At 37.7% G+C, this 144,179-nt stretch overlaps 1 long non-coding RNA gene across 1 annotated transcript; it reads right to left on the bottom strand.

The window, feature by feature from the left end:
* Positions 1-30,330: 30,330 nt before the first annotated feature.
* On the bottom strand, positions 30,331-95,568 carry LOC104658582. The gene is made up of 4 exons (XR_747444.2): positions 95,441-95,568; positions 90,819-90,943; positions 34,607-34,727; positions 30,331-32,123 (listed from the first exon to the last, which is right to left on the bottom strand). It is a non-coding gene; the product is annotated as an uncharacterized LOC104658582 (long non-coding RNA).
* Between the last annotated feature and the right edge of the window lie 48,611 nt (positions 95,569-144,179).

The following is a 144,179-nucleotide window of genomic DNA, read 5'->3' as shown; positions in this document are numbered from 1 at the left end:
GTTCACACATAACAATATTAACCTTAAATGTAAATGGAATAAATGGTCCAATTAAAAGACACAGACTGGCAAACTGGATAAAGAGTCAAGACCCATTAGTCTGCTGTATTCAGGAGACCCATCTCACATGCAGAGACATACATAGGCTCAAAATAAAGGGATGGAGGAAGATCTACCAAGCAAATGGAGAACAAAAAAAAAGCAGGGGTTGCAATCCTAGTCTCTGATAAAACAGACTTTAAACCATCAAAGATCAAAAGAGACAAAGAAGGCCATTACATAATGGTAAAGGGATCAATTCAACAGGAAGAGCTAACTATCCTAAATATATATGCACCCAATACAGGAGCACCCAGATTCATAAAGCAAGTCCTTAGAGACTTACAAAGAGACTTAGACTCTCATACAATAATAATGGGAGACTTCAACACTCCACTGTCAACATTAGACAGATCAACGAGACAGAAAGTTAACAAGGATATCCAGGAATTGAACTCATCTCTGCACCAAGCGGACCTAATAGACATCTATAGAACTCTCCACCCCAAATCAACAGAATATACATTCTTCTCAGCACCACATCGCACTTATTCCAAAATGGACCACATAATTGGAAGTAAAGCACTCCTCAGCAAATGTACAAGAACAGAAATTATAACAAACTGTCTCTCAGACCACAGTGCAATCAAACTAGAACTCAGGACTAAGAAACTCAATCAAAACCGCTCAACTACATGGAAACTGAACAACCTGCTCCTGAATGACTACTGGGTACATAACGAAATGAAAGCGGAAATAAAGATGTTCTTTGAAACCAACTGAGAACAAAGATACAACATACCAGAATCTCTGGGACACATTTAAAGCAGTGTGTAGAAGGACATTTATAGCACTAAATGCCCACAAGAGAAAGCAGGAAAGATCTAAAATTGACACTCTAACATCACAATTAAAAGAACTAGAGAAGCAAGAGCAAACACATTCAAAAGCTAGCAGAAGGCAAGAAATAACTAAGATCAGAGCAGAACTGAAGGAGATAGAGACACAAAAAAGCCTCCAAAAAATCAATGAATCCAGGAGTTGGTTTTTTGAAAAGATCAACAAAATTGACAGACTGCTAGCAAGGCTAATAAAGAGGAAAAGAGAGAGGAATCAAATAGACGCAATAAAAAATGATAAAGGGGATATCACCACTGACCCCACAGAAATACAAACAACCATCAGAGAATACTATAAACACCTCTACGCAAATCAACTAGAAAATCTAGAAGAAATGGATAATTTCCTGGACACTTACACTCTCCCAAGGCTAAACCAGGAAGAAGTTGAATCCCTGAATAGACCAATAGCAGGCTCTGAAATTGAGGCAATAATTAATAGCCTACCCACCAAAAAAAGTCCAGGACCAGATGGATTCACAGCTGAATTCTACCAGAGGTACAAGAAGGAGCTGGTACCATTCCTTCTGAAACTATTCCAATCAATAGAAAAAGAGGGAATCCTCCCTAACTCATTTTATGAGGCCAACATCATCCTGATACCAAAGCCTGGCAGAGACACAACAAAAAAAGAGAATTTTAGACCAATATCCCTGATGAACATTGATGCAAAAATTCTCAATAAAATACTGGCAAACCGGATTCAGCAGCACATCAAAAAGCTTATCCACCATGATCAAGTGGGCTTCATCCCTGGGATGCAAGGCTGGTTCAACATTCGCAAATCAATAAACGTAATCCAGCATATAAACAGAATCAAAGACAAGAACCACATGATTATCTCAATAGATGCAGAAAAGGCTTTTGACAAAATTCAACAGCCCTTCATGCTAAAAACGCTCAATAAATTCGGTATTGATGGAACGTACCTCAAAATAATAAGAGCTATTTATGACAAACCCACAGCTAATATCATACTGAATGGGCAAAAACTGGAAAAATTCCCTTTGAAAACTGGCACAAGACAGGGTTGCCCTCTCTCACCACTCCTATTCAACATAGTGTTGGAAGTTCTGGCTAGGGCAATCAGGCAAGAGAAAGAAATCAAGGGTATCCAGTTAGGAAAAGAAGAAGTCAAATTGTCCCTGTTTGCAGATGACATGATTGTCTATTTAGAAAACCCCATTGTCTCAGCCCAAAATCTCCTTAAGCTGATAAGCAACTTCAGCAAAGTCTCAGGATACAAAATTAATGTGCAAAAATCACAAGCATTCTTATACACCAGTAACAGACAAGCAGAGAGCCAAATCAGGAATGAACTTCCATTCACAATTGCTTCAAAGAGAATAAAATACCTAGGAATCCAGCTTACAAGGGATGTAAAGGACCTCTTCAAGGAGAACTACAAACCACTGCTCAGTGAAATCAAAGAGGACACAAACAAATGGAAGAACATACCATGCTCATGGATAGGAAGAATCAATATTGTGAAAATGGCCATACTGCCCAAGGTTATTTATAGATTCAATGCCATTCCCATCAAGCTACCAATGAGTTTCTTCACAGAATTGGAAAAAACTGCTTTAAAGTTCATATGGAACCAAAAAAGAGCCCGCATTGCCAAGACAATCCTAAGTCAATAGGACAAAGCTGGAGGCGTCACGCTACCTGACTTCAAACTATACTACAAGGCTACAGTAACCAAAACAGCATGGTACTGGTACCAAAACAGAGATATCGACCAATGGAACAGAACAGAGTCCTCAGAAATAATACCGCACATCTACAGCCATCTGATCTTTGACAAACCTGAGAGAAACAAGAAATGGGGAAAGGATTCCCTATTTAATAAATGGTGCTGGGAAAATTGGCTAGCCATAAGTAGAAAGCTGAAACTGGATCCTTTCCTTGCCCCTTATACGAAGATTAATTCAAGATGGATTAGAGACTTAAATGTTAGACCTAATACCATAAAAACCCTAGAAGAAAATCTAGGTAGTACCATTCAGGACATAGGCATGGGCAAGGACTTCATGTCTAAAACACCAAAAGCAATGGCAGCAAAAGCCAAAATTGACAAATGGGATCTAATTAAACTAAAGAGCTTTTGCACAGCAAAAGAAACTACCATCAGAGTGAACAGGCAACCTACAGAATGGGAGAAAATTTTTGCAACCTACTCATCTGACAAAGGGCTAATATCCACAATCTACAAAGAACTCAAACAAATATACAAGAAAAAAACAAACAACCCCATGAAAAAGCAGTCAAAGGATATGAACAGACATTTCTCAAAAGAAGACATTCATACAGCCAACAGACACATGAAAAAATGCTCATCATCACTCGCCATCAGAGAAATGCAAATGAAAACCACAATGAGATACCATCTCACACCAGTTAGAATGGCAATCATTAAGAAGTCAGGAAACAACAGTTGTTGGAGAGGATGTGGAGAAATAGGAACACTTTTACACTGTTGGTGGGATTGTAAACTAGTTCAACCATTATGGAAAACAGTATGGCAATTCCTCAAGGATCTAGAACTACATGTACCATATGACCCAGCCATCCCACTACTGGGTATATACCCAAAGGATTATAAATTATTCTACTACAAAGACACATGCACACGTATGTTTATTGCGGCACTATTCACAATAGCAAAGACTTGGAATCAACCCAAATGTCCATCTGTGACAGACTGGATTAAGAAAATGTGGCACATATACACCATGGAATACTATGCAGCCATAAAAAAGGATGAGTTTGCGTCCTTTGGATGCAGCTGGAAACCATCATTCTTAGCAAACTATCACAAGAACAGAAAACCAAACACCGCATGTTCTCACTCATAGGTGGGAACTGAACAATGAGATCACTTGGACTTGGGAAGGGGAACATCACACACTGGGGCCTATCATGGGGAGGGGGGAGGAGGGAGGGATTGCATTGGGGAGTTATACCTGATATAAATGATGAATTGATGGGTGCTGACGAGTTGATGGGTGCAGCACACCAACATGGCATAAGTATACATATGTAACAAACCTGCACGTTATGCACATGTACCCTCGAACTTAAAGTATAATAAAAAAAAAAGAAGACTGGATCATACTTTGGGATATATGGACTGCATACTGGGCTTGAAGATAGTGATAAAGACCTGCATAATTCCCATGAAAAATGGGAAAGTGAACTGATTGCAAAGGTACATGAGGCTCATAAGTAGTTTCAACTCATGAAATTATAAAGACTGATTTTCACAGTGAAATCAATCTTTCCAGTGACGCCAGTCACTTAGAAGGGCAGAGACAGCAGACTGTAGAATTGAGCCAAGGTTATGGGCTTTCTAAGCAGGTATGGTGCTCAGATGAGGTGGAAGACAAGGAGAGTGCCAGAAAGGAATGTGCCACAATTCCTGAGCACTTTTATCTTTTCTTCTACTGATGCTTGGATTTTCTCCTGCTTTGTCTACAATACAAAGGGTTTTATGCTGCGACTTAGCATAATCTTCCAGATATTTCTCTCTTCTTTTGTGGTTCTGAGGCAAAGCACAACCCTGCTATTATCTGATATATATGTGTGTGTGTGTGTGTGTATATACACACATATATATATTTTTTCAATTTAAATTTCTTTAAGTCACTTTAATGTCATCTGCTTGAAAACTGCCATGATATCACTACGAATACTTAGTAACGAGGAATGTTGAGTGGTGCCCTCTAGAGTTGGGAAATGAAAAATTTACACAACAGTGAGCAGTAGGGTTGGTTAAACAAATAACATGGTCTTACCCCTGGTAAACAAAACATAACATAAAGGAAGATTGAACTACTGATTCGACACACCAACTTTTGTTTTATTGACTTCCATTATTTATTTCCATGCCCATACCTTTAATTCTTTATCCAGAAGATCAGCATCTCTGGAATAAATAGATGAAGTGATTTCTGTTCATTCTCTTTCACCTTGGGTTAGATCTTAGTTCCAGATGGTAGGGGAAGTTGTTCCACCTACCTAGAGTGTTTTATTCTGAGGAAACCATTCATAAACACAAACTGTCAAACTGACAAATCAGATATGCCTCCCCCCATCTCCAATTTTTCTCTTCTCTTTATGCTTTAAAGCTCTAAATTCATTTTGGCTTTCAGGAAAAGTACTGGAATCTACAATGGTTTGCCTGGAGTCATCCTAATAAAGGTGTGGAGTTTTAGAGTTGTTGGGTCTGGATTCAAATTGTTGCTGCTGTTCTTGAGTACCTGCATCTCAGTTTAGATGCTTTATCCCACTTTCCTTCTCTCTCTCCTCTCCTCTCTCTCTCTCTCTCTCTTTCTCTCTCTCTCTCTCTGTGTGTGTGTAATTCAACATAAAGTACAACTTAAGACTTGCTATTATCAAGTTGAAAATTAAGTGATGTAAATTTTTTTGCTCCTTTTCACAAATGAGGAAACCAAGGTTTAAAGAAGTTAAATATGCTATGTAATCATGGTCTACAAAAACAAGTGACATGTTTGCACTCAGAAAATGTTTGTGTCATATTTTCTTTTGAAAGGAAAGGCTTAAAAGTTGATTCGTAGGTACTATTAAAAACATTAAAGAAAATAAGAAGTCACGGCTGCCCTTAAAAATAAAAGATATATTATTCAGCTCTAAATAATAAGAACTAGAAGTAACAAAGGTTGAAATTTAAGTAATTTGAAATCAATATAAAGAAAAACTTTCTAACATTTTTGTCAGATCAAATATAAAATGCATAGTGAGAGCTAATAACTTTTGGTCACTTTATTGGAAATTCTGCAGAGTTTCTGATAATCAATTTAATTTAATTTAATTTAGTCAATTTTGATGACTGTGCCACTCTGTAAAGTTATAACTTTTCTTAAGAGTCTATTCAATATATCTCAAAAGTTAGTCAGCTTTAGAATCCTATGTCTGAATGCAACATAAATGAAAACAGATTCAATAAAATAATACTGTTCGACAAAATTATATTTTAATAATAAATTAAATTTATTTCTCTCTGAATCTCTTAAAGGACTTTCATTGTGTTGTTACTGAAAACAAAGTAATTTAAGAAATATTGGCATTCCTTTTGGATTTTCTATAACCAAAAAAAGTGTAAATAGTGTTTTTTGAAGAGGTTTATTTATTGAGTTGACTTCTCCTAAAGACAGGTATTTCCATGTAATTGGTTAATTGTCTGTTAATAAATGTAATTTGATTTAAAGCTTTTTGTACAAAAAAAAATTCTAAAAACCCACATTAATCTACTTAACCTCCTGAGTCAGGTCAATAGAATTGGAATCAGATGAATTTGGCATATTACCTGCAGTATGGAATTTCTGTTTGGGTATATACCCTGACCCCCTCTGATTAGGAAAGTTTTATTCATGCTAGTGTGTGTGTGTGTGTGTGTGTATGTGTGTGTATGCATGCACTACACTTGGAAGAGATAATTAATAGTCAAGCAAGGAGCCATGCCCAGACTCTAGTCAGTGTTACTCCTACATTTGGTTGCTCTGAGCTAACTTAAATCCACATTTCTTCTTTTTCTTCTGGGCAGGGTCTCTCCAGAGACATAGTAGCTGTGAGTAGCCTCATCTGTTATAAATTGCTCTGTAATGAAAGGCCTAGAGCCAAAGACCTTATTTCTTTTCCCCAGAGTCTTCACAGATGGGGGTTAGGATTTCTATTTCACAATGCAAAAGAGCTTACTATTGGATTTACAGTCTCTGCTTCTCCACTCAATTAAGCAAATTCAAAATCTAACATCCCCTGCTGCCGACCTTGTTATAGGGGCTGTGTTTTTTTTTTTTTTAACCTGGCTGTGTCCCCTTTGTGACTGTGCTGTAACTCACTGCAAAACCATACCCTTGCATGGTTAGGACAGGTGCTGCAGCTTGGCTCTGTTGAGTAGCATAAGTGAAAGGAATCCACAGAGATGCTGTAAGAGACTTGTGGCTGCCAATGTGAGGTTTTGGAGAATACTGTTCACCATTCCGGACTTTCTTTTTATGCATTCTACAGGACTCCCATTAGTGATCTATAATCTACCTTCTTCCTTTATAATGAGGACTGACTGTGAGACTCAATATATTAGTAATTTGACTAATTTTATACTGCAATTGAAAGAGGTAAACCCCAGACTTAGATATTATCCCAGAGCCCTTTTACATCCTCAGGTTATATATATATTTAATTTACTTATCTGTAATTATCACCCATTTTATCATGAATTGGTGCTTCTTTCGGATCAGAGTTTTTTCAAGCATTGCTCCTAAGAAATCTGCATCAGAGTCTCCTGGTATACCTGTTGAAATGCAGATTCCTGGGCTCTGCTCTAGGACTATCTTTTCCATGTCTCTGGGATTGGAGAAATTTGTGTTTTCAAGTCACACTTCAGGTGATTCCTATGAAAAATAGTGTGCATATGTTTTTGACATTTTGTTTTGAGATAATCTTAGACTTCCCATGAGTTATAAAGATAGTACAGGGAGTTCTTGTGAACACTTACTTTGGCTTCTCATAAATAATGTTAACATTTTACCTAACCATATAACAAAGATCAAAACCAAGAAATTAACACTGGAACAAAACTATTAACTAACTCTAGACTGTATTTATATTTCATCAATGTTTTTCACTATTTTTGTCCCCTATTCCAGGACCCAGCTTAGGGGTTCCACATTGTTTTTAGTTGTTACATACTGCAGGTTTTACTGTTCTATCTAATAGTCCCACGTTCCATGCGACAGAGGCAGAATCCTGGCTCTGAAAGGTGTTAGAGAGTTTATTCAGGTAATGATATGACTAAAACTCAAGTCACAATAACAGGACTGTTAAATAATGCTGCAAATGCTGAATTGGCCAGATTCAGAATTAGAGGAGAGATTTAAAAATTATTCAATCTTGCATTCTTATTTCATTGATGAGGACTTACAACCCAGAGAAGAAACATGAGCAAGTTTGTAGAACGATTGGAACTGAGTACGTATCACTTGGCTCCCAAGTTCCTTGTAATGTATTTAAATATCTGCTGCTGATTTTATTTCTTTTACCTCAAAGCAAGGATCATGAAGAGTTAAAAACATCATATCTATGGCTTCATATGATTCTTCCAATTATCCAGCGAGAAGAACATGAAAAGTCCCATTTCCTCCACGTCGGGATTAAGAAAACAGGTTCAGAGAGGGAAACTGACTTACCTGAGGTCCCATGGCCAGGATACAGTTGAGCCATGTCCATATCTCTATGACCCGATTCCAGAGTTGGTGCTATTTTGCGGTACATCACACTTCTCTGGCCCAGAATTTATGCACTCTGTGCTGAAATGGATATTTTGCTGTGTTCAAATGGAACGTTTGGAGGAGCGAGTATTTATATACAAATTCAAATAGGGCACCCAAATGGGGAAACGTTGTGAACCTGGCATATTTAGCAATTATAAATGGGAGATGTGATTGTAGGAAGAGAAATGACATGAATCAGTGTGAAATTTTGCACTTGGCAGATAGAACTAGATAATCCCAAGGTGTTTCTTTTTTCTTTTTAAATTTAATTTAAGCATCTTAGTCCTTGTCTGTCCTGAGAATGAAATGGGTTGCTTTTATGAATTTTTCTACTGCTGGTAGTTTGGCGTATTTCTGAAAAAAAAAATTGTTCTTGGGAGAATAAGCATAATTTAGGACTCTTGCCATAAACACAGCTACCAACAAAATCGTAGACAGACAAGAGAGAGTTTGTGTTTTGCTACTAAAACTTGTTATGTTCCCATAAGCAAATAACTATTTTTGGATGCTATGCCTCAGTCACACAAAATGTGAAATGAGTGTTAGAATTGGTGACTTCTTGGGCAAAGTCATAGCTGGGATAGATCACGGGAGATGCCCAGGGGAGGGGAAGGATGGGTTGAACAACGTCTGTATCATTAGTTGATGGGGGCAGTATTCGCATAAAAAGTATCACCTTTTTCCTATATTGTCTGTGATTCCCAAGGTCTTGGTTTAACACTGCTTCCTGTGATATCTTTTTGTTATCCTTAACAAAAGCCATGTCTGTGCCTGTCTTTATTTTTATTGCTTTAAATGCATAACTAGTTGTAAAAAGGTTCTATTTTTCCTATTCCAGCTGTGTCTCTGGCCTGAATTCCTACACTTTGTAAGTTTACAGGACTGAAGTATCTCTCAGTAGGTAGAATAAAGAAGTTTTTTGTTCTTTGAGGGCCTCAGATGACAAAGATTTGCAGAGTGGACAGCCTTTTGGGCAAAGCCATATGAAATACTCAACTGTTGCACCTAGAGGCCTAGTGTGGGAGATAACCTTGGCAAATTGTGGATTAGTGAAATATGGCTTTAGTGTCTGGCACCTAACTTAGTATTTCTATACCCCAGTACCACCTACTAGTATCCCTATTTCCCCAGCCCCTAAATAACAAGCATGACCTTAGGGGGTTGCCCTGCCAATAGGATTTGCCTTCCAACATGAGGATTTTATAGGTAAAATTTCTGAAGGGTGTCTGGGATTTTGAAAGACATTGTTAGCTGACCAGGACATATCTTAAATGCAACCATAAGGGGATTTTTTGGGTTTTGTTCTTTAAGGTTAGCCCCAGAAGTTATATTAGAAATTTTACTTAAATTTGAAATACATGACAAACTAAAGTGGCCCTTGCCCTTCTGTATCACCCTCCATCTTTTAAAACCAGAACCACAGTTACAGATAGTGGTAGTTCCAGAATTTCTTAATTGGAGAGTCTTATATGAGCTAGAAACCTTGTCTTGAAATGGACACATTGGTTTAATTTATAAGCTTATTTGGTATGGCTTGAATGTGGAGTCATTTTGCCAAGGATGGAGACAACCATAGACATTACTTTCTCTGACTTTTCTTGCAATTGATGAGGACACCAAGTTCAAAGATGGGAAATAAATTGCCCAGGGTCACAACATAAATCAGGAGAAGGGTGTTGTTTGAAAACCAAGTCTGGGATTCTCAGGAAAGCAAACCCTTCCCTATAAAGCCATTAATTAAATTCAAAGCCTCAGTTGGAAGGAATGTCTGCTCTTTTAGATGAGTACCCATTTCCCAAAGCCAACTCAATACTGAGTGTATTTCGGCCATATTGATTTTACAGAACACCCTTGTAATTCTCCAAGGCGCAGGAGAGGTTTTTATTTGTTTTGAAGTTTCTAGCCAACAGTATTTTACAGGTATTTTGAAGAAAATGGTGTCTTCTATTTAGATTCACAAGGATTTTGTGAGTCAGAAGAAAAAGGCAATAGAGAAAAATTCTCCTCTAACATTACAGAATTTTAAGATGTTATATAAAACTTAAGTTTAGTAGAACTAGTGCATCAATGAAGACTAACAAGGCAGTCAAGCCTCATATTTAAAAAGGGGCTCTCAGGTCAGCATATGAGGCAAACATCAAGTTTAGTTACAACTATTCTTGAGAATTTCCTAAGCAGGTGACATAATACCTCAGAAATTCAACAGGGCCAGTTTTTCCTCCAGTGACAAAACAGATATCTATTTCTTTGGATGAATATAGTTAAAGTATTTTCAGGGCTATGCAATATAGAAAAAAGTGCAGTGTGTCATTAAACACAAATCACATACAGTGCTGTTAGATGTTCTTTCCATGAAGCACAGGTAAGAACTAGATCTGCTAAGTCTCCCACCTCACACTCACTACTGGACATGAGGCTCATTGAGGGGAATGGTGTATGGAACTGCTTATACTATTTAAATCATGGTCTCATGCTCTCTTAGTTTCTCTTCTCATTAACGCTCTCACCCAATTCCTAACCCCCAGAATGGGTCAGATAGAATTTGCCTACATGCATGTAAGATACAGAACTATAGGCTCACCTGTAACTCAAGTCTTTGACTCTGGTTCTAGCCTAACATTTATTGACACTTCCATTCCTTCTCTCTCCTCTCCTCTTTTTTTCCACACATATTTAGTTTGTGCCTATCTGTGCCAAAGACTATAGACAATATTGGGATGAACCAGATAGAATCTTACCCATATGGAGTTCATAGACTTAGGGGAAAAAGTAAAAGCAAATAATTGCTCATTTATTTATTCAATTGAAGAGGCAATAGAAGTTCAGAGTACTATGAGATCATATAACAGGATGACCTAATCATATCAAGTTCGGGTTCGGAGAAGCAGAACTCATGCTACTCATTAGCTATAGGACCATAAGTATATCACTTACATAACTCAACTTCCATTTTCTCAACAATTAGTAGGTTGTTAATAAGAGTTCAACTAAATAGCGTTTCTGGGAGTGCCTGGTAACCTATTGATTGTAACACAAATTATTTGTGCTATTTTTGACCAGCCTGTTTCCGCATTCGCACTGGGCTCTACTGGAAATACCAGAGAAGTAGAAGACACAGACCTGCCTTTTTCCGCTTGGGAGGTCAGATTCATCCAGGGGAATAGTGAAGAGATGGTGTTGTGGGATTAAAGTAATACATGCAACATAAGTTCAAAGAAGGGAGGAATCTATCAGTATGGATGGGCACATAGGGTAGTCTTTAAATAGTTGACTGAATTCTGTGGGTTTATTTAGAGGGAAGAATGAGTAACTTGTGTTTCTAGGAGGGGACACAGAACGTGATGTATATAGGTGTAAGGATGCCATTATACTGGACTAACCTATCATGGACGAACCTCAAAGGCAAGCCACTATTAGCTAGAATGTTTGTGTTTCGATGTTACTGATATTTTTTCCCACACCTTTCAAACAACAGAATGTACAGCTTTCAATTATAGACCATTAAAAATGTTGCATTACCATATCCCTATTAATAAATGCACATGAGAATGTTCTCTTTTTTGACCTCTCACTGTTTTGAAGCTACAAGAAACAAGCACGGCGCTTTGTGGAATGGTCATGCCCATATTTGAAGATAGTTTCCATGTGCTCTTTTGTCATACCTCAAGTTTGTTTACTCTTATGAGTTACCTTACTTTTCTATAATTCTGCAATTCCAAAAGCAGGAGAACCATTTTATAGATTTTTATGAGTTGTGTAGACCATGAAATTTTTCTTAAAGTAAAAGTGTTCCTCCTTTTGACCACCATATTTCTTTACTCTTAGTCAAGGCACATTTTTGTGGTTACTAAAATGGAGTTTTATAGTCATAAGCATCTGTGAAGATGTCAAAATTCATTTTAATTATTATTTCTCATGGGCTACACAATAGAGCATGTAATTTTATGCTGTCTTGCATTGTATTCTGCAAGATTGTTGTCTGTTTCTTTAGGTTCAAAGATACTTTGGACAAAAATCCTATGTGGCCTTTGTATCTCCCACTTAAAATGTCTAGCAGAGCTAAGCATAACATTTTGTAGTTAATTTTTTGACATTTTGATGGACACTGTGTTATATTTTTAAACACAAAGTAAATATCAACTGAAAGAATGTTTGAGTTTGTTGATGAGTGGGGCTCAGACTACATAATCTTGGATATCTTCCTATTAGGCCAGAGGAAAATAGTGTTTATCTTTGGTAATGTATCTTGTAAAGCTGCTCTGGAATCAAATAGTCTGAGTTTGAAGATAGTTTTCTGGTTCCACCATTAAGAGCTGTGATCTTGCATCTCTCAAAATGTGGACAATAATGGTAACTACCTCATGAAGTTATGAGGATTAAATGAAACAATGTATATAAAGTAATTTGCAGTCTTTGAATATTATTTATAGTCATTAAATGTTAATTGTCTTTAATGTCAAAAATCTCAAATATGGAGGAGCTTTACTTTTTAATACTTAATTATTAGGGTTTTTTTTTCTCAACCCATTATTGTCAGAAGGAATCACTAATCCATAGAGGCCCATCTCAAGTATTTTTCCCCTGGAGGTCATTACAGTGAGGGATAAGAAGACCTCAGTGGTCTTGATTATAACCTGACCAGCTCATTCCAGAGCATTGCATGGAAATCACAGCTGGCCCTCAATACCATGTCAGACATTAACAACTGACAACTGCCAGGAATTTCATACCTTTGAGCAGTTGTCTCCTTACCAATTGAGGATTCCCTGTTCACTTGTTTATTTTACTGGGTGAGTCAAGAGCACACTGACTGATTCTTTACTTGAATTCCAACTTCGAATCCATCTTTGTTAGATCTGGAATCTAACCACCTATCACTTGGATCATGAGCCCTAATTGTTTCCTTTACAAACTTGCCACATGAAAATCTTTAGACTAATCAGCTTAGACAAATATTATCTTTTATCTTTTTTCAAAGAACCAGAAGTATTTGATTGAAATAGCTCTTGAGTCAGCAACTGGGCAGGAAATGAGAAAATAGTCTCTATGCTTAAAAGGTTTCCTTTGATAGCAGCTGTATTTGCTTGGGGAGTTGGTGGTGGTTTGTTCACTAAGGGTTATTGCAGGCATACAGACACAAAGATGTTTTAACCAAGGGCACTGCTGTGTTTTCATAACGTGGGTGCTTACCTCAAAACTTATCCTGAATCTTGCCTCTTCTCTCCATCTTCAAAATCACCTCCTTTAGGCCTCTGGGGTCTCTTGCCGTTGTGTACTGCAGTAGCCTCTAACCTGCTTTCCCCAAAGAATCCGTTCTTCACACAGCAGCCAGATTGACTCATGAAAAAATAATAAAAATAGCAATAATGATGGCTATCCCTTGTATACCATTAACTCTCTAATGGGTTCTGCTTTTTTTTTTGAAACAGCTTTATTGAGAAATAATTCACATATCATAACAGTCACCCTACTAAAGTGTATAATACAGTGAATTTTAGTGAGAGTTGTGGAACAGGCACTGTTACCTAATTTTAGAATATGTTAGTCAACCCATAAAGAAATCCCATACTCATTAGCAGTTCCTTTTCCTACCCCTCAGTCCCTGGTAATCACAATCTTCTTTCTGTCTTTACAGATTTGCCTAGAGTTTGCTGGATATAGAATGATATTCTTTTTTTGTTTTCTTTTAGCACTTTGAAAATGTCACACCACTGCCTTCTGTTCTTCATGGTTTCTGATAAGAAGTGTGCTCTTTTTGAGGACCTCATTGTATGTGAAGACTATATTTTCTTTCTCTTGCAGTCTTGCAGATTCTCTTTTTTAAAAACATTTTCAATAGCTTAAAATATGATATGTTTGGATATAGAACTCTTTGAATTTATCCTACCTGGATTTCACTGATATTCTTAGATGTGTAAGATTGTTTTTCTTCAAATTTGGGAAATTTGGGGCTATTATTTCCTAAAATATTCTTCCTGCTTCTTTCTCCCTGGGTATTTACCAAAGCAAAATGAAAACACATATCCACACAAAAACTTTCACACAAATGTTCATAGCAGCATTATTTGTAATAGTAAAAAAAGAAACAACACAAATATGCAACAACTAGTGAATAAATGGATTGTGGTATATACACACAATGAAATGTAATTCTGCCATAAAAAAGAATGAGCTACTGATACCTGCTATAACATGGATGAACCTTGAAAACATTCTGCTCAGGGAATGAAATCAGACACAAGGACCACATATAGAATTCATTTATATGGAATGAAGTCCAATGTATTCTTTAATTTTCATCAGCAAGTATTCCTTTTTGTCATTGTTGTTGACATGTTCTAATCTGAACCATTGGCAAGTGTTTCTATTCTAAAGAGACTTATCTGAGGAGAAAAAATATTTATCATGTACTGAGTACTTAGCATGTGACTAACAGCAGCCACATGAAGAAGTGTCAGTCACATGTATCCGGAACATGTAAAATGCAAAGATAGTAAGCCCATCAAGGAAATTAATGGCAATGAACCTACTCCTAATAAAGGGCATATAAAATAATCTGGTGGAATACGGGCTTGGGAGTTAAGCAAGGTTCAATCCCAACTCACTCCCTTTGTAAAAATCAGTGATCTTAGAAGGTTTTAAACTTCTGTCTGATGTACTTTTTTCATTTTAAAATGGGTTAAATTATGCAATGTGGAAAGATTATCAGGAAAATTGAGTGAGAGAAGTCATGCACTATTCCTGGCATATACCAGGTTCCAAGTACAAGTTCACATAGGAAATTCAATGCTGGGAGACACAGCTTTAGAGGAGGCGCTCTCAGAAATGGCTTGCTGAAGGAGCCTTAAAGTCTAGGTAATAATTATTATTACAAAAGTATATGTAAAACTTACTTCAAATGAATGACAAAGGTTATATGTATTATTGGAAAAGTGGTGTTGATATAGTTTAGAGTGAGACCAAGATTTGAATGCTGTAGGTATACCACTTAATAACTATGAAAGCTTAACCAATTTTTTTTTTTTTTTTTGTATCTGAGGAAAAGAAAATTAAGCTGCCTCTGACTTATGGGAGTGACAGACATGAGAACACTTGAAAATGCCTGATCCCAGGCAAATGTCAGTTCATTACAGGGATTTATTCGGGGTGGAGGGGTGGGGGCGGTAAAAGGAGCGTTTCAGATTCAAATAGGCTGGAAAGAGTTATAGAGATGATACAGCTTATGTAACCTTTGAACAAGAGTTGAACACTTGGTTTTCACAAGCATGTGGCGTTCAATTTCCAGCAACTTGTTACAGCCCCCACAGTACCTGCTTCTCACCTGACCATGGTAGTTGTACTGTCAGCGGTTGCTGTCTGGTTATAGGTTGATTCCAGGTAGAAGAAGAGTTAGATAAGGTATGGAGGCAGGAGTCTCTGATCTCATTGTTTGGATCAGAGGTCTCCAAAGGGTAAGGCCCATACGATAAGAGGCAACACTAGGGGTGGGAGTGAGGGAATATTAAAATGGATATTTACATGTATTTTATAATAATTTGCATTTTTAACTTTTTTCAAACTTATTTAAAAAATTGACAGATAAAATGGCATTTATTGTATATAACATGTTATTTTTAAGTATAAATACATAATGGAATTGTTAAATTTACCTAATAGATGTATTATTTCACAGTTATTTTATGATGAGAATACTTAATATCTACTCCCTTAACATCTTTCAAGAATACAATGTCATAATTAATGCTAGTCATCATGCTGTAAAATAGTCCTTTTGAACATATTTTTCCTAACTATAATTTTGTATCCCTTGAGCCAGCATCTCTCCAACCCACCATCACCAATTGTCCCAGCCTCTGGTAACTGCCATTTTACTCTATCTATGAGGTAAACTTTTTTAGATTCCACATATGAGTGGAGTCATGTGGTATTTGTTTTTCTGTACCTTGATTATTTCGCTTAATGGATTTCCTTCGGTTTCATCCATATTGTTGTCTGTGGCAGGATTTCCTTCTTTCTGTGGCTGAATGGATTTCATTGTATATAAACCACATTTTCTTTATCCATTCATCCATCAGTGGACACTTTGGTTGATTTCGTCATATCTTGGCTATTGTGAATAGTGCTGCAATGAGTATAGGAATATGGAGAGGTCTTCAACTTACTGATTCTATTTCCTTTGCATGTGTACCTAGAAGTGGAATTGCTGGATCATATGATAATTCTATTTGTAATGTTTCAAGGAACCCATAGTGTGTTTCATAATAGCTGTACTAATTTACATTCCCATCAATAATGTACAAGAGTTTTTTTTATCCATATCCCTGGCAACACTTGCTATGGTTTGTCTTTTTGATAATAACCATTCTAAAAGGAGTTAGGTGATATCTCACTGGGTATTTGATTTACATTTCCCTGATTGTTGATGCTGAGCAATTTTTATATAACTTGGTTATTTGTATGCCTTTTGTGAAGTGTTTATTCAGGACTTTTGCCCATTTTTAATTGGGTTATTTAGGTGTTTTGTTGTTTGATTTTGCTATTAAGTTCCTTATGTGTTTTGGATAGTAACCCCTTATGAAATAATAGTTTGCATATATTTTCTCCTATTCTGAAAGTTGTTGCTTTACTGTCTTGGTTGTTTCCTTTGCTATGCAGAGTCTTTTTAGTTTGATGTAATCCCATTTGTACATTTTTACTTTGACTGCCTGTGCTTTAAGTCACATCCAAAAAAATAATTTGCCAAAATCAATGTCATGGAGCTTTTCCCCCCATGTTCTAGTAGTTTTATAGTTTCAGGCCTTATGTTTAAGTATTTAATCCATTTTGAGTTTATTTTTGTATATAGTGTGAGATCAGCATCAACTTTCATTCTTCTGCATGTAGATACTCAGTTTCCCCAGCACCATGTATTGAAGAAACTGTTACTCCACCATTATGTGTTCTTGGCACTTTTGTTGAAAATCAGTTGGCTGTAGATTCATGCTTTTTTTGTTGTTTGTTTTTCTTTTTCTTTTTTTTTCTTCTTTTGGAGACAGAGTCTTGCTTTGTTGCCCAGGCTGGAGAGCAGTGGCAGGATCCTGGCTCACTGCAATCTCTGCCTCCTGGGTTCAAGCAATTCTCCCATCACAGCCTCCCAAGTAGCTGGGACTACAGGTGCACACCACCATGCCTGTCTAATTTTTGTATTTTCAGTAGAGATGGGGTTTCACCTTGTTGGCCAGGCTGGTCTTGAACTCCTGACCTCAGGTGATCCACCTTGACCTCCCAAAGTGCTGGGATTAAAGGCATGAGCCACTGCGCATGGCCTAGATACATGAATTTATGTTTGGGCTCTGTATTCTGTTCCATTGGCCTGTGTGTCTGTTTTTATGCTAGTACCATGCTGTTTAGATTACTATAGCTTAGTAGTATATTTTGAAGTCAGGTTGTTTGTTGTTTGATGCTTTTAGTTTTATTCTTTTTCCCCAAGATTTCTTTGGTTATTTGGAGTCTTTTCTGGTTCCACATGAATTTTAGGATTGTTTTTTCTATTTCTAAGAAGAATGTATGTGCTTTGGTGTAATCACAGGAATTAGAGGAATCATAACTTTTGTTGTTGTTGTTGTTGTTTATTAACTAAATGACCGTGGCAAACCTCAATTATACCATGATTCTCTAAACACATGTTGGAGAAGCTGGTGCTAAGAAAATTCATCACCTCTTTCCCTGCCAGGGCTCTATCATAACTCTTTCACTGTCCTTAATTGATTCTGTTTCAAACATACAGTTTCACTGGGTGACAAATGCTCCGTTCGTGTGGCCCTGGCTGCCTGAAGGGAATGGATTTTTCTCTGTGGTATTACCTTGGGAATCATTGAAGCATCTGTGAAGCCTTTCTTGCCAAGTAATGTTGCTTTATTTTCTCCCCCTACAAGGGAAGGGGAGACTGGAGATGTGGCTGGGGAATCTCTCCCCAGCGAGAATTCTTTGCATTTTAAATAAAAAGAATCCCACAAGTCATTCAATCTATTAACTCATGTGGAAATGGTTATATGGCCCACATCAGTCTTTCATTGAAGACACAGTCTTGATTTTACGCTTAAAAGATATACAGATAGTAGCAGATTTGGACAGCAGAAATATATTTGTTATTGACTTTAAGGAAAGGGATTTTGAAAAAGATATGGTGTGTTTTACAGATTAGATTATTAGGATGAAACATTGCTCCTAGGCAAATGTTGTGTTTTTTAAAAATGTAAATGAACTTCCACCATTATTCACTCTGAATCCCCCCAGCCTCCATTATGTGAAATCAAATGGGCTTTTATACTGAGAAGCTGTTCAACTCACAGCAGGCTATTCCCTCCCAACACACTGACAGTTGTTCTGCTTCAGAATTCTCTCAGGCTTCCTGTCAAAGAGGAGGCCTGTTCTGTGCAGTGCAATCAGGGTCAGCTCAATAGGATGTTACATCCACACCTGTGAAAGAGCCACATAAGCATCTTGGTAGTTAATGAGAGTATTGCAGGACCTCCATTCGAGTAAACCAGTGAGCAGAGGGTGAAAAGGTCTGCAAGGAGACTGCTTTAATGAAAAACAGATAGTTTAAAAGTGATTATTTCTGAGGCCATGGCTTCAGAGAAACTGGGAAGTGATGCAAATGAGAAGTGGGGGGTGGACCTAACAGAGTGATAGAAATGGAGAGAGAGGGCAGCATGATGAAGAAGAAAGAACAGCGATTGCAAATCTGCAAGCTGAGTGCCAGCTTAGGTTCTGCTTTTGCCATCTGTGACACCTTGTGCAAATCATTCTACTTTTTACTCTTTGGGCTTACACCCAAACACGGGTGTCTTGGATTACCTTACATTCATGTCTTCTTTTAGCTGTAGTGCTCTGTCGATTAGCAAAGCCCATGCATTTCAATTTCAATCTGGCTGTTTTTGATAGTGCCCAGGATCTTTGATTCTAGGTTTCCATAAGATCCCTGGTATTTATATAAAGTTTTCTCTCTGTGAAAGAGCTTTAATACAACTCAGCACCTAGGTGTATAATCTGTGGTCTGTAAAATAGATACATGTAAGGTAGACAGGGGAGTTGTTATCTGAGACCTGGATGTTCATGAATGCGAACAGAGTTTCAAGGCCAGGGATTGAGAAAAAGGAACTGCCTTAGGAGAAGGAGGCGAAAAATTAATGTTTGACATTGTGGAGTATCCTTTAACCCCTCTGAAATGCACACTGGTGGTGATGCTTCCCTTCTCTGAAAGCACAGGGCACAGCCAGGATATCATTTTAGGCTCTCTGAAATACTAACTTATGTATGGTTGAATGCATGTCCTCCTAGTTTCTGTGGAGGATGTAAGTCTGGATGCCTCTGGCTTTCACTGAAGCCATCCCCACAATTTCCTTCTCAGCCTACCCACAGAGGCAGCATAATACAGTGATTGAGTCTAACTCCCTGAGTTTCAATCTCAAGTTATGTCACCTGCCAGCTTTTAACTTGGACAGGTACTGCACTTCTTGGGGCCTCATTTTTCACACCTCTAGACTAGGAAGAACAATAATAGTCAATTTATAGGGTTTTGTGATGCTAAACTGAAGTAATACATATACATTGTTTATCTCAGGACCTTGTTCGTGCTAAGAATGTAGTTTAAAAAAAAAAAGAATTTTTATTCTCATATATTTCACAGCCAACCTAAGTCAACATTTTCAATGAAAGCACTTTTTTGTTTCTTTGACCAATAGAAATGTATTCAGTCTCAAATGACAGCACTTAATATTTTTATAGCCTAATTTAGCTCTTGCCCACACACTGTCTTGAATAGTTCCTAATGGCAAAACTTCCCAATCATATAATAAGCTTCCTACTGAAAGAGGAGGGGCCTGAGACAAATTAAGTGTCTTGGTAAAAATGAATCAGGTAATAAATGGCTCATTTCTTATTTTCTGGCTTCAAGGCCAATTCTGTCCCTTACTGTTTCTCAGAACACCCCTTGATTGCCTAAAACAAAGCTTTGCTGAGTTTTCTCATAGGTGTTTCTAAGAAAAGAGCACTTCTCTAGGAGTTAGTAATCCAGGTTTGAGGGCTGTCACTACCAGACTGCTAGACTAACTTACTCTGGAAATACGGGCTCGGGACTTTCCCTCTCTGGGTCTCAGTTTCTCCAGCTTTAAAATGAAATGGTAGTAGTCACAATTGAAAAGAGGTTGGGCCGGGCGCGGTGGCTCAAGCCTGTAATCCCAGCACTTTGGGAGGCCGAGACGGGCGGATCATGAGGTCAGGAGATCGAGACCATCCTGGCTAACACGGTGAAACCTCGTCTCTATTGGGAGTTATACCTGATATAAATGACGAATTGATGGGTGCTGACGAGTTGATGGGTGCAGCACACCAACATGGCACAAGTATACATATGTAACAAACCTGCACGTTATGCACATGTACCCTAGAACTTAAAGTATAATAAATAATAATAATAATAATAATAATAATAATAATAATAATAAATGTGATTAAGAAAAAAAATACAAAAAAAAAAAAACAAAACTAGCCGGACAAGGTGGCGGGTGCCTGTAGTCCTAGCTACTCAGGAGGCTGAGGCAGGAGAATGGTGTAATCCCGGGAGGCAGAGCTTGCAGTGAGCTGAGATCAGGCCACTGCACTCCAGCCTGGGCGACAGAGCGAGACTCCGTCTCAAAAAAAAAAAAAAAAAGGAATTGGTTCTGATTTTTGCATGTTGATTTTGTTTTCTGAAATGTTGCTGAATTCATTTATCAAATCTAAAAGCTTTTTGGTGGAGTCTTTAAGTTTTTCTAGACATGAGATCATATTATCAGCAAAGACAGACAATTTAACTTCTGCTTTTCCAATTTGGATGCCTTTTATTTCTTTCTCTTGCCTGACTGCTCTGGGTAGGACTTTCAGTGCCATGTTGAATAGGACTGGTGAAAGTGGGCATTCTTGTCTTGTTCCAATTCTTAGAGGAAAGACTTTCAACTTTTCTTCATTCAGTATGATATTAGCTGTGGGATTGTTATAGATGACCTTTAGTATCCTGTTCCTTCTGTCCAATTTGTTGAGAGTTTTTATCATGAATGGATGTTTAATTTTATCAAATTCTTTTTGTCTGTTGAGGTGATCATATGGTCATATGGTTTTTGTCCTTCATTCTGTTAATGTGATATATTATGTTTACTGATCTGCATTTGTGGAACCATTCTTGGATCCCTGGTATGTATCCCACCTGATTGTGATCTGTTATCTTTTTGATGTGATGTCAAATTTGGTTTGCTAGTATTTTTTTGAGGATTTTTGCATCTATGTTCATCTGGGAGCTCAGTTTCTTGAGGCAAAATAAAGATACTGATGTGCCCCAAGAAGAACCGTAAGGGTGAAATGACATAGTGTGTATAAATCAGTTGGCACAATGCAAGAACGTTTGTGTTTTGCTGCTTCTGTTGTTCTTAATAACAATACCATCTATCACCACTACTACCACTACTACTATCATTATCACCTCTATTAGCTTTTATAGCACAGTGGGATTAAAAAATATAGGATATGAGACAAGCGTGGTGGCTCATGCCTGTAATCCCAGCACTTTGGAAGGTCGAGAGGGGTAGATCATGAGGTCAGGAGTTGGAGACCAACCTGACCAACATGGTGAAACCCCGTCTCTACTAAAAATACAAAAATTAGCTGGGTGTGGTGGTGCATGCCTGTAATCCCAGCTACTCAGGAGGCTGAGGCAGGAGAATCACTTGAACCTGGGAGGCAGAGGTTGCAATGAGTTGAGATTGTGCCACTGCACTCCAGACTGGGCAACAGAGGGAGACTCCGTCAAAGGAAAACAAAGGAATATTTATATGATACGGAGTCAGGCTACCTGGAGTTTTAAAATTAACTCCATTTCTCACTAACTGTGTGACGCTAGGCAAGTTACTTGGCCCTTCTGAGGCTCAGCTTATTTATTTGTAGAATAAGGGTGGCAGCAATGCCTGCTTTACAAGGTTGATGTGAGGATTAAGTGAGGTATTACTGTTAAGTGTTTTGTATATTCCCTAGCATGCGAGTATTCAAATATTAGCTGATGAAAATATTTAATAATGACAATAACTGCTCAGCTATAACTTCTGTAATTTTCTACTTATAAACTTAAGCTTTGGGAAAAATTGGAACTTGTGTGTAACTTGGTAAAGCCATCTGTGAGTAGGTGTGAAGTAAATATCCTCCGATGTAGCCTGCCAGACAATTGTCTAGAGCCATTGCAATGGCCTTTGAAAGAAAACAAATGGAACGTGGCAGGCTTTTGGCCTTCCTCCTCAGGACCGGAATCTTGGCTCTGGTGTTCAGACTTCTGCAGACCAGCTGGCCAAATAAAGTCCAGCTGACTTTCTCCCCACTCTGGTCCTCACAATAGCAAATGGAGAGGAGAATACAAGAAGGTGTTCTGGAAGAGGTATGATAAACCCTGAGACCCTATTGTCAATAAGAAAATTGCAACACTGATGAAGACATTCTGGAGGGAATAAGGGAAACTGAGAAGTAATGGCCAGTGGGAATAAATATTCTTTGTAAAAAGTAATTCCCATTAGTTCAAAGAGACTTCAGATTAAATGTGGGTCTCCTCACAGAATACTGTATTCAGGGGGCTGTATAGCTCAGTGGTAGAGCATTTGACTGCAGAATCCTATACCCAGGGGAAGGAGAACTGGGGGCTTCTCAGTGGGTCAAAGGACTTATACTACAGTGGTAAACCAAAAGCAACTCTTTATAAGCTATGTAACAAACTTTAAAGTCATATGTACCTGGCTTCAAATCTTGCTTCTGCCATTAATGAGTTGTCTGATTTGGGGCAACTGATTTCCACTCTCCATGTGTTACTTTTCTCATCTAGTAATGGAGATGCTATTTGTTTCCCCCTCATTGTTGATAAAGAATTTAAGATAATGATGGGAAAGCACTTAGCCTAATGTATGGCACTGGTAATCATTCAGTAAATGTTAGCTGAATGAATAGTAAAGGTAAGATTAGTATTGCTAGATTAATTCTCTATTAATCTTAGTATTAACAGATTAAAAGATTAATACTAATCTTACCTATTAATAAAGGGAAGATTATATTGAAATCTTGTCTCTGGCTAAGAAAATCCCCTTTATCTTTCTTGAATCTCAGTATGCAACAAGAAATCCAGACACAAATCAGCAATGTCCTCAAAGGCCTCTGCATAAGGTGCCTGTTTCAATCAGTAGCCAAGGAGATGGGGATGGAAGGTCCTGCCTGTTCTTTGTGATCCTATTTTCAAAGGTTAGGGACATGCCAAAGACATTCTGTTCTCCTTTGATGATATATTAGTTTTCCTAAATCTGTCTTTTAATTCTGCACAGTTCCTTGGGAATAATGAATTTACCAGACTTAGAAAAGGGACATTGAAATAGGAGAAGCCTTTGTGGTTCTGTCACACCCAGTTGCCATGTGACCTGTGCCTGGGGATGTACAGTCTTAGGTGTTCATTTTCCCCACTGGCAATACAAAGGACCTTCAATAGCTGAATTGGAAGGTCTCTGGGAGATTCAATTGTGTGATTCTAAACTCCATTTCCTTTCATTTATTTTGAATTTACATGACCGGAACTTTACAATGAATATGGAAAAAAGATCACTTTTGAAGTATTTTTGAGTTTAATAATGTAAGCCAAAGTTGCTGAGCATTTACCAAATGCCAGACACTGTTTCAGTCACTGGTTAGTCACTACTAAACAAAATAGGCAAAACATCATTCTCTTATGAAACTGACATCCTAGTTGGTTTGATGTATATGTTATGTGTTCATCTTTTCTTTGATATTCCTGATGTCATTCATGGGAAGTTGAATGGTAACTTTCCAAGGAGCCATAGGGATAAACCAATCATTATTTTTACACTTAATTAAATCACAGAATGTCAATATTTAGGGGTGCTTGGTTGTTCTTCCTTTGGAGTGGTCTGTCTTTCTAATGCACATGTGGGTTTCATGGACATTCATGAATATGGTGTTAATATTTCATGTGAGGGTTGGATTTTAGAGTTAGAGAATTTGGGTCAGTGCCATAGCTTTGTTGTTTACTAGTGTATGACCTTTGGTCAAGTCACCTTAATTTTCCTTAACTGTGGTTTTAGATCATTATATTTACCACAAGACTTGGATAAAGTAAATTCAGACATAAAAATGTTGTCATGCTTTTTTGTGAAGATCATATATGTTATTGGATGTGAAAGCATTTTTAAATAATTTTATTCATCTTATTACTAAGCAAAGTGAAAATGTTGCAGGTAGCCACTCTTCTTAGCTGTTCTAGTTATGTAATACTGTATAACACTAACTCAAAGTTAGTGTTATAAAACAACCATTTGTTACGATCACAAATTCTGTGGGTGAAAAATTCAAACATCGCTCTTCAGGGATGGTTTGTCTTTAGCCTCTTGATGCCTGGGGACTTGAATGGAAGACTGGAAGACTGGGAGCTGAAGTCGTTTGTAAGTTTGTTCATTCACATGTCTGGTGGTTGATGCTGGCTGTCAGCCTAAGTTTCTTTCCATGTGGGCCCCTTTGCATGGACTACTGTGGGCTACCTCCTGGATGGCTGCTCGATCCAGAGCAAACATTTCAAATAAAAAGAGCATATAGAAGCTGTATCCTTTTTTCTTCTTTTGGTTTGGATGCTTCTATTTTTTTAAATTTTTATTATTTTACCTTCAATTTTTATTTTAAGTTCAGGGGTACAAGTGCAGGATGTGTAGTTTGTTACATAGTGTGCCATGGTGGTTTGCTGCACAGATCAACTCATCACCCAGGTATTAAACACAGGGAGGGAGAAGTTGTATTTTTTTTTTAAGACAAAGCCTCAAAAGGCACAAAACATCACTGTCAATGTGCTTTGTTGGTCAGAGCAGCCATAAGAGAGCCAAGGTGCATGGGGAAGAGAAATAGACTATCATTTGATTGGAACAAGCAAAATTATAGAAGAGCATGTGGGATTTGAAATATTGCTGTGACTATTTTTGAAAAATATAATCTGCCACAGTCAGCCCTCTGGTCACAATAATTCACATTCTTCTCACATGCATGTAAAATGTACTCACCTCTCCATCTATACACATTTATCAAAGTCCCATCCCATTATAGTGTCAGGCTCAGGTTTGTGGTCTAGAATCTCATAATCTGAAACAAGTACAGGGATGAAAAATGTTTCATAGATACAGCATCTCAATATAGCTTCTTGGGTATAGTTTCTCTTAACCTATAAACTATAGAAACAATTGTCTTCCCCACATCCACCCAACATACCATGGTAGAACTGGCATAGGATCACTACTAAAGGCATTCTTATTTAAAAAATTAGAAGACATGAGGCACACAGCAATCACTAGTCCATAGGAATTTTGAAATCCAACTAGGCTTTTTAAAATTTTCTTGCCGGTTCTTTGGTTCTCAAGACTACTGCTTGAGAATGATTCTCAGTGGCTCTTGGCTGTGTTTTCAGAGTCATTCTTCCGTTTCCTTAAGAAATAGTGGGCAGTGTTTTCCTTTGTATATGAGAATATATGAGGGAATATAATAATTATCTTGTAAATGTTGTAGATTTTCTATTTAGTTATAGAGGTTAACTCCACTAGACAAAAGCTACCAACCACAAATATTATTGAAATACGTCCTTACCTACATTAGACTTATTGTAACTCTTCAAGGGAACAATGCCCTTAAGATTTTTAGAAATTCCACATTTAAATAAAGAGGATCTTTGAGACATATCCTTAAGATCTTTGAATGGGGTTTTGTATGTTTGAGACACCACCTTAAGTCTTTTTGAGATCTCAACAAAGGGTTTGAAAGTCATAGCCTTGATTTTATCTGTAGATCATAGTTGCCCGACAGAACCCAAGATCTGATCTCGACAGCAAATCTGTTTATTAATGTTAGCATAATTTACCATCTGGAAAGCCTAGGAATGAAAAACATTGTTATTTTTAAACCCAGAAAGTCCTGGCTCCTTTACATTCAGTAGTCTTTTCATTAGCATTTCTCTATTATATTTAACATAGAATGCTCTAGCAGCCTATAGTACAGGTGGCACTTTCAATAAATACTCTACCTGGAAGCCTCCATGGATTATCGAGACCAGTGAATACATTTTCTAGCTTCCATGTTATCACAGGTAATAGTGTTTCTAAACTTTCTACCAGTATATCACAAGTGTATTCTTTCGGTTTCCAGAAACACTTTTATTTATTTAATTCCACTCTTTAGACTCTTCTTGAAGGCCATCAAACTTTCATTGTCAGACTTCTTAAGACCCTTTACGTTTTCACCAACACGCTCCTCAGTGTCTTTCCAGTCTCTATTAATCTCCAAATCCTAAAGTCACTCCCCTGTGGTTTTTAGGTAGTTTTGTTATGACAGCACCTTGTTTCCAGGCATAAAATATGTTTCATTTATTTAATGCTACATAACAAGCTACTTTGAAATTTAGGATATATAAAACCCATGTATTATGTTCATGGATTCTCTGAGTCAGGGATTTAGACAAGGACATAAAGATGATAACTTGTCTCCTCTCCATGACATGTGGGGCCCCAACTAGAAGATTCATTCTGAGGGCTGGAACCATCTGAAGGCTTGTTGACTCACATAAATGGTGGTAGATAAAGGTTGTTGACTGGAACTTCAATTACACTGGCCATGAGCTTCTCTGTGTGATCCTTTTGTGTGGGTGAATGTGGGCCTTTTCATAGCATAAGAGTTGTCTTCTTGGAGTGAGCAACTCAAAAAGAAGGAGACAGGTGGAAGCGGTATGCTTTTTGAGACCCAGTCCTGGAAGTCATACAGCATTACTTCATTCTACTCTATTGGCTGGAAAAGTCACAAGCCTTTCCAGGTTTGAGGGGAGAGGAAATAGGTGACAACTCCTGATAGGGAGTTGCAGGGTTCTGGAGGGGCATATGGAATTGAAAATATGCTGTGGCCATCTTTGGAGATTACAGTCTGCCACACTGCCTTTTATTAACATCATTCAAACATTTCTGATTTTTAAACATTAAAGTGGTATGTGCATATGGCAGAAATAAAAAGACCAAAAGGTATTATACAATGTGAAAATAAAAAGGCCCTCAGTTTTTTCCTAATCACAAGTATGCACACTTAACTATTAGCAATTAAATTTAATCATTATTAACTTTATTGTGTAGTCTGTCAAAAATGCTCTATGCACATACCAACATATGCTTATTATATTTTATCGACCCTCTAATATCTAAAACCCTTTCTTATTTATCCATATTGATAGGGTTATAAATCACAGATTACTCTTGGAGTTTTTCTCTTGAAAGTTTTTCTGAGTCTTTTTCTTCAAATCTGCTACGCATGTGGTTTGACTAAGCTAAAATCCATCTGTATGTATCTGCAACCACACACTGATGGCAGAAAGTAGAGCAGAAGCTGACTGTATCCTGGGATGGCAGAGTGGCCATTTAGGAGGAAAATATTGTCCCTTGATGACCAAGAGGGGGCTTTGTTCTCTCATGTTTAATGTTTTTAAGAGTTTGGTAGGGCAGATAAAAAACTCATATGAGGATTTTTGCTTAAGTATGAGAATCTCAGGACACCTCAAGACTTAATGATTAGGGGATGAAGGGGAAATGTGTTTCAGGTTTCTGATACATGCTGTGTAGTGGAAAGAACCCTCAGTTAAGATTTTAGAGACTTTGTTCGATCTTGGGTCTTCCTATTGGGAAGCTTTGTGACCTTGAACAAGTCTCCTACTAAAAGTATAGTCCATGAAACAGCAGTATCCACATCACGTGGAAGCCTGTCGAAATTTTGAATTTCTCTCCAGAACTACTACATCTGATTCTACATTTTAAAATCTTCAGGTGGTTCATAATAAAAGTGTGAAAAACACTGAACTAAAGAATCTCTAAGGTCCTTTTCTATTCTAACTTTGTAGGGCTGAAAGAACTTAAAGGAGAAGGAGAAGAAGGAAACATAGCAACAGTGATATTGATATTTTCTGAAAAAGGCAAAGATTTTCTTTTTTTCTAGTTGAAAACTAGGGTGGCAAAAATGCTGAATGATACAAAGTTGCCTGTTGTATTTCGTGATCTTGTAGCTCTGTTGTAGTTTCCACCCAGAGCCTTTTCTGCTTCACTTGCTGTTCTCATTAGTCAGCTTCTCAAGGTAGCTTTCAAGAATTCTGATAGAAACAAGCCAGGAAAAGTAAAGTGACCCACCAAAGATCATGCTTTAAGGCAGTGCTGAAAATACCAGTCATAATAGATGACAACAGTATTCCGGAAAGAGTCTCAAAAGATGTAAAAGATTTAGTTAAATAAAGCCTAGAACAGTAAGTGGTGTTTCAGGTGATTTAACACATGGTAGAATAAATAAAGGGAGTTACTTTATTCCTCTTACAAAAACATTTTCTCCTTCCTCACTGCAGCTCAGTATGTGGACATAATAGGAGCCTATTATGGTGAATTTGTTCTTTAATCTTTCCAATAAATATTTATTGGGCACCTATTAGGTGTCAAACCTTGTGCTGTAAAAAAAAAAAAGGAGCTTTATTCTTTTATTTTTAATAGTTAAAATTCACATACTACTATATGATTCACATATGTAAAATATGTGAATTTAATCATTTTCATTGTATTCATCAACATGAGTAACCATCAGCAGAGTCAATTTTAGGACACTTTCATCACCTGAAAAGTCCTATGCCATTTAGCTATCACTCTCCTGTCTCCCCTTGCCCCAGCCCTGAGCAGTTACTGCCTACTTTCTGTCTACAGATATTTCTTTATTCTGTACATTTTATATAAATGGAATTAAGTGATATGTGGTCTTCTTGTGACTGGCTTCTTTACACTTAGCATAATGTATTCAAGGTTCATTCATGTTGCATGGATCATATTTCATTCCTTTCACAGACAAATAGTTTCCTTTAAATAGAGCATCACATTTTTCTTATCCATTTATCAGTTCATGAACAGTTGGGTTGTTTTCACCTTTTGGCTATTATAAGTAATGCTCCAATAAATATTCACATGCAGGTTTTTTTGTGGACATATATTTTCATTTCTCTTGACTCTGTACTTAGGAGTGAAACTGCTAGGTCATACAATAAATAATTCTATGTTTTATCACTGAACAACTGCAAGACTATTTTGCAAAGTGGCAGCATGAAACTTCACTCTTAGCAAACTTAAAGAAATGGGGTTGAATTGGAGGGGGCAGTACGTGAGATATTTGACAACATGTGGTCTGAATCTCATCACCCCATCCATTTCATTTTTTCCACCTCCATCTGTATATGTTTCTTAAAACATGCTTATATTTATTTCCCTGCTGAAGGATCTACCAGGGAAACTCACTGACTGGTGGGCTTATGCTCTCAAGGATGTGATACTCAAGGTGCTCCATATTATGACGTAAACAGAGCAGTTTAAACATTGTTAGCTTTATGTTCTTGAATGTATAATTCATTTATTTCTGCCTCAGTTTCCTTTTCTCTTGGATTGCCATAAAGTATTGAAATGCAGAATCTTTAATAGAGTTTCTGACATATTACAGGTAACCCATGGTAATGATTGATATACCATCAATAAAAAATAAAAAGTTGTATTTCTATCTAGCTGCAAACATGGAAAATGAAATGTATATATACCATTTACAATAGCATAAACAGACCATATATATTTAACAAATTTTAATTATGGATACATAATAGTTATACACATTTATGGGGTACATGTGATATTTTCATACAAGCATACAATGTGTAATGATCAAATTAGGGTAGCCATCACCTCAAACATTTATCATTTCTTTGTGTTGGGAACATTTCAATTCCATCCTTTTAGTTATTTCAAAATATATCATAAATTATTGTTAACTGTAGTTGGGCTATCGTACTACTGAATGCTAGATCTTATTCCTTCTAACTGTATTTTTGTACCTATTAATCATTCTCTCTTTATGCCCCCCTCTGCACTACCCAAAAAGATATAGAAACTCTACTAAACATTCTAACATATTCCTCAGAGATTTAAAGATGACCTAAGTTTACGAAGATAGAAACATGTTACTGAACTGGAAGATTTAATATGGTTTGATTAGACCTAATTACAAACTAAATGAAAACTGCATTTTTTTGTGGAAATACACAACTTTATTCTAAAATTTATATGAAAATACAAGAGATAAAGAACTTCCAAAGCTATTGTGAAAAAGAACAAATTCAGATGAATTATATTACTTGATATCAAGACCTGCAGCAAACCACAGTAATCAAGACAGTATTGTGTTAGCATAAGGATATACAAGCTGAGCACTGGCACAAAGTAGAGCTCAGAAATAAATCAATACACATATAGTCAGTTAATTTCAATAAAAGCTCAAAGACACTTCAATGGAAAGTCTTTTTGAACAAACAGTGCTGTAATAACTGGATAATCATGGAAATAATGAATCTTAGCCACAATTCACAATATTCACAAAATTTATGTAGATAAATTCTAGATCCAATTATAAAAGCTAAAGCTGTAAAGGTCTTGTGAAGAAAAAAAACACAGAAGATTATATTATGATCTTAAGATAGGCAAGATTTTATAGAGATGAAAGAAAAAACACTAGCTGCAAAAAAGCAGTAAATTGGATTTCACCAAAATAAAAAAAGAAAAAATTCTCTGCTCATCTAAAGAAAATGAAAAGTTTAGCTGCAATGTGGGAAAAAATATTAGCAATATATATTCGATGATGAACTTGACCCAGAATAAGAGCAAACCATTAATAAAAAGATACTTTATTTATTTATTTTTTTTTACAACTGAACAAAAGCGTTGGACGTTAAGAAAAACGGTGAATTGCACATGAAAACGTGCTTGATATCATTAGTCATCAGAGAAATGTAAATGTGTAAATGAAAATAAAATATTGCACCACTTCTTTGTGGCAACAACAAATGTTGGTGAGGATATGCCATAAGTGGAACTCTCAGATCTTACTCAGAGAAGCAGGTAATGGAACATCCAGTTTGGAAAACAGCTTGATAATTTTCATAAGGTTAAGCATATACCTCTGTTGTGACTCAGAAATTCCATCCCTAAGTGTTTACCTATGAGAAATGAAAATGTTTCTACAACAAGACTTGAGCATGTTTATAGCAACTTTACTAGTAAAGAGCCAAAAGCTTTACTAACAATAGCCAATGTCAAGAGTACAATGGGTACATACGTTGTGGTATCTGCATATAATGGAATCCTCCTCAGCTACATTAAGGAGCAAATTACTGATAACATGGAACAACAGGAATGGATTTCAAAAAAATGATACTGTCCAAACTAGCAAGAAACAATGAGAAAGCACTATATGATTTCCTAAGATGTGAAGTTCTAGTACACAGTGATAAAAATCAGAACCATAGTTGTTCCTATGGTGAGTGGATTGACTGGAAGGGGACATAAAGTAATTTCCTGGGTGATAAAAACGTTCTTCATCATGATAGTGTTGTTTACATGGATGTATATAGTTGCTAAACTTGTGTAATTGTACACTGAAGATTTGTGCATTTAACTTTTTGTAAATTTTGCTTGAAATAGAAAACCCTAAATCCATCCTGGGAAATTTATTAGCTTGTATACTTGGCAATGTGGTTTACTTGCCTGCACACTGACACCTTCATCTCTCTAATGGATTATTACTGGATTTAAAAGTATTCAGTTATTTTGGGCACGTTACAGGTATAGACGGTGTAGCATATCGTTAACTTCCAACCCGCCAAATATTTGCTGTAATCAAATGAGAATCTTGATGACTTTTGCACGTATCCACTTCCTTACTTCCTCTTTGCATTTGCTTCTGGACATCTCGGAATTTGAACCTATGAAGTTAATCACTGAAAGTTAAGAGTTGGTTATGCTAGCTACCACATGCTACTGCAATCTTAAACCCTTTTATTCCTTTAAGCTTTTGTTTCCTCATAGTGCTTCTTATGCCTAGCTGTACATTAGAATCAGCTGGTGACGTTTTTAAAGTACACTGTTGTTTGGTTGTCATGGCAGAGATATTCATCTAATTGATCTGGTGTGAGGAGCAGGTATTAGTATTTTTAAAAAGCTGTCCAGGCATCTGAATCTGGAGTCAGAGTTAAAAACCACTGGACCAAGTGATGTTTAACGATCTTTCCCGCTTAAATGGCAAATCTACAAGCTAAAAATATTCAACTGAAGTGTTTGGTTAAGCTACATTTTTAAATTATTGTGGTATTAACATTGTTGTTGAATTACAAAGTGCTTAAGCAGAGCACAGAGGTTCCAACTAAACATCAACACTATGCTTTCTGTTGCTTCATATCCATCCCTTTTACCTATTCACTTTATTTTGAAGGCATCAAATTTTCATGTTTGTGATTTTGGGTTCTAAATACATTCAATTCAGCAGCACCTATAAGGAAAGGGTTACCCCTCCTTTTTTTTTTTTTTTTTTTTTTTTTTACCATTGTGACTTATTGTCATCTGTGAATGAAAGTTCTGATCTTACTCATCTGGAAAGACATATAGAACTGTGAAACTAAATTTTGAATACAATCTCTCATCCTGCCTTGTTCAGTTGCAGCGAGTTGGCTACAAAATTGCCCTACACAGCTATTGTATCTACTGCTGTATCAGCAAAGTAAAGGGAATCTGATATAAAACCTTCTGAAAATGCAGATAGCTATTTTTTTAAGTCTGGGAATTACAGAACAGATGAAAGAACAGCTTCACTCTTTTCTTTCCATATATAATAAGGTATTCAACTGGAGTCAGGGTAGTGAGGTCACTAACTGCATTACAAATAGCTGGATCAGGTGAGCTCTTATGAGAATAATAACTTAGTAGAATTCATAAACAGAGAAAAGAAGGGGAAACTGGTATTTGTCCTGAAACCCCTTTCAGTTCAAAGGAGCTGGACTAATGTGCTGTATCAGTGATAAATGATTTGCTATTGTCAAACATTCCAAATGGCTGATAGTATAATCCATAGCCCAGAAGTCTGTATGGTATTTGAAATGTTTTGTTCCTCTGTAGGGAAAAGTTTAAAAAGTAAATCCCATGACAATTGAATAGATGATATCTCTCCCCAACCACCTTGATCCACCCAGACATGTCACATACTTCCCTCCTTAATTTTGATAAAAAATTATTTGGCATTTTATACAAAAGTAGCCCAAGTTACTTATTAAGACTCAGCAAATAAGCCTATGAAATCTTCCACAATAGTGCCCAATAAAGAAGAAAAGATAACTTAGAAAATACATGACTGAGTTGGTTAAATGCATGATTTTTAAAAGTTCCTTATGACCACCAGACATTAGGCATGCTGCAGATAAATTTATACATGTGCTTCTTTTTGAATAGTTCTGATAGTAGGTACCCATTACTTCACAAGAATTGTTTTTCATTTTTGGACAGGTTTTAGAACTTTCAACTATCAGTTGTATTCTGTTCTCCAAACCCACATAAAAAAAGTCTTCTTCTTCAATGTGACAATTTTAAGTGTTAGGTAAAACATAACTGTCTTTAATTTCCTTTTGTTAGAAGAAATATTCTCAGATTCTTCAGTCATCCACCACATGCTATTGCTTTTTGCCCCATCATCATCCTGGTCACCCTTCAAGTTCTAATTTCCCAAAGACCTCCTGAAGCTCTTTTATGGAATGTAGGACTCTCTTTCAGTGTGTGATCTGACAGCCACAAGTGTAGAGAGAGATTTCTATCTACTTGTTTCTGGACAAAATTTGTATTACATCCTTAAACCCTTCATGAAGCAGAGCAGGGAGAAAAAACAACAACAACAAATGCCTGTTGTTCTATTTAACACAGTCTTAGATTGCATTAGTGTCCCCCACCCCTTCTTTGGCAGCCTCATTTTTCCTTTTCAGTGAACTCAATCTCCACAGCTGGTTAATTCTGTCTCTTGAGTGTGTGATTCAAATGAAGCCAGGCTGAGGGCCAAGTCCTTCCATGGACACAGCCCACAGCCCTTTTCCCTGCCAGTCACCTGCCCACAGACCCTTGGTCATGAGAGAGACTGACAAACACTTGGTTCTTCCCATCCCCTAAATGGCAAATCTGAGGGCAGAGACAAAATAAGCTGGGTATTAGCAACTTGGGGTAATAGTTCTGCATCTTCTCAGAATGGCTCGGTGACCTTACGTAAGTTCTCTAACGGGGTTGCTAGAAGTTGTAAAAAATAAATTGATATTTTGGGAGGCCAAGGCAGGCGGATCACCTGAGGTCAGGAGTTTGAGACCAGCCTGACCACCATGGTAAAACTCCGTCTCTACTAAAAATACAAAAATTAGCTGGATATGGTGGCGTACACCTGTAATCCCAGCCACTCAGGAGGCTGAGGCAGGAGAATCGCTTGAACCTGGGAGGTGGAGGTTGCAGTGAACCGAGATCCCACCATTGCACTCACTCTGAGCAGCAGAGTGTGATTCCATCTCAAAAAAAAAAACAAAAAAATTGATATAGAGTGTTCTTCTTACTCATATCCATTGATCAGTATTAAGCATCATATTCTTTTTGGAAGGTGAGCACATGATTTTATTCGTGTCTGATAGAGCAGCTAAACATATTGAGCTTTGTTCAAGTGATGGAATTTCAACTGTCCTTTTATTTTCTTCTCCATTGAATTCTGAGTTTGGAAAATCACTTTCTTTACTATTACAACTTTTCAACATTCATTAAATTCCCCACTGTATTATAAGGACATAAAGGAGCTTTATTATAGATTGAATTCTATCATGTTTAGTAACAGATGTGAGGCCGTGTGATGGTTAATAGGAGGTAGAAGTGGCCCCACTCACCACTACCTCTAGTGACCTAACAGCAGAATGTTTGCTTCCTGTTCCCATGAGATTATGTTCTGCTGGCCTAGAGCTCTTAGTTCCTGAGGGAGGAATGCTGCCACCAAGATACAATGATTCCACTGAAATGAAATTTAAGACTGCCACCTGGTCACTTTTAACTCCTCATGCCTCTAAGTCAAAAGGTTAAGAAGGGTTACAGTGTTGGCTATGGTGACTGACCCAGACTATCAAAATCAGACTACTACTCCACAGTGGAGGTAAGAGAGAGTATGTCTGGAATAGAAAAAAAATCCCTTATGGTGTCTGTTATTAATAGTATTACCCTGCTCTATAATTACGGCCCATAGGAAATGACAACAGCCCAATCCAGGCAGGACTAGGGATGACCCAGACCCTTTAAGAATGAAAATTTGGGGCCTGGTGTGTTGGCTCACATCTGTAATCCCAGCACTTTGGGAGGCAGATCGCCTGAGGTGCAGAGTTCAAGATCAGCCTGGCCAATATGGCAAAACCAGTCTCTAATAAAAATACAACAAAAATTAGCTGGGTGTGGTGGCATACACCTGTAAGCCCAGCTACTTGGGAAACTGAGACAGGAGAATTGCTTGAGCCCAGGAGGCGGAGTTTGTAGTGAGCCAAGTTCATGCCACTGCACTCCATCCGGGGTGACAGAATGAGACTCCATCTCAAAAAACAAAACAAAATGAAACAAACAAAAAAATAAGTTTGGGTCACTCTAGCAAATAAAAAGCACAACCAGCTAAGTACTTGTTAAAGACAAAGAAAATACAAAATAAATAATAGAAAAAGGAATTTTTTTTTTTTTTTTTTTTTTTTTTTTGAGACAGAGTCTCACTTTGATACCCAGGCTGGAGTGCAGTGGTGCAATCTTGGCTCACTGCAACCTCTGCATCATGAGTTCAAGTGATTCTCCTGCCTCAGCCTCCCAAGTAGCTGGGATTACAGGTGTGTGCCACCATGCCTGGCCAATTTTTGTATTTTTAGTAGAGACAGTGTTTCACTATGTTGGCCATGCTGGTCTCGAACACCTGACCTCAGGTGATCTGCCAGCCTCAGCCTCCCAAAGTACTGGGATTGCGAGCAGAAAAAGGTAATTATTAATACCAACTATGACCATGTGACCAGTTACAGAAATGAAGACTATATTTGCTCATTTTGGTAAAAATATGTTTGTGCATATATATATACCTGTATTAAGCAAACATCTTTATTTTCTCTATTCCCTTGAAATGTAATGTAAAATTTATTGAATTCATGTTGGCACTTAAGTGTTAATTTTATGTAATAATATTTAAGTTAAGGATTTGTGCATTTTTGCTTGCATGAAGAATTATGTTAGGCAGAATTAGGACTTTATTATCATCTTTAGAGATTATAATTTTAAAATATATATGGGTGTCAAGTTGACAAACAGTGGATTTTGTGATGGTTAATATTAAGTGTCAACTTGGCTGGATTGAGGGATGCCTAGATGGCTAGTGAAGTGCTGTTTATGAGTGTGTCTCATACTGTTTATGAGTGCCAGAGGAGATTGACATTTGAGTCAGTGGATTAGGAGAGGAAGACCCTCCTCAGTGTGGGTGGGCACCATCCAATCATCTGGCAGCACAGCCAGAACAAAGCAGGGGGAAAAGGGGGCATAAGCAGCTTGCTGAGTCTTCCAGCTCTCTCTCTCTCTTTCTCTTCCTTTGTGAAAGGAAAGTAAATCTTGGAACCCCAAAATCACAAAGTCAAAGGGAAAAGTCAAGCTGGGAACTGCTTAGGGCAAATCTGCCTCTCATTCTATTCCTTAAAAAGATAGCTACTAAGTTAAGCTACCTACCTTGCTGACAAGGAATTTCCTTGTGGACAAAGGACAGACAGAACTCAAAGTCATCCCTCTGCTCACTGAGATAAATGCATATCTATCTGATTGCCTCCTTTGGAAAGATGAATCAGAGACTCAAAAGAATGGAACAGTTTGTCTTCTATCTACCCTATGACCTGGAAGGCCCCTCCCTGCTTCGAGTTGTCCCACCTTTCCGGACTGAACCAATGTAGATCTTGCACATATTGATTGAGGTCTCCTGTCTCCCTAAAATGTATAAAACCAAGCCGTGCACGACCACCTTGGGCATATGTCATCAGGACCTTCTGAGGCTGTGTCAGGGGTGCACAGTCCTTAACTTTAGCAAAAGAAACTTCCTAAATTGATTGAGACCTATATTTGGAGTTCACACCTCGCTGGACCCCTTGCTTCCTCTCCTACTGCCCTTGGACATTAGGCTCCAGGTTCTTTGGCCTTAGAACTCCAGAACTTGGACCAGTGGTCCCCTGGGAGCTCTCAGGCTTTCATCCTTAGACTGAGGGCTGCACTGTCAGCTTTCCTGATTTTGAGAGGTTGTTGTCTTGAACTGAACCACACTACCAGCCTCTCTCTTTCCTCAGCTTGCAGAGGGCCTACTGGGAGACTTTCCGTTGTAATCACGGGAGCCAATTCTCCCTAATAAATGTCTTTATGTACATACATAAATCTTATTGATTCTGTCCCTCTGGAGAACTCTGACTAATTCAGGCAGAGTGAAGTTAGGAAAACAAACATTTCAGTTGTGAAAGTCTAAACTAGAGGATAGTGATCTAAAACCTTACAACGTTGAGCCACTCAGGGTTGTGGTAAGATGTCCTCACATGACTCCAAAATCCATTACGATGTTGTCAAGGTAGCAAAATTGTCTTTGCTTCCTTCACTTCTCACCTGTGGTATTTGGGCAAGCTTGCACATATAGTGAGTGCTCAACCTCTGGAACCCAGATCAGTGTTGCAAATACTCTCTATGCATGTCTTAATTCACCTTCTTACCTGTGGCAGACTTCAGCCATTGAGTATAGCACTCCTTCTTATGAAGCCCAAACATAGCCCAAAGTACTTCTCCTTAGAGGACCACAGAAAGTCACTACTAGTCTGTGGCTGGTATAAGAATAAAATCTCATTTTAGCATAATATTTAGAGCCAGACCATCTGCGTTCAAAGTCCATTTTTCTCAACATAAGATTTAATTTCTTAGTGTCTCATTTCCTCATATGTAATATGAAAATAATACCTACTTCATAGAGTTGTCAGGACTAAATGAGAGAATGTAAAAATGTTAGAACAGTGTCTATACATAGTTAGTTCTTACTATACGGTAGTTTGCAAATCAATCTAATTGCCCTTTTCTTTATGTAGTACTACCTTCAGCTATGTAATTCAAAGCTGCTGCTTTTTTTTTTTTTTTTTTTTTTTGGGAGAGTCTTGCTCTGTCGCCCAGGCTGGAGTGCAGTGGCACGACCTCAGCTTATGGCAACCTCTGCCTCCCGGGTTCAAGTGATTCTTCTGCCTCAGCCTCCTGAGTAGCTGGGACTACAGGCACATGCCACCATGCCTGGCTAATTTTTGTATTTTTAGTAGAGATGGGATTTCATCATATTGGCCAGGCTGGTCTCGAACTCCTGACTGATTCGCTTACCTTAGCCTCCCAAAGTATTGGGATTACAGGCTTGAGCCACTGCGCCTGGCCTAAAAGCTTCTTTAGTGATAAAGCTGGATATGAGTCTTAGCAGTAATATACTTCATAGTAAGAGATGGTCAAGTATGTGTCTGTATGTTTGTGTCCAAGTTGATTCCTATGTGCATTTGGAATGAATCTAGAAGGACTGTGCTTTATGTTTTTATATCTTGCTACTTCAGTTAACATTTGAATAGGGTCATTTGGTAAACATGAACATTAAAATATCCTTTCCAAAATGGGAAACAATCTGGATAATGATAATTCTTAGCCATTAATCTGAAGTTCTTCCATTTGTAGTTCTATTTACAGAATTCCAGAAAAAACTACCAATAGCTTTAGGAAGCAGGAGTGGGTCATGCTAACCTTTCTGTTGGCATTTAGTCAGGTCTTGGTCACACAGTCTTTGTCCCTGTGCCTGTCTTTATTTTTGGGCTCTTGTTTTAGACAGCTTTGCTGAGATGCTGTTGTTACTCTTGTTGATATCAGAAAATATGCAGAGGTGAAAGAGAGAGAGTGTATTGTGTCATTTATGGGAGCATATTTGTGTAGGTGTGGACACATGAGTTGTATATACTGAATTAATGAAATGAGCCTATTTTGTATATATGGGATGTGTGGGTGGAGGAAATGTATAGCTATGTGTCTCTGTGTATATATGTTTGCGTGTGTGCACCCCGGCAGTATAAAGAACAACCTCTCCTCAAGTTGATTTTTTTTTTTTAAACTCGGCCTGTTCAAGGTTATCCTGTGGTTTCTTTTTCCCTTTGTCGTCTTTTCTTTCTACTCCTTCTCAATCACTTTTCCATTCTCATCTCCACAAATTTCTCTCTCTCATATTGTACTAAGACTCAACAGTTTACGCCTTACCATCTTTCTCCTAAAGCTAAAGCTACCATGTATTTACCTGCTGAGGGCCTCACAGAGTGCACCTAGTCTCTCAATGGTTCCATATGAGATAGCTCACGTTCACCCAAAACTTGTATCACTTCTGGCTTTCTTGGGTCAAATATGCCTGAAACCTTGACTCTCCACTCTTCTCTGCTGCTCCCTTTGCAGAGCATTTATGATCTGCCAGCTCCAGCTAAGCAGGGCAGATATAATTATTCCCCCTTGAATAGTGAGGATTTAGAGGGCTCTGAGAGGGTCAGAATTAGACTATGGAGTTCTACAGAGGGCTGGTAGGAAAGAACTCTGCACATCAGACATGTGCAAGGGGCTTACCAATAAATACTCCCAGAATATTCTTTTACATTTTAGCCTTTTTCTAACTCCCAATATTGTTGAATTATTACCCAGGACAGGCCTTAGCAGTGATCTGTCATTTGATCAACTATTATTACAGGTCATGAATGAGATGTGTATCCTTTTTTAAAATTTTTATTTTTGGGGGGTACATAATAGCTGTATATATTTACGGGCTATATGAGATATACAGGCATACAGTGTTTAATAATCACATCAGGGTAATTGGGGTATCCCATCCCCTCAAGCATTTATCCTTTGTTATAAACATTTCAATTATGCCCTTTTAGTTATTTTAAAATGTACAATTATTACTGACTATAATCACCCTGTTGTGCTATTAAATACTAGATCTTATTCTATTTTTTGAACCCATTAACCATCCCCACTTTCCCTCCCCTACTCCCACTACCATTCCTAGCCTCTGATAACCATCATTCTATTCTCTATTTTCATGAGTTCAATTGTTTTAATTTTTAGCTCCCACAAACAAATGAGAACATGTGAAGTTTGTCTTTCTGTGTCTGGCTTATTTCAATTAACACAATGACAAATGACAGGATCTCATTCTTTCTTATGGCTGAATAGTACTCCGTTGTGTATATGTACCACATTTTCTTTATCCCCTTGTCTGTTGATTAATACTTAGATTGTTTCCAAATCTTGACTATTTATGCACAGTGCTGCAATAAGCATGAGAATGCAGATATCTCTTCAATATAGTAATTTCCTTTCTTTTGGGTATATACCCAGCAGGGGGGTTACTGGACCAGAGGGGTAGCTAGATTTTTAATTTTTTGAGAAACCTCCAAACTGTTCTTCATAGTGGTTGTACTAATTTACAATCCCACTAACAGTGTACTAGGGTTCCCTCTTTTCCACAACCTCACCAGCATTTGTTATTGCCTGTCTTTTGAATAAAAGCCATTTTAAATGGGGTGAGATGATGTCTCATTGTACTTTTGATTCACATTTCCCTCATATCATTGATGTTGGACACCTTGTCGTATACCTGTTGGCCATTTGTATGTTTTCTTCTGAGAAATGTCTATGCAGATCTTTTTTCCCATTTTAAAGTCAGATTATTAGATATTTTCCTCTATAATTGTCTGGGCTCCTTATATATTACGGTGATTAATCCCTTGTCAGATTGGATATCCTTTCCTTTTGGAGTGGCATCTGTAGTGAATTAAGTTCTGGATAAAGGAGTTGTCTTTGCTTCATGTTTAGTACCCATGTTGACAACCTGCCCTGGTGAAATTGATAGTAATATTAATAATCATGGCAGGTCATGAACAAAATCTGTCAGTATCACTAGATATTCATGCATTCTGCAGCCCTTATGTTCTGTTTAGTTCTAGCAATTAAGTATCTCAGAGATAACAATTATGAAATTTTAAAAGGTAACATTTACATAATGCAAATAAGGTAATTAATTACAAACCTGGAGAGAGTTCTTGCCTGCTGGTGAACTCTAAGCCCACAACATTCACATTAGGTGAGTTTTATCTTTCTTCTTGCAATGACATTGATCTTCCAAATGTCCATGGAAAGAGGACTACACCTTGGGGATTTAGAGGGTGTGAGCCTAAATACGATAACTCTACATCTGATTCACAGGGTGACTTAAGTTTACAGCTTGTGCCTGATATATGTAAAGCCCTTTGAATTTCACATTTTTTTTCTTGTACATGGTCTCCTTTAAGACTTATAACCACACAAGAGAAGGGAGGTCAGATTTTACTTTTGAGGAAATAAAGTTACACAAGCAAATGAATACTTTTGGAAACATATCAGCTGACAAACAGTTTCCTTGCAATGAGAACTGATCCACAATCTGTTGGGACATAGGAGTGGGCCTCAGGCATGATGTCTAAAATTCATACACACTCTGTTCATACTTTTTGGTGAGGGGGAATTAGCTACATCTATTATATCTTCAGCTAAGAATTAAACATGGAAATGAGAATCAGGAATCAGTCTTTCTTTGTGGCTTTCATGGCTATACCATGAAAACTTGGATTATCTTGTCTTCCACCAGGCAGACTGGGAGGTAAAGGAAAAAAAGCTGATTGGCAGAGAGAGAGAAGAAAGGGAAGTAATAATGAAATAAGAATGAGCCCCTTTCGAGATCCCCTATCTACTCCCTTTGGGACCCTGTTGGTAACTCTAGTGTGTTTTTATTGTTAATAGAGTCTCGAGTAAGATAAACATTTTGCCTAAGTCAAAAAACTAATGAGTAGCACAGAGTGAGAGAGAACTCAGGTTTTCTAACCACTAGTCTATAGTTCTTTCTATAGCACTGCAACTGCCTCTTATATTTCCCAGGCCTCATCCCTCTATTCAGGACCCATCCTCCCTGTCATGAAGATGGAGCTGCTTTAGGGTTCTCAGATCTTAGAGTTTGGCTTCTAGCATGTACAGATGTACTCTATGAGGCTGCTCCTTGATTCATTAAAATGCTATAAGAAGGAAACACAGCCAGCTGCCATTCTCTTTGCTCATCATCTTTCCTGGTGTCGGTCGCATCTCATTGCGTTTGGCAACACTCCTGACGTGAGTGACATTAGCCAGAGCACAAATCAGGTAGCATCTGCTGAGGAGCAGGAAAAAAAATCACAAACACATTTATAAAAGGGAAAATAAAATCAGGGTGACATTCAAGTTGTCTTTTTGATACTTTCTGTTTCTACATTTGTATTTAGAATAGATGGCTCCATTTTGTGGTGTTCTAATTTACCTGTTTTTGAAGCCTGTTCCTAATCTCCATCTCAGAGGAAACTCACGACATTGAATAAATATAGTAGAACAGGAGTTATAACTAGGGCAACCATGTGGGTCAATTTGCTGAAGATGACCCCAGTTTATAGTATTGTCCTAGTATAATTTTTAGTAGACCCTTTTCCCCTTTCAAATATGTCCTGATTTGGATGATAATTTGATCACCTTGGTAACATTTCCATTTGATAAACCATCCACCAGTGATACTTAACATCTATGGATGACCAAAGGTGGTGTGTGTGGAATTATGTCACCACCATCTCTTCCTTTAATGAGCTTCAAATTTAGGGTTACAACAATAGCAAAATAGAACTGCAACTCCAGGAGTCATCTTAACAGTGGGACCCAGAGAATACAAGCCAACTGGTTGTCAGTTTCCTATTCTTGAAATGTATGCATGCCAATGCAGGGTACGCATGGGTCAAGGACAGAGAGTCTGGAGACAGACAACTTGGGCTCATAACACTTCCATTTTCTAGTGCTGTGACTATGAGAAGGTTAATTGATTTTCTCAAGCTGTTAATTTCACAAGTATACATATGGATGATAACAGTATATCCTCCTCCTTGTTGGAGTGCTGTGAGGATTAAGTGCTATAATGTGTGGTCGGGTAATTAACATAGTGCCTAGTGGAAACTAAGAGTTCAGTAAATGAGACCTCCAGTAGGATCCATAGCAACAAGTGCTTCTCGGATTAAAACTCCTTAGAATCAGCCTTTCTTTCTATCTTTCAAACTTGGTGATATATTAGGTAAGGCTAATCATAGAAATCCCATGGTTGGAAGGGCCTGTGCTATTTTCCAGCCCGCACTCCCTACCACTCAGTGGTGGATGGTTAGTAGGTAAACAACATTCCTCAGAATCATTCATCACATTTCTTCTCGACATTTTCACATAGAGTTGTGACAGCAAGGCAAACTGTGTGCTGTGGGCTAAAAAGAACAGATGGTGTCAGAAGAATCTAGCATGTGATAGAAAAACATGGTATGTTTCCATCCAGCACAGGGAGGGGCAGGAACAGTGTGTACTGAAGAGCTCCTCCTTACAGGTGGTGGGGTGGGAAGAGAAAAAGAGTTGGAGGGGTACCAATAGCAAAGTCCTTTGTGGACAAGGTCTGTCTATATGATAACTTCTCTGGGATTTCTTCTGTGAGTCTAGAAAGATGCTAAATTTTGTTAAATGCTGTTTGAATACGTTTCTTGAATGTATACTAGGAACATTTTCCATGACTTGATTGAACAAAGGCCAAAGAACATAGACCCATTAAAAAAAGTAAATATAAAGCCAAGTATTTATTCAAATTACTATTACCTATTATAGAAATTAATGGCTAACATTTATTGAGCTACATGCCAGATTGAGCTAAAAGCTTTGGAAGCATTATCTTATTACATGTCCACAACTGCACTGTGACATACATGCTGGGATTATCCCAATTTTGCCTCTAAGGAAACTGGTGAAAGAGGCCTAGGGGTAGCACAGCCATTAGGAGGGGAGGCCTTTAACCTAGGTCAGTTGGACTCTTATATATCCAATTGTTTTATGCCCGTGACCATTATGCTGTGATTAACTTGCCAGAAAAATAATCTATTGCAGAACTTGGTAAGCAAAATGTCTTTGGTTATCACTGTGTTTAAGGATGAAGTAATATTAAATAAAAGGAAGAAAATTTAAAATATTGAGGGCTAGAGGACATTTCTGGTTTGGATGAAACTGCCTCCTGTTCCCAATATGAATTACAGGGCATCTGGCCTTACAGTTGGGTGCCTAGTCTTGTTTCACAAGGAAGATCAATTTATTTTTCTTCAGGAAAACATTCTGAGATTTTAGTAGTATTAAATGCCAGAAAGGTCTTCCTGCTTTTTAACCTAAGATGATCTAAGTAGAGCTCCAGGAAGTAGGAATTGGAACACAGCTCTTTTTGCTATATTTGGTAACATACAAGTTCCTTATTTGCTTTCTCTTTAGTTTTATTTTTAATTATACAAATATTTGTGATATGACTCTTACATGCCATGGTCTGTACAAACTTATAAATGACATGAAGGTGAGAAAAACAGAGTGCCTATTCTCACTAAATGTATTATCTTGATTTTTTTCTAATAAAACAAAAAAGATTATGAAATTTTGCCACATTCAATAGTTGAGTGTGTTTAACTGTATTTTACCAATCATGTCTATTTAAAATTTAGTTGCTTGCATGTCTCTCTAAATACGGTCATATGCTATTTTAGAATAAAGCAACAGAGAAATCAGTATTGCAGCATTTATAGCTGATTGCCTTGATTCAGAAAGATAAGAGGGTCACAGCTTTACTGAGTGACCTAGAATAAGTTGTTACGTTTCTCCAAGCTTATTTACTAATTTAGAAAATGACCCTCTGCCCTCCCTTCTCTACAGGCAAACTACTAATATATAGTCATTGCCCATGTGAAAATGCATCTGTCCCAGAGTCGAAAAGCACCTGGAGTCAGATGTCTGTGAAGAGCTGGTTTTAGAAGAATAGGCTCTGTCTCCTTTTCCCTGTCTACCTTTAGGTGATTTACCTCATTTTCTAGTAAGTGAGAGCGTCACTCCATTTTCTATTGACCTTGATGATGGCCCAATGTTAAGATCTAATGAGATGGGTGTGAAGATTCTCTATGAATTTAAGGGTTTCTAGTTGAACACAGCTGAAATCTGAGCTGCTTAGATGAGAGATATGAAATTATTTCAGACTGTGTGGTTGTATGCCTTGGAATATTAGAGGATTTCTTTGTGGATTGTATGGGTCAAGAAGATGATGCAAATTTTTTTCTGAATTCAGATCCCACTGTAACAAAAATATCTACTCTAATGCAGTGTCTCATGACTAACCAAGTGGAAATGCCTGTACAGATAGCTATCAATGCAGCTAATAGTCCATGCAATAAAATGAGTTCAGCCTCAAACTTCTATCCCTCCTGTTTCAGGAGAGATGTCCATAGCTCCTGGCACCAAGTCCCCAAATCTGCTTCCAGAATACAGCATATGCTCAGCAGGGAGCTGCTCCCTTGTCAACAATGAGCATTAGTATAGCAGTTGGACTGGAAGGAAAAGCCTTGGTCTATTAGGAAGCCTGCAGAGCTTGGTTGCTAGGCAACCCAGTCTGGAGGCAGCAACCAGTGTGCACCAAGAGGATATCTAGGGAGGTGGGTCTAGAAAACAGGGAAAAGCAATTCTTTTCTCAGAATCAGCTGAGGCAGGAAAAAAAAAGTCAATTGTACTGTCTACTATCCAGGTAAAGAAGTGGTCCATATGTTTGTTTATGCAGTGCATCTTAGTATCACAGTGTTAGGTGCCAACACTCACAGGTAACTATATATTGTCATCTGGAAAATTATGTGACCTTGAGTAGGTGACTTACTCCAGCAGTGGTTTCTCTGACAGTAGCAAAAAGTCAAGGAACCAGGTAGCAGCAGCTTCTCCTCATGCCTGCCACTGCAGCCATCACCCCTTTGCATAACCCTTATATCAGAGAAACATTGAGTCTGATCTATTAGAAAATGACCCTCTGCCATCCCTTCTCTAATGGCAAACTACAAATATATAGTCATTTCCTGTGTGAAAATGCACCTGTCTCAGAGTTGAAAAGCACCTGGAGTCAGATGTCTGTGATCAGTAATAGATTGTAAGCTTGGCAGACACAGATTTAAAGCAGGGCTCCTTTGCTTATTTTAATTGTTAACCTTGGGCATGTTTCTTTGCATAAAGTTTACTCATCAGTGCTTGGGGCCTGACATATTTGTAAACAATGAATAGAGGCTAGTGAGCTAGCCAGTGCAGCGACTTGGGTTAGTGTCCCAGACTAAAACTGAATGGCATGGTTAAAAAAAAAAAGTGCAGGAGAAGGAAGTGAACATGGAAAGGTCCAGTAATAGGAGTTGGGAGTCCAGACTTCCGTGGGAGTCTATGTCATCACCAAGCAATCAGTCCAAATGGGATCTGGATCAATAGTTCTAGTCAATGATACCAGCTCAGAGGATGCACAAAAAGAGCAAGCGCCTGTGAAAGGCCACATTCTCAAGTACCACAGACAACTACTACACATCTCTGCTGAGGCAGGAAGATCGCTTAAGCTGAGTAGTTTGAGGCTTCAGTTAGCTACGATAGCACCATTATACTCCAGCTTCAGAAACAGAGCAAGACCCTATCTCCAAAAAAATAAAAAGAGAAAGAACCAAAATCATTTATTTTCGTTAACTCTTCAATATTTTGATGTACCGAATATATAAAAAAGTTTAAAATCTTTACAATAACATTAAATCAAAATAACTAATAGAATCAAGGTAAAGGAATATTGATTATTGCAGATTCTTCAAGTTGCTGGTATGTCTTTAATCAGCAAGTTGAGAAATCAAACACTTTTACTGTATTGTATTAAGTTGTATATTTGGAAAAGGAAAATATTACTTGGGATTTTTCTTTGTTGTGATAAAAGATGGCATCTGTATTTCCAAACATGGAACAGTATTTTTCACATCTTGCTTGATGTAAGATTTCTCAGAGTAGAATCATCACTTTTTAAAATGCATCTTTGAAATAAAGGGGTAAAATGAAGGCAAAAAAAAAAAATAATAATAATAATTCAGCAAATCAACTCCAAATTCAGAACACTTCCAGTCTGAAATTTGTAATTTGTAGGTATCACCTTTCTTTGAGTGCTTTCAGAGGCTTTTGTATTCTTGGATCTGAAATTTTAACTGTGAGTATTTTGCATTCCAGAAGACCACATTTGCAGATTGTTTTCTATTGAACAGGCCTTGCTCTAAACAATGTGTATCGCTTTCCTTTCTGAGCTCCCATTTCCTCACCAATAACAAGAAAAATTGGCCCAGATGACTTCTGAATCTGCTTCAGCTCCAGTATTTTATACATTTTTCTAATACTTAAGAGCCTTGGAACTTGCCATTCATTTACCAGGCACATTTTATTGAGTGCCTACTAGGTGCCAGACACTGTCATAGGCACTGAAGATACATACAAAGTTAAATAACCTGGCAAAACTCCTGTTCCCATAGATCTGATGATAGCAGGAGATGGATTGATAACTAGGTAATAGGACTGCCTGATTATTTCATATGGTGATAAATGCTATGAAGTACTTCAGAAAAAGAATTGTCTTAGTTATCAATTTCAAAGTAAAACTATCAAAAAGTTACTTCCTTAAAGCAAAAATTTATTTTCATGGTTCTGTGGGTTGACTGGACTCAACTGACTAGTTCTCCTCCTCCCTGTGCTGTAGTTGAAGTTTTTCATGCAACTGCATTCAGCTGGGAAGTCAGCTGGGGCTGGAATAACCAAGACGGTGTCTCATTCTCAAGGCCTCTTCATCCTGTTGCCACGCTGTGTTCCTTCCCAGGCTGTTTTATAGCATGGCAGTGGGACACCAAGAGCACAAGCTACAATATGCAAATGCCCCTAAAGCATATGTGGTCATGATGGTTTTATTTATTGAGACGGAGTTTTGCTCTTTGTCACCCAGGCTGGAGTGCAATGGTGCAATTTCCGCTCACTGCAACCTCTACCTCCTGGGTTCTAAGCGATTATCCTTCCTCAGCCTCCCGAGTAGCTGGGATTACAGGAATGTACCACCACACCTGGCTAATTTTTGTATTTTTTAGTAGAGATGGGGTTTCACCATGTTGGCCAGGTTGGTCTCGAACTCCCAACCTCAGGTGATCTGCCCGCCTCAGCCTCCCAAAGTGCTAGAATTAAAGGCTTTGAGCCACCATGCTCGGCCTCATCATGATTTTTTTTTTTTTTTTTTTTTTTTTAATGTGCCATTGGCAAAATTAAGTCACATGGGCAAGCCTAGAGTTGGTTTAGGAGGGAACAGTACAAGGACATATGGTGGGAGATACCAATGTTTGGGGAAGATGACTGCTTCTTACCAAAACATGAGAAAAGCCTTTCAGAAGCAGTGCTATTTGAACTGAGACCTGAAGGCTGTGAGTAGATCAGACAGAAGGTTTTAGGCAGAGAAAAAACAAGTACAAAGGGGATGGAGTAAGAAAAGTTTAGCATTTTTACACATCTGAGATGAGGCCTCTATTACTGGATCTTTGTGAGCAGGGGAAGGAAGAGTTAGAAGAAAAGTCAGTGAGTGTGAGCAAAGGCCAGACCATAAGGCCTTCTAGGCCATAGTAAGACTTTGGGTTTAACTCTACATGCAGAGAGATGCCATCAGTATATTGAAGATGGAGGGTGAATGGATGTAATTTACACTGCAGAAACAAAAGTCAGACTTCTCTGTGAAGAAAGGATGTTAAGAAAATCAGCCCAGTGTTTTTAGTAAGTTGGAAACTTGAAAAAGACTATGCTAGATTGAGAGGTTTAAATGACAAGAAGGTATAATGTGTGAGTCTGGAATGGGGGAAAATAGCTGAAAAGACAATTGAGAATAATTGAAGAAATTAAAACATTATTAAATGGAGACAGATTATCCACTGGAAACAATTTACAAAACAGGAACACTATGCTGTCACATTGGTTAAAAAAAAAAAACACATGTGTACATACATGGATAGAAAGAGATCCACAAAGATGTATAGTAAAGTATCTTCTTAGTGGTGATTCCTAAGTATAAGATTGTGATGTTTTTATTTGCTTTAAAAATAATGGTAGGGAGGCAAGAGTGAAAACTTGAACAGATAGGAAGCTGTTGCGGGTGAGATAACAGTCATTTTCATAGATTAATTGCACTGAAGTTGGTGAGAAGTAGATATATCGGGGATATATTTTGGAGGTAGGAGGTTAAGACTTACTGATGAAATAGCAATTCTAGGAGAGGTAAAAATTAGAATGACTCTTAGGTTTGTGGCTTGAGAAATAGATGGAAGTGGTTGACATTTTCTGAGATGAGGAAGATCAAGCAAGTCTGGCGTGGATACCTTTCTGAGAGGGAGGTTCAGAGGTGCATGGACATTCTGTGGATGGATGTCTTATGAGATGTAACATTTGATGTTCTAAATTGTCTCAGATGAGTTCCCTTTGATCTCCAGAGTTCTATTCAGGCCAGACCTTGTCAATCGGATTCTTAAAAATATGGCTAAGCAAGGCTGCATGAATGAAGCCATGTCTTGAACAGTTCTCCTGAGATGCTAGGTAGAATGTAAATAAAATAGCACAGGATGCTCCATTACTTATGCCTCTCCATTTTAGGAAGTCAGTATTCATACTTGAAACGGACCACAGAAGAGGAACCCAACTACTTACCACAGATGAAAATAGGACCCCTGAAGAACAGAAAGAACAGTAAAGGTTACTATGCCTAGAGAGTGAAGTCACACATTTTGGAGAGAGATTTATCAACATAAATAGTCACCTTTTTTTGGTTAGCCAATTCTCAGTTATATGAAATCTCCAGTTAACACAAACTCATATGTGATGATGGTTTTATTGTGATAATTTCACAACTTTGCAGGACTAACTGGAAGACTTCCCTCTCTTTGCTAAAAGAAAGCAATAAAAGTTTTATTACAGGTGGAGAAGAATTTCCTGAATAGTAAGTCAGAACTAGAATAGAGGACTCTACCCACAGAAGTAAAGGTTTCTGCCCTTTGAGACTATTTCCTAATTTATGACTTCATGTCCAAGTCTGTAAGGCAAAAATAACCAGACCGTTGAAAGGCAACTCCATCCAGTGTATTTTTTTTTAAAACCTGGCCCATAACCAATCTACCCAGATGCTTCCCAGCTGAATCAATCCAGATGGTTCTTTGAAATAGCCAAACTGAGCATTTCAGATGTGCCACAAATTTGGATATTGGAGATCTCAGGCTCGTCACTAAATAGGAAATCTGAAATGCCAATTACAGAAGCTCTGGGACCACGGGAATTAAGAGGGTAGGGGTAAAATATCAAGTGGTGAGCAGGTGTAGTTTTTAATGGAAAAGCAATTCCCCAGCCTTCAATTGAGTTCAGGTATTCAACACAGTTTCTTCGTTAACACTGTTCCAATTTTCATAAAAAAAATTGAAATTTTATACTGTCTAAAGAAAAATCTCAGAATACATGCTTTCACTGTTCTTATTTAAGAAGTAACTTCCCAGTGGAAAGAAGATAATGTATAAAACACTTGGTTGTCTTAACAGCCTGTACAAAATAGTAGGGTGTATAATCAAAAGTTTGCTTTCTTTAGCATAGACTAGTAAGGCTAAATGATAACTGTTCTAAACATTTGTTCTCAAAAAAGTCTCACATAAAATAATTTTCTCAACTATCAAATATAGAAAACATTTATCCACATCAGATAGACCATATTTCATTGCACAGTTATGTAATGCAGGCTTGCAGACAGCTGTGTAACTAGAATTCATCCTAAGACAGGCATGTCCTTCCCTTTCAGATCATCAATATATATAGCCTATTGATAACGAAATGTTAGTGTCTTTGAAAAATTCCCCAATAAGTGAGTTTAAACATTGGAAGTCTAAGAAATGAGGCCAATAAAATATATGGGCAGGAGGTTAGTAGAGATCAGATTAAGCACTGGACTCAAGTTCTAGCTGGTTTCCATGGTGAGAGAAGGACCAAACAGGTTTTAAATAATCCACAGGTGCCTTTAGATGCCAAGCGAAGATGCCCAGTGATGGGCCATAGGCATTCTGCTTGATCTCTTCTCTTAGTAGAAGTTCTATTTCCATAGAGGGAAGAACAATGCTAGAGACAAAGCAACTCAGGTCACAAAAACTCCCCTGAGAAAATTATACAGAACTGGGTTCATATACTGACTCTATCAATTATTAGCTCTAGGATTTTGGATATGGCCCCTCACTACTCTAAGTTTCCATTTTCTCAGTTAAAAAGGTTGGTTATGGAAATTAAGATGCTGATATAAATACTGTCTACAGTGTTTGATATCAAGTAAGTCTCATCAATGTTAGTTGTTTATTATAGTCTAAGGAAATAAAGAGCATAGATAAACCAAAAAATAAATCACGTGGTGGCTCACATCTATAATCTCAGGACTTTTGGAAGCCGAAGCAAATAGATTGCTTGAGCCCAGGAGTTCGAGACTAGCTTGGGCAGCACGGCAAAACCCCGTCTCTGCAAAATATTAGCTGGGCATAGTGGTGCGCACCTGTAGCCCCAGCTACTCATGAGGCTTGAGTGGGAGGATTGCTTGTGCCCAGGAGGTGGAGGTTACAGTGAGCCAAGATCATGCCACTGCACTCCAGTGTGGGCAAAAGAGTGAGACCCTGTCTCAAAAAAAAAAAAAAAAAAAAAAAAAAAAATTAAGAAAAAAATCCAAACAAACATTATGGATTTTTCAATTGCATAACAACAGTATTTCTGAAAATGCTATAGTTCCTTCAAATACTGTAGGGAATAGAATCACATGGAAAAGCCACTTTGTGCTAGAAAGCATACAGCGCTCTCAATACTTACAGTCTGTAATTTTCTTAGTAGCTATTAATGTTATTTTATCACTGGGCCAAATTTGTTGACAAACAATTGTCTTAACGTTTCAGGGGGCCTACAGAGATAAGATGATTAAATCTACTGTGGATTCATTCTTAGCTCCCTAATTTGCAAATTTAATAACTTTTGGTTGAAGACCACCAACTTTAGGCTAGTAGTGCAAAGATGGTGCAACTATAAACAGCTTCTGCCGTGAGACACAGTTTAATCCTGTCAACTAGAGCTGTTCTTGTTTAACCCATAACTATTTCAATTCTAAATTCTGTATTTTCCTTTGCATGCCTGGAATCTCTCTTACATGAAATTGAACATATGTAACATGTTTTCTCTATTCCTTTATCTTAACTCTATTCCTTAGACTAGTCCAAGGAATATTAAAAACTTAATAAACCACACACACTGAAAACAATAGGAAAACTCTTACAAGGCAATATTTGTAACATGTTATGGTTCTAATAGCACATACACTTATATAATGCCCCATTTACTAATGGGGGATCTGAGGTCCAGAAAAGACCAGGTTACACAGGAGCAGGGGAAGGGAATTTATTATTCAGGCCCTGGTGTTCTGACACTGTTTGGTATTTTTTTCTGTGTTACCATTCTGCCCCAAATACTATGACCTGAGGAATTAGGAGAGAGACTATGATATGACTTGATGGGGAGAATCAGGGAAAACTACTGAGCAAAAACAAGTCTCAAAGGCAGTGATAAACAAGAAATGGGCCAGGAGTGGTCATGAGGAAATCTTCAACCAGGTCCAGCCACACATATCCTAGTTTATGGATTAACAACTCAGGCCTTGTATTTTGGGGAGGAAAAGCCTAAGTCTGTCATTTGGCTCTTTCATCCTTACGATGGTAATGTTATTTTCCAGCACAGAATGCTTTTCTGCATGGTGGGTGGGCTGGCCATGGTGCCTAATTTAATCTTCCAAAATACAGTATCTTTGTTGACAGTTATTAAATGCCTGGTTGACTACAGACATCAAAGAATTGAGGAACACACATTAGGTGCCGCAGATTCATTTAGCAATCAAGGATAACTGCTGGATAAATAATGACCAGAGTAGATTTATTTTCAGGATGAATGGCCAGTTGCTATGTGAATTGCAATTCCTGCATTTGTCCTCTTCATCAGCTTGCCAGAACACTCCAGAGGCCCTCGTTTGAGGCCTTTCAGAGATTGGTTTTTAAATTCTTATTGCTGCTTAACCAACAGTTCTTTCAGAGGCCAAAATGAATTTTCCTCTCTCACATCATTCCTCCACCATACATTTAGTTTTTTTCACTATCTTAGCTGGCATGGCATCTGTTACTTGAGAAATTCCTGAAAAAGGGGATTTTTCTGTCCTCTCCCCTCTTCTTTCCCAATCTCTAGGGCAACTAGGCAAGTTCGCATGGAACCACACTCTTTGCTCTGCGGCTCTTGGTCTTCTAAGCTGAAGTGTGCCTGGGAGTTTCACATTCCCAAGTCTCTGCCTCCTCACTCTTTGTGTAGGCCTCCACTGGTCAGTATTTTATGGAAGATTGAGTCATACTGGTGACACAAGTGAATTTCATCTTATACCATCTTAATCCTAAAGGATGATCCTTATCTAGTAGAGGAGAAAACACAAATGCCTGCAAGGGCATGAAATGTTGCAAAAAAGAAAAATAGAGTCTGGGACTGGTGAGGCCAGAGGTGAATAGGGGAGGACAGGCCTTGCCTAATGGCATTCTCACTGCTCATCATTATCCAGATTTTTTTTTTTTTGAAGGACCACTCTTTCAAGCCAAATTTAAAACATCGGTGGGGCAGATTGGATATGGGTCTCCCATTTGTAACTTCTTATTTACAATTTTCAAAGCAGTCTCACAGTATGTGCATATGAGCCCCAGAGCAACTTAAAGAGACAGTAATGATTAATTCTTACGCAAATGAGAGAATTCAACTTAGAGACTTAAAGGAGACCAGGGAAGAGTTAGGGCTCAAATGCAAGCCTTTGCTCTGCAAACCCAGAGAAAAGGAGCTGCAGTCTTCATTACACTGTGCCTATTTTTCTTCCTCTCTACTCCAGCTTTGCTGTCTAGGTAATCGGGGCCACATTTATTGCCTAGTCATTAGGGATACTATAGTGATTCCAAGTCTGGGGTCTCAACAATTTCCATTTTTCCCTCAAGACCTTTCATTTCTGCTGTGACATTTTAAAATGCCTGTTAATGTATTTGCCTATCAGTGAGTACCTCTAGGTGAGTAATCAGATAGGCTAAGAGTTTTCGGCATCACAATGCTGGAGTTCCTGTGTCAACTGTTTTTGAGAGAAATAACAGGAGTTGGTATTTTTTTCCAGTGAACAAAAATTATTAGCATACTTAACATCGTATGATAATTATCTTAAAAGGAAGTTTAATTTCCCTTTCACTTAGAAACCAGAAATAATAATAAGTGCAGAGGACAAACTTTGTGGGCCAGTAGGTTTTGGTTCAAACTATAGAACCACCAATCTCAAGCAATGTGACTTTGGCAGCAAGTCCTTTCAGCCGCTTACACCGCAGTTTTCTCATCCATAAAATTGATAGTCATAGTAGCTAACTTAATATTCTAAGAACAAAATAAGATAACGCATGCAAAGCATTTGATGCAAATACAATAAAGTCTTTGGTAGATTTAATAACAGAACCCAGGCAGGATGTGAAAGAGATATTTCAAGACCAAGTCCATCAGCTTACAAAGAATGACATCTTTCCTTTTTCCATTGTTTTCTCTCAAGCCACGCTCTGAGTCAATTAGAGACAAAAGCACTCTCCTGCCCACTGTGGTCTACAGGTAGCCCCCATATAACTCATTGTTTGCTCTCTGATCCTGGTAATATAAATTTGACCCCAGATGGTATGAATATATAATTGTGTATAAGAAAGCAGATTACATTTGTCATGACACTTATCTCTGAACTATAGCCAATTTTCTAATTGATGTGATGCTGTTTAAAAAGTAAATCATAGTCTCTTTTTACTTAACCCTTAAGCATGTTCAAACTTGTTGTGAAAAGCAAAATATTCCTTCTAGTATGGAGTGAGAAAGCAGTCTGTAAACACAGATCTTCCAACATTCAAAAGGAAAGAAAGGGTATGACTGAATTGCAAAATTATAAGGAACGTTAGCAAAAATGTAAGCCAGAACTGTGAGGGGAACAGCTGAGAAGGAAAAGGGTGGGAGGAGTATTGATAGAAGTGAAGTCAATTTTCAACAGAATAATAACAACAAATAAGGTGGTTTAATAAGAGTAAGAAATCATCCAGATAATGGCATGTTGGTATGTGACCTCCTCTAGCAGTAAAGGAATACATTAAATCAATCAGTTAACAAACAAATAAGTTCAAGCACATGACTCTAGGCATAGGTAATTGTTTACTGGATAGCTGTGGACAAAGGCATTATTCCTATTGTGAGTAAAGTCAATAAAATCACTACTGAATGGCTGCTTGGCTGCAATGTAATAGGCAGACCCACTCAGGGCAGATTCTGAAGGATCTGTTTTACAGCACCTCCTTCCAATTCAACTCCCATCTAAAAAACCCCTCTTAGATTTCAGTGAGCCAGATACAGACATGGGTAGAAGTGTGCCTCAGAATCCTTCCTGAAGGGAGGTTCCATCACACAACGCTTCCCTTCAAGCCACTGCTTGAATAAGATCATCTTGCCATTGCTTCTCAGATGGTTATTGCTCAAGGCACCCAGCAGTACTGTTTTTGGTTTTTTCCTTGTTCCTGAGTTTTTGCCAGAACAATGCAAATGGAGTTATATGTCCCCTGCCATGGTGTGGTAGTTGCCACTTGGCAGGCCAGGTGGGCTCCCAGCCTGGTTGACCTATTACTTCTATCTCTAGTTATGAAGTCCTTGTCACCCAGATCTGAGATTGAGACATAATTATCACTTTACTATTTGGCAAAATATTTTACTTTTCCAAACCTATTTCACAACCCATATAATGAGGGTAAGGTTGTTCAAGTCCCAAAGGTTAGGAAAGTTAACATTAGTAAAATTATTTGCATTTGTTAGCATACTTTGAGTGCTGAACCTGTTGTCAATTTACTTCAAACTTAATCATGAAAAATCTTGTAGAAGTTAATTGTGACCCTTAAATGTATATTATTTCATTTGAGAAGAAAAAATTTGTTAAATTTATTTTGAGGAATTACTTAGAATGGATGCATTCTGAGAGGAATATAGTGATTAAGAAAAATAATGAAGCCATTGACCTTAAATATACCCTTGGACTGATAGACTAATTAGAAAACTAGAAGATTAGATAATTTTTAAAGGCTGTGTCACCACAAATTTATCTCTAAATCCCAGAGTAAGAAACCGTATCAAAGATTCTTAATATGCTCAGCAAAAACATCTTTAAGAGGACTCCAGTCTAATTCAATCCCAGTGCTTGACTTTTTTTCCACAGTAACTCTGCTTTTATATCATAGATGGTAGGGGACTTGCTATCTCTCAAGACTCTTTATTCTCTTCTGAACTTGAATGTCTTGAACTGCTCTATTTAAACACACTATATGAAAGACATTTCTGACTCCCTGACTCCCTGAACTTCCAGAAATTAAATTCTTGTTGTCACAATGTACATAGCAAGTCTTTCCTTAACAAGACAGTCCATTCATTTGATTCAAAGAGGGTATCACAGACCTTAGAATCTTTTTCTTTCTGGTTAAATAACCTTAGGTTGTTCAATTATGCTCCATGGCTGATAGTTTTAAAATCTTTTTTTCCTCTTGGTAATTTTCCTCTCAAAATGCTAACTTGGTGGTATGGTGTCCTTCTTAATGAATAGCACCCAGAAACATTCCACATGCTTATAATCAGAATTCTACATCTCATGTTCACAATTGCATGTCAAATTGTTTCAACCTTTATTCCACATAAGCTCCTGCCAGGCCACGTTGCCTAGGTCCACTATTTCCTAGGCGTATATTTGTTTAAATCTTATATTTAAGACATACACACAAACTAATATGTCAGTTAGTCTGGAGACAATTTTCATCTGTTTTTTCCCCAAGAAGAATACTTGCTCATCTTGCTAGATAATATTTTTGCACTGTGAAAAGAGGTTAGGTTCTGTCCCATTAGGCAAGGTACTTACATTCCCTTAACCTCTCAGCTATTATATAAAATGGGCATAATACTAAGATGTGAAGATTTAAAGAGTTATAAAATAATGATGGTACATGGTGACTTCCAGAGAATCAGAATTTGCAACCCCTCAAGTAAATCAGATTTTCTTTTTTCATAATCTACACATCTCAGAAGCACTTTGTGTCTAGTTATATTACATTCCTAGAAGGAAACTGGTTACCTACTTCTACAAAATAACCTTAGTCTTATACTTCAAGCCTTCATCATCCTGCAGAGGTTACATTAACAGTTGCTTTGACATTCATTCTCTGACCTCACAGTTTTCAGGGCACATGAACTTCCTAGAGAAAGGAAACAGGTAGGAGCCGTTGGAAATTTTATCTTCAGTCTTTTTAGGCAATATAATCCTTTTTATTTTTCTTAAAATTTAGGGAGGATTTTAAAAAGTTATCAGATAGAAATAGAGCCATCTCTTTAATTGTAGAAATCTGTAATTCATCTACATATAAACTATTTTAAGTGAAGAGATTGCTTTCTGGAAAGGAATACTCCTGATATGGATTGAGATTTAGGAGTTTGTGTTTTAGCTTTGCTATGCAATTAGGCAGCCTAATTGTCTACTGTAGTTAAAATTCTCTATTTTATATTGTTTTGCTTCAGATTGCTGGACCAGTTCATGATTCCTTGTGAGAAATGGGGTGTCACATATGTTATAATGACACATTATGATTTTTGTATGTTTACAACACTTTATAAATTATTTTTATCGACAAATTAAAACTGTATTTTTGGTATACAACATGTTTTGATATATGTACATACTGTGGAAAGGCCAGATCCATCTAATTAACATATGTATTGCCTCACATATTTGTCATTTATTTTTGTATTAAGAATGCTTAAAATCTACTCTTTTAGCAATTTCCAAGTATGTAATGTATTGTCAGTAACTATAGTCATCCTGATCACTTAAACTTATTCCTCTTGTCTAACTGAAATTTTGTATCCTTGACCAATATTTTCTCAATCTCTAAACCCCAATACCATGCATTTTAATAACGTTTACTTACCCTTTGAAAGTGAAGATATATTTTTCTATTTTGTAATTGAGCAAACTGAGGCTACTCTAATTTTATAAACTAGGATCGAAGTTATTTCTTCTTCTAAGGGACAAACACAGTAACAATAATGACTATTAAATAAATGAAATAGTAATTAAAACAGTATGACCTTATTATAATGCAAGGATGACAGAGGTGTTAAGGATTGGTTGCTCTGAACCATTCTGTCACCATCCATAATAAATATAACAATTCTAAAAACGGAGTTTTAAAAAGTTATTCATGGTATGAAACTGAGCAAACAGGTATTTGGATTTGCATTGTATCATGACTAAACTCCTTTCTCTAAGCTGAAATCACATATTCCCTTCTCCTCTTTACTAGGCTAGGATTATCTTTAATCTCTTGCTTCATGAATGGTCTTCAGACAAATTAAAAGCCCTGGAGAATTTTCTAACATAACATGACGAGTGTCATAGGAGATCTACCCTGAAGGCCATCAACATGAGTTGCCCAGGAAAAGATTTCAAACATTCTGAAAGCAAAAAAGAAACAATGACCACAGGTGGCATGCCAACCTTTTAAGAGTTGTGGTTATTTAAACTGGGAGAGGGTTCTGGGCAAGGGATACCTCATTTGGTAGTTGTCAACATATACGTGGTATTTATGTACTACAAATAGATTAGATCAGCAGAATGGGTATTGATAGAGAAGCAAAGAGGACCAAGGATTGAGGCTTGGTTTTTTCCCATGTTTAGAATCTGGGGAGAAGGGGAGGAAGCAGCACAAGGAGTTAAGTTGGATGAGGTAGAAGCTGAACCAGAACAGTTGAGGTATCCTGGAAGCCAAGTGAAAAAAATATTTCAGTCTTGGTGCGGGTGGCTCACGCCTATAATCCCAGCACTTTGGGAGGCTGAGGCAGGTGGATCACTTGAGGTCAGGAGTTTGAGATCAGCCTGACCAACATGGTGAAACCCCGTCTCTACTAAAAATACAAAAATTAGCTGGGTGGAGGTTACAGTGAGCCAAGATCATGCTGGCATTCTAGCCTGGGTGACAGATTGAAACTCTCAAAAAAGTTTCAAGGAGGATCTGCTTGTTTCAAATGTTACTGATAGGTCAAATGGGATGAAAAAGGAGAATGAAATACTGGGGTTAACAATGTGTGAAGAGCAACAGTGATATTAAAAAGAAATTTGTTACAAGGGATAGGTGGCAGTCTAATCGGAGTGAGTTAAAGAAAACTGGAGGAGAGGCTTTGGAAAGAGTATTATATAAAGTCTTTTTAGGAATTATACCATTAAGGGGAACAGAGAAATGAGAAATGGGGCTGCAGCTAGAGAGGAAAGTCAGTTAAAGTGAGTTTTGTTATTTTCATTTTGTGTCTTAAAATGAAAAAAAATTCATATTTATGATCTGAATGGAAAAGTCCAGTAGAGAGGTAAGAAATTGATGACATGAGAGAATGTATAAAACTGAAATGATCCTGAGAAGGTGAGAAGTCATGGCATATGGTGCACCAGTATAAGGACTGACCAGCTGGGAATTTACAGTATGCAAGGGAAGTCTTACATTGCTTCACTCTGGAGGGCAGTGGCCTGACTTTGCCTGCTGCCTCTGCCACTCTTAATGCCAACGTCATTAGGTTTTAGGGAGATTAAATAAATATATGTATACAAAGTGTATAGAACTGTGCCTGACCCATAGAAAATGCTTAATAATTAGTAGTTGCTTTTATTCTTCTATCATTTGATAAAAAGTCACATCTTCCAAGAACAAAATAGGACGTATTATCACATTTAGTCTATTCCAGGCTAGCACTATTTGTCTCTGCTTCTTTTGAACTCAGTCTAGCAGAAGAATGAGGATATTCCTAGTCACTCTCCTGGGAGAAGCTAAATTTGCCAAAAGGATGGTGCATATAGTCTATTATTCCTACTTTTTTTTTTACATGGACTTATTCTAGTAACATTTAATTTTCAATAGCTCTTTAAGATAGATACAAGTATTGCCCTCCTTTGTTAGATAAGTGATCTGAAAGTTAGAGAGGTTAAATACCTTGCCCGAGGTGACAGTATTAAAATTGGTTGTGAACCCATGAAGTCTGAATTTACTGCCTTTCTAATTAGTCTACAGGCAAGTATTCATAATTTGTATTATACTTTCTTTATTGGTCCAAAGCATTATTACCTGAGAAATATGTTAAATTAACCATGTCATATCTTTAGCAAAGAAAAGAGTGCACATTAGTCAGTATCAAGTGGAACAGAAGCTTAAGGAGGCTATTAAGAAGGAAGTAAAATAGCGAGTCATGAAACTTTCCAAAAGGATCCTATGCCAAAAAGAAGAATTGTAGAATTACCAGGCTGTAGTTCAGCATGGTGAACTAGATTCTCTTCCAGAAGGGTCTGAGGATTAATCAGTTAATCATTTGGTGACATTTAATCAAGAGTCAGAAATCCAATCAATGGCCAACATATTGCAACACTAGGGGTACTGGTTTGGCTTCTTGCCTGAATTGTCCAATCTTAATTAGCAATTATCTCAGTTGGATGACCCTTTGCTCCTGGGAAATTTCAACAAGAAATAACTGTTTCTAAGTGGAAATTTCCTCTTTTGCCTTCATCAGTTGTTATTAGTCAGTATGTTTATTCTGTTTCCAACATCACATGGACCCATTTGACAAAAAGATCTGGGATTAGCCCGACAGTTACTTTAATGAGCAGAAAAAATGGAGCTGTCCTGAAGGTAGATGAAGATTCTCTTTACTTTCATCTCCTTTTATAACTTTCTTCCTTTCTGTCACTCCTCCTTATTTAATAAGTGCCTTCTGGACGCAAACTCAACTCAGAGTCAAGAATGATTTTTGCTTCAACTAAAAACTCAGTTTTGAATTTATTATTATTTTTTTTTAGAATAAAGCCTTACTCAGATTCCTTCAATGACATTTTCTTTTGACCTCCACTTCAGAAAGTCTTAGATTCAAATCATGACTTTCCCTCTATGTGTCCACGGGCAAATGACTAAACCCTTTGAGTCTGTTTCAGAGAGGAAGGTCAGGAAGATCATTTCTGTAGAGGTGTCATGTTAGCTAGGAGCAAAATGAGCACACACAATGATTACCAGAACTGAGGACATTCCTGGAAAAGTGCTTTGTATCTTGTGGCTGGAACAAAGAGTGGTATACACTGAGGCCAGAGACAGACACAGGCTGCCCTCACAGGGCCTCGTGGATAGGGTGAGGTATAAGGGGATTTTACCCAAAATGCAAGTGGAATCTATGGAAGAGTTTTAAGCACTGGAATGATATGATCTAATTTACCTTACAAAAAATCTCTTTAGTTTCTGTGTAGAAGACCAACAGAAGAAAATGTAAATAAATAGAGTATGTAGCACAGAGTATATAGCACAATGCCTGGCTTATAGTATTTGAGAAATGTTAGCTATTGTCATTATTATTATTGTACTCAGTGAGGGGCACACTCCTAGGATGGCATGTCAGAATCTTCTGTGAGAGGGGGCTGCATCTCAAACTAGGAATCCCTTAACCCCTAAAGCATCTAGTCAAGTTCTACAGGAAAAGATGCTCTTACCAGGGTCCCCTCCACCTTCCCCATTTTCCTGTGGAGTATCATCAGTGGCATGGTGTGTGCTGTCCATCTCAAGTGTGATGAAGGTGAACATAATGTTGAGAACCTCCATGTTTGTATCTAATCACCCTCTGCAGAATTATGCTGCCACTGAGATTATATCAAATTCCAACTGGTCTGCAGTTTATTAGAGAACCCATTTCTTACCAAATGGAGGAACATAATATTTGCAGATAAGCACATTTCAAGGAACTCATTATAACTCCAATTTTAAAAGCTGCAGCACTGAAAGCAAGTCAATTTTTATAACACGTATTTATTTGCTGCTGTTAATAATAGCAACAAGTGGCCTTGGATGACACTGAATTCTTGGAATGATATCTTGCAAAACTTCATCTCATTTGACCTTTACAATAATCTGGTAAATTAGGTAAAGTTGGTATGGTGACTTCCACAGGGATAGGGATTGTGTGACATACCCAACCCCACTGAGAGCTCCAACTGTGACCCCTAGTTGTGAATCACTGTGAGACTCTTTTCATCATCCTAAATGACTGACTGCTGCCACCACTTGCCTAGTGTTACGGAGAATAGGAGCATTTTAAAGTGCCATATAGAATTGGGATTTCTAAAATGTCATTGTAAAAAGCATGCCAGTGTTAATTTAGTGTTCTAAAAAGAGCAATTCTGAATGGGCACTCTTAAACAGAAAATATATGCCTTCAAACATTTTGCAGGGGAAGCCTAGATTTCACTTGGAAACCTCATCTGTTTGGAATCAACTATATCTCTCAGGCACATGAAAAAACCCACTAGGTTTTGGAGAATAAACTGCCTAAGTTCAGTTTTGTTTTTAACCTATGATTTTCATGACCCTTCTTAATAAAAGCAGAGCTAACAGTTTGAGGAAATTCTAGGATTTGCAATGGGATTCCTACTTTTAAAATGAGCCACTTTTTTGTTTTCATTTTGTGAAGTGTTTATTAAGTGATAACATCCATAGAGGACAGTCCACACATTTTGAGTCAACTATTTGACTAATTTTTACCAAGTGAATGTGCCTATGTAATCACCACCCAGATTGAGAAACACATTACCAGCATCCCAGAAACTTTCCCTCCCAGTGAAAACCCTCTTGTCCAGGAAACCACTATTTTGATTCTCTTATCCTAAGTTAATTTTCATTCTCTTAAATTACTGGATATGATTTGATATCACATTTGGTGGGGCTTTAATGCATTCCTTGAGGCAAAATTTATGGAACATAAAATTTAACCATAAGTATACACTTAATCATTTATAGCAAACTTACAGAGTTGTGCAACCATCACCATAATCAAGTTTCTGATCACCTAACAATTTCACCCTGCCTGTCTACAGCTAATGTCTACTCCGGTTCCCACCTCCCACCTGAGACAACCACTAATCTGTGTTCTGTTTGTATATATTTGCCTTCTGTGGAAATTTTTACAAATTGTAAGCACACAATATGTGTCTAGCTTCCCCCATTTAGCATAATGTTTTTGTGGTTTATCCATGTTTAATTAATAGTCACCACCTGCATTTTCTGGAAATACCACTGCATCCTTAATCTGTCATAAAATCAAGTCCTGCAAAGGGGAAGATATAAATATTGAAAGAGGGGTTTGAATGACAGAGGTTTGTGAATCAGTAGTTTGTTTCTTCTTATGGATGAATAATATGCCAATGTGTGACTTTTGTTCATCAGCTGTCACACATTTCGGTTGCTTTTACTTTTTGGTTGTTATGAATAGGGCCACAATGAACATACGATGAGTCTTTGTGGAGATATGTCTTCATTTACCTTGGTAAGATACCTAGGAGTGTAATTGCTGGGTCATATGGTAAGTATATCTTTAACATTTTAAAGAACTTCCAATCTGTTTATAACGGTGGTTGTACATTTACATTCTCACACTAGCAATGTATGAAGGTTCTAGTTTCTTTACATTCTTACCAATATTGCATATTAGTCTCTTTGATTATAGCCATACTAATATGCTTGTAGTGCTATCTCATTGTGGTTTCATTTGTATTCCCATAGGACTAAGACTATTAAGCATCTTGTGTTTATTAGCCATTTGTATAAACTTTTGCCCACTTAAAAATCTTGAGTTACAAGTGTTCTTTATATATTCTGACCACAAGTCATGTATCAGATATATTGTGATACAATCTGATTTATCTCTTTCTTTCATGGCTGTGCTTTTGGTGTCATATTTAAGAAATCTTTACCTCATCCAAGGCAAGGTCACAAAGATTTTCTCCTGTTTTTTCTTTCCAGAAGTTTTGTATTTGCAACTCTTGTTCTTAGACATATGATGGATGCTGTTTGAATTAAGTCTTATGTGTAATATAAATTAAAGGTCTCTGTTCCTTACATGTACATTTGCTAAAAAGACTAATTTGAGTTGTATTGACATGAACATAAATATCAGGATTTCCTTCTTGGGTATTATTCCTGTTCTTTTGATCTATATGTTTATCTTTATTTCAACACTATACTATCTTGACTACTGTAGTTTTGAAATCAGATAGTGTTAGACATTCAATTTGCTCTTTTTTTTTCCACAAGAATAATTGTTTTGACTATTCTAGGTCTTTTGCCTTTCCAGATATCAGACTCTGCTTATTAAACAAATAACAACCTCCTTGGATTGTGATGGGAATTTCATTGAACCTATAGATAAATCTGGGTAGAACTGCCATATTAAAAATATTCTGTCTTCTAGCACCTGAACATGGTGTCTCTCTCCACTTATTTAGATCCTGAATTTTGGTTGGCAATGTTTTATAGTTTTCAGTGTATAGACTTTGTTAAACTTATTTTTTAGTTCTAGTTTTATTTGTATATTCTTTCAAATTTTTAAAATATAGGATTATATTTCTACAGAAAGGTATTTTCATGTTTTGCTTTTCACAGTGTATGCCATCTATTAGAGAAAGGTATTTTCATGTTTTGCTTTTCAAAGTGTATGCCATCTATTTTTCCTCTGTCTATGGGCCTTATTACATTGTATTTTTTTTTCTCTGAATCAACTTACAGGAATTCTTTATATATTTTAGATAAGAGTTCTTCAGTGGCTATTTGTGTTTTCATCTTGTCTTGCATTTTCATTTACTTAATTGCATCTTTTGATACACAGATATTTTCTATAAAAAATAGAATTTTATAGTAACTTCTTCCATACAGCTAAAGAAAGAGCAAAATAGAGCGCTAATCTTATACACATATAAAATAAGTAAAAACTCCCCAACTTGCCTTCTGAGGCAAGCATAATAGAACTTGACAAGAGCATTACAAGAAACCAAAATTGCAGGTCAACTTTTCTAATGAACATGGATACAATATTCCTAAACAAAATATTAAAATCTAGTGATACATAGAATAGATAATATAACCAAGATGGTTTTATTCCAGGAATGCAAGATTTATTTTACATTTAAAAGTCAATGTATTTCAAAAAGTCAATGTATTTCATTACATTCATGGAAGAAAGCAGAAAAATTATAGCATCATCTCAATAGATGGATGAAATCAACACCCATTCAGATAAAACATTTTTCAGTTATAAAATTAAGTGAACCTCAAGATGATGAAAAAAAAAATACCTACAGTGGCCATTATATTTAATGGTCCCATACTGAAAGCCTTTCTTTACCCCCAAGTTTAGGAACTACATGAAGATGTCTGACATTGTGACTTCCATATAGCATGTGCTGAAGTTGCTGAAGTTTCTAGCCAGTGTGATAGGAAAGAAGAAGAAATAATTGGTATAAGATTTGAAAAAATGAAGTTAAAACTGGTACTATCTGCAAATAACATGCTTACATACATAGATTATCTATGAAAATCTTCATGTATATACATTTAAAAGTAAATTTTAGAGAAAAGCTAAGGCAAGATGTTGGAATAGGACTTTCCAGCATTCATTCCCCCATAGAAACATCTATTTGAACAAGTATGAGCCAAAATGCCTTCACAGAAGCTAAGGAAAGCAGATGAGAGATTACAGCACCTGGTATAGCACAGAAATAAGATATATGTTGAAGACGGTAGAAAGGACAGTTTCAAATTACCCATGTCACCTGTCCCCACAAGACCACACAGCACAGCACAGAGATAAATACCATTTACTGAAGGGAAGAACAGGAAAGTAAGCACTAGAATTTTCAAACCTTAGAGTAACACTAGGCAGGCTCCCATGGCTATAGACTTCAGGCTTATACCTGTGTACAGAGCATCCTGGCCTGCTTCAGCACAGGCTGGATCCTGTAGCTAGACGCCTTCCTGACAGACCCAGTTACAAGGCCCCTCCCCACCCAGAGGCCTGCAACAGCAATCCCTAGCCATCAGGCTGGCACTTGAGGACCCAGGCTTCAGGCCCATTCCAAGTTCCAGATCACTTTGGTGGATCCACTCAGTACCAGAGTTGCCATCTGGATCTACACTTTAAAAGACCTAGGGTCTAAGTTCATTCCAGTAGATTCATTCCAGTAGACCCCAGTGCTGGCACACCCCCAAAGAATCCAGGCTCCAGAACTGTCCCTGTGGACCCCCCTTCCTAGCTTTCAGGGCAGCATCCACAAACCCAACCTTTAGGCCAATTTCTGTGGACTCAGACTTCATGACTTCCCTAATACCAGGGTCCAGGGCTCCTCCAATAGGGTCCAGCTCCAATAAACCTTGGTGCCAGGCTGGCTGCTGTAGACTCAGGCTCAAGGCCTATCCCCACACTTCTGTAGATCCAGGCTTCAGGCCAACCCCATGGGTACACAATGACATAGATTCAGGTGCCAGACCTTCCTTCCTGCTGATGGACCACATCAGATAGTCTGTTCAGAATATCAGGACAGGGTGATTGGTGAAGGGCTTTCCCAGACAAAGCCAGTCTGGAAAGATTACAATAGGTTCCTACTTCTTCAAACACACAGACACGAACATAAAGCAATGAGAAGACAAAAATACAAGGAGATATAATACCATCAAAAGTATACAACAATTTCCCAATAGCTAACTTCTAAAAAATGGAGACATACAAACTGCCTGACAAAGGACAGTCATGTACCACATAAGGACATCTTGGTCAATGATGAAGCATATGGTCCCTTAAATTATAATGGAGCTGAAAAATTCCTATTGCCTAGTGATACTGTAACCATCATAACTTTGGGACACAATGCATTACATGTTTGTGGTGATGCTGGTGTAAATAAACCCATTGCTTTGCCAGTCATATAAAAGTATTACACACATGTATAGTACAAAATATTTGACAAAGATAATAAATACGTTATTGGTAGAGGTATTCCAGAAGAAGGCATTGCTATCCTAGGAAGTGAAATCTCTATTCATGTTACTGCCCCTGAAGGCCATCCAGTAGGACAAGATATGGAGATAGAAGACAGTGATATTTATGATACTGACCTTGTATAAGCTTAGGCTAATGTGTACGTCTGTTTTTAACAAAAACATTTAAAAAAAAACCATATAGAATGATTTAAAGAAAATATTTTTGTACAACTGTACAAGATGTTTGTGATAAACCTGAGTTAAAAAAAATTTAAAATTTATGAAGTAGAAAGTTATAGTAAACTGAAGAAAAAAATAAATTTAGTGTAGCCTAACTATACAATGTTTATGAAATCTACAGTAGTACACAATAATGGCCAAGGCCTTCACCAATCTCTGACTCACCCGGAGCCACTTCCAGTCCTGCAGTCTCCATTTACAGCAAGTGGCCTCTAGATTTTTAAAATAGCATACCATTTTAAAAATCTTTCATACCACATTTCTACTGTACCTTGTCTGTGTTTAGATACACAAATACATACAATTGTGTTAAAACTGCCTACAGTACAGTAACATGCTATAAAGGTTTTCAGCCTAGGAGCAATAGGCCATACCATCTAGGTTTGTATAAGTACACTCTGGTGTTCACACAATGACAAAATCGCATAATATCACATTTCTCAGAATGTAACCTGGTTGTTTTAAGGAAGTTCAGTAAACATCAAATACAGGGAAAAAGCTCAAGGAATAAGTGACCAAAGTTAGAAACTTAACAAATCAAACAAATCTTGGAACCAAAAACCACAAAATGAAATTTAAAAAGCAATAGAGCATGTCAACATGCAATAGAGGACTGATGACACAGAAGAATCAGTAAACTCAAAGAAAATTATTTGAAAATATACAATTAGAGGAGAAAAAAGAGAAGAGAATGAAAAGAAATTAAGAAAACTTTCTTCTAAAAAGTTAAGGATTTGTGAGGCAGCATAAAAGCAAATATTCAAGTTATTGGGGTTTGTGTAGAAGAGAAAGAGGGTAGAAAGCTTACTTAAAGAAATGATAGCAGAAAACTTTTCAAATATTGGGGAAGATATACCTATCCAGGGATAGGAACGTCAAATGTGTCCAAGAAGATTTAATCCAAACAACACAACTCCAAGGCATATTTTTTAATCAAACTATCCAAAATCAAAGATAAGTAGGGGATCCCAAAAGCAGCAAAAGAGAAGCATATAATGGATATTATATGCTATATAATCTAAGCATATAATTAGATATAATGGAGTTCTAATAAGGCAAGCAGATTTCTCGGCAGAAACCTCACCATCAAGGAAATGATATGTTAAAAAGTTGTAGGAAAACAAAGCAAAAGAACACAACTTATGATTAAGAATATATTTTTTTTTTTTTCTGGCAAAGACATCCTTCAAAAATGAAGGAGAGATAAACACTCTCTCAGCCAAATAAAAGCTGAGAGAGTTCATTACTACCGGATCTGCCTTACAAGAAATGACAAAGGAAGTTCTTTAAGCTGAAAGAAAAGGATGCAAATCACTAAGAAAACATATAACTCACTGGTAAAAGTACACTTTTTTTTTTCCCTCCAGAATACGCCAATGGTGGTATGTGAATCACATATTTTTAGTACGAGGGAAAATACGAAAATACTAAAAATCCATCTACAATAATTTTAAAAGGAATGCACAATAGAAAACATATATATTGTGACATTGAAAACATAAAATTTTGGGAGAAGGTGAAAGAAAACTGTAGAATTGTTTATGCAATCAAAGTTATTATTAGCTTAAAATAGCCAGTTACAATTATAATATGTTTTATGTAAGCCTCCGGGTAAATACAAAGTAAAAACTCAGTAGGCCAGACATGGTGGCTCACGCCTGTAATCCTGACACTTTGAGAGGCTGGGGCAGGCAGATAACCTGAGGTCAGGAGTTTGAGATCAGCTTGGCCAACATAGTGAAACCCTGTCTCTACTAAAAATACAAAAATTAGCTGAGTGTGTTTGAATGTAAATAAATCTTCCAATCAAAAGACCAAGTGACTGAATTGGGGAGAAAAATAATACACAACTACATGCTGCCTACAGTAGATGCATCTCACTATTAAGGTTACAAATTGACAATGAAGGGATAAAATAAGGTATGCCATGCAAGAAGACAAAATCAGAGCAGAGATAGCTGTACTTATATGAGATAAAGTAATTTTAAGTCAAAAACTGTAAAATGAGACAAAGAACATCATTATATAAAGAAGGTATAACATTCATAAACATATATGTACCTAACATTGGAAAACCTAAATAGATAAAGCAAATATTAATAGATCAGAAGGGAGAAATAGAGTACACTGAAATTATGTAGGGGACTTCAATATCCCACTTTCAGCAATGAACAGATCATTCAAACAGACTTGAATTACACTTTAAACTAAATGGACCTCACAGACATATGGAACATTCCATCTAACAGCAACATAATATACATTTCTGTCAAGCACCCATGGAACACTTTCTAGGGTAGACCACAAAACAAGCCTTAACAAATTCAAGAGGATTGGAATAATATCAACTATTTTTTTCTGATCACACAGCATGAAACTAGAAATCAATAACAACAGAAAATTTAGAAAAATTACAAAAACATAGAAATGAAACAACTTGCTACTGTAAAACCACTAAAAGGAATAGCATAAAATACCTTGAAACAAATGAAAATGGGCATGTAACATGCCAAAACATGGGGCATAGCAAAGACAGTTTAAGATGACAGTTTACAGCGATAAATGTGTACGTCAAAAAAGATCTTAAGTAAATGACCCAATATTCCACTTCAAGAAATTACAAAAAGAGCAAATTAAGTCCAAAAGTTAGCTTAAGGAAGAAAATAATAAAGATTAGAGACTAGAAAAATAATTTAAAAATCAACAAAACAAGGGCTCATTTTTTAGAAAAATAAAATCTACAAACCTTTAGGTAGACTAACAACAACAACAAAAAAGACCCAAATAAAATCAGAAATGAAAGAATACCACAAACAAGGAGGATCATAAGAGACTCTAAGCAACAACCGATTTGATAACCTAACCTAAAAGTAATGGATAAATTCCTAGATACAGACAACTTACCAAGACTGAATCATCAAGAAAACCCAGAGATCAATAACGAAGGAAAACATTGATCCAGTGATTTAAAAAAGTATCACATCTAAGAAAAGCCCAGGACCTGATGTCTTTATTGATAAATTCTACCAAACATTTAAAGAGGAACTGGGCATAGTGGCATGCACCTGTGGTCCCAGCTACTTGGGAGGCTGAGCCAAGAGGATCACTTGAGGCTAGGAGTTCAAGGCTGTAATATGCTATGATTATGCCTATCAATAGCCACGACACTCCAGCCCGGGCAACAGAGTGAGAACCTATTTTTACAAAAATAAAAGAATAAATAATACTAATCATTCTCAAATTCTTAAAAAAAAAAAAAAATCCCAGAGGAGGCAATATTTCCCAACCCATTTCATGAGACCAGCATTACTCTGGTACCAAATCCAGACAAGGACACTACAGGAAAAGAAAATGATAGGCCAATTTCCCTAACACAGATACAAAATTTCACAACAAAATACTAGCAATCCAAATTCAAACACACATTAAAATGATCATTCACCATGATCTACTGGGACCCAGGCATGCAAGGGTGATTCAACATATACAAATAAATAAATGTGATAATACCACATTAACAGAATGAAGGACAAAACTCTGATGATTACTTTCATAGATGCATAAAAGGCACTTGATGAAATTCAACATATTTTCATGATAAAATATCTCAATAGATTAAGTTTCAAAGGAAAATACTTCAACACAATAAAGGCCATGTGTTTCAGTCTCACAGCTGACATCATCCTCAATGGTGAAACGTTAAAAGTTTTCCTCTAAGACCAGGAACAAGATAAGGATGCTCACTCTCCTCCTCCCCTCCTCTCTTTTCTTTTCTTTCTGATGGAGTCTCATTCTGTCGCCAGACTGGCGCACACTGCCGCAATCTCGGCCTGCTGCAAGCTCCGCCTCCCAGGTTCAAGTGATTTCCTCTACCTCAGCCTTCTGAGTAGCTGGGACTACAGGTGTGAGCCACCACGCCGGGCGCACTCTCATCATTTCTATTCAACATAGTACTGGACCATTCTAACCAAAACAATGAAGCAAAAGAAAGAAAAAAGAGGCATTCAGTAGGAAGGAAAGAAGTGAAATTGTCACTATTTACTGATAATATGATTTTATATATAGAAAACCTTAAAGATCTGTTTAAAAAAAAAAAAAAAACCTGCTAGAACAAATAAATGAATACAGCAAGGTCTCAATCTTGTAAAAGGTTCTTGGAAACTGCAACTTTCAGTGAAATGACCTATAATGAAACCCTTTTTTCTCAACATTATAATTAAACAGCACTGAAGGAATCTACTTTATTCAAGGACCTGCCGTATGTCATTTCATTTAAAGTCATTGTTTCTGAAAATCCACTGATGGTGTTAAACAGGACTCACGAGACAGCAAAGTTTCAGGACACAAAATCAACATGCAAAAACCAGTAGCATTTCTATAAAAATAACCATCTGAAAAGAAAATCAAGAAAATGATCTCATAATAGCATCAGAAAGACTAAAATACTCAAAAACAAATTTAGCCAATGAGGTAAAATAACTATATACATGAAAAACTAAAAACATTAATTTAAAAAATTGAAGGCACAACTAAACGAAAAGATATCTTATTTTCGTAAATTAGAAGAAAATGGTTAAAATATATTAGTCAAGGAAATGTACAGATTCAATGCAATCTCTATCAAAATTCCAAAGTTATTTTTTGCAGAAATAGAAAAAAAAATCCTAAAATTTGTGTGAAAACACAAAAGACCCCAAATAGTCAAAACAATATTCAGTAATAGAACAAAGCTGGTGATATTAGGCTGCCCATTTTCAAAAGATGCTACACAAAGCAACATACTGCTGATGTATAAGCAGACAACAGACTAGTGAAACAGAATATAGAGCTCAGAAATAAGGTCATGCATTTACAGTCTACTTTCAACAAATGTGCAAGAATATACAATGGGGAAAGAGTAGCCTCCTAAATAAACAGTGTTGGAGAAACCATATATCCATATGTAGAAGAAAGGAATTAAACCCTTATCTGACATTCCACACAAAAAATCGAAGTAGAATAAATTTATAAACAGAAGACCTGAACCTGTAAAACAACTAGAAGAACAAATAGGAGGAAAATTCTATGACATTGGTCTAGGCAATTATTTTTTTAATATGACCTCAAAAGCACAGGTAAGAAAAGCAAAAATCGACAAATGGGATTACCTGAAACTAAAAGGCCTCTGCACAGCCAAGAAAACAATCAACAGGGTGAAGAGAGAACTCATGGATTATGGAAAAAATACTTGCAAATCATATATCTACTAAGGAATTAATATCCAATATATATAAGGAACTTAATAGAAAGCAAAATATATAAGGTACTTAAATATTCTAATTAAAAGTGGGCAAAGAACCTGAATCGGCATTTAGCAAAAGAAGTTATACAAATGGCCAGATATATGAAACAATGTTCAACATCATGAATCATCAGAGAATTGCAAGTGAAAACTATAACAAGATATCACCCGGCTCCTGTTAGAATGGCTACTTAAAGACAAAAGAAAACAAGTGTTAGTTGGAATGTAAATTAGTACAGCCAATATTTGAAGATATTGTGGAAGTTTTTCTAAACAATAGAAATGAAACTATCATATGGTCTAACAATTCCACTTGAGGTATATATCCAAAGAAAATGAAGTCACAGTATCTCAAAGGGAACTCTGCACTCTCATATTCCTTACATCATCATTTGCAGTTGTCAAGATATGGAATCAACCTATGTGACCATCAAGGAATGAGTAAAGAAAAATGGTCTATATGCCTAATGGAATGCTATTAACCCTTATAAAAGGAAGAGAAATTCTATCATTTGAGACAACATGGATGAACTTGGAAGTCATTACATTAAATAAGCCAGGCACAGAAAGGCAAATATGGCATAATGTAGCTTATATGTAGAATAAAAAAAAATTGAGCTCAAAGAAGCATGGAAGAAAATGGTGGTTACCAGGGGCTGGGATGGGGACTGCAGGGATGTTGTTTGGTCAAATGATACAAAATTTCTGTTAGCTAGAGGTAATAAGTTTAAGAGTTCTAATGTATCACACACTGACTATCATTAGTAACAATGTCTTCTATTCTTGAAAATCACTAAGAGTCGATTTTAAGTGTTCTCACCACAAAAAAAATGTATTTCAGGAAATACATGTTAGTTTGATGTAGCCATTCCACCATGCATACTTATTTTAAAATATGCTGTACAAAAGAATAAGTACAATGTTAATTCATCAATTAAAAGCAAGAAGGAAAGGTTTAAAAAAATTTAAATAATCCCAAAATTTTAGGAATAAAAGGGGAATATTAAGATGTGAAATATAAAAATCAATTGCATTTTCATATACTAACAATAATTAGAAAATAAATTTTTGAAACCACTGAAATTGGAATTCAAACAACATTAGATATCTAGGAATAAATAACAGAAGATACACAAAATTCCTCAGAAAACTAGAAAATATTACAGAGATAAACTAAAGAACACCAAAATATATGAAAAGTTATTTAATGTTCATGAGTTAGATGTCTTACTATTTTACAGATATCATTTCTCTTACACGTTGCTAGGCTCAGTATATCAGTAAAAATAATATCAGGGATTATTTTTTCTGTAGAAACTGACAAGCTGATTTTAAAGAATACAGTAAGAGAACCTATTCTGCCAGAAATCAAGACAAATTAGCTACAGAAATTAAAACAGAATGATATAGGTAGGGAGTAGATAAATTGATCAGCCGAACAGCCTATAGAGTCTTAGAACAAATGGATACATATTCACAGTCCCTTGACTTATAGAAATGAAGTTTTGTCAATAAATGGTTCCAGCACAATTGCCCTAATTGTAAAGCTCATCTGCTACCTTAAATCATAAACATTCAATTTCTATTTGATCATGGATCTAAACATGAAAAATAAAAGAACAAGTTTCTAGAAAATAATGTGTAGGAGAATATCTTCTCTCATAGATAGACAAACATCTGATCTTGAGGTAGGTAGGTAGGCAAATAATTCTCAAACAGGGCACAAAAAGCACTAACCATAAGAAAACAGAATGGTAAATTGAACTTCATTAATATTCATCTATTAATTATATTTTATTTTTATTTTTTATTTATTTATTTTTTATTTTATTTTATTTTATTTTTGAGACGGAGTCTCGCTCTGTCGCCCAGGCTGGAGTGCAGTGGCCGGATCTCGGCTCACTGCAAGCTCTGCCTCCCGGGTTTATGCCATTCTCCTGCCTCAGCCTCCCGAGTAGCTGGGATTACAGGCGCCCGCCACCTTGCCCAGCTAGTTTTTTTGTATTTTTTAGTAGAGATGGGGTTTCACCATGTTAGCCAGGATGGTCTCGATCTCCTGACCTCGTGATCCGCCCATCTCGGCCTCCCAAAGTGCTGGGATTACAGGCTTGAGCCACCGCGCCTGGCCTTCATCTATTGATTTTTAAAAGTTATGTACTTGTAAAAAGTAAATTAGAATTTGCCATCAGATATTGGAAATAAGGGAATATTATCTTTTCTGTCACAACACATACATGCACGCAGACACACATTCCTCTCTCTCCTTCTCTCCTTCCTCACTGCCCAGAAAACAAAACACAAAACAATCTTATACACCAAATATAATGATCCTTGATCATACATGACTTGACAGTATTTTGTAAGCAAAATCATGTTCGTATTTAGAAAGATAATTGGATTACAATCCACTTAAATTCATGGACTATCTCAGGCTTTTCCAGGTGATCAGTTTGACTTGACCAGCAGTAGGATTCATACCATCCTTAATCCACAGGACTCCAAACAGAAACTCAAGGCTAAGTGAGAAAGGTCTTTTGAGTAGGTAAGTAACACTCAAGTTCACATAGGCCTACAATCTAACTCAAGACAGCACCCAAACCACAGAGTGAGATTTAAAACTACAAATTAGAAGGCCAGGCATAGTGGCTCAAGCCTGTAATCCCAGCACTTTGGAGGCCAAGGCGGGCAGATCACCTGAGGTCAGGAGTTCAAGACCAGCCTGGCCAACATAGTGAAGCCTCATCTCTACTACAAATACAAAAATTAGCTGGGCATGGTGGTGGGCACCTGTAATCCTAGCTACTCGGGAGGCTGAGGCAGGAGAATTGCTTGAACTTGGCAGGTGGAGGTTACAGTGAGCCGAAATCATGCCACTTTACTCCAGCCTTGGCGAAAGAGTGAAACTCCGTCTCAAAAAGAAGAAAGAAGAAGACTACAAATTAGAATAGGTAAGGTAACTGGGAATAGAGACAGCAGGAGGAAGCCTGCAATGTTTATGTTTCTTGGCATGTGACTCAGTAGTTAAATATAATTTGGGATGTCTGAGGGGGTTAGAAATTGCAATTTGGAATCAGCCCCAGGACTCCTATCCAGTTTTACCAGGAATAGGCTAATATTTTGTACCATATATTCCTCCTGTGTTTTTTCCCAAGTTATGAACTTAATGGGGAAAGAGGGTTGATCAGTTATTGCACTTATAAGCAAACAGTGGCCCACTGAATTTGATGCTTTTATGTGACATTCACATGGAAGGGATGTTCGAATAACCATCTTTCAATGCAAGCGTCAGGTGTTGGCTCCTGAGGAGTTAGAGATACATGAACAGAGAGTGAGTGTGAGGAGAAATGATGGAGGGTCTACAGTTCCCCAATAAGTTGTTTCGGATATGTTCTCTGAGAAGACAGGGAGGCTCTAAGTCAACGTATATTTTGAAATGCATATACAGTTATTGATCTATTGTGCTGTTGAACTGACATCTACTGAAACTCGTAGGTAATATAGCAACAGTTAATAATCTTATTCTTCTTCTCCTGTACCGTAAGACTTCTCATGGCTCAAACATATCTCATTGTGGCATTTAGGGGAGTAGAAAAAGAAGGCATTGGTGTAGGTTTCTGAAAATAAATTGCTCTAATACTGCAGCTGTATTAAACTGTCATAAGCAATATTCCCATTGGGCTCATGGATAAAATACTGACTTTAAACAGTGCCTCATGACTAGGTCCAAGACTCTAAATTCTATCTGAGGTTAGCCACTTGTTATAGAGGTAAGATGAATGTCTGGGAATTAACCATGCCAACTGAACACCTCTGGAATGTTGACAGAGATGAAGCATGCTAATGGAGTGCTACACTTCAGACTGATTTATTAAAAATGGATTACCTGGAGAGAAAGCAATTCTTGGTAGGACTTGGCTTAAACTGTTCCCTTGTTGCCCTTGAAAACAAGGGAAAATCCCCACGCTTTCTTAGTGGTACATAGAGATGATGGTGTTGGACGGAGCTAAAGGTGAAAAACATTTCTAGGCCCAGCTGTGTCAATCAGTAACTTGTGGCACATATATGTCTTCCTACTAAGAATGGTAGTTTTAAAATTACATATGCTTGGGTTAAATATGCTTTATATGCTTTAATATGCTTGGGTTAAATTAAAGTGTTTTATATGCTTGGGTTAATATGCTTTAATATGCTTGGGTTAAATTAAAGTGTTTCTTATCAGGTAAGTAGGACTTAAACTAATCTTTGTTATATTTGGGACTGTCTCTTCTGTGAGGCTCAGGGTTATTATTCCCATGAAATTTTTATTTTAAAATTTTGTATAATTTCAATCTTTTTATTTTGTTAAATGTGATCATGATGTTGTGGCTACTTAGGAGAATATCCTTTTATGGAAGAGAGATGTGCTAGAGAAATTAGGTAGTGGAGAATTAGGATGACTGTGACTTTCAATGTTTCAGGCTGAAAAGGTCTTTTATCTTTAATGAAAAATACATTATATCTGCTATTGCTTTACAGCTTGCAAAGTAAAAGTATCACTTTCACCAAGATTATCCTGTTGATCCTTGGTTTTCTAACGCACTTAGGATTAAATCTAAATTTTTTAAATACCTACAAAGCTTTACATGATCTGGCCCCAGCTTGATTTTTCAGTTTCCTTTAGAGCCACTCCCTCCTTGGATCTGGAAACTGCAACCTTTTGGGCTCTCCAACATGTCATACCCTTTCCTTCCCCAGGGTCTTTGTAAATGTTCATTTTTAGTCACACTACTCTTTCCATTCTCACAGTCCTTCTGTGCTGTTTAATTATAATGTTGAGAAAAAAGGGTTTCATTATAGGTCATTTCACTGAAAGTTGCAGTTTCCAAGAACCTTTTACAAGATTGAGACCTTGCTGTATTCATTTATTTGTTCTAGCAGGTTTTTTTTTTTTTTTTTTTTTACCAGATCTTTAAGGTTTTCTATATATAAAATCATATTATCAGTAAATAGTGACAATTTCACTTCCTACTGAATGCCTCTTTTTTCTTTCTTTTGCTTCATTGTTTTGGTTAGAATGGTCCAGTACTATGTTGAATAGAAATGATGAGAGTGCGCCCGGCGTGGTGGCTCACACCTGTAGTCCCAGCTACTCAGAAGGCTGAGGTAGAGGAAATCACTTGAACCTGGGAGGCGGAGCTTGCAGCAGGCTGAGATTGCGGCAGTGTGCGCAGACCCCCAGTGAATGCCTGAACCTGCAGACAGTACCAAACCTAATTATCATCTATCAGAACATCTGTGTTTTTGTTTTCCACATACAAATTTGGTGCCTTTCTCATCTTAGCTAAACACCAATCATGCACCGTACCCGTAACTTTTGCCATCCTTGAGGTGCAACAGCAAAACTATCACAAATTTCTCTTCTCTTCTCTACAATGTCACAGATAGAAAATTCATTCTTACTGCAGATCTTAGCAACCCCAGCATGTGATTTTGTTTTCCTTCCTTAAGTTGAGAACTTTCACCTTTTCTCTAAAAGAAAACACTTGACAGTTTCTCTTTGGCATATCTGAATTGCCAGCATCACCACTCTTGGGCTGTGAGTCAATTATTACGTAGAATAAAGGTTACCTGAACAGAAGCACTGTGAGTTGATCTGAAAACTGAGACAGCTACTAAGTCACAATGGGTGAGTAGGGTCTAAAGCTTGGATCCAGTGGAGAAAGGGATGATTCACAGAGCAGCATGAGATGGCTCAATATTTCATAACAGCACCTAGAACAGTGCATGTTTAAGACTCATGAATTGCTTATTTCTGAAATTTTCTATTTAATATTTTCCAACTGCAGTTGACCATAGGTAATTAAAACCATAAGAAAGTAACCATGGAGACTACTGTTCTTAGTAGGTGCCCTTGGGGAAGTTACCTTAACCTATTTTTCTTACCTGTAATATGGGTATAAGAACATTGCCTACTTCATAAATCTGTTATAGGAATGATGTTAATTAAAGGGCTTCACATAGTGCCAGGCAAATATTAAGTACTTAATAAATAATAGCCATCATAATACTTCTAATAATCATAGATTTACGTGTTTCTTGGACACTTGCCTTTTCAAGTTAAAAGAGATCTTAAATATCTTCTTAACTGATCACTTCCCTGACTCAGAAATGCTTTCTCTGATATTCTGGATAGTCACCTAGACCTTTTTTGAATATTTCCTTGGATGATTTTGCTATATTACAGAGTAGTCCTCAATTTTTATAGGTTTGTGGTGTTAAATTGAGATATGTGTTCCTATAAATTTCACCTCTTGATTTTTACACACACACACACAGAGTTAAGTTCCATTTTCTAAATGAAAAGTGTTCCTATACTCGAGGCAGCTTTCCTGGCAGCCCAAGGGACACCAATTCCAGTGCCAAGATGTCAGATGTCATCACTCTTCCAGTCAGCTTTTGAATCTAAAATGATCCTGGATGCCCTCGCCTTCATGCCACGTGAGTTTGCCGGTTTGTTTTATGGAGCTCAATGATGACTATGTGGAAGTGTGGAATGTGCATTCAGAGTTAATGTAGATGCAAGGAAAAGGAGGTAATCCGCAAAAGTAAAGCTAGTGTTGGTAGCGTGCTTGGAATACAAGCACATTGACAAAATCTGAGGACATATTCTCATCCATTCTCTTCTGGATTCCTCCTCATTTGTACATCCTGTATAGAAGTTAGCCAGGCAATCAGTATTCACTTGGTGCCTGTGATGTGGCTCTTTTCTGAGTATGAGGGATGTAGATACCCTGTAGTCATGGAGACTAAAGTCAGAGAAATTTTTAGTTTAGACAGCAGAGAATTGATATGTGGATTGAAAACTGAAGTTACAGGTGTTGACACTGATAACAAAACTACTGAGTTGGTGTCAAGACTTTAGCTATTCAGTTAGCATTTGCATACCTACTATCTGTCAGTCACTATAGCCACTGAAATGACATAGGAAACAAGAAGGCAAGGCAATACAAGAAACTCAAGTCAGTAGAAAGTATAAAAATACACAATCTTAAAGACTAGCCTTCAGGTGCTCCTAATGCTTATACTGGCATGGGAGTGGGGGATGAATGGCCAAGGTGGGCTGCAGGCTTGTTGAAGCTGTCAGAGCTGTAGAATATAGAATATCTTGGAACACGGATGGAGCTGGAGGCCATGATCCTTAGCAAACTATTGCAGGAAGAGAAAACCAAACACTGCATGTTTTCACATTTAAATAGGAGCTAAATGATGAGAACTCATGGACACAACGAGGGGAACAACAGGCATTGGGGCCTACCTGAGGTGGGAGGAGGGAAAGGATAAAAATGCCACAAACTATAGGTACTAGGCGTAGTACCTGGGTGATGAAAATGTGTACAACAAACCCCTGTGATATGAGTCTGCTATCTAGCAAAACTGCACGTGTACCCCTAAACTTAAAAGTTTAAAAATACATAGAATCTTAGAACTGAGGAATGTATTGTATCGGAATAAAGATCTCTGGGGACATACTTTATACCTCTTGTACCTGACTTAACAATTATGTCCATACTTCCTCCTTTCTAACTGCAGTCTCTCTTAAGCCTATTCTGTCTGACCATTAAATAGACAGTCAACAAATGCTCCCCAAATGATTCTTTAATGCCTATGGCAAAACTGCCAGGACCTGCACAAAGGCTGCGACATTACAGTGGCAGCTAAGCTAGAAAGGCCGCTCCAGTGGCAAATGGCATTAAGCCACTTGCCTTTTTTGATTAACACTAGTACATAAAGGTTGCCAGCAGAAAGCCCTTGTAATAACAGCCAACTGCTTCTAAGCATCTGAGCCCTTAATGAAACCCCATCCTCCTCTCCAGAGGGAGGGAAGAATTGTTGGTTTTCTCTCTCAATTATTTTTCCAGTCTATTAAATTGTCACAACCCCTGTGTCTCTGTGAGAGGCGGGTGTCATCATAGCTCATCTCCTGGAGACAGGGAGCAGTGCTGCTGCCAGAGGTGTTTTCTGTCTGCTTCACCAACACCAGAGAAAAGAAGGTGATGATGGAAGAACTCCAAAGCAGCAGCAGTAGACGTCCTGGAGAGATTTATGAGACACGCAACAAGCGAAACGAGGATGTTTATGCTATCGGGTTATACAAAATATGCAATTTTAATCCACTAAGCAGTTTATCTTTTCATGCAGCTTAGTTTGCTGGGATAATTACCTTCCTGAGCAGTCCATGACATGGACGAAGCAAAGTGTGTGCAAAATACACAAATCTATGTGTGCCATTGGAAAATACGTCAGAGGAAGGAGGATTAACTCAAATTTTGGAAAACATGCTTGTAGACAATGCAGAAAGTATGCTGAAAGATTTTCTTCTGTCATTAGCAAAATTATTAAGGTTTATTTTCTCTTAAAGCAGCAATAGCTACTTGACCCCTTACTATACATTAGATAATCTGTGGTGTATTTTTCAAGCACCACAGAGGTTCAGGGAGATTAAATAATTTACTCAAAAATACGCAGTAAAGCCATGTGTGGGCTTAGATGTGACCCCACGCAGTCTGCCCCAGGAGCCTGGATCTCCTTTCCTGACATGAGCCATCTGCGCCTATTGAAGACTCACACCTTCATCAGAGCATCTGACCCTTTCCCTGAAGCCTGATGACACACTGGAGCCATTCTCCCCGCACTTTCCTGACATTTAATTCCCTTTGTCTACTAGATCTTCCCCATCAGTATGCTTACAAATAGAGCAGTTTTCCCATCTTAAAGAAATCTGCTGACCTCATTTTCTTCCTCAGTTAGTTACCACCCCATTTCTCTGCCCTCTTTATAGCAAAGCTACTAGAAAAACTTGTTTATGCTTATTGTCTCCAGTTCCTCTCGTTTAATTCTCTCCTTGACCCACCATCATTAGGTTTTCGTCTCACCATTCCAGACACTGTTCCTCTAACAAACAGTCACCTACACATTGCAGCATGTGGCATTGATCACTTCCTCTTTCTTGAAACACTTTCTACTTTTTTGCTTTCTTCTTGAGACAGAGTCTCGCTCTGTCACCCAGGCTGGAGTGCAATGGCATGATCTTGGCTCACCGCAACCTCCGCCTCCCGGGTTCAAGCGATTCTCCTACCTCAGCCTCCCAAATAGCTGGGATTATAGGCTCCTGGCACCACGCCCGGTTATTGCTTGTATTTTTAGTAGAGACATGGTTTCACCGTGTTGGCCAGGCTGGTCTTGAACCCCTGACTTCAGCAGATTAACACATTTCAGCCTCCCAGAGTGCTGGGATTACAGGTGTGAGCCACCGTGCCAGGCCAACATTTTCTACCTTTAGCTGCCAAATAGACATAGTCCTGGTTTCATTCCTTCACACTAACCCTTGCTGATTTCATCTTCCTGATATCTTCATGGTTAAGAAATACAGAGGAGCTCATTCCTAGGACTTCTCTTTTCTGTCTACACTCACTCCCTTTTGCTGACGGACCTTCCTGACATCCATCTTTTTATTTAATATCTTCATCTGGATGCTAATAGACATCTCAAGCTCAACATATCTCAAACTGATCTAGCAAACTCCCTGCTTCTCAGTCAAATCCACTCCATCCATAATTATCTACATCTCAGTTGATGACAATTCTATCCTTTCAGTTGCTTAAGCCAAAACCATAGTCACCTGACTCCTGTTTCTCTCATGTTCCACGTTCAGTGTATATCTAGACTCTTACTGCTACTCACCCTCCACTGATACCACTACGATCCCTGTCAACATCATATTTTACCCGGATTATTGTAAATGCCTCTTAGATCACTGTTTCCTCCAACCTTACTCCCTACATCTTAGTCTCAATGTATAAGCCATAATGATATTTTAAATTTGTCAGTCAGATCTTGTCATTTACATGTTTAAATCACTGTGGTGGCTCTCCATCTAACTCAGAAAACGTGAAGTTTTTGCAAAAGTCTATAAGACCCCATGCAATATGTCCCATTCCTGCTTCAAATCTCCAATCTTTTCTCTGAATCACTCTGAGTTAGACATAATGGCCTTCTTGCTGGGTGTCCTGGCTTTTCTCTCTGCTTGCAATGCTCTTTCTCCAGATAGCCATATGGTTTGTTCTCATCTCCTCCTTCAGGTCTTTGCTCAGATGACTCTTTCTCAGTGATGTCTTCCCTAATTACTATGTTTAAAATCAAACTCCGCCTCATATACACACGCATAATCTATTCTCCTTCCATACATTATTTTCTCTATTCCATTTATTGTCCTTTAACTTATTACATAATTTACTATCTGCTTTCCCAGTTGGGATACAAATTCCTTGAAAGCAGTTTTATCTATTTTTTTCAACACTGTATCCCAGAGCCTAGAACAGTGCTGGAAACACTGTGAAGTGACTATTTGATGAACAAATGAGGAGTCATGACTCTTAAAGTCATTACCTACAGAGGGTTGGAAATGACCTCAGAGTGCAAGATTCCTCTTCCAAGTGGGCTGGTGTGCTGCCCTGGATTAGCTTTGGAAACTGTAGCTACAATCCCATCAGTTACAATGTCTATAATTTACTTGTGAGAGGCAGTGGAGTGTTGGGGTTATATGTGGATTCCTGAAGCCAGATGGCTTGGGTATGGATTCCATCTCTGGCACTTACTAGCACTTTGAGTAAGTTTCTAAAACTTTTTGTGCCTAATTTTTTCTCATCAGCAAAATGGATGTAATAATATTACTTACCTGAGAGGGTTGTTATAACGATTTGATAAGTCAGTCAGTATACACAAAGTGCTTAGGTCAGTGCCTGTCACAAGGCTTAAGCCAGTACCACATAAGTGGTACTAGAACAATGATAATGATAATGATAATGAAGATAACAATAACATTTCTGTTTATCAAGAGAATTCTGAGATACTATAAAAGATTCTGAAAACTTTTCCATTTTTAAATAAAGCAACTTAAAATATATACTATACCCTATGAAGTACACCTTAATGATATTATACAAAAGAGACATCAACATCACAAAATGACTTGTGAGTATAATAATCTTATAACAGCAACTAACATTTATTGAGTACTCGCCAAGTACTAGACACTATTCTAAGCATTTTACATGTATTTAAAGATATGCAAACTGAGAATGGAGAAATCAGTTTGCCCAATATCATAAAGCTATAAAATCATGAAGCTGGAATACAAACCTGATGAGTTTGCATAGCTACTATAATAGAAGAACAATGTTTTCATTGAAGATTCCTTCTTTTTTGTTTGTTTTTTGAGACAGAGTCTTGCTCTGTCGCCCAGGCTGGAGTGCGGTGGCGCGATCTCAGCTCACTGCAAGCTCCACCTCCCAGGTTCACGCCATTCTCCTGCCCCAGCCTCCCGAGTAGCTGGGACTACAGGCGCCTGCCACCACGCTTGGCTAAGTTTTTGTATTTTTTTAATTAGAGATGGGGTTTCACCGTGTCAGCCAGGATGGTCTCGATCTCCTGACCTCGTGATCCACCCACCTCGGCCTCCCAAAGTGCTGGGATTACAGGCGTGAGCCACTGAGCCCTGGCCTCATTGAAGATTTCTAAGGTATAAAAGAACATATTAAATTCAGTGCCTAAAGAATGTACATTACTGAAAACACCCAGGATGGGCTGCAAGTGCCAATATCTATGGGAACTCAGATATATCCTCTAAAGTTTTGAGGTGCAGTAGTTCTCAAGTGTGGTTATGACACTAATGTTCTCAAACAATTTTAAGATGGGCCTTATATAATTTTTTCTCTAGGTACTAATGTTTTTAAATGATTTAAACATTAGAGTGAATGCATGACTGTCACTGCAGCTATGCCACTCTTTCTATGATATGCTTTCTGAACAAGGAGAGGCAGGTCAAAGGTACAGCTAGGGTGTTGAGAATTACATTTCATAGATAGAATCTACATTGTAGCAATTCTTTGTGGAGAATGATTACTGGTATATAATTAATAGTTGTGGTAATTACTGTAGTACTTGCAAGACATGATTGTATAGTTATATCCATTTTCAATGTTTCATCAAGACCTGGGTGTATCTATGAGAAACTGTCACTCATTGGAGTAGCATGGTTGTATATGTTACAGCAAAAGAGGGGGTTGAGACTTCCTGAACTAGATGGTAGTGTGTAACTAAATGTAAAAATTTGCTTAGGTAAAGCTGCCTTCTGTGCTGCAGAAGTTTGATATCTAGTTAAAGGAATCTGGTCTTATACGCAGAGAATGAATATAAATAAGTACTAACCAACATGCCATATTATAAATAGAAGAGTTCATAGCTAGGTGGTTGCCAGTGAAGAGTTTTTTGTTAGGGCTTGTGCTAAACCCAGTCACAGTAACAGAAATTGAGGAACAAAGGGAGGCAAGGTGCCTCCATCATCACAGGGCAAGAGTTATTCACTCATTAAGAGGTATCTCGGCTGGACCTCTGTCTTTAGCAAGAGTGAAATCTAAGCCCTAGATCTCTTTGCACTCTTGAGAAACCCCCATCACTCACCCTTCTCCCTACCCCTACCTGCATTACCTGTGACTACTGGCAACACAAGAAACCCAGGACTCCTTTGGAATCCATCATGTTGCAGACACTAATACCCCACATGACTCTGTACATCAGTATTGCTGCTTCTTCCCCATATCCTACAATCATCTCACTGTGTCCCGTGGGTTTCCCCCACAAATTTCCCATGCCCTCAATGTCTTTATGAAATGTTCATCACCTTCTTCCTCTAATATAAACCTGAATCTTTCCTGAGGACATGGCCACCCCTGAAGCCCTTTGCTATAGGTTTTTTCTCCCCCACATCTCTTCTACAAGGGTCTTGAGGTGGAGTAAATGTCCTCCTTGCTCTTCATTGATACTTCCAGACACTTCTTATTTTTCTTTTACCTAAAAACCTATTGGAATCTTATACTGAGCTTACATACGTGTTGCCCCCTCTTAGTTCATTGTCAGATGATGTCTTCATCATTATTCCTCATTCCTTAAAGATTTTGGTTCACTGCTTTTCCCTATTTAACTTTTCTTCTGGAATAATCTTGAGTGAAGTCCAAATTCACCACAGTGGATTGTCCAACAACCTGGCCTTTGTTTCTAACCTTTCCTTCTTCAGTCTTTCTCTCTTACTCATTCCCCATACCTATCATTAACAATAACCACAATACCTCCATAACCTCATTTTTAAACATTTCATTCACAAACCACCATCTTGCATCTCTCTAGCTCATTCTATGTACTATCCTAGGTACAACATACTGTTGAGCCCACAGTCATCTAAATTCCTTGCCTTTGGTTATATATATATGTATATTTACCATTGTGTGCCTACCTAGTTTCACTTGTGCCGTAGAAGAAGTGCATTAAAAGTGAAAGACTAAGGACATTAACAAAAATGTCAACCTGAAAATGTTCTTCTCCTTAAAAGCAGTAAGAACACCAGCATAAATTGTCAGAATTAACTTTTTCAAAACTCTAATTAAAGGTTTATGGAAATCCTGAAAACATTTAAGATAACCAGCTGAATCTAGATATGAATATTGAGCTTCATGATATTTTAATTTTTCCTATTTGCATCCCCACCCCTCCCCTCCCCAGCACCATAGTAGTCTTGAAATCCAATAGCCTGCAATTATGGTAAAATCCAGCAGCCTAAGAACCACCAAAGGGAGGAGAATGGGGCAAAAACTCTTTCAAAGTCCCATTATCAGAGAATTGTCATTATTTGATCTGTTCGGTGGTTTCCTAGAAGAACCCACTAGCAAAGCTTTCTTCATTTAACCTAACATGAAGCTTAATTCCTGAAGAAGTGTGAAACAGTTGAGGAAAATAATAGGCTAACCAAAAGGCTTAAGGAAATCTTGGGAATAAGAGATCCGAAGTGTGTTTTGAAAAGCTCTGACATATTTCAGAGAATCTAGAAGGTCACAGACACGCACATAGGGCTATGTAAATGTTTAGGCCTATGAAAATGCCCTGGAAACAACTGAGAAAGCCCTAAGCTCTTACTTCTGGCTAACTTTGAGTTTCTGCAGAAGAAGGAGGTAAAGGCTAAATCATGGTTGTTAACTGCCTGGCAGAGTGTTGAAGGAGTGCAGTCTATCAAGCATACTAATATATAGACAATGGTAACCCCAAAAGGATAGAGATACATAGAATATTTGAAGAAATAATGGCTGAAAACATGTCCAAGAACTCTAAATAAGATGAATTCAGAGATCCTTGCTCAGACCCACAATAATTGATTGAGCTGTTGAAAACCTAAGACAGAAAAAATCTTAAAAGCATCAGACGAGAAGAAACTGATCATTTAAAGGGGGTGCTCGCTCAAAGAGAATAAAACTGATTTGCCATCAGATATCATGGAGACCAGAAGACAGAGGAATGGCATACTCAAAATGCTAAAAGAGAAAGACTGGAAACCAAAAATCTATATCCAACCAAACTATTCTTCAAAAATAAAAAAAGAAATTTAGACATTACCAGATGAACAAAAACTGAGAATTCAGTTTTTGACTTTTCCTATAAGAAACGCTAAATGAATCCTTCAGCTGATGTGAAGAAACACTAGAAAGTAACTTTAATTCACATAAATAAATGAAGATAACTGGTAAAAATAATTGCATAGGTAAATATAAGATAAGGTTAAATATATTTTTGTTTATAAAGGTTTTTTGTATTTGATTTTAAAAACTGCATAAATCAATAATTATAATTTTGTGTTGATGTGTATATCATGTGTAAAGAAGTTATTTGTATGACAATAGCACAAAGAAGGGTGATGAAATCTATGCAGGAACAATTTTTTGTATACTGGTTCAATCAATTTGATTGAAATAAACTAGATTGTTTCAAATTAAGGTCATTGCTATAACCCCTGGGGTAACCACTAGGAATATAAATTAGTAGTAAAGGAAACAAGGTGATTAAAATGATACACTTGAAAATATCTATTTAACATAAAGACGGAAATAATGAAAGAGATAGGAAACAAAAAATAAGGAAAATAAATACAAAATGGCAGATATAATTCCTACCTTACCTTATCAGTAATCCCATTTATACTAAATTCTCAAATTAAGAAGCAGAAATTAGCAAAATGGATCAAAAGAAACCATGATTCCACTACATGTTGTCTACAAGACATACACTTTACATCAAACACAAAAATAGGCTAAAAGTCAAAGGATGTAAAAAACAAACACCATGTAAACAGTAACCAAAAGAGAGCAGGAGTGGGGCTAGACTAATATCAGACAGAATGGACTTTAAGATAAACACGTTACTAGAAATTAGGAGCAATATTTTATAATGAGTCAATTCATGCAAAAATATACAATAATTATGTAAGCACCAAAAAAGTCCCAAAATACATGAGGTAGAAACATATAGAATTGAAGGGAGTGATAGAAATTTTGACAATAATTGGAGACTTCAATATCTCAGTTTAAACAATGGATAGAACCAGAAAGATGATCAACAAGAAAACAGAAGACCTGAACAACAATATAAATAAACTAAATACAAAGTCTCTATAGAGTACTCCACCCAGCAACAGTAAAATAAATCCTCTTCTCAAGTGCTCCTGAATACTTCTCAAGATAGAATCTATATTAGGCCACAAAACAAGTTTCAATAAAGTTATAATGATTGAAATCACAATAAGTATGTTCTCCAAGTACAATGGAATCAGTAACAGAGGGAAACTTGGTAAATTCAATAGCATGTGGAAGTTAAACAACATACTCCTAAACAACAATAAGCCAAAGAAAAAAATCACAAGGGGAATTATAAAACACTTCAAGATGAATGTAAACAAAATAGCATGCCAAAATTCTGGGATGCAACTACAGTAGTGCTTAGAGGGAAATTTACAGCTGTAAATAAGTCAATTAAAGAAAGACATTTCTCTGAAGAATATATACAAATGGCCAATAAACCATGAAAAGATAGTCATCATCATCCATCATTAGGGAAATACAAATCAAAACCAAATGATATTATCACTTCATACCCACTAGGATAAATACATTTAAAAAAGACAATAGGTGTTGGAGAGAATGTGGAGAAACTGGAAAGCTCAGATACTTTGGGTAAGAACATAAAGTGGTGCAGCCAGTTTCGTGAACAGTTTGGCAGTTCCTCAATGGGCTAAATGTAGAGTTACTATATGATTCAGATTATTTTACTCCTAGCTGGGTATCTACCCAAGAGAAATGGAAATAAATGCCTATATGAAAACTTATACATACATGTTCATGTCAGTATTATTAATAATACTCAGGGTGGAAATGACTCAATGGCTGTCAATTAAGAAATAAAATATGATATATTGACAGAAGGGAAAGTCAGTCATATAAAGGGATAGAGTACTGGTTCATGCTCTACATAGATAAATCTTGAGAACATCCTAAATGCATAATACCAGACACAGAAAGCCATTCATTTTATGATTCCATTTGTATTAAATGTGCTGAATATGCAAATCCATAGAGACAAAAAGTAGATTAGTGGCTGCTAAGGGCTGGGAGGTAGGTGGAATGGAGACTGACTGCTAATGGGAATGAGATTTCTTTTTGGAGTGATGAAAATATTCTAAAATTACTGGTGTTGAATGCATAACTTTGAGAATATTCTAAAAGTCACTGACTTTAAAAGGATGCACTTGAAAAGCATAAATTTTTAGGGCATGTTAACAATATCTCAAAAAATGAAACATTAATTCTGGTTAGGAAAATTAAAAAGACTTCATTGTTAGGGCACATTCACAGTAGAGCTAGATCATGAACACTCTGCAAGCAGGGAGACAGTGTTATGGCGTGGAAGAAGGGAACAGAGGCAGGAAAGCATTAAGCACAAGTCAGAAGTTAATGTTTCTATTTTGGGCTGCAAGGTGATATTGGGGAGTGAGGTTAGAATTGTTACTTGCAGCTAGGTTGGAGAGAAGCAACACTGAACCTCCATGCATGTTGCAGGCCAACTGTCTATGGCCCAAGCTTTAAAATGAAATTGTGGAGTACATAAAATATTCTCAGTGGTGGCCTCAAATTTTGCTTTCATTATTCTTTACTCTGTACATCTAGGATTGTGCTGTTGTGAGTTTTCCAGGCCGGAGAATAAAAGACTCCTAATCCAAATTTCTCTCAAATCATAAAATATAGACAGCCTCCGGGTTCTATATAATTATGAAGTTAGGTTTATATTTCAGTTTCCAAAATCGCTTTTCAGGGCTGAACTTAGGTAACACTAGTGATAATGTTTGAGCCACATTCCCAAACTCTGGAAGAAAGTCCACAGTTAACAGAAAAGTACATTTCCCCAAAGCAGTCCCAAGTCAAATTAATGACACCGCTTGGTTTCGAGTAGTTCAGAGAACCAAAATATTTGGCTGACTAAAAGCATAGGGTTTGCCTATACCCACTGCAAGAGAGAAATAGTAGTAAGGGAAGCCAAGAACCCAAGGTATATATTTGGGGAGTTTTGTTTTAGCTTCTGTTTGTCCATATGCAAACGAAGACCTAGATTTGAAATACCTTAATGTTCAACTTTCAAACTGGCAAACACACCTGTAAAATAGCTATTACACTGAAAAAAACAAACAAAATACCTCTGATGTCATTTAGTCCATTGTGCTTTTAGACAAAATGACACTTATGCATACTCATCAGTCTAAATTTAAGCATCTGTTTTAACCCACTCTTCATCTCTCCTTCCACCACCCCATCTTCTAGAAGTAGCGTCACACCCTGTCACCAACTTATTCTGTAATCTCTTAATATGGCCTCTGGAAGATTGTTTTAATTTATGGTGCATATCTCTAGAGGTTGTAAGACGGGGCCCACTTAAGTCTCGTTTCTCTCTTATTCCTTTATGGGGACTGATAAGAAGAACTAGAAGTCACTCCTTCCTCCATTCCTCATATTCTGTCGCAATCCCAACTCTTCATACGTGGGGCACTCAGAATATACAGTGGAGTTGGCCTCTTTTGTTATTTTTATCTATGCTTGGGTTACATGGGGAAATCCAAGTTAATGTGTCTATGTGCCTTTCAACTTATCCTCACTTATGGTGAGGGTATAATTTAAAAAATTTCTTTAAAATTTTACCTTCATCTCTCTTCCAGGATGCCTCACTTTCTAGATTCCAAGATGCCTCATTCTCCAGATGCATTCGTATTTATTCATTTCTTTCTCCAGCTCCCTCTCTCATTCTGTCCCTTTCAGACTACCATCTGGAAAAAAATAACATATGACAGATTTTCAGAAATAACTCAGTGGTCTGAAGGCTGTGCTGATGGTGTGTGAGGATAACCCTGTGTGACTAAAAACCTGTGCATCATGATGATGCTTTTCCTGGCATTTGCGTCTACTTTGGCTTCATAGATTAAGTTCTAATGAGACATTTCTCAGGTCTATGATCTGTACTTTGCCCCTTGACTGCCACCTTGGGACAGGGAGTAAGGGATGATTGATTCATACAGCAGTTCATATTATTATGGCTTATTGATCAGCTTTCCGCTAATGACTTAATATTTTAGCCCCATTGTGAATGCAACTTTCTCCCAGAAGTCATCTGATATTGAAACTTTGAAATATATATATATAAAATATGTATACAAATATAATGTTTATATAAAATATATATTTTTTAATTTTATCCTCTGAGTATTAACTGAGAATCTTCTGAACTTCTCTTATAAATACTCTTACCAGGTATTTATAACTGTAATAAAGTATGAATGTAATTTTTGGGAATCTATTACCACCTGTAAGTACCCTGAGGCCAAAATTAATGTCTAAATGAGACTTCCACCCCCCCCCCACCATGGTGGCAAATATGACATTTTGCAAATCACAGTTAATAAACATATTTGTTGATGGATAGGTATATAAGTTAAAGAAAAGGAGGGCAGAACAGGAATCAGTATACTAACAACTGATTCCACAATAGAGGAATAAGGATATAGGTACTGAGAGTAGAGTCTAGGGGAAGAAAGGTCCTTAGTACCAAAATCAAAATTTATGCCCAGAGGACTTGGTGTAGAGACCTGTGATACCTTATGACTTAACTGAAAACAGGAGAAAGATAACTTTAGTCAACCACCTGGAGAATCCAGGTGCTTAGCTGGCCAGTCTTAGTGTTGAAGAGAAATGATTATCAAGCATTTATTACATGCAAGATACTATGATTAATGCCTGACCTCTTCCTCTCCTTTCCATTCACTCACTCTCATCTTAATTCTCTCATTTGTTTTTAGTAGAAAGGAAGTCTCATTCCTACTATAATAAACCAATACTAATCAGTATTGTTTTGGTCATCTGAAAGCTTTATAGAGTGATGTAAAAGGTTACCTGAGGTCATAATGTTTAATACTTGTGAGGGATAAAAAGTGGAGGAAATAGAATTGGGCAAATCTAACAAGTCTTGGACCACCCAATGGGAAGACAAAGAGCAAAGACACAGCAAAGAGGGAACCCACAGTGGGTAAAAATGGTCAAACTCTGATAACCCCATCATACTGAGTCATTGGCTGGGGATGCGGGTGAGGAACGTGGCATCAGTTGGAAGGATGGGGCAGATCCTGAAGGTCCTAATATTTAGAGGGCATCAGCTCACTGTATTTCTTAGAGTTGAATAGCAAGTTCCTTAAGAGTGATCCCAATGGCATATGTCCCTGGCTGCCATACCCCATACATGAGATCTGAATTGATGTTTGTGGACCTTCTAATGACATCATGCTTTCCTGATTCTAGTGTACTGCCTCATAGATTCATAAATCGTTGTAACTAGAAGTGAGCATGAAAAACATCTAATCCAATCATTTACAAAACACATTCCAGATAGTTCTAGATTTCCCCCAAAGATGTCTCTTGGTTCACTGTAGGAATCATAAAAGAAAGAGAGTAGCCAATTGTTGTAACCTTCCTCCCAAACATAGTGGCTTCACTTCCTTGTGCCAGAGATATGGGCTTCCATGTAGATTCAATTTAAAAAGTAGTCTCTAGTACTGATTAATTAAAAGTGTAAAAAATCATTGATATCTGGAAGTGAACATCAGGGGTTTATAACTTCAGAGATTAGTAGTTTTATAGTAGGTACCAGGAACTACACATAACCCAAAGCAAGTCTTGTCTATATCATAGTTGCACACCTGGGAATAGCCATAGAAGACTGTAGGAGATAGGTCAGAGTGGTGGGAGAAACTATAGGGAAAGGAGCAGGCCTTCTGAAAGGTCAGAAGGCTCTGCATAGCTTCAAGGGAGAATAGCTCAAGTCAGCTGTTCTCTAACCCTGAGGCAGAAAGCAAGGATTAGGTACAAGGGAGTGTAGGGGTATTTATCTTAAACAGGCTTGTTTACTTATGTTGACCAGGAGCTGACCTTGAATCATTCATGCACCCTTGACATTCCCTGAAAGGGGCACGATAAATGTTACCCACAGATTGTGTTTGCTCTATGCTTTCGGCATTGTGCCTATGCTGAATAAAACCCAGCAGCTGTAGCTTCTCAGGGCTGCTGTTCTTTGGCCACTAGAGCCTGGCAGTCCCCTAGCTGCTCTTACACTGCATTCCTGTGTCTGAGTACTCCTTTCATCTGTCAGTCGGCCAGGGTCTGCGGGACAGACCTGGCAGAAGAGTTAACACCTAGAGACCAATGGGGGAGAGTCAGGTTGAGAAAGGGGATGAGATTTCCTCAAGGTTACAGAATAATTAGGGGCAGGAATAGGATACCAGTGGCCTATCCCTGTGTAGTCTCCTGAATCCCTGTGCAGTACTCTTCTCACTCTGCCATTATGCGCCTATGACTGAGCAGACCCGCACAAAACTGAAAGTACAACAGATGCTACTGAGAGAGAACTGTCAAAGATTATTAGTGTCCACGTTAAAAAATTAATATGTTGAAGGGATATCTGTACTCCCATGTTTATTTCAGCATTATTTACAATAGGTAAGATAGGAAAGCAATCTAAGGGTCCATCAATGAAAGAGAGTAAAGAAAATGTGCTATTTATACATAATGGGATACTATGCATCCTTTAAAAAGAAGATTCTGTCACTCATGACAATATGAATGAAACTGGAGGACATTATGCCAAGTGAAATAAGCCAGGCACAGAAAGGCAAATACTGTATTATCTCACTTATATGTGAAACCTAAAAATGTCAATCTCATGGAAACAGAGTAGAAAGGTTACCAGAGGCTGAGGGGAAAGGAGATGAGGAAAAAGGGAGATGTTGATCCAAAGGTACCAAGTTTCAGTTAGACTAGAGTTTTAGTGATCTGTCATACTCCATGGTGACCACAGTTAATAATGCAACAGTGGCATTTGCAGCAACCTGGATGGAACTGGAGACCATTATTCTAAGTGAAGTAACTGAGAAATGGAAAACCAAACATCATATATTCTCATTGATAAGTGGGAGCTAAGCTATGAGGACACAAAGGCATAAGAATGATACAATGGACTTTGGGAACTTGAGGGAAAGGGTGGGAGTGGGGGTGAGGGATAGAAGGCTACACATTGGGTATATTGTACTCTGCTCAGGTGATAGGTGCACCAAAATCTCAGAAATCACCACTAAAGAACTTACTAATGTAACCAAATACCACCTTTTCCCCAAAAACCTATTGAAATAAAGTTTACCATGAAAAAAATAGGCTTTTAATGTTCTCAATCACAAAACAATAACTTGCTGAGGTGATAGATATGTTAATTAGCTTAATTGAATATTTCTATAATGTATACATAGATCAAAATATCACATTGTATTTCATAAGTATAGAGTTATTATTTGTCAATTAAAATTTAATCAAAAAATTCTCATCACATCACAGTCCCTGGAGTAGAATCATTTTTTACAGAAAACATTGTATTTGTGAGGTGCCACAATACAATGAACAAATGAAAGTTGAGCAGCTCTGATTACAATCAGGGGTGGGGGTTAGTCCAATTCAGAGATTTCCCACCCTATTTGGCCTTTCTTTCTCTTTTCCTCCCACATTATGGTCACCCCTGAACACCTCAGTAGAGCTCTTGGCCTCTAAGTGACATGATTTAATAAGGAGGAATGTGCCGAGACTCAGAACAGCACGGCCGCTTGCAGTGTTATAAGTGGATTAGTCATAAAATGAGCTGACTCATCATTGCAGCCCACAATAAGACACTGCCTTTGAAAGCCAACTCCTCTCCTTTAAAACCAGGCATTTTAGAAAGTTTTGGGCTTAGAAATTATTCTCTCCTGTGCTGTAAGTTTGAACCTGAAGGCAGTCACTGATTTGAAAGTATTCATGGGGTTCAGGTCAAGGTTAGGAAATTCATTTGGAAACATAAACTAATATGAAGGGAAGACTGCTATCACTCTGGAGCAGTTGATGCTGCAAATCAGTCACCTGACAAAGAAATTTACATCTGTCAACCGTCTGCCTTCGCCTAGGAGCAGGTAATGGGCTCTTGGCTCACTAAGGTGGCAAGAAGTACCACATTGTGGAATGAATTCAATTACCTGCTGAAATGTATATTTTGACTTCCCCAACTCTACTGTGGGGAATGAATTTAAATTCCTCTCTCTCAGCAAGGTGGACTGTTGACCATTCCAGAATGGGTATCCATTCAGAGAGTTGTAACACACAACCCTGGAAACTAGAAAAGCAGTTAGGAAGCCACAGTGAGGACCTTCCCCAGGGCTTCCATTGGTTGTGCTCTCCTCTACCTACATGACCACTCCTACCTGCTCTGAGCCCCAGGCTGTCTCAGTCTCACCAGTCACATCACTCCCATCAGCTGCTGCAGAGACACACTCAGGAAAATCTTATGGGGAGCTGCTCAGTCCCTTGAGGCAGAAAATATGATTAGATTTCCATGCCTTCCAAATGCAATACTGCATGCAGTCGGTCAAGCAAATCACTGAGCACTCTTAATCAGTCATTTCACGGGGAAGTTCCTGGGGCCTTGGGCACCGTCAGACTTCCAGGAAGGAGGTATAGGAAACACTCTTGGGAAAGCAGCCAAGGCTGTGTGGGCCCAGGCTCAGCTAGATGTGTGGTCAAGGATAAAGCAAGTACAATTTGAAAGGACTCACGGTTTACAAAGCACACATGTGCTCATTGTTTGAGGTTCTAAACAAATCTATGAGGTAAAGCTAAAAGGAGGTATTCTTCATTTTTTAGGTTTTATTTTAAAAAATTGAGTTCATATAAATAGTTGCTTAACCAAATTCCATGCAGTTATTGGCAAAGCTAAAACTCAAAGCAGGGTTTTGTGATTCCAAGTCCCATGTTGTTGGCATTTTCTTGCAAGATGCTAAACATGCACAATTATCAGTAATAGCAGCAGCTAACATTTCATGAAGTACTATATGCCAGGGCCCTGCACAATGCTTTTCCTGTGCTGTCTTTACAGACATCCTGTGAGATGGGTACTGACACATCCCTGTGAAGCACAGTGAAGCTGAGAGTGACTAATCTGCCGAAGGTTGCCTATCTCCAGGATGCAGCATTCTATGAGGCAAATTTGTCTTCACCTATTCCACTAAAACGTCCTTAACTTCAGAGAAATTGGGCTGATCCACATGTGCAGTTTCTCCCTTCTACCCCTAAACCTTACATAACTTTGGGAGAATCTCACATACCTTGCTTTCAGCAGCCCTAAAGAGGTACCTACTTACAAGGCTGGGGAGATGATAGAGGGTAACCCTGGAAATATGGTTATAATTATGCTTCAGTTAAAAAGTCAACAAGTGTTAGTAATAATGACAAGAATCCTTCTACATTAAAAAGAATGCTATTCTTTTCATCTTATTTCTTCCTCTGTTATGCCACCCCCGCCCCCAAATATCTACCTAGGTGATAATGTCACAAAGTTGGAGGGACACCAGGGTTATTGTGTTCTGTGTGTCTCTTTGATTTGTGTGATGCAGAGCTGAACCCTTCTGTTGCTTGAGAAGGCCCTTTAGTCCTAACATCTTGGAGAATGAGGCAGGAGAAGGCTAGGTAGAAAAAAAAAGAGAGAAGCAATTTCAGAAGAGGATAAGACAAAAGGCGAATGTTCAGTGTTCCTCTCTTGGCATTTTGAGTGACGTTGTGGTTGAAAGGACCTTGCAATTGTGATGGCTTGAACTGAATAAGTCATGAGAAGTGGACATCAGTCTAATCCTGTTTCTTTGGATTCTGGAAAGCAGAGTAAGAAGTAAACTGGGAAAACAATTGACACTTTTCATAAGTTTTCTTAATGAGACATTTCTTTACAGAGGTGCAAGAATAAACTTGAAAATAAAGCCTTCTTGCCCTCAGGTGTCCTTCCTTTGCTTTGCTTGTTACGTGTCCAAGCCTCATGCCTCCTTCAAGGTCTTCCAATGCCAAGAAAACCTTCCTTAACTCCTCTACCCACTCAGAAAACACCATAGCATTTATTGCCAGAACTCAAAACAAGTATTGATTATGTAGTTACACTGTTTTCTAATTAGTCTGGTAGTCTCAACTAAACCTCAGGATACTTGAGGGCAATGATCATATTGTTGTCCTCTTCCCAATATATCTTATGCCATTTGCAACTTAGTGGGTCTGTACATGTAGCCAGTGATAAAGAAACCTAACTGCCTGTTAATAGTGATATGCAGGTAAAACTTTATCCCTCAGGAATACAAATTGTATAGTGCCTGTGTACAGAGCACATGTGTTTGTATTTGGGCTAATAACTCTTGGTGAGGGAAGAGAATTTCCAAGTTCACTATTAATAAAATAATTTTAATCTTCTCTAATGTTTTTAGAAATTTCTAAACCATAAGACTTCTAAATACTTGTACCATTCAATGATATTTGTGGATCACATTTTATTTTTTATACAGTCACACTTTAGACATATGGTGGGTTTGGTTCCAGACCACTGCAACAGAGTGAATATTGCAATAAAGTATGTCATACAATTTTTTTTTTGTTTCCCAGTGCATATAAATGTTATGCTTACACTATACTTCCTCTCCTTGTAAATTTCCATTAAAGCTCTTGGGTAACTAGGTGCATTGTCAATGATCAGTAATATTTTGAAAGGAATTTTTTTTTAGCAGTTCTCAACAATGAGCTTAAAATATTCAGTAAACCATGCTCTAAACGAATGTGCTGTCATGAAGGCTTTGTTTTATTTCTAGAGCACAAGCAGAGTAGATTTATTATAATTCTTTTTTCCCCCAACTGAGGAGTCTTGCTCTGTCACCCAGGCTTGAGTGCAGTGGTACAATCTTGGCTCCCTGCAACCTCTGCCTCCTGGGTTCAAGCCATCCTCCTGCCCCAGCTCCTGAGTAGCTGGGATCACAGGCATGTGCCACCACACCTGGCTAATTTTTGTATTTTTGGTAGAGACAGGGTTTCACCATGTTGGCCAGGCTGGTCTTGAATTCCTGACTTTGCAATTTGCACACCTCGGCCTCCCAAAGTGCTGAACCACTGCACTCAGCAGATTTAGTATAATTCTTAAGGATCTTAGGATTTTTTGGATGCTAAAGGAGCATCGGCCTCAACTTCAAGTAACCAGCTGCATTTGCCTTTACAAGAGACTCAGCCTGTCATTTGAAGCCAGGCATTGACTTCTCTATAGTTATGAAAGTCCTAGATGGCATCTTCTTCCAATAGAAGGATGTTTCCTCACCATGTAAAATCTGTTGTTTCATGTAACCACCTTCATCTATTATTTTAGCTAGATCTTCCAGGGAACTTGCTGCAGCTTCTACAGGAGCACTTGCTGTTTCACAGTGTGCTTTTCAGTTCTGGAGATGGCTTCTTTTATAAAATCTCACAAACTCATCTCTGCTAGGTTCCAATTCTTCTGCAGCTTCTTCACCTCTCTCAGTCTTTACAGAATTGGTCAGAGTTAGGTCCTTTCTCCGGATTAGGCTTTAGCTTAAGGGAATGTTGTGGCTGGTTTGATCTTCTATACAGACCACTCAAACTTTCTCCATGTTAGCAACAAGGCTGTTCACTTTGTTATCATTTGTGTGTTCACTGGAGTAGCACTTTAAATTTTCTTCAATAACTTTTCCTTTGTATTAACAACTTGGCTGTTTGGCACAAGAGGCCAAGCTGTGGCCTGTCTCAGCTTTTGACATGCCCTCTTCATTAAGCTTAATCATTTTTAGCTTTGGATTTAAAGTGAGTGACATGTGACTTTCCCTTTCACTTAAACACTTAGAGGCCATTGTGGCGTTGTTAATTGGCCTGACTTCAATACTCTTGTCTCAGGGAATAGGGAGGCCCGAGGAGAAGGGAGAGAGAGAGGTTGGGGAAAGGCCAACCTATAGAGCGGTTAGAACACACAGTTTATTGTCTTCTATAGTCACAGTTTGTAGTGTCCCAAAACAATGATTAACATTAAAGATCACTGATCACAGGTCACCATAACAGATATAATTTAAAATGTTGTGAGAATTACAAAAATATGACACAGAGACACAAAGTGAGCATACGCTGGTGGAAAAACTGGCACCAGTAAACTTGTTCAAAGCAAGGTTGTCACAAAACTTCAATTTGTGAAAAATGCCGTATCCATAAAGCCCAATGAAACAAAGTGCAATTAAGGCAAGGTTTGCCTGTACTTAGGGAGCTTGCCTGAGCAAATGCCATATCCTAGTCCAAGTAGCTCCAATGAAAGCAGAAGTCCCTCATTAAACAAAATGGAAAGCTAGCTTAAAATACATTTTTGAATATTAAATCAACCACAAGCAATATATCGTGGGTTAATTTGTGTCTACCACTGGAGGAGAAGCGTCATTGCTAGATTAAACAAGTATTTTAAATTTCTCAATGCAGAAGCCATTAAGAAAAATAGGACAATACATCAGATTCACAAAATGGCACAAGAGAGAACACAAGAAGGCTACACTTTGATATGTTTCTGTCATTCAGAATAAAACCTTAGTGGTATAGCATAGAAGATCCATTCGAGAGCTTGAAGTTGAGCTAGCTCAATCCCCTCAGCTAACAGGTGAGGAAACTGAACCTTAGAAGTGCTAAATTATGCATGTAGAGTTCCACAGCTGAGTGGTCAGGCAACTTGGTTCTAGTCTCAATTCTGCCTCGGATATGATATAAGCAACTTAAGAATATAAAAATGACACATTTGAAGGTAAAGTGGAATAGTCCAGGAAAACTTACATAATACTTTACTGACTTTATTCACTATTTCTCTTCAAGATAGGTGTGAGGATATCTAACTTTTTAACTTTGGAAATTCTACTGCCCAGAATATTAAAGCACTAAATTATCTGAGAGCTGCAAACCAAAGAAGGCTTATCCCTATTCATCAGATGTAAATGCAGTGATTTGACTATCACTATCATTAACTGGCTAATAACTATTTATGACCCCAGGATGTAGTTTCTACCCAGTTAATGGGCTCCATAGTAAAGCTATGATTTTATCTTAGCTGCTGTGGCTGTTGGTTTCAGTTGCTTGCATTATAGGGATGAGCAGGTTCTGCTGATTATCCAGTTATCCACATAATAAGAGTTCATGTCCAAGGGTCTTCAAACAAACAAACAAACAAAAACTCTCATCAAACAAAATAGGAATTGTGCCTGAGAAGGAAGCCCTGCAGAATAACATGTTGATTGCCCACAAAATAGGAATTGTGCCTGAGAAGGAAGCCCTGCAGAATAACATGTTGATTGCCCCCAAATAATCCTCACAAATCACACTTCAGGGAACTTGATCATACATTTTCTCAGCCACATTTTAAAGCAATTGTGAATCACTAAGTGCTGGGGGATTGTATCTGCTGACACTTCTCAACTAAGATTTTCCCAAGCTGTTTTCACTTAGCCTTTCAGCTAGTACCCACCCCTTGTAGGCACAGCTTTGCGAAAAATACAGAGTCAAATGTGGCTGAGCTGGGCTCTAAGTGCAGGGACTATTTCTGAATGCTTGGCCAGATGGGCTCCAAAGGAAGAAGAGGTCCTGACAATCCCTACATCTGGTATCCTGACCATCCTCCAAGCCAAGCTCCACTTCTTCCTCCTCCTAGATTTTTTTCCCGTTAAAAAAATTGCTTTCCTTTAAACATTGTCTTCCTTTATTCAATCTGTATTTAATGAGCATACATGATGTGCCAGGACAAAGAAAGATGTGAAGAAAGCTTAAGATATGTTCCTTGTTCATTCTGACCTTGCAATTTAGTTTACGAGATGAAATATATACAAAAGCAATTTTCTAGATTTTACCTGACACCTACTATTTCTACTATGTCACTCCTCTTGAAATTACCATTACCACTTTTGCCCGGACTATTGCAATGGCAATAACCCTAACTGACATCCCCTTATCCATTTTTGTTAAAAGGTCAGATCATTTTAGTTCTTTTTCAGAAAGCCTCTCGTGGGTTTGTATCTCATTCAGAGTAAAAGCCAAAGCCCTCCCATGACCTACAGTCCGTCTGTGACCTGGCTCTATTTTTTTTGTTTGACATGATTTTCTGCCACCTGTCATCTTACCTCACTCTGATCTGGCCCCACTATCCCTTTGCTGTTCTTCAAACATAATAATGGCTCAAGCATGTTAAGGCTTTTGCCCTTGCTGTTTCCCCATGTGGAGACATTTTCCCCTAGTATACACATGGTGTTCATCCTCATTTTATTTGGGCTTCTTGTCAAATGTGAATTTGCTCTAAACCACACACATCACTTTTTTCTCACCCAGCCTCATTTTTCTTCTTAGCATTTAAAAGCACTTAATGGGTTAATGTATCTGTCTCCCCAAACTATGTAAGTTTGATGAGAACAGAGACATTGCTTAGTTCCCCAGTATATCCCTAAAACCCAGAACTGTGACTGGCACATAGCAGACTGTTATTACATTGGTCAAACTGGAAAACTTAAATGCTTCAATGACAAGAGACAAATGAAGGAGTGAATAAATGGAGTGTCCAGATGAGCTTCCCACTGTCTAGTAAATGAAATCCTATCTCTTTACCCCGGTCTTCAGAAATTATTCCATTAGGGATATTTTCAGATTTAACCAACAAAATGCTTTATGAGCAGAAGTTTAAGCAATAAAGATGCTTAATTAGGTCATACAACAAGATGCTCAGAGGGAAGCAGTCTTGATCCAGCAGGTGCAAAGATGTATCAAAGACAGAACATCTTTCTATGCTTACTCTCACTATCCTTAGCATGTTCCCTTATAGCTTTATGGCCATAAGACCATGGCTGTACAACCTAGCAGCATGTAAATATTTGAGGCATAGAAAGTGGAAGTGGTAACAATAGTGACATTTAACCCATTTTTCAGGAAAACAAGAACTTTCTCAGATGGCTTTTCCTAAGACATTTACTATTATAACTGTGCAATTTATTCATCCCTCAAGGAGAGAGAAGTTTTTCATTTTTCCAGCTCTAGGGATAAGCTGGGTAAAGAAAAGGGTTGTAAACGTGGTTTTGTGTAGTCAACCTCCACTGTCTGTCACCTAATGCCTTCTATGATATGACCCTCCCACCACCTGATTTCCCACCATTCCACTATACACAGTTCTTGTTCCAGCCCAACTCTTTACTGTTCCCCAGACATTTCGACTCTTTTTAAAAGAGTTTAAAAACTATTTTAACAGAAAAGTTGAGAAGATAGTACAAGGAAGTCCCATATCCCACCCTACACAGTTTCCATATCATTAACATCTTCTATGAATATGGTACTTGTTTTTTTACAACTAATGAACTAATATTGATACATTATTATTAAAGTCCATACTTTATCCAGATTTCTTCAGTTTTTACCTAATGCCCTTTTTCTTTGTTAACATATATTTAATTTTTTGAAACAATTATACATATTTTGGGGGACATGTGATAGTGGTACGTGCATACAATTTGCAATTATCAAATCAGGATAATTAAGATATCTATCACCACAAATATTTATCATTCTACTGTGTTAGAAACATTACAATTCTTCTCTTCTAGCTATTTTGAAATATACGATAAGTTACTGTTAACTATAATTTCCCTACTGCGCTATCCAATGCTAGAACTTAATCCTTCTATCTAACTATATTTTTGTTCCCCTCTGACCAGCTTCTGTTCATCTCCTGTACCCTCTCCCCTTTCCAGGCTCTGGTAACCACCATTCTACTCTCCACCTCTATGAGTTACATATCTTTAGCTTCCTCTTATAAGTGTGAACATGGAATGTTTGCCTTTGCCTGGCTTATTTCACTGAATATAATGTCCTCCAGTTCCATCCATGTTGCTGTAAATGACAGGATTTTATTCTTTTTATGACTGAATAGTATTTCATTGTGTGTGTATATGTGTGTGTGTGTGTGTGTGTGTGTATATATATCATTGTGTATATGTGTGTGTATATATATTATATATACATCATTTTCTTTATTGAGTCATCTGTTGATGGACACTTAGGTGAATTCTATGTCTTGGCCACTGTGAATGGTGCTGCAATACACATGGGAGTGCAGATATCTCTTCTCTATACTGATATCCTTTCTCTTGGATATCTGCCTAGCAGTGAGATTGCTGAATCTTATGGTAGCTCTATTTTTAGGATCACATCCAGAATACCATATTTGGGGGTTATGCCTCCTTAGGCTCCTCGGCACTGTGACAGTTTCTCAGACTTTCTTTTGTTGAGACAGAGTTTTGCTCTTGTTGCCCAGGTTGGAGTGCAATGGCACGATCTCGGTTCACTGCAACCTCTGCCTCCCAGGTTCAAGCGATTCTCCTGCCTCAGCCTCCCAAGTAGCTGGGATTACAGGCGCCCACTACCACACCTGGTTAATTTTTGTATTTTTAGTAGAGACGGGGGTTTCACCATGTTGTCCAGGCTGGTCTTGAACTCCTGACCTCAAGTAATCTGCCCACCTTGGCCTCCCAAAATGCTGGGATTACAGGCGTGAGCCACTGCACCCAGTCCAGACTTTGTTTGTGATGACTTTGACAGTTTTGAAGAATACCAGTGAGGTTTTATAGAATGATCCATACTGAAATATGGTTGGTATTTTTCTGAGAGTTATACTGGGGTGATGGGATTTTCTGGGAAGAGGACCACAGAGATGAAGTGCCATTTGCATCATATCATATTAGCACATACTATCAACATGAGGTTTTCGTTAGATTTCTGTAACATACAGTTATGCTTTTTCACACTTTCCCTACTGTGTTCCTTGGATGGAAGTCACTATGTACAGCCCACACTTAAGGAGTAGGAAGTTATGCTCCCACCCCTTGAGGATGGACATAGACTATTTGGAATTCTTCTGCATGGGGGATTTGTTTCTTCTCCCTCAATTATTTATTCAGTCATTTATTTATATAAGTATGAACTCATTAGTTTTTATTTTAGACTTTGGATCATAATGCAGTACTGCACGAATCTCCTGGTTTGTTTAACCATTCACCTATTAAAGGATGTCTTGGCTGCTTCCATTTATTGACAATTATGAAGAAAGCTGTCCTAAACATCCATGTGCAGGCATTTGTGTGGACACAAGTTTTCACGTCAGTTGGAAAAACCTCAGCATTGTGACTATATTTGGCTTTGGAAGAAAATGACAAACTGTTTTCTCAAGTGACTGTACCATTCTGCATTCCCACTAGCAAGGAATAAGAGTTCCTGTTGTCCCAAATCCTTGTCAGCACTTGGTATTATTATTTTTTAATTACCCATTCTAATAGATATATAGTATATCATTGCCATTTTAATGTCTTCAAATTGTTATGCTATTCCTCAGGATATGAAATTCTGCCTTATTGTTATATGTTTATACCCTTAAAAGCCAATTTCAATGTCATTTACTCCATAAAGTATCTCTCCAACATTTCCCTTCCTAACAAGATGAACTTCTGCCTTCACTAAATTTAACATTGTCCATTACCTTAATATTTCAAAGTGACTATGAGACCTTCGAGAACCATGTCATCATTTTCCACATAAAATTCAACATTCTAAAATTAAAATATGTGTCAACACTTTAGATGCTTACTCATAACTACCATGTAGATGGCAGTGAATAGGAAGCAATAAGGCCACCTTGAAGCTGAGGTATTGGGAAGGCAGCTTAGTTCATTTACCAATGCTGCAATTCATTGCACATACTAGTCTTACCCTACAGGGTAAGATTCAATCATCTTCTCAAGTTCTATACTGCCATAGGCCACTGCAGTAACTTTTTAATTGTTGAAATTATGAATATTAAATCCATGAATGCAAAGAGTCTGCAGAACATTACCCAGGGCATACTTTTTTGTCATCACAGTGATTTTTGCTCATGTCTATTTCATTTTCAGACTGTAAAGACTTGAGGATAGAATATTTCTCTAATTTTATATTCAGTATTTACAAATAAATGTAAGTAGCACTGTAGAGTTTTAACAGGAAAGAAATAAGATTCTTTCTTACAACAGAATTAGCTGGAGTTTAATTGATTCCTTGGAATTTTAAAAAAGCCTCTGAAAGATAGTAACATAACTCTAAAATAGACCACAAATTTAGTCATCTTGTAGAGAAAGCAGCCCCTGTATTAATACCAAAACCCTTGGGAGAGACATGTGTTTCCTTTGTTCCCATAAAGGCCATGGCTAGGGAGTGAGTGATGGTGCTGGTGATCAGCTTGCTCATTGCCATGGCAATGGAGCCACTCCTGCTGCAGTCAGCAGGTTCCCAGCTCTGCCTCTGCAGACTGAAGCCACCCACCTGAGTTTTCTCTGTTTTTCCTACCTGACATGGGGCCTTTTATTGAACACAAGTCGGGGTTGGGAAATTTTGTCTCTGCCGGTGGGCTCATCAGGTGCCAGAGTACAGGTAAGCATAAAAGGATGGCTGGGGAAAGAGAAGCTGATAACCTCAGAGAATTGCAGGAGGTTATCTCTGACACTCAGCTAGGGATCCCCTCTTTTTTAAAAAGAGCAAAAGCAGTTGCAAGGAGATGCTTCTCAAGAAAATCCTCCTCAGCCCTAAATACGTGGTTCTATAATCTGAGTGTTTCCAGAAGAGAAATCCAGGAAACAGGTGACTCCACAGACCTGGGAGAGTAAAGAGGAGGCTTAAGTCAGCAAAGTCAGTGTCCCTGCAGGTTCCTAAAGTTTTGCCACATTCAGAGCTGATCCTGGTGAAGGAAAGGGGAATAAACCTCTGGAGGCATTTGAGGGGGTGGTAAGTCATCCCCTAGTTATCAAAGAGAAAGCATTTCTTTTCCTATTCAATAGTATTTTTGAGCATCTACTCTATCGCAGGCACTGGAGATACAACATAAATTAAGACAGATGTGTCTTGTCCCTTATAAATTAAGTAGATCTTCAAATTCTAATTGTTAACTATTCCCTTGGGTTACATAACTTATAAGTAATCTATAATTCATACATTTCCTGAAATTATTAACACTATTATCAATAATTCTAATAACAAAATCTCTATATATTTAGAGTACTTTATGACTGTCAAAAAATTCAGGATTTCCTAAAACAACCCTGGGAAATCTTCATCTCCATTTTGTAGTTGAGAAGACTGAGGCTCAGAGAGAATGCCTGACTTGCCCAAGTCCAAACACTAGTCTTTCAAGATGTGGTCTGAAAACTACTAGCATTCGAATTTCTTGGGGAGGTATTTTTTGAAAATGGACTTTTAGCAGCCAGCTCACTTTCCACTGGATCACAGCCTACAGAGGGGAACTCAGGAACCTTTGTTTTTCACTGGTTCCAACTGTCCACTCACTAACTACTGCCATAAACCTTAGTTCATTTGGAGTTTTAACTCAGATCTTCTGAGCCTTTTTACACTTTCTACCCTATCATGGTGACAGCATGACCTGGGAGAAGTGCTGTCTCTTGGTAACCTGAAGCATGTTTGAGACTTAGTGTATCTTTCTCAGTACTTGCCTAGCTAAATACTTCCTTGGAAAGGAAGCCTTCAGAATGCTGATTCAGGTTTTTGTTTTGTTTTGTTTTGTTTTAAACATCAACCATCCTTCACCCATAAAGGCTGACCCCTTAAAAGCATAGCACTACTGTGAAGTGCTCAGATCACCATGAGCCTCTTGCTTTTTGCTGGTGGCAGCATTTTGTCCCTGGAGTTTTCTGTTTTGACAGCTCATCAGAGCCCTGGAAGGTGGCAGGAACCTCACTGTTCAATTAAACCTTAAGTGTCAACAGGGCATGAAGAGGAGAAGGAGGGACCTATGTAGAGGCAGATGAAATAAATGAGCTTTAGCAAGCTGAGTAACCCTTTTTCAAAAGTCAAGAGCTTCCCAAGATTTCAAGCATGGTGCCTAGATGCAATGGGATACACTCTATTCTCAAAGCTCTGGTTTGCTTGGTTTACATGTACAGATGGTCTCCAACTTAAGATGTTTTGTCTTACGATTTTTTGAATTTAGGGATTCATTGGAATATTAAATGCATTTTTGACTTATGATATTTTCCACTTATGATGGGTTTATCAGGATGTAGCCCCATCATAAGTTGAGGAGCATCTGCATTGTTCTTTATAAATTATTAAGTATTCCACAAAATAATGATCAGTTTAACAAATATTAAATACCTATTATGCTATGGGCATAAAGATTATAACTGCAACCCTGCCCTAGTAATGAAACACTTAGCAGGGACTACAGACTTTTAAAAAGTAATTTAAAGAGCAATGTGCATTTCCATGGAGACATTAGGAAGGGTATTCTGACATAATACAGCAAGGTAAGTTAACATCACTCAGAGCTTCTCTAAGTGCGGTCCGAGAGCTACCTGGTCAGAAACCCCAAAGGATATTTGTTGGTAAAAATACACAATGACTGGATCTACCCCTAGACACTCTGGGGATGGGACTTAGGAAACTTTTTTTTTTTTTTTTTTTTTTTTTTGAGAGACGGAGTCTCGCTCTGTCGCCCAGGCTGGAGTGCAGTGGCCAGATCTCAGCTCACTGCAAGTTCCGCCTCCCAGGTTTATGCCATTCTCCTGCCTCAGCCTCCTGAGTAGCTGGGACTACAGACGCCCACCACCTCGCCTGGCTAGTTTTTTGTGTTTTTTTAGTAGAGACGCGGTTTCACCTTGTTAGCCAGGATGGTCTCGATCTCCTGACCTGGTGATCTGCCCATCTCGGCCTCCCAAAGTGCTGGGATTACAGGTTTGAGCCACCGCGCCCGGCCAGGAAACTATTTTTTAAACAAACAGAAAGAACTCCTTAGGTCATTCTTTTGCACACAGAAGCTGAGAATCACTGAGTAGGGAATATTGGAAGATGCCAGGAAGTTGTCAAGGAAGTCCTTTGTGAAGAAACGGTATGGGTGCAAAATGAAGTGTGAAGATTAAGGTTTAAAATAATGGGATTTGGGCAAAAGCTTCCCAGAAGGAAGTGACAGCATTCATGAAGATCCAACATGATTGGAAAGGAGGCAGAAAGTCCTCTGTGGCTAGAGAATAAGAAGAAATATGGAGAGGCAGAGATAAGGTCAAGATCCAGATGCAGGGTCATGTCAGTATTGCAAAGGATTGGATTTTATTTTAAACCCCTGAAGGGTTTTAGGTGAAGATGCAGCATAGGTAAATTCCTATTTTAAAACAAAAAGCATGAAGAGTTTTGGGATCTCCAGAGAGGATGTTGGGCTATGAGGAGGAGGTTATGGCAATAATTTGATGAGAAATAATGCTACCTTGGCTTAGATCAGAGGCCATGAGAATGGAGAGAAATGATTGGATTCAATAAGTATCAAGGAGGTAAAAATCCAGAGAATTCAGGGTTCCTGTAGAGACAAATTGCCACCATGAACATGTAGACTCTCCCTCCAGCTTTGAGTATAGCAGTGGAGAGGATCTGTTGCTGCAGTGATAAAAACATGCTCTTTTCAAGGGACCTCCTGCCAACTCTCTCCCTTGTGGCCAAGGACATGCTTTGGTGTGGATAAGAAAAGGCTGACTGGGGTAAAATTCTCAGTTCAAGGGGTCAGAAGACCTTCAGTTTGTTTCAGGCTCTGGCTTTAATCTCTTAGGCCCTGGCAGGATGGCCAAGAGCAGGCTAATTCACTGTTATATGACAGCAGATGAGTTCACTTGAGAGAGCTATTATCCCTGCCCTCAGGACTCACTCTTTGAAATATGGGTATGTGAATGTGATACAAACGAGGGAAAAAGTGGAAGAATGCAGTGACTATTTAGATATTAAGAGTGAAGGTAAGGAGAAAAGTTTAGAAGGATTCACATGAACTAGTTTGGATACCTGGATGGATGGGGTTACCATTAACTGAGGTAAAGAAATCTACAAAAGAAAATGACGTCTTACAAATAAGGCAAGTTCAATTTGGGGCATCTAAACTACAATGCAAGACATGCAAATGAGAATGTTTAGTGGGTGATGGGTTACAGAATTTCACGACTTTGAAAAGAGGTCCAAGTCAGAGGCATTGCATGTCATTTCGAAAACTACCTTAAAACTTTTAAACAAATGAATGACATATGAATAAATAAAATTCAACTAACAAAAGCTGTTGTTTATAGCAAAGTGCCAGCCTCATTTCTAAGTGCTTTATTTAATCTTCATGCCAATTCTATGGAGTAGATACTCCTATGATTCTCATTTCAAAGACGAGGACACTGAGGTACAGAAAGTTTGAGCATCTTGTCCAAGGTTACACAGGCAGCAAATAGTGGGGATAATAGCACTGCAACTCTTACAGTCTGGATCTATTGCCTTTGCTTTCAAAATGAGTTTCTTCTGCCTGTCACAAACGCATACAATGCCATAGCCGCCAGGCCATCCTCCATCAGATTTCCCCTCTCCCTCACTCTAGAGCTTCTAAATGTCTTGACCAGAGATCTTGCTTTATTGATCTTTTATTTGTTATTTTATAAGTAAAGACACTGAGGGACAGAGGGGTAAAATAACTTCCATAAAGTCACATTGTTGGGGAGTGGGTGAGCTGGCATTTGTCTCTGCTATTTCTCTGACTTACAAATTTAACTTCTACATATACTCATTACACAAAACCATAATTTTTAGTGCAACTTTTTGATTACTACCAGGGCAAAAAGGAAGAGTGGGCATTGGTCTGGGAAGTAGGTAAAGTGAATTATAGTCTAGGAATTTTTTACTTTTTAAGTTCTGGGATACAAGTGCAGAATATGTAGGTTTGTTACATAAGTATACATGTTCCATGGTGGATTGCTGCACTTATCAACCCATCATCTAGGTTTTTAACTCCACATGCATTAGCTATTTGTCCTATTGCTCTCCCTCATTTCATTCCCCACCCCCTGACTGGCCCCCGTGTGTGTTGTTCCCCTCTCTGTGTCCATGTGTTCTCATTGTTCAACTCCCACTCATGAGTGAGAACATGAAGTGTTTAGTTTTTGTTCCTGTGTTAGTTTGCTGAGGATTAGGGCTTCCAGCTTCATCCACGTCCCTGCAAAGGACATGATCTCACTCTTTTTTATGGCTGCATAGTATTCCATGGTGTATACATACCATATTTTCTTTAGTCTATCAGTGATGGGCATTTGGGTTGGTTTCATGTCTTTGCTATTGTAAAAAGCGCTGCAATAAACATCCATGTGCATGTGTCTTTACAGTAGAATGATTTATATTCCTTTGGGTTTATACCCAATAATGTGATTACTAGGTCAAATGGTGTTTCTAGTTCTAGATCCTCGAGGAATTGCCACACTGTCTTCCATAGTGTTTGAACTAATTTACATTCCCACAAACAGTTTCGAAGTGTTTATTTCTCCACAGCCTCATTAGCATCTATGGTTTCTTGACTTTTTAATAACTTTCACTCTGCCATGAGATGGCATCTCATTGTGGTTTTGATTTGCATTTCTCTAATGTTTCTGTTGAGCTTTTTTTTTTATATGTTTTTTGGCCCCATAAATGTCTTCTTTTGAGAAGTGTCTGTTCATATCCTTTGCTCACTTTTTGATGGGGTTGAGTCTTGTAAATTTGTTTAAGTTCCTCATAGATTCTGGATATTAGACCTTTGTCAGATGGGTAGATTGCACTCATTATTTGGGTTGGTTTACACTCTGATGATAGTTTCTTTTGCTCTTTAATGAGATCCCATTTATCAATTTTGGTTTTTGTTGCAATTGCTTTTGGCATTTTCATCATGAAGCCTTAACCCATCCCTATGTCCTGAGTCATATTGCACCTGGCTTTTCTTGTAGGGCTTTTTTGGTTTGGGGTTTTACATTTAAATCTTTAATCTATCTTGAGTTAATTTTTGTATAAGGTATAAGGAAGGGGTCAAGTTTCAGTTTTCTGCATATGGCTAGCCAGTTTTCCCAGCACTATTTATTAAATATGGAATCCTCTCCCCATTGCATTTTTTTTTTCAGGTTTTTTGAAGATCAGATGGTTGTAGATGTGTTGTGTTATTTCTGAGGTCTCTGTTCTGTTCCATTGGCCTGTATGTCTGTTTTGATACCAGTAGTTTTGGTACCAGTAGTTGGGTACCAGTAGCTGTTTTGGCTACTATAGTCTTGTAGTAAAGTTTGAAGTCAGGTAGCTTGATGCCTCCAGCTTCGTTCTTTTTGCTTAGGATTATATTGGCTCTATGGGTTCTTTTTGGTTCCATATGAAATTTAAAGTAGTTTTTTCTAACTCTGTGAAGAATGTCAATGGTAGTTTGATGGGAATAGCATTGATTCTATAAATTACTTTGGGCAGTATGGCCATGTTCATGATATTGATTCTTCTTATCCATGAGCATGGTATGTTTTTCCATTTGTTTGTGTCATCTCTTATTTCTTTGAGCAGTGGTTTGTAGTTCTTGAGGAGGTCCTTAGTCTAGGAATTTTGATTAAATACGTGATGTTAGATATATAACATTTGGTTCTTCTTATCTTTAAGAGTCTATCTTAAAGACAGTCTATCAAGCCTATCTTTAGACAACCTATCAAGATTTAGGACTTTTAAATTTTTAAAATGAATTATTATAGAAAGAGGAGAAATATTGGGCCACAACAGAAAGCATCAAAACTAGCTTTAAAATACCACATTATTGTTGTTAAGTAGAGACTTCTTTAAATGTAATATCCCACTTGACCCTCCCCACCAACGTATGAGGTGGTACTATCATTAATCATCCCTGCCCCCATCATTTTACAGAAAAGAGAGCTTACCCTTATTATTAAGCTTACCCTTAAATAAACAAGCTTCTCAAGGACACACACAGGTACTGAAGGACAGAGACATTTCAAATCCAGGTTTATCTAATGCCCAAACTCTTAAACAATATGTATCATTTCTTGTTGATTTATTGTAGAAGTGATTCCATTAAAATTGGGGTTTGTTCAAGAGACAATTGGCTCAGGTAAATTTACCCTAGCAAACTGTTTGCATAAGACCAGTGAGTGAGGTATGCCACACAATGAAAGCACTTCTTCCTTAATGAGAACAGGGTTATTCACGCCTCTTCATCTGCTCTAAGTTCTCCAGCTTGCTCCTGATTACGCTAAAAAACACTGCAGCAGATTCTACTACATTGACTGTGTATTAGGGAGAAGTACAAAGCTGACCATTTCGACTGTGATTTGGACCTTGGTATAAAAATAGGTGCTAGGAAACATGTAATATTGTGTTGGATAGAGTTAAATTTACACAAATATACCTGTTCATATGGACTCACAGCAAGGTCTTCTGCCTCCTTCTTCACTAGATTTATTTTTAGTTTTGGCATTTCGAATTCTTACATTTTAAAATGATCTTACATATTCTCTGGATTATAGCATATGTCTGGGAGAATCTTTAGTTGAACAATAAACAGAATGAACAAATGAAAGGTTAGGAAAAGAGAAAACAGGCAGGACTGGCACTATGGGTGAAATAAGTGATGGTATAATTTCTGGTTGCTTGAAGGCGTTTCTTACCCTGATTGCATAGCTTTAATTGCCTCAATTAGTGAGTCATTTGGTCCTTGGGGTACTTCCTCTTTGAAAATGAAAATGACCATTAAAGTCCAGAAACAGCCATTCATGGCTTAGTATCAATTAGTTTATGCAATTTTCTTCCTAATTTTTAGACCAGTTCCTGAATTAGAAGAGCCTAAAGAATCATCTCATACAATCTCTCACATCAGTGAAGTCACTGAGGGCTAGGAGAGGGCAGTAGTTTGATCAAAAATTCACAGGTGGTTTTATAATCAGCCTTATAACCCAAGTATGAAGACTGTCAGTGCACTGCTATTCTCATCAATACTGTGCTGACGCAGCTGTGAAAGTACATGAAAATTGTGTTATCAAATGATGTTATTGGCACAACATAATGTATAGTTAAGAGTGAGATGGAGACAATACTTTTAAAAAATATTTAACAACATCAAACTATCGATTGAAGAGCTCAGAGAACACCAAACAGAATAAATACTGAAACAAACAAGCATATATGCCTGGACACATCATATTCAAATTGCTATAAGCTAAAGAGAGAATTTTGAAGGCAGACAGAAAAAAACAAAGACCTTCTATACAGAACAGCAAAAATAAGAAGCAGAACATAGTTCTCATGAGAAACTATGCAAATCAGAAGACAAGGTATGCTGAAATAAGGTGAAGTGAAATAGAGCACCATTTGGATTGATAATCAATGTTCATTCAACAAAGAATGGTAGATCAGGGCTGGGCGTGGTGGCTCACACCTGTGATCCCAGCACTTAGGGAGGCCAAGGCGGGTGGATCATGAGGTCAAGAGATTGAGACCATCCCGGCTAACATGGTGAAACTCCGTCTCTAATAAAAATACAAAAATTAGCTAGGCATGGTAGGAAGCACCTGTAATCCCAGCTATTTGGGAGGCTGAGGCAGGAGAATTGCTTGAACCTGGGAGACAAAGGTTGCAGTGAGCCGAGATCGCAGAGCAAGGTTACTTTTCAAAAAAAAAAAAAAAAAAAAAAATATATATATATATATATATATATATATACACACACACACACACACATATATGCATATATAAATAAATACAAAGAATGGTATATTTGTCAGTTCTAGGATTATTAGGGGAATTTTTATTGTTTTTGAAGAAGCACATTTAATATCTAACAAGTAAAATAACAATATAAAATAGTAATTATAATCAACATATTTTGTATAATTACTGTGTAATAGGAAAATGTTTTCAAATGTGCTCTCCCATAAAATAATTGTTAAAATCATTGTTAAAATTTAGGGGAGTGGTTCTTCTTTGATGAATAAAGAATCCAAAAAGTTTCCTGGAGGTCATGGCAAAAATATCTATTTTTTGTTTGGGTCTTATTCCAGGAACTAGAGAGCAAGTATGGGCCTAAGTAAAAAAATAATAATAATAAATAATAATAATAATAATAAAATAAACCTTCTCCATGTCCAGCAATGATATAGTTGTACTGAAATGCAACATAGGTAAGCCTCAGTAATATATATGACTTTTTACACTTCTTGTAGTCTTTGTTACTTTTTAACTTTACTCAAATTAATAAAAATAATTATTTAAAACACTTATGTATGTGTAGCCATGGTCACTAGGTGAGACAATCACTGTTTCTCATGATTTTCAAGGCAGTATGTCTTAAGTGCATAAAAACCCAGACTTCCAATCTTCAACTCCAGTTTGCTGAGCTATTGCAAGAACCCTGTTTCCCAGGGGGTCATTGCCTTCCTCTTGACAATAAAGTTTATCTTTATGAAGGCCAAAACCGTGTCTTTTAAAAAACTAAGTGCTTACAATATTCCAGGAACTGCACTTATCCCTTTGTAAACATTTTCTCATCTAAGCACTATGCATTCCTATAAAGAAGTCACTGACTCTCCTATTTCAAGGATGAGGAAACTGAGGCTAAATGAATTTCTCAAAGTTACCTATTTCAAGGATGAGGAAACTGAGGCTAAATGAATTTCTCAAAGTTACAGAGGGTCCACAGTATTATAATAAATATTGTACAAACCTGAGTCTGAAGCCTATGCACTTAACCAAAATATTATATTGTTCTAAAACACTGACCTACTCGATACTGAACTCTATAGCAGTGTGTGGGGCACAAGTACTCACCCTATTTTCTTGAGATGGTAGCCCACAGCCAGAATTGAGTGGCACTCATAGGACTGTAATCTAGTTTAAATAACTTGTGTTAGAGCCCTTAATCACTTAACAAATATTTAATAAGTTTGCACCTGACATTATTTAGCTTTATGATATAGCCATTTTATTGCTAGTGCAGCTCAAGAGTTTTTAGCCATATATCCCAGTCGGTTTTGTTTCATCTGTGCTCTTCAAATTGTAGTCCAGGGAACACATTTGTTAAGACCACTATGGCACTGAGCAAAACTGCAGATTCTAGGACCTGATCCAGACCTCCTAAATCAGATTTACTAGGGAGAAGGTAGAGGAATCTGCATTTCTAAGATGTTCCCTAGATAAATCTTGCCTATACTCAAGTCTGAGAACCACTGTAATAAACTATAATTATTAGATGATAGAAAAAGGGTGGCGGGGGGTGTGAGGGGGAAGATAAATGGTCTAGAACACTGACATTAAATCTTAGTAGTTCTTTCACCCACCAAATGCTTCTTAGAACATATTCTTTCTAAACTATTAAGATTTTCTTCCACATTATCACGAGGTTAACTTTTATTTTCTTCCAACTAAATGCCCTACATTTCCCATCTTGTTTCTAATAAAACTCCTATCTGAATGACCCGTTTTTGAAATAAATCAGATTTGTTTGTATGCTTAAGAATTTCTAAGATTCTACAACTGGCTGTACATTATCATTTTTACAGCAGAGTTGCTACATGGTTCCAACTTAAAGCAGAAGAATAAAAATGCCTGCCACTCTCCTGCTCCCTATTCAAACACATCTGTCTCAATTAATTTTTTACAGCCTGCTTTCTTTCCAAGTACTAACCTGAGAAGATTTACTGATCCCAACTAGCTATTGCTGACAATTTGGTTTTCTGTGTGAATGAGGAATTGAATCTCAGCAAGTAACTGGATTGTGTTTTGCAACAGAAAACATAAAATACTTAAGAAGCTAGGAAGCTGCATGTATCCAATATTTCTGTAATTAACAATGTTCTGTGCTGTGAATTCTGAAGTTTTGAGAAGGCCACATTCCTTATGCTCCAGATAATAATGGCCCATTGTAGAGCTTTCCAGAAAAGACAGCAGAAATAACCACTGAAGTGCACAATTCTGAGCTTACTGATCTCTCAGTGTATGTCACCTGTCAGATTCACAAAACAAGTTAGAACGCAACCAGCCCTTTCTACTCAGAGGTCACTTTACCCTATAGGACACTGTAGCCATCTCTGGAAGCATTATTGATAACTTTGTAGAAGTACATAGTCATGTTGCAATAAAAGTTCTCTCTATATATTAAAACTTAAGCCAGAGATTGACACAGAAGACTACATCTCACTTTTCCTTCTCCACTTGAAATCACACCTACTATCCTTAGTACTGGAAATAGACTTTACTAACAGTAGGTAGCTTTTTATTAATTTATTTTCATTTTTATATCATAAGAAATAAAATCAGAAAAACTTACTCCAGCTTTTTCCACCCAGAAAAATCACTTTCTCTTCTATACTTATTGAAATGTGAACTGTTTTTATCCCTAGTGGGTACACCTCTTGCTTCTTATTACCTGATTTTTAACAGATGTGGTATAACATTCAGCAAACAGTGTACTGTGTACTGAGCGATGTACCAGGCTGTTGTGTTAAATGAAATGAGCATGGCTTTTGCCTTTAGGTACCTTAGAATTTAGTGGCGCTAACAGAAATACAAATTTTCACAAAATTCTAAGTGTGCGAGCGTTAGAAACAGAGGTAGATGATAATGCAGAGGCCTAAAGCAGAGAGATCTGACCAAATCAGAGAAGTCAGAGATGTCCTTGAAGAAGCAAAAGCAGAACCAAAGTCCGAAGGATGGAGTAGGCATTAAGGTGGCACAGATGGTGCAGAAGAGAGCTCCACATAGACAGCACAGCACAGAAAAGCCCTCGGCAGGAAAGATGCTCAAAAGGTAAAGGTGGATAGGGTGGATCACCCACAAAGAGACAGAGAGGGGGTTGATGCAAGATGGCAGGACAAATATATTCAGGGCCATATTTTCTCTTTTTCAAATGAAATTTTTTTAATGGAACAAATAATAATGCACTTCTATTTATTTATCATTCAGCTTCAACAATTACTAACTTACAGCCAGTCTTATTTTATGTATAACTTCTCTTGCACTTGTCCTCAACCTGGCTTATTTTGAAGCAAATCCAACGCATGTGTTTTCTTCTATAAATATGTCAGTTTTCATTTCTCAAATATAAAGTCTCCTTTAAAAATTTAACCACAAAACCATTTTCATACTTAGAATATAAACAATATTATTAATATTAAATCTAGTCAGTGTTCAGATTTTCCCAACTTTTATGTATAAACAAATATATGTATATGTGTATAGATGGATAATTTTTATAGTTTAAAATTTAAATAAGGTCCATGTACTGTAATTGGTTGATATATCCCCTAAGTCTTGTTCTCTCTATAGGTTCCTTCTACATTTTTGGGTTTTCTTTAAATTGATTTTAAATTGGTTTTATTAAATTGTCCAATTTAAATAGGACATTTTGTCCTATAAAATTTCTCATGGCCTGAAATGCGGATCGACTACCCATGGTATTACTTAATACATTCCTCTCTCTCCTGTATTTTCTGTAAATAACTGGTGGATTAGGGGCTTGATCAGATTCTGCATTGACCATTTGGCAAGAATAACCTCATGGTGGCTCCCTGTAATTCAAGGGGTTGTCTCTCCTTTTGGTTCACAGCCATTGAGGATCATGGCCTAGACCATGATTTCCTCAGGATACACAAAATCATCGTAACCAAGTTCAATCATTCGGCATTCATTTACTAGTTGAAATACTCTCGTTAAAAAAAAACAAACAAACAAAAAAAACAAAACAAAACAAAAAAAACACCTTTTCCCCTATTAACTATTTGGTCCCTGACATATAGCTTGTAAATGGAAGGAAGATATAGTTTGTAAATGGAAGGAAGATAATATGGCTGATTCTTTCCTTTAATTTACAAGTTGTCAAAATAATTATCAATGAGGGCTTTTAAAGTATCCTTATAAACACAGAGATTTAAACATGTTTGCATTTCAATTCAATGAATAGTCAATATTCAAATTTTTTCACCTTTAGGCAATAGAAAGTACTTTAGGTAATAATCTGTGGTCACTTCCTTGCTTTCAGGTATGACAAAATGTTTTGAGTTCAGCATGTCCATTAACTATGCCAGATATGAATTTGGCCATTTATCTAAGAAACGTCGGCTCCCTTATGGGAAATAGTATTTGCAAATTACAATACAGGTAATAATAGTGCTGGGGGGATCATTGTTTTTAGGCCTTTTCATGGATAAAGTTTTAAGATGTAATATTTCTTGTGTTTATTCTTTCAATTCATATTTGAGATCACAGGGTTTTTACCTAACCTTTCAGTCTTCCATGTGTCTCTCCTTTCTCCCACATTGAGAACCCTGATTTTCATGGCACTGAAATAATCACTTTTTGCTGTAATCACCTAACGGACCAGAGAAAAGTCCCAGTGTGACTCCCAACATTATGATTGCTTAAAACCATTTTAAGTCCTGTTGCAGTCTTGCTTGTCCATAGGGCATATACTCCTAGGAATATATGGTCAAATCACATTGTTTTTGTCACTTGTTTAACTCTATTAGTTGTGCCTCTAATTTGATATACAAATTTACTTGTTTCATCTTGCTTTAGATTTTAGCATTTCTAAATTTACTTTTGTTTCATTGTTATGTAATTATGTGTATACAAAATTAAATATACAAAACAACCCAACCCATATAATGATTTCTATTTGATAATTTTTTAATAAAATATATAAGCAAATACCCATTTATGTTTCAATGTCCCCCTTTTCATGGATAAATGGTAGCATACTTTATGTACTTTTCTTCACCTTATCTTTTAAACCTAATATATGCTGGAAATCATGTTATAGTAGTTTAAAGAAATATGCCACATTTTATCTTTTTATCTTACAGCACCCCAAAGGGTAAATGTATTATAGTTTATTCAACCATTCTCCACTTGATAGACACATATGTGGTTTTCTATCTTTCCATTGCAAAGTTGTTCATTTCATAAGGTATTACACATATCTTTTCATAGTTTTTGCTAGATTCCTGCAGGTGGATGCTGGGTAAAAATATACAAATATGAGAAATTTTGGGCTGGACATAGCAGCTCACACTTGTAATTCCAGCACTTTGGGAGGCCAAGTCGGGAGGAATGCTTGAGCCGAGGCATTTGAGACCAGCCTGGACAACACAGCGAGACTCTGTCTTTTTTAAATTAATAATTTTTTAGAAAACAAAGGTTTATAAGTATTGCCCATATACCCTCCATAGGGTTTGTAACAGTTTGAATTCCTACTAACAGTATTCCTACTAACAGTATGTAAGAATAACTTTTTTTCACATAGCCACATCAATGGAGTATGTTTTCAAACTTAGATCTTTGTTCATCTGAAAGGTAAATAATGGTACCTTGATAGATTGAAGAGAGCCAAGAGTGGAAAGGGTAGACCAATCAAACGATATAGATATGGTACGATTGACAATTGGAATAAAGTTAAAGTCACAATATTCAGGAGGAAAAATGATAGGACTTGGTACAGAATCAAACTCAAGAGACAGAAAGGAAGGGAGTACCAGAATAAATCTTTTCAAAAAGCCAAAATAGTCTGGGCAACATGGTGAAACCCTATATCTACAAAAAATACAAAATTTAGCAGGGAGTGGTGGCACACCTGTAATCCCAGCTACTCGAGAGGTTCAGGCTTCAGTGATCCAAGATTGCACCACTGCACTGCAGTCTGAGCAACAGAATGAGACCCTGTCTCAAAAAATGTAATAATGATAATAAATAAAATAAAAACATAGGAAATAATTTTTTTTAATTTGTAGTTTCCTCACTACCATTTTAAAAAACAACTTTTAAATGCTTTCTTCTCTATGTGGAACACTATCTTTCTTCTAGTTGTAGACCAGTTTTGAGTGAAATGTTTGTAATATATGAAAATACATTTACTAGAGAAAATTGTGCTGAAAAGATATGAATGGGTCAAGATGAACATATGATATTTGAAATGGTCTTAAGGTTTTGTTTGTATAAGGCAATTTTCTAGGTTTACATTAAATTTGGCCTAAAGCTGACTTTTTATATGTTTTAAGTTCAACCTAAAGATTTCTCCATACATAATAAACTGCAAGCCAACTTGATGTGTAAAAAGATTATAACCTACATGTCTAACAAGTAGCAGAGTCTTAGCCAATCACAGTCGCCAAATGTCAGTCCAACCACAGTCAACCAAATGTTCAAGCCAGGTTGAAATAAGGGTAATATCCATTTGTAACCAATCTAGCTGTTTCTGTACCTCACTTGATTTGAGAGAGCCAGGTGGGAGGGGTTCCCTGGAGATACTCCAACCAACCTGCCCACTGAAGTGGAGACGCGGGAAGTTCATGACATTTGCAGCAGAGAGGAGCCTGGCCCCTCCTCTTCCTGTGGAACCTGGGATTCCAAAGGCCAGGCAGGAAGCACTCTAGCAGGGACTGTGGCTTAGCAAGAGTCCCTGTTTCCTCCTTTTCTTCCTTTTCACCCAATAAAACCCTGTCTTACCATTCAAATTGTCTGTGAGCCTAAATTTTTGTGGCCATGAGACAAAGAATCCTATCTTTAGCGGAACTAAGGAAAAGTCCTGCAACATGTGTACCATATGTCACTTTCTTTTTTTTGTCCATAAATTTTATTCAACCACGAGATAGCCCTGGTTTTCCTCTGAATCCACTCTAGATCCTAGGGGGTTGCCTGATTTGTGAATCATTCTTTGCTCAGTTAAATTCTGTTAAATTTGTCTAAAGTTTTTCTTTTAACAGGTGGTATTACAAGCAGAATCTGAAGTAGAGCTTCCAGTCACCTCCAGGAGGATCCTGTGGCCAAGCGAGGTACCTGATGAGCCCACTGTGTCCACTGCTGTCTCACAACAACTAGGGAAGGTAAATTTTTTGTCAATTTTGAAAACTTTAGAGATTTGTATTTTGAGCTCTTTGAGTTTGTTCAAGCAAATTTTTTATCCACACTGGGCTAAAAATTAGGACATAAACTGGACTGATTCTAGTTTTGGATTGAATCCAAAAACGAACTGGATTGGATCTTGATATAAGCCTCCAATACATAAGTGGGTCACGCATAAACTGGCAGCAATGGCAATACTGCAAGGAGTGCAAACTCTGGCTTCCAGAAATTCATAGGGATTTTGTGTTCTTTTTTTTTTCTTACATGCTTAGATAGGGAAATCTCATTAGCTAAGTTGATCACAAAGATCATAGAGGCAAAGTCAAGATAGAGTATAAAAATTTTAATTTCTGAAGGACTTACTCTACCCTTCATGCTATACCTACCTTTACATATATGTAGGTATTTGGCCCCAGAGGCAGCAAATACTTACTGTCTGGACAGCGGGAGAGGGAAACAAAGAACAAAGGTGACTAAGATGGCGTACTTGCGGGTTCTTCATCACCAACTTTCCCGCGCCGGGAAAGGCACAGGTCAACTGCGCAGGCGCAGCATGACGTCCGACCGAGGAAACCGAAACCTACCTGGCCGCGCCCACCGCACGGCCCTCCACCCGCCTGCATCCCGCCTACTGCCCTCCCACTCCCGGGACCAAAACATAAAAGCTGCTCCCGGCAGGCGCTGCGCGCAAACTTCCTCAGCCCCCTCCTCAGATGCGGACCTAGGAACCTCACCCGAGAACGCAGGAGTGACTTCCTTGGCTTCCCCGCCGGAGACCGGTGAACCTTGCCTCCTCTTTCTTTACATTGGCTAGGTAATAAAGTCTCCTTTTTATCTTGCCTACTTGCCTTTTCTCTGGCGCTGGCTCTGGTGGTTGCATAAAACAAATCACTTACTAAAATGGCAAAATCTTACTAAACATAATTTTAAATTATGGTAGAACATTCCAAATGAACAACATTACACTTTAAGGAATGCATTTAAAAATGACAGCTCCCAAAGAAGGCTCACCCAGGGATGCTTATTGATGTGTAGAAACTTATAAAAAGATTTCGATATTTTTATTGTCCCTTTTAAAAGACTCTTTACAAAAGGCAAATAGAAAGCATGAGTGACTAATGGATTTTAAAACTTTGACTCTGTTAACCTGTTGGTTTAGTTAGTATCCTGTCCTAAAGGCAAAAAACAAGTTGGATAACAGTTTATACATAATGGGCCCTCAGGTAAATACATAGGCTTCCTTCTTTCTCAGAGCTATTCGTGCTGAGTCCAGGCATAGATAATGTTTTCTTTGCCTTCTTTCTTAATGGGCTCCACCCTAAACTGAGTAATTTTAGCTAAGAAACAGAAGCTAAGTTAAAAAGACCACCTATGGAACTAAAATCAGTTTCTAAAATACACCTTTCTGGCATTTAGCTGGCTATTTTGAAATGCTTTTGTATAATACATTTACATTTACAATGGAAATTTCCATTTGTAAGGATGTCTGCTTCTGAGCACTGGGAAGAGAGGGAGGACTGAGTCACTGGAAATATTTACAATGAAAAAGGCATTGGTTTAAATTTATGTAACAAGCCAAACTTTGTTTAAGGTGCTTTTTCTGGCCATCTTATCTTAACCAGGCCTTCACCTGAACCTCCCTTCCTTGGTTTTGGCAAATGATGGTATTTAGGCCCGAGCTAGTAAGTAGTTTTTAGGAAAGATGAATGGACCCTTAGAAGAATGGGTAATGGTTTGTGTCAAAGTTTGTCTGAATGTGAAGTCTCCTTTCCTGTGATAAAATTTAATCTTCCCTGGTTGCTGGAACACCTAAGGAAATTATTAAGCATAATTGAGTTCCTTTGGAAAATAGACAAGGAATTCAAAAAGCTTTGCTTTGTTTAACTATTGGTAGCAATAATATACCAAAGTGACATATTTTAGTGTAGCATTTTCTAAACTTCTTCAATAGTCAGCTTTTTAAAAATAACCAATCCATGTATAATTGTTAAGAACTAATAATGTAGGCAAAGGCAAATGGCATTAAAATTGCAATTGAACTTGGAGTTTCAAAACTCTTTCAGCAATTTAAAAACTTAAAGTAATGTTAAATTAAGTAATAGATTCTCATTAAATATCTGAATCATTTCTAAGCAAGTTAAAATCCTGAAACATTGTTAAACATAAGTTGCTTATATATTCCAACATCTTGCTTTTATATAGTATAGAGAAGCAAAATATATTTGGATATGTTAAGAAACAAAAAAGTGAGGAAACATGACTTTCTAAAAATTATAACATTGTTTTCATCTATAAATACTGATATAAAACAGTTCAAAATGGCTCACATCCTAGGATTTTCACTGGAAATTAAGGTTACTAAGAGTTAAATTGTTATTAATGTAAGGTACAGTGAGTTCCTGTTCAAAGGTTTAATTTGTTCATTTTCCTTATTCTTCATTCCTATAAACAACTCGCTTGTACCTCCTCGCCCCTAGTTACCAGCTTAGTTACCTGGTTTGTAAACAACTCTTCCCGCCAGTCCCGACCTGTAACTCACATCCCCCTTTCCTTCCTTATTTGGGAAAATATTCACAAATAGCCATTCAGGTCAGCTTAGATTGTGCGGTCTGACCCCAGCCCATGGTGGGAGTGACACAGAGGTAGGGACTGTGTTAGGAATAAAAACCCCTTCCCTCTTTTCTTTGGGGTACTCTAGGAGTAGCCAAAACTGTGAGCAGCACCCTTCTGCAGAAGTAAACTTTGCCTTGCTGAGAAACTCTCTGTTGGAGTGCTTGTTCTCTTGGCGACCATAACCTCTTATTTCCAACAACCTGGGTATTCATCCGGGATCCCATTCTCCTCTGGGGAAGGGTCTCTGATCCCCCCTCATGAGGAGACACGTTCTGCTGCCTTATTGCAGTGGCCTTGGGGGTAAGGAATCCAGACCCACTGACTTTGACAAACCCAGACTCTCAGCAATGTGGGATGAAAAGGCCTACAGATACCACAGTGACCAGGTAACTTTGTCCAAAAACCAAGGTAAGGAAAACCACAGGGGTGGTGAAATACTTCCTTGGTGGTCAGGACATCCTGGTGGTTGAATGTGTGTGAATGAGACGCATAATTGAGTGTGAAGTGAAAGCAGGGTAGTGCAGGAAACCTCCACTGGGGGCGTTAAGCCTCTAGGGCAAAGGGTGCAAGAAATCTCTGGTAAGAGAGGTTGAGCCCCACAGACTCAGAAAACTTGGGGAAACACCTAAAACTTCCAGGATGGGAAATATCTCAAGCAAGGCAGAAAATAAAAAGTATAAGAGAGACAATAAAATTCCCTCCAATAGCCCACTGAGGAAATACAAGAGACTTAAGGGAAATGATAATTAAAGGAATTAGAGAATCGGTGCCCCACACCCAGAATATTACCAAAGCCTTTAATATACAGTGGAGAAAGGATAAAGGACCTATGGCTTAAGGAGCTTAAGGAGGCTTAAGGAGCAAATGAGAAAGTATGCTGGCCAGAATTACAAGAATCCCTGGGATAAGAGATGCTAAAACTCCACTTTGTCACCAATAGTTGGCCAGATATTACAAGGAAATTACAGAAGATAGAAAATTGGAAAGACTGTCCCATAGAGGAACTTTTAAGAGAGGCCCAAAAGGTATACGTACGAAGGGATGAGGAAAGGCAGAAGCAAAAGGCAAAAATTATGCTGTCTACCCTACAACGGGACTCTTCAACAGGGAGCCCAGGGAAATAGAACCTGTAAGACTTCCAAATACCTGGCTGTCAGAGCCTACACAGGAGGCAAAGGAATAAAGACAGAAGGCCAGGAAGTAGAAAGAGGAAAAAGGCAAAACAAATATTTCAAATATGGAAAATAGGTCACTTTAAAAGAGAATGCCCTAAGTGGGAAAAAGACAAGGAAGTCATCCCAATTACGGCTTTTGAGGAAGAATAGGGGGCTCTATCTTTTCTATCTTGAATCCCACCAAGAGCCTTTGATATATTTAGAGGTGGGACCCAACTCCGAGCTAATTATTTGTCTTAATCAACTCAGGGGTGGCTCACTCCTCTGTTTGTCATTCCCCATCTGGTGTAATTTGTTCATAAGAACAACAACTTATTTCAGGAGTGAAGGGAGAAAGATTTCAAGCAAAAATTTTAGAGGAAACAAAAGTCATATACAAAAATAAATCAGCTAACATAAAATTTTTGTTAATACCAGAGGCAGGAAGTAACCTACTAGGAAGAGATTTAATGCTAGAATTAGGTTTAGGCCCCTATGTTAACCAGGGAAAATTTGTCAACTCCCTAAACTTACTCACTACTTAGATGAAGAGTATATCTGTTCTAGTATCTGGTCAAGAGAAGGTAATCAAGGAAAGCTACCAGTTCTTCTAATCCATGTCGAATTAAAAATTCTTGGGGAAGTAGTAAAAAGAAAATAATACCCTATTCCTTTAAAAGCTAGAATAGGTTTAAAACCTATAATTGAAAGCCTTGTCCATGATGGACTCCTTGAACCCTGTATGTCCTCTTATAACACTCCCATATTGCCTGTAAGGAAACCAGATGGGTTATATTGGTTAGTACAAACCTAAGGGCTATTAATCAAATAGTTCCAACCACCCACGCTGTTGTTCCCAATCCTTACACTCTTATTAGTAGGATCCCACACAACCACCAATGGTTCTACGGGTTAAATTCTACTAGTAACTTTCCTACATTTGAAACAAAAAATCATTCCTTAAAAACTATATATTTGGTCTGTCTCCCACCCTTTTCTCCCTTAGGACTCAAGGTCTCTTAGCGCAGACTCCACCCCTAGAATTTCCAGTTCACCAGCGCCAACCCAGAGATCACATCCTTGTCAAAAGCTGGAAAGAGGGAATGTTTGAGCCCACCTGGGAAGGACCTTACCTTGTGCTCCTCACAACTGAGACAGCAGTCCAAACTGCTGAAAAGGGGTGGACCCACCATATGTGAGTCAAAAAGGCATTGCCCTCTCCAAAGCCATGGACTGTTGTCCCAGGGCCAACTCCCACCAGAGTAATGTTAAAAAGAAAAGTTTAATCTGTTTCTTCCTCCTTTTCCTCTTCTCCCCAGCTACTTCACATCTTATTCCAAAGCCAGAGAAAGCTAGCCTCTTCAGAAAAGTACTCCTGCACCAAATGAGCACAGGGCAGTCATGGGAAGTTCTGTTTTGGTTGGGGGGGATGTGGTCTGGACAATCAAGTATTGAGGCTGGACCTCTCCAGGAGGAGGTTCCACTAACCTAAAGCCTTACATCCACTTTACAAAAAAGACAACTCCCTCTAATTGTCAACTCCAACAATGTAACTCTGGGCAAATCTCTATTACTGTCACCACCTCTACCAATACTAACCCCACTCTAGGTCGCTTCTATGGCACAGAAGCTGATGTTCCTGGAATAGACCCTATAGGATCCTTTGAAATGCACTTCATTGCTCCTCCACCCTCTTCCCTTCCTCCGCCTTCTAAACCTTATTCCAATCAAACAGTTGTTCTTTACGTACCCAATGATGAAACTATAGTAAACATTGTCAAAGTTGAGGATTTAAAAGAAACCCTAGCCATAGAAACCGGGTATCAAGATGTAAATGCCTGGCCGGAATGGATTAAATATTCTGTTCACACCCTAAATAAGAGCAATTGTTACACTTGTGCAACAGGCAGGCCAGAAACCCAAATTGTTCCCTTTCCTGTTGGTTTGGATGGTCCTCCAACCAACAGAGTATGTGCTGTATGGTAGCTGTCTTGCAAGACCCTGCAGCTTGGGGCAATAAGGCATGCTTAACTCTCTCACTGCTATTCTTGGAAGTTTAGGGCCCTGCAGGTCAGCCCCCAAGGGCCTTCTGGCCTCCGGTTAACAATGTCATTTTTACCTTGGGTCTCTCACGACAAAGGGAAGATTTAGCATTCCTCAGAAGCCTAATGGGATGCAGTGAGTCCAAGCCTTTTCAGAAGCTAACCAATCTGTCTGCCTTTGTTCATCCCCAGGCGGATGTATGGTGGTATTGCGGTGGACCACTATTGTGCACTCTGCCAAGTAACTGGAGCGGCACTTGCACTGTACCCCAATTGGCTATCCCTTTTACCCTGGCATTTCATCAACCAAACAGAAAGGAAAATCTCAAAAAAAGAAGTGCCTCTCATGGGTCTTTTGACCCTCACATTTATATAGATGCCATCGGAGTTCCATGAGGGGTACCAAATGAATTTAGAGCCCAAAATCAAATAGCCGCAGTATTTGAATCTGCATTACTCTGGTGGTCTACTACAAATAAAAATGTAAATTGGATAAATTACATTTACCATAATCGAGATGGAACCATAACAAAGGCGCTACAAGGTCTTACTACCTTAGCCAATGAGTTAGCTGAAAATTACAGAAAATCAACCCCTTCACTAATTTAATGGAAAAATGGTTTGGCAAATAAAAGAGACTCAAGACCTCAATCCTCACCTCCCTTGCAATTGTCATAGGTGTACTTATTCTTGTAGGATGCTGCATTATACCCTGTGTCCGCAGATTACTGCAAAAACTTATTGAAACAGCCCTCACCTAAAACCTTCTCCAATTCTCCCCTGCCTTATTCAGATAAACTGTTACTCTTAGAAAATCAAGAACAACAACAAAGCCAAAATACGTTAGACAAATTTGAAGAGAAAGAATTATAAAAATCAAAAGGGGGGAAATTGTAAGGCACAGTGAGTTCCTCTTCAAAGGTTTAGCTTGTTCAACTTCTTTGTTCTTTGTTTCTCAAAACAACTCCCTTGTACCTCCTCACCCCTAGTTAACTGCTTTGTAAACAACTCTTTCTTCCCACCAGCCTCGACCTGTAACTCCTGTCCCATTTTCCTTCCTTATTTGGGAACATATTCACAAATAGCCAATTGGGTCAGCTTAGATTGTGTGGTCCGACCCCAGCCCATGGCAGGAGTGACACAGAGGTAGGGACTGCATTAGGGATAAAACTCCTTGCGTCTTTTCTTTGGGGTGCTCCAGGAGTAGCCAAAACTGTGAGCAGCACCCTTCTGCAAAAGTAAACTTTGACTTGCTGAGAAATTCTCTGCTTGAGTGCTCATTCTCTTGGCAACTCCAGCCTCTTATTTCCCATATTAATGTGTTTAGCATTAATGTGTGTGATTAAAACTACTACGTTAATGTCTGTGATTAAAACACAACATTAATGTGTGTGATTAAAACTACTAAATGAGATAAATAATTTCATCTGCAAAGGGTACAAGAAAAACAGGATGTGTTTTGGGGAAGAAAGATTATGAAGAAGATATAAAAATGTCATTTTTGTTAAAAGAAAAAAAATTTCCATTTTAGAGATGACTTAAAGGTTGTTTTAAAATGAAGGAATAAATACAAAAAGTAGAGATAAAATGGATATTGAAGACATGCATACAGCCAACAGACACATGAGAAAATGCTCATCATCACTGGCCATCAGAGAAATGCAAATCAAAACCACAATGAGATACCATCTCACACCAGTTAGAATGGCAATCATTAAAAAGTCAGGAAACAACAGGTGCTGGAGAGGATGTGGAGAAATAGGAACACTTTTACACTGTTGGTGGGATTGTAAACTAGTTCAACCATTGTGGAAAACAGTATGGCGATTCCTCAAGGATCTAGAACTAGAAGTACCATATGACCCAGCCATCCCATTACTGGGTATATACCCAAAGGATTATAAATCATGCTGCTATAAAGACACATGCACACGTATGTTCATTGCGGTGCTATTCATAATAGCAAAGACTTGGAATCAACCCAAATGTCCATCAGTGACAGACTGGATTAAGAAAATGTGGCACATATACACCATGGAATACTATGCAGCCATAAAAAAGGATGAGTTTGTGTCCTTTATAGGGACATGGATGCAGCTGGAAACCATCATTCTCAGCAAACTATTGCAAGAACAGAAAACCAAACACCACATGTTCTCACTCATAGGTGGGAACTGAACAATGAGATCACTTGGACACAGGAAGGGGAACATCACACACTGGGGCCTATTATGGGGAGGGGGGAGGGGGGAGGGATTGCATTGGGAGTTATACCTGATGTAAATGACGAGTTGATGGGTGCTGACGAGTTGATGGGTGCAGCACACCAACATGGCACAAGTATACATATGTAACAAACCTGCACGTTATGCACATGTACCCTAGAACTTAAAGTATAATAATAATAATAAATAAATAAATACATAAAATAAACTACTATAGATGGATGGCTCAAAAAAAAAGAAAGCTAAAGTGTAAAACAAATCTTGTGTGGTTAAACTGACTCAGGTTAAATAGATGTATTATAAGCGTTTTTAAAATTGAGCCTTAATATCAAAAATACACCAATATAAAACTAAAATTCAGTTTTTGCTTTTAAATAAGAGTAAAAGATTTTCATTCACCTTTTGAATGAACTACAAAAACCAAAAAAGGGGTAGGGGAGAGAAAGGGAAACAGATTTTGTGTGTTTTTTTTGCTGTCTTTATTAGGTCTTTTGATTATTTGGAAAATTGAGTCTCTATCAAACAGTGAAGGTTTTTTCTTTCTAACATCTTTTGGTTATTATTTTGGCTAAATGAGTAATTATCACCATGGTCTGTGATCCTATTTTGATCACTTATTTTAAACCTCTGACATAATTGACAGACTTCCCAAAATCAAAATTCAAAATCAAAATGAAGGGCTTTTGACCTCAAACTAACTTTGGATGTCCCAGAGGTCCCCTGAAGCATCTAAAAAAGAGATAATAAACAAAGATAACAAATGAAGGCTTATCTGATATGTTAAATTACACAAGAAGCACTGTCATGTAACAAGAAAGAATGTTTAACCTTTTATTGAATTATATTTCTGTGGATGTGCTATTAATACATGTTCCAAACTTGTATGAGATTCCTAAAATTCTGATATGTCTTGATGTATCTTATGAATCATAACTATTACTATTATGTTAAATTATTACAGGCCACAGGAATAACCAACTTTCCTTGTCAATTGCATTTTTTTTTTTTTTTTTGAGACGGAGTCTCGCTCTGTCGCCCAGGCTGGAGTGCAGTGGCCGGATCTCAGCTCACTGCAAGCTCCCCCTCCCGGGTTTACACCATTCTCCTGCCTCAACCTCCCGAGTAGCTGGGACTACAGGCGCCCGCCACCTCGCCCTGCTAGTTTTTTGAATTTTTTAGTGGAGATGGGGTTTCACCGTGTTAGCCAGGATGGTCTCGATCTCCTGACCTCGTGATCCGCCCGTCTCGGCCTCCCGAAGTGCTGGGATTACAGGCTTGAGCCACCGCGTCCAGTCAATTGCATCTTTAACCATGACTGTTTTAAGTCTGGTTGTACACAGCAAATTGCTTAATTCTGATGCTTTTTTTGAAAGCTCTTTGTAAGCTATTATAATCCTAAAGGGTTGTGCTTTCAAGGAGGTTCATGGAAGGGATTCTGAAAGTATAAATGTCTGATAACTTAAAGATTATACCGTTGGATTGGATAAAAAACCTCAGAACTCTAATGAAAATATCTGGTTTATAATACTGCTAACCCAAGCAGGAGAATTAAATTATGAGCAAATACTTTGGCAGATTTTCGTGCTAAGTCAGCTGGTACTGAAATTGTTAAAATATGCAATTTGAATGAACTCCTTGATCCAAATCAAATTACCTATAATAATTAATTTAATAAACAGTGCTATGCACTGGAATTGGAGAAACAAAATTGGTATTTCAGAGGATATAAATTCAATATGAAATGTCTACTCATAGAAAGCCTGAACAGCTGCCTAGTCCTTCCTGCTTCTTTAACATCTCCATTATTAAAACTCAACACTCCATGACTCATCATGGAATAAAATGATCAAAATCATGAATATAAAAGTGTGGAGACTTTTCTAAAATGGTTAAAATGGTTTATGATCAATGTTTTGTTTGTCAAATCCATAATCCTGGAAACATAATCAAAACTTTGGGTACATTTCTGCTACCTGATGGGCCATATGAACATTTCTGGAGGGATTTTCATTCAATTGCCATTTTCAGTCTATGTTTTCTGGTTCTATACAAGCTTTTTCATGCAAGAAGACCAATGCTATAACCTTAGCTGAAGGTTATTAGAAATGTATTTTCATAGTATTCCATGAGCACACCAACATGGCACATGTATACATATGTAACAAACCTGCACGTTGTGCACATGTACCCTAGAACATAAAGTATAATAATAAAAAAAAAATGTGTTTTATCCAGGGGTATGCCTGGGGAAATCCCCAGTGATAGAGGTACTTGTTTCACTGGACAAGTCGTAAAACAGCTAAGTTATTACAGATACAATAGCATTAAGCAAAACTAACTGAATCTACTGGATTGCCTTGATCAAAGGCATTGCAAATTGATGACAGTCATGTCTACTTCCAATTGAAACCATAAGTTGACCCCTTATGAAATAGTCACTGGAAAGGCCTGTGCTCCTAATAATAGAACTTAATGTACCTCCTGCTCTCCTAAACTCTAGTATGACTAAGTACTGCAAGACTTTATTGTTGTATGCCAAGATATATTTTTGCCAGTTAAAGGAAGTTTTTCATGATCCACCAGCTGAGGACAATAAAACTCTTTACAATCTAGAACGCAGAGATTAGGTCTTCTGGAAGTGTCATCAGAGAAGGAAAGACTGCCCTTGCCACCAACACTGCAGCAAAACTTTGGGACCTCAAACCTCGGGTCCACATTTTGTACCTCAAGAGCATTTCTTTATACTCTTGGACATGGTACACCCATGTGGATCCTAAGGTAAAACTCACCAGAAAAGTTTCTGCTGAGAAGCAGACAGTATCCTAGACATGGATGACTTTCCCAGGATTATGGGTCAACACTTTTCTGTAATCATGAAACTCTTATCTTTTTCTTATTTATATATACCTCTTTTGCTCCTCAGGATAATGCTGTAATTAGATTTCCACAATCAGTACCTTCTGTGGAGCATTTAATCTGTCATGCCAAACACAGAATTCACATGACCTAATGGATCCCTCAGTTCACACAGTGAGTAACTTTAGCAACATCCCTAACATAACGTGTTCAAATTATACTACTGGTCACATTTCTAGACCCACCTTTTCTCAATCCTTGTTTTAATTTAACTCAGGGGATACAAGGAACAGGACCAATACAAGACAGGTTTGCACCAAAATCCCAGGAGGAGTTTCTTGCAAACTGACTTAGGTGTTAGGGTACTACAGTATTCTTTCAACCTGTAATAATTCTACCTCAGACCCTTGGCTAGAAACTGCTAATTTCACCATTCCAAGTAATGTATCCGTAAACATAGAATCAGAAAAGGCATCTTTGTATGTATACATGGGGTTTACTTTTATCTGTGGAGAATTTTGCAGACAGCCTTATACATGCACGAACTTATATCTTGATTAATGGAAGATAAAGGGCCAATGTGGGCTAGAAAATTTAGTAGTACCTTTGTTGTTTCATAGTCAGAAACAGAACATTGATCTACTCCTTCTAACCCACACTGTAAGTTAAAAAGAATATTGCTGGCCAGGCAAGGTGGCTCACACCTGTAATCCAAGCACTTCGAGAGGCAAAGGCGGCAGATCATTTGAGGTCAGGAGTTTGAGACCAGACTGGCCAACATGGTGAAACCCTGTCTCTACTAAAAATACAAAAATGGATGGCTGTAATCCCAGCTACTCGGGAGGCTGAGACAGGAGAATCACTTGAACCTGGGAGGTGGCGGTTGCAGTGAGCCAAGATCGCACTACTGCACTCCAGCTTAGGTGACAGAGGGAGAGTATGTCTCAAAACATAAACAAAAAAACATTGTCAAGAGGCCTTTACCCCTCTGGAGCAACATCATTTGCTAAGTCTCCTTTTACATAGCCTGGAATGAATACAAACGAGGCAGTGGTGGCAATGGTTAAATATTTGTTCCTCAAAATAAACTTTATAGCAGATTCTACTACAAAGCCTCTGGTTGCATAGTAGACTTATTCTCTTACTAAAGTTGCACTACATAATAGAATTACCCTAGCTTACCTACTGGCAGAATAGTGAAGGATCTGTGCAGTTGTCAACACTTCTTGTTGCACATGGATGAACACAATGGGTATTATAGAGACTCGGTTGCAAGGGATTAACAAACAAGACGCTTAGTTAAAATGAGTAGAATTCATCCAGCTAATTCTTTAATGTATTTTAGTTGGGTTGGTTCATGGTAATCCTGGCTAAGAAGCACAGTTCAGATTCTTGGCATTGTCTTTCTGATAGATGTAATAGTCTCCCTGATTTACAGTATTCTCTCAAAAGTTATATTCTTTATTTTTATTTGTGGAGATGGAGTTTCGTTCTTGTTGCCCAGGCTGGAGTGCAGTGGTGCATTCTCAACTCACTGCAACCTCCACCTTCCAGGTTCAAGCAATCCTCCTACCTCAGCCTCCTAAGTAGCTGGGATTACAGGTGCCTGCCACCATGCTTGGCTAATTTTTTGTATTTTTAGTAGAGATAGGATTTTACCATGTTAGCCAGGCAGGTCTTGAACTCCTGGTCTTGATCTTGTGATCTTGTGATCAAGTGAACTCTTGATCACTCAGGTGATCCACTCACCTTGGCCTCCCAAAGTGCTGGGATTACAGACATAAGCCACCACACCCAGCCTCTAAAGTTTTAAATAGTTGCATACAGCCATCTGTAGAACATTAAATGGACCCTCTTTGACTGGAATAGCAAAATCTCAAAGAAAAGCATGATTATGAGGACGACATAACCTATGAATGGTGTATTTAAACCAGAAACCTAAAAACGATGGTAACTGAGAAGAACAGCACTCATGCCCTGAGGTTTGGTCCCACTCTCACTTAGGTAAGAACCTGATCAAAAAGGGGGCAATGTTTTTGACTGAGCTCCTGCCCTAGGCCCCATCAGACCAGAGAAAACTAAAATAGAATCATTCAGGCTAAATGCCTTATAATCAAAACAAAACTTTTAAGCAAAGAGATACAAAAATCAGTTTTTCCCCCCACCCCTTCTGAAGGCAAGAGATTCTGGTACAATAAGATCCCTTTAGTTCTAACCCTTACAAAAAACTAACCTGAAGTAACTTGATGGTAACCATGCATTTTTTTTCTGTTGTTCTGTTTCTTTGCTCACACCTTACAAAACCCATTGCTATTTTCTAGTGGGATTTGAGACTAAATAAGTCTATTTACAGTGGTGACAGAGTTATGTGAATGTCTAAAGTTTTGTTCAGTCTCTCAAAATTGAGAGGCTGACCAAAAGGGAAGATTGTTAAACTTTGGGTCAGTTTGGCCTAAAGCTGACTTATTACATATGTTAAGTTTTGCTGAAAGGTTCCTCTGTACATAATGAACTATAACTTAACTTGATGCATAAACCACCTATAACCTACCATGCAACAAGAGCAGAGTCTCAGTGAATTACTGCAGTCAAATTTCTATTAACCACAATCAACTGTTCAAACTAGGTTCAAATAAGGCAAGACCCAGCTGTAATTCATTCAGCTGTTTCTGTACCTCCCTTCTATTTTCTGTATGCCACTTCCCTTTCCTTGTCCACAAATTTTATCTGACCATGAGGCAGCCCTGGAGTTGCTCTGAACACCTGTTATAGTTCTGGGGGCTGCCTGATTTGCAAATCATTCTCTGCTCAATTAAACTTTGTTAAATTTAATTTGTTTAAAGTATATTTTTAACACTAGCTTCTCATCCAGGGAGGTCTACCTTCTTTCTCAATCCTGAGCTAAACAAGAAATAAAAACACGCTCTTAAAGTCCAAATAGACTTCTAGAGAGTTTCATTAATTAATACTGACTCATTTGGTAGAAATGTACTAGTCCTCCCACCCACAATTTTGTTTTCTGCAGTTTTATTTACTCTCAGTCAACCATGGTCCAAGAATATTATAGTACTTTGAGAGAGAATATGTGAGTAAGAGACTGTGAATACACATTTTCAGAACTTTTATTATAGTATATTGTTTTAACTGTTTTATTTTATTATTACTTACTGTGCCTAATTTATAAATTAAACTTTATCATAGTTATGTATGTATAGCAAAAAAATACATTTATTATAGGTCAGATTCTATATGATTTGGGGTTGTGGGCATCTACTGGGAGTCTTGGAATGTATCTCCTTGGATAAAGAGGGATTACTATACTACAGTGTGGGTTGAATTTTTTGCAATAGTTTTCAATTTTGAGTCATTTTCCTCTCATCTTAACACTGTCAGTCTCTTCTAAGTAGTTAAGTTTGCTTATTAACAGCTGCATGTGCCCTGTTTGACTGATGGTAACTTCCTCCATTTGTATTGCACTTCTGTCTGCCCAATGCTAAACCTAATCCTATTTGCACTTCGAAGTTCATGTTTTCAAGAGTCACCTATATTCTTTGGACATTCCTTATGTATTCTTAATATCTATATGTACCTTTCTTATTTTAAGTACAAGGAGTACACAAAGCAGCATAAGTAAAGTGTGTTGAGTATAGGAGGAAGAATGGAGTACAGAGGACATAAAGAACAAACTTAATTAGAAAAAGAAAACCTGGGCTTTGTGTTTTTTTATTTATTTTCCTTGAATCTGAAACAAACTTTGTGAACTTGAGACAATTACTTTGTGCCTGTTTTCTCACATAAAATATAGCTGACAGTGTCTGCCTTGGTTCTTCATGGAATAGTTGTTAAGAAAAATGTATGGATATATGGTGAAATGGTACAAGAAGTAAAATCACTATGAAGAGTTTTAAATTACATTTTTTATGTCCATATTTAACTTTTTGGAATATACAGTTTTACTTTAAAGTTCATATAGGTCATTTTTGATTCAATAACCTCAGAATGTAGAATGTATTTTCTAGTGAATATAATTTTGAAATTTTGGTTCTGATAAAAGCCTGTGTAAACTGTATTAGAAATACCACATATACATTTTGGGAGGCTGAGGCGGGCAGATCACGAGGTCAGGAGATCAAGACCATCCTGGCGAACATGGTGAAACCCCATCTCTTCTAAACATACAAAAAATTAGCCGGGTGTGGTGGTGAGTGCCTGTAGTCCCAGCTACTTGGGAGGCTGAGGCAGGAGAATGGCGTGAACTTGGGAGGTGGAGTTTGCCATAAGCCAAGATAGCGTCACTGCACTCCAGCATCGGCGACAGAACGAGATTCCATCTCAAACAAAACAAAACAAAATACATATATACACATAGCATATATTCATGCATACATATATATGTATATAACATATTTATGTATATAACATGATCTATATAGCAAAATGACAGAAAATACTGTTGCACCAGTAGGTACTGGAAATGGAAGTTGATAAAACAATAACCTTCATTCAAAATGATATTTCTTAAAAAATACTGATTACTGGTACTTGAAGAAAAGTGGATGTAATTCAAGGAGTGCAAGAGGTAGATACCTTTTGCAGAGATTCTGAAGGAGATTTATGAACACTTAAAATCATTTTAGAAATTTACAGCCCAGATTTCAGAACTTTCTCAATACAAGCAAATAATTATTAACAATAGTCTTTCTTGTTGTCTTGAAGAAAAACAGCAAAGAAGAGAGAGGGAAGGTGTTTTCTAACACATTGATGAGAAGTGGAAGAAGGAAAAAACAGTTTAAAAATAATAGCTACCACTTACTGAGGGATTAGAATGAGCCACATAAGTGATTTGCTTGTGTTCTTTAACTACTAATACTAGTTCCATTTGCTTGCTTGCTTTTAAGGTTGACTTTTATCAAGAAATAGTATACATCTTGTTTCAAATGCAGAAATCATGAGTATTTACCTTGTAAATTTTCAAAATGTGAACACACACATCTGGTGTGGAACAAACATCCTGATCAAGAAACAGAAAATTACAAGGAGAAGCTACTCACATGTACCCGTCTCACTTCTAACCCCATGCCATGGATAAGCACTGTCCTGACTTCTGAAACTATAAGTAGTTTGGGTTTGTTTTAAACATTATATGAATACCAAGATATAATATACATTCTTTTATGTCTTTTTGGCCATTTTGTGATGGTTATCACTGATATTGTACAGAGTTGCAATACATTCACTTTTACTGCTGTAGAAATGTAGCCTCTGATGAAATGTCAAGTCTTTTTTATATCTTAGCATTTGCAAAATTATGATATTGCTATTTTTATAAATGTTATATTTTTAATTTTTGTGAGTACATAGTAGGTACATATATTTATGGGGTACATAAGATACTTGTCTTTTTATTATTTTTAATGTACATTAAAATTTTACTTGATTTATAACTTTTATATAATCTGGCTATGAATATATATACTCGTGTATAGATATATGATCACATATGTGTGTGTATATATGTATATGTGTATATATATGTATATGTATATATTTTTTGTCCTACTCCATGGCATATATTTTTGTTTTGCTTCTGGTATTATCACACTTAAGAAAGCAGAATTTTCTTTATATTGGTTTTTATTTTATTATGTTTTTATTTTGTGTATTATCTTAATTAAAAAGAACTTTTCACTTTCATTTTTATCTATGCTTTGTGCAATTGTTTCCTGCTTAAAAAATGTTGTCTACCTCAAAGTTATGAAGATATTTTGCCATATATCCTTTAGAAGCTTACTTGATTTAGTTTTTCTCATTTAGATAAGCAATCATCTGGAAGGGATTTGTGTGCATAGTGTGAAATCTATGGCTATGGTTTGTATTTTTTCATATTAGAACTTGTGTTTTAAATTGTTGAATTAAAATATTAGCACAAAGTTGATGGCTGGAAACAACAAAATTCATTATCTTACAATGTTCTAGGTTAGAAGTCTAACAGAGGTCTCGTCCAGCTAAAATAACGTTTTTGGCAAGCAAGGCTATGTTCTTTCTGGAGGCTCTAGGGGAGAATGCATTTTCCTGCCTTTTCCACCTCTAGGGGCCATGTTTACTCCTTGGCTCATAGCTCCTTCATCTTAAAGCCAGCATCAGTGGGTCAAGTTCTGTATAGCATTGTTTTTCTGTTAGTTGCATCTCTCTCTGACTCTGACCTTTTCTCTCTAGGTAGATTTAAAGTTTTCTGATTGGCGACTGGTTGAAAGAGTTATTATCTAAAGGTCTGGAATCAAATAGAAAAGAATGTCTAGGTTACAATAGGGATTGTGAGATCAAGGTTTTATCATGCAGGTGAAGCCTTCAGGTAGCAGGCTTCAGAGAGAATAGATTGTAAATGTTTCTTACCATACTTAGGGAGTATGTTCTATCAGTCTTAAAGTCTCTGTATTGATGTTTTTGAGGCATGTCTGATTCCCACTTCCCGTCATGTCCTGAACTAGTTATTCAGGATAATTTGGGGAGGGGAGGGTCCATCAGTCAGTTTGGGGGGTTTAGAATTTTATCTTTGGCTTACATCTTTTATGGATATTTCAAATAAATGGAATCACACAATTTGTGGCTTTTGTGTCTGGCTTCTGTCACTTAGAAATGATGTTTTCAAAGCTTATCCATGTTGTAGCATGTAACAGTACTTCATTCCTTTTTAGGCCTGGATAATATCCCATTGTATAGATATATTAAATTTGCTTATTACTTTAGCAGCTTATGGAAATTTGGGTTGTTTCTGCTTTTTGTCTTTTATGAATAATGCATCTGTGGACATTCATATACAAGTTTTTGTAGGAACATGTTTTTAACTGTCTTGAGTGTATACCTAGGAGTAGAATTGCTGGTTCATATGGTAATTCTAAATTCAACTTTTTTAGGAACTGCCAAACAATTTACAAAAGTGGCTGTCCCATTTTACATCCGTATCAACTATGTGTTAGAGTTCTAGTTTCCTCACCGATATTTGGTATCATCTGTCTTGCTGGTCATAGCCGTTGTCTTAGTCTGTTTCCTGCTACCACACCAGAATGTAACAGATCTGGTAATTTATAAAGAAAATAAGTTTATTTGGCTCATGTTTCTGGAGGCTGGAAATTCCAAGAGCATGGTGCTGATACCTGGCGATAATCATCTCATGGTGGAAGTTGGCACACAAGACAGAAAAAAGAGCCTGCTATTACCCACTCCTGCAGTAACAGCATTAATCCATGTATGAGGGTAGAGTTCTCATGGCATAATAACTTCCCAACAGCAGCATCTCTTAACACTAATTTAATAGCAATTAAATTTCATCATGAGTTTTAGCAAAGACACTCACGTCATAGTAGCCATCCTAGTGGATGTGAAGTGATATCTCATTGTGGTTTTGATTTGCATTTCCCTTATGACTGATGATGTTGAGCTTATTTTTATGTATGGATTGGCCACTTGTATATATTCTCTGAAGAAATGTCTATTCAAATCCTTTAACCATTTTTAAGTGGGGAGTTTGCTCTTTTACTATTGAGCTGGAAGAGTTCTTCATGTATTCTAAATACAAGTCCCTACGCAGATATATGATTTCCAAGTATTTTCTCCCAATCTGTGGGTTTTTAAAAATTTATTTTTAACTGAGAAATAATAATGTTCATTTATGCAACACAGTGTGATGTTTTGATCTATGTAAACATTGGAAAAGTTGACCAAGCTAATTAATATATTCATCACCTCACAAACTTTTTTTTGTGGGTAGTGACAGCATTAAATATCTATTATTTTTAAAATGCTGAAATGTGCTTTATTATTAACTGTGGTCATCATGCAGTGCAATAAGTCACTAAAGCTTATTCTAGCAAACTTTCTACCCTTTGATCAGCATCTCCCCTTTTCCTGTCACTCTCCCTACATCCTAGCCTCTGGTAACCACCTTTCTACTCTCTGTTTCTGTGAGATTAACTTTTTTAGATTCCATATGTAAGAGAGATCATATGCTATGTGTCTTTCTGTACCTGGATTATTCCACTTAGCATAATATTCTCCAGATTTATCTATGTTATCATGAATGATACAATTTTCTTCTTTTTAAAGGCTGTACAATATCCCATTGTGTATATATGCCACATTTTCTTTGTCCATTCTTCTGTTGGACTTTTAGGTTGCTCTGATAATCATGACTATTGTGACTAATGCTGGAATGAACATGCGAGTGGAGCTATCTCTTTGACATACCTATTTCACTTCCTTTGGCTATCTACCCAGAAGTTGGATTGCTGGATTATATAGTGATTCTATTTACAGTTGTTTGAGGAATCTCCATACTATTTTCCAAAGTGACTTATTTATTTATTTGCTTTCCCACTAAGACTGTACAAGGTTTCCCTTTTGCTACATCATCACAAACATTTATTATTACTTGTATTTTTAATAATAGTCATTCTAACCGATGTAAAGAGAAAACCTCATTGTACTTTTAATTTGTATTACTCTGATGATTATTAATGCTGAATATTTTTATATGTCTGTTGGACACTCATATCTCATGTTCTGAGAAGTTTCTGTTCAGATCCTTTGCCCATTTTCAATTTTTTTTCTTGCTATTTGGTTGTTTGAGTTTCTTATATATTTTGGATATTGGTCCATTATCAGATGTATGATTTGAAAATATTTTCTCCCAATCCATGGGTTGTATCTTCATTCTGATGATTATTTTTTTTGTTTTGCAAAAGTTGTTTTACTTTGATAGAGTTCCATTTGTTTATTTTTGCTTTTATTGCCTGTGCTCTTGGAATCTATTGAAGAAATCATCACACAAACGGATGTCATAGAAATTTTCCTCTACATTTTCTTCTAGAAGCTTTAGAGTTTCAAGTCTTTTAAGTCTTTTGTTCATTTTAGTTGAGATTTTGTAATTTTGTATATGGTGTGAGATAAAGGTCCAACTTAATCCTTCTGCTGTGGATATTCAGTTTTCCCAACACCATTTACTAAAGAGAGACTTTTCCCCATTGTTTTCTTGGCAGCTTTCTCAAAAATCAATTGACCATATATTCTTGGGTTTATTTCTGGGCTTTCTAATCTTGTTCCATTGGTTGATGTGTCTGTTTTTATGCTAGTACCATGCTGTTTTAATTACAATGACTTTATAATATATTTTGAAATCAGAAATTGTAACATCTTTAGCTGTGTTCTTTTCTCTCAGGATTGCTTTGGCTCTTTGAGGTCTTTTCTATTTCCATATGAATTACAGGATTTGTTTTTTATTCCTGTGAAAACTGACACTGGAATTTTGATAGAAATTTCATTGAAGCTGTAGATCACTTTGAGTAAGATGAACATTTTAACAATATTAGGTTTTTCAATGTATGAATATTGAGTATATTTCCATTTATGTGTGTCTTCAATTTCTTATACTTCTCAGTGTACAGGTTATTCACAAATTAAATTGGTAGGTGGTAGGTGGGTAACCTCCCTTGCCTCTGCTCCAATCCTGGGTGAGTGATTGTCTTGCCTCACTCCTCTCTGCTCTCTATGGGTCACTGATACTTCCTTGATGAATCACAATATGGCTTCCCAGATAATCCTCTTGAAGAGCTAGTGTTTACTCATCACTCTGTCTCCTCTCCGTGACAGTAGCACACACAAGTTGCTTCTAGTCAGCCTTCTTGGAACCTCTCCCTCAATGGTGTCTTTTCATGCAGAGAAGTTTAACATTTTGGGCCGGGCACGGTGGCTCATACCTGTAATCCTAGCACTTTGGGAGGCCGAGGTGGGTGATTCACCTGAGGTTGAGAGTTCGAGACCAGCCTGACCAACATGAAGAAACCCCATCTCTACTAAAAATAGAAAATTAGCTGGGCGTGGTGGCACATGCCTGTAATCCCAGCTACTTGGGAGGTTCATGCAGGAGAATCACTTGAACCTGGGAGGCGGAGGTTGTGGTGAGCCAAGATTGCACTATTGCACTCCAGCCTGGGCAACAAGAGTGAAACTCCATCTCCAAAAAAAAAAAAAAAAAGTTTAACATTTTGATAATATTCACTGTATCCATTTTATTTCTTCAGTTGCTTAAGCTTTTGCTGTTACACTTAAGAAACTGCTGCCTAAATTACAGTAACACAGATTTATAGCTATGTTTCCTTCTACGAGTTTTATAGTTCTAGCTGTTTGATTTAGCCCTGTAAATTTGAGCTAATTTTTATACATAATGTGAGGTAAAAGTCCAAATTGTTTTGCATCTAGATATTCAGTTGTCTCATTATCATGTGTTGAGAAGATGATTATTTCACCCATTGAATGGTTTTTGCAGTATTATAAATATTTAGTTGACCATGGATGTATGGGTTTATTTCTGAATTCTCAATTTTATTACATTGGTCACTATGCCTATTCTTGTGGCACTACTACACTATCTTGATTATTACAACTTTGTAGTAAGTCTTGAAATATGGAATTGTAAGTTAACGTTTTCCATGCTGTTTGGTTATCCAGGGCCCCTTGCATTTTCATATAAATTTTATTATGGTCTTATTTACTTCTGAAAAAAACAAAATTGTAGATTTAATAAGAAATTAACTGAATCTGCAGATCCATTTGGGGAGTACTGCTACCTCAACAATATTAAATCTTCTATCCCATGTACATGAAATATCAATTTATTTAAATCTGCCTCAATTTATTTTGACAATTATTTGTAGGTTTCAGTGTAAAAGTATTGGACTTTATCTTTAAAATTGTAGCTTTAAATTATTTTTGATGTCAGTGGAACTGTTTTTTCAATTTTCTTTTCAGATTGTTCATTTCCAGTGTATAGAAATACAACTGGTTTTAGGGAGAGGGATGTCAGAAAGACGATGGAACAGGAGGTCTCCTGTTTGTGTCCCCCCAAAACAACAATTTGTCAGTGATACGGGAACAAAAATGGTTTGTTATAGCTTGGAGATCCAGGTAGGAGGATGCAATACCTTAGTAGAGTCAAAGACATAAGAGGGTCACTTTTGAGAAGGCAGGCTTGAACCTGCACAGAAGGATTGCCCACAGTAGTCTCAGATACAGACCTGGAAACAGTCCTGTACCCCCATGGACTCAGCTACAGTTTTGTCACCTGGGCTTTCCACAAAGGGAGCTGGTTGGAGGCACATCTGCTTGTGCCTTGGGTAACAGGCTTGTTAACCTCATTACCAGCTGTGGATTATGAAGTGGCCTGTAAACCAAGTCCAACTCCCAGCTGTCATCTGGAAGAATCTTGCTTGCCAAACCCAGAAGGAGATACAACCATCCTTGCCCTGGAGACAGGCTTGCCAACCTAATTTGACTGCAGATTTGAAACTTGCCCTGTGATTTGCTTCTAGCCCTTTTCAGTTGGATTCTAGGAGCAGTCTTGCCTTCCCTTCAGAGGGGAGTACATGGAGGAGCACATTCCCCACTGAGCCCTAAGGAAAGACTTAGTCAAAGGCAGGAATGCCAATGTAGGTTCCACTGCAGTTCCACTGGCTCTATGACTCAGTACTGGCTGCACTCCATTGAGATCTGGGGCCAGTCCTGCTGCCCAGGAACCTAGAAGGAGGCATACCCATCCCCAAAGACAGGCCTGTACATATCAGTACCAGCTGTCAACACTGAAGCAGCCCTGTGATTCTATTGTCGCCCATCAGCCACACTGCAGGACCATATCTGATTGTCCATGGATGTACCCAGTGACCTAGTATGAGCCACCCCCATCTGCATAACTGGTATCAGGCCCACCATCTGTGGACCCAAATGTTGACCCTGGAATGGACCCTTTCCCCAGCACTAGCCCTACTGACCAATGTCCTCCAGACAGTTCCATCTACCCAGAGACCATGCAGGATCCACAATTGCCTGATAGCAAGCCTAGGAGCCATAGACTTCATTGCAAACCCAGAGGCAGCCATATAACTTAACCACAAAACCACTTTACTGCATTCCCAAGAGGCAATTTCATCAGTAAGAGGACCTGATAGAATAAGGTCATTATCTGCAGAAACCAGACTATAAGATATAGAGTTTGCTCCTTCAAATGCATGAACACTGATGCAAGCCTACATGAAATCACAAAGAATCAAGCAAATATGACACCACAAAAAGAACAGAGCTCCAGTAGCCAACACAAAAAATTGAAGATCTACAAATTGCCTGACAAACAATTCAAAGTATTCATTTTAAATATGCTCAATGAGATGAGATGTAAGAAAACACAAATAGAAAAACAAAATCAGGAAAATGATTTAGGGAAAAAGAGAAATGTAGTGAAGAAATAAACACCATAAAGAGAATCAAACAGAGGCCGGGCGCAGTGGCTCAAGCCTGTAATCCCAGCACTTTGGGAGGCTGAGACGGGCAGATCACGAGGTCAGGAGATTGAAACCATCCTGGCTAACACGGTGAAACCCCATCTCTACTAAAAATACAAAAAAAAAAAAAAAAACTAGCCGGGCAAGGTGGCGGCGCCTGTAGTCCCAGCTACTCGGGAGGCTGAGG

This window comes from Rhinopithecus roxellana, chromosome 3, assembly GCF_007565055.1.
Source record: "Rhinopithecus roxellana isolate Shanxi Qingling chromosome 3, ASM756505v1, whole genome shotgun sequence".
Taxonomy (NCBI): domain Eukaryota; kingdom Metazoa; phylum Chordata; class Mammalia; order Primates; family Cercopithecidae; genus Rhinopithecus; species Rhinopithecus roxellana.
This window is presented reverse-complemented; position numbering and strand designations above follow the sequence as displayed.